The sequence below is a fragment of the Coloeus monedula genome (genome assembly GCF_965178545.1).
Source record: "Coloeus monedula genome assembly, chromosome: 1".
NCBI lineage: Eukaryota > Metazoa > Chordata > Aves > Passeriformes > Corvidae > Coloeus > Coloeus monedula.
The window spans coordinates 119,385,142-119,529,320 of record NC_138781.1 but is presented as its reverse complement, the minus strand read 5'-3'; the positions used below and the strand labels follow the sequence as shown (position 1 = coordinate 119,529,320).

The 144,179-nt window shown below is 40.1% G+C and overlaps 3 protein-coding genes across 8 annotated transcripts; 1 reads left to right on the top strand and 2 right to left on the bottom strand.

Moving 5' to 3' along the window:
• Positions 1 to 36,929: 36,929 nt before the first annotated feature.
• Positions 36,930 to 51,478, bottom strand: MRPL15 (mitochondrial ribosomal protein L15). 3 transcript variants are annotated; one of them, XR_014226578.1, is made up of 6 exons: positions 51,345 to 51,478; positions 50,285 to 50,442; positions 47,758 to 47,923; positions 47,165 to 47,288; positions 39,325 to 45,916; positions 36,930 to 38,619 (listed from the first exon to the last, which is right to left on the bottom strand). XR_014226578.1 is itself a non-coding variant. In XM_082285194.1 (5 exons), exons 1-5 carry the CDS (start codon positions 51,441 to 51,443, stop codon positions 45,579 to 45,581), a joined length of 885 nt encoding a protein of 294 aa, XP_082141320.1. In that variant the 5' UTR covers positions 51,444 to 51,478; the 3' UTR covers positions 36,930 to 45,578. The 3 variants fall into 3 exon arrangements, 1 of the variants encoding a protein (XP_082141320.1); XR_014226579.1 differs by having other exon boundaries at positions 36,930 to 37,692; XM_082285194.1 differs by having other exon boundaries at positions 36,930 to 45,916.
• A 2,821-nt stretch (positions 51,479 to 54,299) lies between these two features.
• On the top strand, positions 54,300 to 100,272 carry LOC309575883 (transcription elongation factor A protein 1). 3 transcript variants are annotated; one of them, XM_082286739.1, is made up of 17 exons: positions 54,300 to 54,430; positions 54,822 to 54,853; positions 57,894 to 57,959; positions 59,451 to 59,498; positions 60,330 to 60,400; positions 60,974 to 61,047; positions 61,772 to 61,873; positions 62,471 to 62,647; positions 78,697 to 78,759; positions 83,180 to 83,285; positions 91,119 to 91,206; positions 92,239 to 92,387; positions 94,224 to 94,280; positions 95,104 to 95,258; positions 96,501 to 96,647; positions 97,569 to 97,640; positions 98,701 to 100,259. In XM_082286739.1, exons 1-17 carry the CDS (start codon positions 54,362 to 54,364, stop codon positions 98,707 to 98,709), a joined length of 1,485 nt encoding a protein of 494 aa, XP_082142865.1. In that variant the 5' UTR covers positions 54,300 to 54,361; the 3' UTR covers positions 98,710 to 100,259. The 3 variants fall into 3 exon arrangements, with proteins under 3 accessions (XP_082142865.1, XP_082142864.1, XP_082142863.1); XM_082286737.1 differs by lacking the exons at positions 54,300 to 54,430; positions 54,822 to 54,853; positions 57,894 to 57,959; ... (3 more) ...; positions 61,772 to 61,873; positions 62,471 to 62,647 and adding an exon at positions 72,890 to 72,997 and having other exon boundaries at positions 98,701 to 100,272; XM_082286738.1 differs by lacking the exons at positions 78,697 to 78,759; positions 83,180 to 83,285; positions 91,119 to 91,206; ... (4 more) ...; positions 97,569 to 97,640; positions 98,701 to 100,259 and adding an exon at positions 64,086 to 64,478.
• Positions 100,273 to 105,394: 5,122 nt separating this feature from the next.
• Positions 105,395 to 139,146, bottom strand: RGS20 (regulator of G protein signaling 20; the record flags this gene model as incomplete). 2 transcript variants are annotated; one of them, XM_082278420.1, is made up of 5 exons in its annotated part: positions 105,395 to 105,583; positions 106,823 to 107,057; positions 107,909 to 107,995; positions 112,022 to 112,170; positions 139,024 to 139,146. In XM_082278420.1, 5 exons carry the CDS (start codon positions 139,144 to 139,146, stop codon positions 105,395 to 105,397), a joined length of 783 nt encoding a protein of 260 aa, XP_082134546.1. The 2 variants fall into 2 exon arrangements, with proteins under 2 accessions (XP_082134546.1, XP_082134547.1); XM_082278421.1 differs by lacking the exon at positions 139,024 to 139,146 and adding an exon at positions 120,742 to 120,840.
• Between the last annotated feature and the right edge of the window lie 5,033 nt (positions 139,147 to 144,179).

The following is a 144,179-nucleotide window of genomic DNA, read 5'->3' as shown; positions in this document are numbered from 1 at the left end:
ACTAACTGTAGTAAAGTTATTTTGGAAATACCTCACTGTAACTGAGGAAAAGTTTTGACTCTATTTCTTGATGACATAACACCAACAGAGAATGTCTTAGTGTGAGAATCTAAAAACCCCACAGTATTTCTGCTCAGGTATAGAAAATGTAAAGTATTTTTAGAAAGCAGTAAAGTCATTGAGAACTAAGGTGAAAGTCATGGGCTTTACTTCTCATTTAAGCAGGAGTAACAGAAATTAGAATCTGGTTTGTTGTGCTTATTATCAAGGGGAAAAGCAGAGGCACTCACTTCATTAACAACTGCAAATACAGCTTCTCCACATTGCATGGCCAAGTTCTGCAGATGAAAATAAGATCTGATGATAATTTTAGATGAAAAGTATGAACATTAAACAGTGATAATTATTTTTAATTTTTCACAAATTTCTATAACTAGACATAAGAAAGTTGTGTATATATTTTGAAAACACTCTGCTATGGCCAAATCCTGGAACTCGGGTAAGGTGTGGGCTAGTAGGATTTGTTTCACAAATTCATGCATTTAGGATTTGTAGCACAAAAGTCTTCCCAATGCTGTTTATTCTTTTAAAAACTCCTCAGCGTATCAACAGGAACGCAGAACATATCTTGGGTTGCATCACTAGCTTCAGTTTCAGGAATTACTAAAATCCCCTAAGCTACAATTTGTCATGATTCTCATTCTTGGGAAATCCTTTAAAGGAACTGTTAAAGTAATTAAGCTAGTGTCCTCGATTTAATCTTTAAGGCTGCTTAGCCAACATTGAGTCACCAAAGTCTTCTAGGTCAGACAGGAAAAGAATTGACGTCATTGCAAAACGCCACTGCGTAAGTGTCTCTGAAAAAATGGCAGCCAAGTGTACACAGTTGGATAATCAGACACTGTGAATAACAGGCAGCTCAACAGGTGAGCTTAGGGAATTTGGCACTTCAGAGCTGAACCAAGTGTGTCCTTATGCAGATGATAAAATATCTGCGATACACTTTCTCTGACATAACATATTTAGCAAACTTATCAAGATGTTTCCTCTGTCCAGAAAGTCAACCAGCCTATTAGGAGTGATAATTTGGCACAGAATATGCTCGAGGGACAAATACGATAAGGGATGTTTCATACAAAGGGGCTTCCACTACTAGCCACTTATGTCAATCTGCAGCTAAAAACAGAGTAGCATAAAAATAAACTTTAACTCTTCACCCTGAGCAATTAAGCTGTTTTCTAACAAAATAAGCACAGCTTAAACAGGCACCAGGAAAGACATAGACAGCTCTGCTGTAACGCTTACTCTTGAAAAGTCAAAACCAAGCATTTAAGCAGGGCACTGCATTCTAGATATTTTCCCATTCCGTATTTAACATTTCCCAATTCCAGATGAGCAGGAGCAGAACCACCTAGTTCAAAGAGAGACCCCAGTTTCCTCAGAACCTGAAGACCCTTCAGACCTGAACTGTTCCCGCTCAGACTCATTTTTAGAAAAGTCACAAACAGGAAGTGCATGTGCTGTTGTCCACAGGCAAATGGAGGGAGAATAAAGCTGTGTTTAGGCATACACTAACCTTGACCCTTATCCCAGTGACTTATACCTGCCCCAGCACTAATCAGAAGACTTTTCTCATGAATAGCAAAAGCCCACATCCTTGCTGTGATTTGAATGATTCAGAAATACATCTAGCTCTGGCTGTCCAAAATCCTTGCCTTAATCCCCAGTATAGCCTCCTTGCATCTCAGAAATCCTTCCTACAGCATAAATAAAAACAGTGCATATTTCTTCTTTAAATATGTTAATGGTTCTGGTCTTCAGTTTATCTCTAAGAGCTTTATCTATCTAACTAGAAAGCTACAACTGTTAGTTATCCTAAACCTAAGCCCAGACCCAACCCAAAGCCCATGTAACTTATGGCTGTCACAAAATTCTTCAATGTGTTGTCCACCCCAGTTCTTCCTACAAGAACAATGACACAGCACTCAGTAGCAATCTCAATTCTTCAGCCTTCTTTTACAGGCAATATGAAGTAACCATAGTTTAATGATGGCCCTACAGCATCTGTTTGCAACTAGAAAACTTCCTCTGTCAGTACCTAGAGGAGCTGTGACTCTAGCGAGACCTAGCACAAACACACATCTTACACGTCGTGAGAAACTTTACCAAGCCCTATCCTGAACCCAAGATTTTAAAATTTTATATTTTAAAACACGCCTTAAGTTATTCTCACTTGTCAGACTGAACTTTCATCCTAGCACTGCAGGGCTTGTGGGATCCAGCAGTCTTTACCTTTGTGACACAGGGTTAAGGCATAATCATAGTAGAATGCCTCTGTGTAGCTTGCAGCATAAACAATGATAAAAAATGCATACTTCAAAGCACATATCTCTGCTAACTCTGCTATCATCCTTATAAACATAATCGGGCTACAGTCACACCTTGAGGTTAGAGTTTGTGCCCAGGACAGAGCTGATTTAATTACCGGACATGCAGAGTTACAGTAGGATGAAGACTAAGCCAAAAGAGGTGAATGGGTGCTGAGTTCTGGTCTGGCAGAAACACAAGTTTGCTGTGCTGTACCTTACCCTCTGTGCTGAACATTACTGTTCAGTTAGAGCTGGACACAAGAGATGAAAAGATTTCTTTATCACTGAATTTTACAATACCTGGAGGTCTGTGATGAGGGCAGGCACCCAGAAAGATGCCTGAAATGGATAAGATGCAGACTGGTGTTGAAACAACCAGCACTGACAGGGTTAGGCTTAATGAGGTATAAAAGTGGGGCTAGAACTGGCTGAAGCAGAAGGTGGTGTGCAAAGCCCAGCAAAGGCTGAAAGCAGTAGGAAAAGACTTCAAATTTCTAATGTAGATGGTGTCAGTCATGTTACAGGCCAAAGTTAAGCATAACTTTGAAGAGGGGACTCTGAATTCAGGATAGTAGGAATTAAAAATCTAAAGAGGTTGCAGGATCCTACAGGGATAGGCTATGATCACCTTAGAGCAGTGACTACATGTAAAGATGGATCGAGTTTCTGGTCTATGATAAATTGATTATACACAAATATAAAACTACCCAGAGTATGTTTACTGTTAGGACTGAGACAGCAGATTTACCTATTGACCCATATACATTTCCACAAATTACTGTCTAAACTTGTAATTAGAAACCATGCAGCTTTTGCAGGATCCAGCAAAAAAAAACCAAAAACAAAACCAGAAGCAAACAATTAGTACAAGGCTTATTATCTTAGCCACAGTATCCTGGGCCCTACCCTTCACTCTAATACTTTAGTTTTAATTGTGCCATAGAGATTTCTGGCAGGCACAGAACAAGCTGTGGAGTAATTAGTGATGGTCTCTCTAATTCTTTTCCTAGCTCTGCATGTTTTGCAAGGTCCAGCAATAAAGCCAGCTCTTCTTTGCTTCTTCTTTCCCCAGACAAAATGCTGGCCTTGTCCATACAACAGTACTAACAAGAACCCAGTTGCCTCTGCCTGCCCTGGCCCTTATCCTCATGGTCCCAGTCTTGCTCTTCATTTTCCAGTGCAGAAATAGCTCTCAAATTGGGATAGTTTTTTATGAAGAGGACTGAATAAGACCATGGATTGCAACAGTGAAACATTCCCACCTTGATTTTGCCTCTCCCCTAATTTTCATTCTTAGTTTCCTGTTTCTCGTCCCCTTGCCTCTGGCCCACCAGTGCTCTCCTCTTCTCCAGCTCTGCAGCATTCTCATCACACAATCTTGACGCAGTGTGCATGGTGGAGTAGCCGGGTGAGTTAGACCACAGGATGCTTCCCCAGATGGGTTTGGCAGCAGCTGATTTGCTCCTCCCTTCACTTCTTTCTTCCCTTTCCCCACTTCTCCTTCCTAGGTGTTGGGAAATCATAAGGCAGCAGCTGCCTCAGCCCCATGGGACCAGCAATTTGCCCAGGGGATGATCACGCTGGTCAGGACAGTCAAAACATCAAAACACATCCTCAGAGTCACATTTCTGTGAGAATAATGACCCCTTGTAATATTTTTGGCATAAGCAAGAGGCTCAGTAACCAGGGGAGCTTGGAGCCAACCCTGGCAGCCCTGGTGCTGCAGTGACTGGGTGCTCTGAGCTGACCTGGTCCCCAGGAAAACACAGAACTGGTTATCGTAAGTCTGCATGTCCCCACCATGCTGCACTGTGGAGCTTTGGGAAGAGGGTGCAAAGTTGCTGAAGGCACAAGGATTTTTTTTTGGCAGTGGAAAGCAGTGCTGGGTACAAGAGACGCTGGACATGCAGGAGCAGGATTCATGAGCAGTCACACACACATATGCAGGGATGACAGCTGGATAAGGTGAGGGGATGTGTCAAACCACAGAACAGAAGTGAGGACTTAGTCTGGAAAGTTTGTATTTCCCTGTTCGGAAAACTTCTTGATTAGGGGGATAATCAAGAACATAAGTGACTGACTGTGGGGTTTCAGATCCAGACATCTTGTGTGACCATGGACAAGTTTCTCTATGCCACACAACAGCAACCTTAAGTGATAATGGAGAACCTTTATTTTCTAAAGAGTGGTGAGATGGTTAACAGAACACTGTGAGGTACCCAGACAGAATTGCAGGGCATGCTGTAGCCATGAATCAGCTGGTCCTATTCACCTCAGTGTATGAGAATAATATTTAACTATCCCTAAAAAATATTATACACCTGCATCAGATTTTCAACCAAAGAACTCCCCAAAGCTTTTGCAGTTTTGGTGAAGAAAAGATTTAAAATACTTAAGGTTTTGTTTCAAATATGACAGCTGAAAAACAATGAGTCATAAAGCACATGAAAGATGTGTCTCTAGTGATATTCCTCAGTACTGCCAAGTGATTCTTTTACAATACAAATATCTGATAAGTTGTTTATGTGGACCTGTGCCCTGATAATCCAAACAGACTTTTTCCAGTTGCCTTTAATATCCAGTGCAGGGTGAAAGCATTGTAAAATCCAGGCACAGTGAGTTCTGGCTCCCTTTTTTCCAGTTTGCACCAGGAAACTGGAAGGCAAAGATGGGTGAAGTGATAATAAAGGCATCCCTGTGAGTAGGTGCCACAGAGCTGGTAAAGCCCAGCACAGAGAGCGGCTGAGACTTAAGCTCAAAGCCTCAGTAACTCTCCTCCCTAACCTTTAGAAAACCAGGTCTGAAAACATTGTGTAAACAAAGCAAACAAAAGACAAATTCTAATGCAGCTAACTTAGTCTCTAAAAATAAATAGATGTTAGCACTTAGCCTCTTCCTTAATTAGATGAAATAGTATTTTTCCTACCAATAGGTAAGAATGACATTTAAGATACACGAGTATTTGGCAGAGGAGATGTTCTAATTTTCTTGAATAATCTCCTAGATTTGGACAAAGAGGTGGCCAGAGTCCAAAGAGAAGCAACCCCTTTTTAATGAAGCTCATCTTAAGTCTGGAGAAAATGTCCCGTGGGGAGAGCCTGAGGGAGCTGGGGTGGTTTAGCCTGGAGAAAAGGAGGCTGGGGAGGTATTAGGGGGGAACAGACCACAACCTCATTGCTGTCTACAACTACCTGAAAGGAGGTTGTAGAGAAGTGGGTCTAAGTTTTCCCAAGTAGCAAGAGACAGGAGAAGAGGAAATGGCCTCAGGCTGCATCAGGGGAGGTTTAGATTGGGTATTAGGAAACATTTCTTCACAGAAGGGGTTGTCAAACATTGGAACAGGCTGCCCAGGGAAGTGGTTAAGGCACCATCCCTAGAGGTACTTAAGAGATGAGTAAATGTGGCACTTAGGGACATGGTTTAGTGGTGGACTTGCCTATGAGGGTTTACAAGAGGACCTACACGATTCTATTATTCTATGATTCGTTGATTTTTGAGCTTTCCAAGCAAAGCTGACAAGCCAGGGTGTCTGACGCTGGCTCCCCCTTGGTGGCTGTGCATGTCAATCCACAGCCCCCTCGTCTGCCACCTCGCCAAGCACCTCATTTACATGCCAACGATCTTCACCCTCTTCAATCACAGATAATAAGACTGCCTGGTGACAGAAAGGGATGGCCATTTAAAAGGCGGGCCTATATTTTTCACTATCAAAACCATAAATATCTAGTGCCATTTTAAAGCACTGCATAAGGGGAGGGATAAGTGGGAGCTATGAAAGGACCAGCAATAGCTGTAAAACTTGGGCCAGCCTGTCTCTCTGCCACATCACCTAAATCAGCAGTGAATGTGAGCAATGAGTGCGCTGCCAAGCGCCACGAGTGAAATCTCTTCTCAAATTTTGAGCAAAGATTCTCATTTCTATATGTCTCAAAATTTTCTTCCAGGAGATTCCACAGCTTTTGCTTTTAATTTCTATCTATTTTATTAACTGTTAAACAAGGAACATAGGCAAATGCATTACTTCCTTCTCATCCTCGTATTTGATCAAAATCCCAATCACCCTGAAGAGCTTTTCAGATCATTCTGATGGTCACTTGGCCAATCACACCAGCAATTACTCTGCTGCATAAGTTCCCCTCCTTGAAAGGTTAGCCCAGCATTCCTGCTTCAACTAATATGCAAACTTCTCAGGGAAGCAAGAACAGGCTTGTCCAAAGGACAAGAATGGCCTGGCATGTTTAGCAGTCCTTCCTCTCCTCTCCTCCTTCTTTCCCCCATTAACACTGCACTTTACAGTGGCAGACAGAAATCTGAATCGTGAACTGCTTGGCTCCTGGGAAGAATTTGTATCAGATGAGCTAAGTAGTGCTTACCTTTAATTAAAACTTTAACTACTGCAAGGGACTCTCTGGCCACACTATAGATTTGCTCTTTGGAACTGCAAAATATCCGGAAAATATTTTTCCAGTTGAGAGTCTCCAGAAACTGCCGTAAATAGCTAAAATTTAAGCCCACATTTTATACAAATATCACCATTATTTAAAAATTTTTCTTTAGATCTTGGAAATAGTTAACAACTCTTCTAAAATCAGCTGAACAAATGCACAAACATATTTTTATGGGTTTTGAAACCCTGAAATCCTTTTTTCAATTCATGATCTTTTCAACGTTTACATATTTTCAAATGGTCACTTTTGTTCAGGTGTTTGTAGGAGCCACTGGCAAAATTTGAAAGAGCAGGCAAGCTTATAAAAGCAGGTTTGTTTACAAGTCAGTTCCTGGTTAAGAAACTAAAGCGGAACAGATCGTTTCTGGGGAAAACTTTGTCCTTTTTTTGTCCCTCTCATTTACTGTCATACTAGAGTAATGCCCCTCACTACGGAAAGCCTCTGCTTGGCTGGCAGAGTACATTATGTACAGTCAGGATACTGCATCCTGGATTGTCATACCTTTCCCAGACCTGCCGGCTTGGCTGTCAGCCTGAGGTAATAGGAGGTGCTCAACTGATTGTTAGCAACAAGCAGTACTTTTGGGAATTTACTGGCTGGTAGATGAAGTACAATATGTGCTGTAAATTACATTTCTTATTCAAAAGGAGAAACTGTCCAAACAGGGAATATAAGGTAAGCACAGAAGGCAATTAGGCAGAATCAAGTTTCACACACAGACCTCCAGGTTTCTAACTTTACCTCAATGTTATTTCAGTGCCACCTGAAGCATCTGACAATGACAATTTCAAAAGGTACTAATTAGCAATAACATTGATTCGGGAACCCATAAGGATCTCAGCTTTACAGCAGAGAGTAGGTAAGCCTGTCAAAGATCTAAATAAAGTAGATGAATGAATGCAACCGTCTGTCACATGTGCATTGTGTGTAACAAAGGTAAATTTAAGTTGAGCTAAGGATGTTTTAAGAGCAAGTGTGCAAAGCTGAGCTTCTGAATAGGTATTATGTCCTATCAAGGACTCATTGTTTAGCAGATCCTATATCTAACAATGCTCATTGTGAAGGCTCCAAAGATCAGTGCATTAAATACCAGTTTTTCAGACCCCTTCACATTTTCAGTGTCTTCCAGTGCTGCAAGCACTTGGATATTCCTGCTACACCCATAACGTGTATGTGGTCCATTGGCTGTGCTGTTCTGGGATTGGGAGAAATAGCTCAGATCCATGGGTTCAATTCTACAAGAATTTTATCCTTCCCCCTTCCAAAGAAATCTTCTTTTTGGAATACTGGAAAGCTACTGCACACATGAAAAACGAAATCTGGATTTCACGAATGGTTCCATCTGGATGGCTATTTCCAACAGAGACCAGGAGTAATAGCACTGTGTAAGGCCATGGGTTAGCATGCATTGACAAGTGTCGACTCTGTGTGTACAGCTGGAGGGAGGATATGGCCTTCTGTAGGAGGAGAAATTCCGGTTCATTATGCTGCGTGTAGGAAGTGGCTTTATGCAATGCTGTCACGAGCACAGGGAGACAAGAACTGCTTCCCCACTGACAGCCTAAGTATGTGAAAATGCTGTGATCTGATTGCCAAAAATGAGTGGAAAGCTGATGACAGAATCAACATCAGAGTGGCATCATGGTGCAGGAGTGCCAGCTGAGAGATCTCCAGACCCCTACTGCTGAGAAGGTGAGACCTAGCTCTGGATTTGTAAAACCAGTGTCATGAATTGCAGCCAACTTTTAACTGTCATTAATTCCAACAGGAGCTGTGTTCATGGGCCAGATCTCTGACACAAGTGGTGATGGTGGGGTATCAGTAGCTCTCCCAGCCATTAAGGGTGATTAAAATAAGGATCTGCATTTTCTTTCTGGCACGGCCTCCAGCAAGCAACCCACTGGGGGCAGCTTGGAGGAGGAGGAGAAAGGCAGAGTGAAGGGGGGGTACAGGGTGTGCATAAGGGGAGGAGATCTTTGAAACCACTGCTTAGAGGTGTCAGGGGGATGCCTTTGTGGCTCTGGCAGCTCTCTAGACCTCTGCCCAGGAACAGGGAATCTGATGGTTTTCAAAGAAAACTGAAACTACTTCTTCTTTTGCTGGCAAAGGTGAAAGATTACTTATAAATGTCCCTCACTTACCCTTGAAAAATAATAGCTAATAAATACCACACAGAAAGATTTCTCTGGACTTGTCTCCCAGACTAGCTATTTTCAGGTTTGAATCCCAGATTTTACAAATATGAATCTGTGCTTTGTGTCACATCATACTGCTGCAGGGCATGCAATTAGGCACCAGCACCACAGCGAGAGGAAACATTGCAATCCAGCTTTGTCACTGGACAGCAAACCAGCTCGCTGGCAGTTTGAGCCAACTCAGCTCAGCTGGGTTTCTGAGCAGCGCATGCTGCATTCAGTACATTGTTCATAAAAAAATTATCCCTTCAATCAAAACCTCTACATTTTACACATACCTGGCACTCCTCTACAGTAGCTGAAAAATATCACAAAATCTTGCATGGGCTAGACTTGCTGTTTTCAAGCATCTTTAGAGACTAAGGGCAGCCTTGTCTACACAAGGATAGGATGAAGTTCAAAAGGCACGTCTGTAAAGCACTCTTAAGTCAGTGCAGAATGTGGTCACATAGTTGTGAAATCAGCCATGTTAAAGCACAATTAAGGTTAAGGATGTTTTCTTCACCTTTGTGTTCTAGTGCTCTTGTCACTGTGTTTGGTTAATTAATTTACAAAGCTCCTCTATTTAGAAAAATTTCCCATTCCAGAAAATCAGTGTAGCAGAGTTACTGCTAATTCGCCCTATCCCCACTCGCAACAGCCTTACATTAATGTGAAGAGGGAAAAAAAGAAAAAAGTCTGAACCTATCTGTGTTCAAACATAGCAATTCCCAGCATTCAAATATTTCCAAACAGATTTTACTTCCCGATTATAACTGCTGAGAGATTTGACTCATATTGACCCCAGGGCAAAGTAACATTTAAGCTTGGCACCAGTTTTGAACCACAATTTAAAATGAAATGGCAGTCCTTCAGAGCTGCTCAGCTCTGCAAGTCAGCCATGGGTTTTCCAGCTTGGGCCAGCTTAGAACAGTTCTGACTGTGATTTAAATTTTGTCAACACAGAAATGCTCTCCACTATGTCTTCCTGCGGCATTTGGTGGCCCTGAATTTCTGGCACTCTCTTTCCCTCAAAGTTGTAGAGGTTTTATCTGATTAGCTCTAAGTGATCTTGATAACTACTCAGATCTAGTTATTTCTTGAATCCATTGCTTGAAGATCAAACATTACACCACAAGAACTCTATCCTATTCCAAATGAAGCCAAGGACAAAACTTCCACTGACTTCAGTGTGTTCAGGATAAGGCCATAAATCTTTGAAAAAATGAGTGTCCAATTTTCAAATTAAAACATAATGAACTTAATAGTCATGGATTTAAAGACTACTGCATTTTGCAACTTGCATGAGATTCTGTAGCTGGGTTACAAGCACTTGTAAAACTTTGATGCTCTGAGGGAGAGTAATTTTCTGGGAGCTCCCATCTTTATCTATCAGGCCAGTACACAAAATACACAATGGGAGTGATACTGCCCTGATGGCAAACAATGTCTTTGGAAAGCTTCAAACAATTTCTTTGTAAACAACTGATCAGGGTAATTACATTTTCTAATCTGAAACTGTGCTGTGACATTGTTTCAGGTAACACATGAATCATGCTAAAGGGTTTTCCTCTGCTAGCACTGGCTGCCTTATCTAAGCAAGCTCCAGTCTAAGGATGGAGACCTAAGCCTGATGAAGTATTGTACTGGCACTGCAGGTAGTGGCTCCACCACCTGCCCCCAAGACCCCTCCAATCCACTGCTACTGTTGGGCAGACAGCTCGACAGGTAATTAGAAAACCTGAGGAAGCAGCGGAGCTGCCTAATGCCTCATGATCCCAACTCATTTTCTTTAGAAGATGAGGTGTTAGATGGGACAACCTTGCTGCATATCTGAATGATGCTGAGTCCAGGTGAGAGAGCTGCAGCTCCACTTAGCAGAAGGCAAACATGGCTTTGATGACTTTGCACTTGCTAATGAGCACAAATGACCTAAAACACAATGAGCGTGTCTCCCACAACCTCTCAGCCAAGTTGCGATGTAATAATGTGGCTGTCAAACCCTCACAACTTCATGGGACTGTGTTAACAAGCTAGTCCAAGTATATTACACAAATCATGTGTAGTCTTGCAGAAGAAGCGACTTTCTGGCTTGTTTGGTTTTGTTTTCAACAGCAGTTTCAAAAGGAAAACTGCAGTATGGCCTTCCCCTGCAGTATTCTTTTATTCTTCAATCTCTTGTCATAGATGTGATCTGCACACTGCTTAATTTTTGTTATCATTTCCTTGGATATCTACCAGCTATGATCGTCATGATTAAATCAGTATTAACTTAATTACAAAGGGCTTTACTCAAGATAAACAGCAAAGAAGTGATCCAGAACAGTGAGAACTGCACTGCTGAGTGAGAGCGTCTGGCAAAGGCCTTTCAGACACTCCAAGCCATCTTTTTTTCCTCACATAAATTTTAGTTTTGTTTTGTTTTTTAAACCAGATGTGTCATTTTTGTCAAATCCCAGAAATTAGATCAGTCTGTCACCTCTGAGTCTGACCCCTGAGCCCTGTCAATACCTTTGGTCATCTTTGCTGCTGTCAGAAGCTACATTTTCAATTTCACTCCAAATTCAATGCCAAGGTTCCTCCTCAAAGTTCCATGAACAAAGGGCATCTGGATTTCGTGCCCTTCCCATGTTTATCTCCTGCTCCTGGAGGATGAACACATGGTCATTCAAATAATTATGATGGAGGGAACTATTGCATCTCTGCTCATATCTCTTATTTGACCATGCAAAAATTTAAATATAATTTAGACACCAAATCTGTCCCAGGTGAATTCTACAGCAGAGCTCTCACAGATTTTAATATGATTATCAGTCCTTTTTTAATTAGTGTAGTGATCATGTATTGCTGACACAAGAGATGGCAGTCTCGCTTTTTTAAAATTCTTCCAAAAATCTCAAGTATTTTTTGAGAATACCGCGTTAAAAATAAACAATCACATGTGAAGAGACAGCAAGGGGCCATTTTGGGATTTCAAGTGAGAAGCTAAGAGTTTTACACAAATTATACAAGATTTTCTTAAAAGTTTAGGACCTAAATTAAGTTTTAAGAGATTGTGAACTATATATTCAGCTGTTTGATACGCAGTCTGTGGCTAACCACTATCTACTTGCTAGGGACAAGCCTGGCAGAATTTCCATCAGGTGTGCAAATGTCCTGGTTTTCCTCAAAGTCCTGCCTTCTCAATAGACTCCTTTAGCAATCTCCTGAATACTATCACCAGAATAGGAGACATGGAATTTAGTATAAAATTCAGTCCTCTGAGGTGCTTTTGCTGTCACCTGTGATAAAAAGAACATACTCCCAGATAATTAGTGCTTCCTAATTACTTATGCACGTGTGTTCAGAAATTTCTCTTGTTTTCCAGTAGGAGAAAAAGCTGCTATTACACCCTTTCTCACTTTCAAGAGTTGAAATAGGGTCCTGTTTATGACACATTTCATAGCAACACAGAATCATAGAATGGTTTGGATTGAAAGGTACCTTCAATATATTCTAGTTCCAACTCCCCCTGTCATGGGCAGGGACACCTTCCACTAGGCAGGGACACCTTCCACTAGGCCAGGTTCCTCAAAGCCCCATCCATCTCGGCCTTGAACACTTCCAGGAATGGGGCATTGACATTTCCACAGAAGAAAGGTCAGAATGATTATTTATTATTTATTATTCAAATAAATAACTACCTTTATTTCCTTACTCCGGTCTACTCTCTGTTTTTAGGTGGTCTCTCAGGGCATCAAACTAACTGATACCTTCTGGTGGCAGAGTCTAACATGCTAATTTCTTGTATGACAATTTTTGTATGATATTCCTCAGGTTTTGGTTGTGTTTTTCTTTTTTTGTATTTATTTTTTAAATTTTCCCTAATTATTGAATATTTTCTCCAGAAGTTTGAAAATTGCTTAATTAGGTTTGTGTCCTTTCTGTTAGTTGTTTTTTTCTTCATTTTGGCCTGTGAGACAATCACTTGAAGTCCTCTCTGCTGCTTTTTGGCCTAACATAGGGTAGTGTCCTCATCTGGGGGAGTGGGACCTACCCTCATCTGTGAAGGATCTGATAAACACTATCTGAGACTACTCATAGGCAGTAAAAAGTGTTATAACACACTGAGATTCTGTGGTGAAGAGCCAAATTTAAGGCATGCAAGCTAGTTACTTGTCCATGGGCTTTTGACAAAAGTCAGAAAGTTAAAACTCAAAGACAGACATAGAAAGACCTTCTTGTGGAGGAAAGGATGATGGATTTGCTGATATACACCGAATATCCTTTCTGGCTGACAGCAACTTCATAAAGTTCAGGAGAACAGATGCAAGGTCCTTGGAACAGAAGAAGCCCCTGCAGCAATGCAAACTGAAGATTGCCTGGGAGGGCAAGCAGCTCTGCAGAGCAGGACCTGAGGTGTAGAACTTGCTGAAGATGAGTCAGCAGTGCGCCCTTGAGGCAATGAAAGCTAAAACATGCCAGGCTGCCTTAGCAGAGAGCAGCCAAGAGTTCCCTTCCAGTGAGGCCACTGGAGTTTGGAGTGCTCTGTCATGTCCACTTTTGGGCTTCCCAGTAAAAGGCATTAATGTCTTAGACCAAGTCCAGTGGAGGAGCACCGAGACTGTGGGGCATGACGTGCAAGGAGGGCTGAGGAAACCAAGGTTGCTGGTATGAAGAAGGAAAGGCTGGGGGTGCAGAGGAATATGACTGTGATATTCAGCTGCTGAAAGCACAAGAGGGAGTCAGACTTGTCTCAGAGGTGTGCAGCCAAAGGGCAATAGGCAATGCCCACAACCTGCATCCAGGGAAATTTTCAGCATGGATAAGAAGAAAAAAGTTTGGGTAAGAGTAGTTAAACCCAGCTAGAGAGGTGGAGTTATCTCCACCCTCAGATACTTTCAAAACCTGATGAGGCAAGGCCATGAATAACCTCATCTGGCTTTTAAATCAGCCTTGTCAGGAGCAAAGGGTGGGATTGGATGACCTTCAGGGGTCCTTTCCAATCTAAATTATTCTGAGGTTCTATAAATAAGGTAGAAGCTGCAAGAAAAAGGAGCTAAATCAGATTCAGGAGGGGCATGAGTCCTTCCTGTGTTGAGAGGAGAGAACAAGCCTGCAGGCTGTTGCTACTGCTGACCTCTTTAAGAGCTGGGTGATTGAAAATCACTCCTGGATGCAGCGGAGCGTGTGTTCCTGGCACAGGACTTGCATTGAGACATTCCCAAGTTTCTCTAAGCAGCGGTCTTATCTGGGTGGGGTGCTGTCAGTCAGGCATTTTTTCCTTCAATTTTGCCTCACCCCTTGCCATCACAGTGTGCTAAAAAGAGCCTGTTAAAAGAACTCACCAAACTTCCACACTCCAGGAACAGGAATGTGATTTTTGCAATAATTTTAATATTGTTTAATATCATTTCTTGGGAAATAATTTCTACCTTTGAGGACAGAAGTGTTTCTCTAGTAAAATGACCAATTACACACAAATCCCACTTCTAACCTCAATTAGAACACTGGTCAGCAAGATGAAACAAATGGACTTTCACTTAAAATATTTCCCTCTCTTTCTATTGGCTAAAAATTATTTTAATTATTCAGAGGACTTCAGAAAGGCAAAGGCTGTAGTAACAGCATTACAGTTGGGTAATTAAACTGGTGGAAGGTATGCTCAAATTTCTAATTAAAAAATGTTCTCACACGTGCCTTAGAAAAGCTTTACTCCTTCATCAGCCATTCACCCCACACATACAATCCCACTTACATCTATTGACTCAAAAAGTTTTACACTAATTAAAAAAATAATAATAATAATTTGAGTTTGATTTTCAGACTAGTCAGTTGGAGACAAAAATGGTTTTCATCTGACAATACCCACCCAAAAGACTAATCAAGCTGCCAAAGAAGTGTTGGAGTTTGGATTTTCTTGCCATAAGCAAGGACACGTAAACCAATGAGCGCCCTTGCACATGAAAGTAATTCTAATAATGTGATTTCTCTTGTGTTTAAGTTGTTCCCTGCTGATGTTTCATAGGTTTAGGGCCTATGAGAAGAGTTACAACACATGGTAACATGGTAAGTAATAAGAAAAAGTAATTATGAATAAATTCAATAAACTTTTTAGGATCTACACGTTTCATGAGCAGTGTGTCTGTCACTCCATTCTTCCAAGACCCCAAATTTTCACATTTTAAAGAACCTCCTAATTTTTGTCTCTCCATCATTTTGTGTTAGTGTCACATTTCCTTATACTCAGAATTTGACATTGACATGTTACAGTAAGTAATTTTCACTTCTAGGCAAAATGACAAAAGAAACATCTATGCTACAAAGCCTTCATCAGGCCTGAGAACAGGCTCACAGTGGGAAACTCCATTCTCCTGGTCCTCATTCAGAATTCCATCCCATTGCCTTTTTGCCCAGATGGAGCTCAAACTCCAAACTCCCACATTGTGCTGTGACAAGCCAGACTCAAGAAATCTCCCAGGGTCTATAATATCACACCTGATCTGTCCAGCCTGTGGGAAAGAAAGTTCAGATCCCATCACAGTGTAAGTGTGATCCACTTTTGCCTTAGCAGGCCACATCTGGAGCCAAGCCTAGTGTGACCATGGGTTTGTGTTGCACAGATGACTGGCAAGTTGAGTCTCAGTCAGGCTCATGGAAACAACCTGGCAGCGAAAGTAGCCTCAAGATGGTCCAAATCTCAAACACAATTGTGAGATGTGCCCTCTGTTTAGCAGATGACCATTTTACGAGCATCATTAAAATATTGTATACTCAATCAGTTTTGTTTTCAGCTTGGTTTTGGGTCAAATGTCTCACTAGTCCACCCATATATTGAAGTGCCAACTTTTTGAAATACATTAAGGTGAGCACTTTCAGACAGAAAATCGTCTTCATTTTCATAAGGACCCAACTTTTGGCATTTTCTTAGCCATTAAACCCGGGATCTCAGAAAGACATGCAAAAGTTACATGAGATAAGATGTTGATGCCTTGAGACGCCTCCCAGAAACAGAGACTAGACAGGAGTAAGGGAATAAAAGTAGGTATTTATTTGAAAGGCCTTCAAAGGTACATCCTGGGGACTCTGAAGCTATTCTTAAAATGGACCCCAAGATAGATGACAAGTCACAAGTTCTTCACTCTTTTATAGCTTTGGTTCAGTTGCATATCAGGGTTAATTCTCCAATTAAAGCTTCAGTTTTCCCCACAACTTGCCCCCCCTTAGTGGCTTTTTGGTTACTTTTGGCCTAGGACAGTCTGGTTGTGCTTGAAGAGCAGGCCTGGAGAGGCTGCTCACCTGTCTACATAGCACGAGAGAGCAGAAATCAACAGGCTACAAGAAACTTCAGAGTCACACACCAAGCAGTACAGAATTTGAAAAATATAAAGGCTCAAACCTAAGGCATCAATGTGGAAAGAAAAGACTGATGATGGTAGCTCACATGTGCCTAGCTCTTGTCCAAGTAGTCCAACAAATCACAAGGATTTTAGTACATGCTGCCACATCCCAGACCTTTTACAATGCATGGCAAAACTCCCAGTGATTTCAGTAGGAGTAGGTTTTAACGCAAAGTTGGCAAGCTTGGAAAAAATAAAGGAAAAGTATTTTTAAATCTTCATGTTAGAACAAAAAGCATCTTAGAGGGTCTATATCAAAAGTGAAAACTGAGGCTGGAACTTAACTCCAGCTTCATGAGTACTTCTAACCTTTATGCCAGTATACTGACCAGTTTCTTTAAATACAATAGAAACTCTGTCACTTTGAAGATAAGCCCTCACAGTTAGCTTAAAACAATAATTCTGTACTTTCTTTCCTGTTTCTAGATTTATTTTAAGTATTAGTATAAAATGTCAGAGTCTGATAGCAGCCAGATCAGTTTGTATAAAAATCGACTGCCTGTTTGTAGTATATTACAGGCTATATTTGACACAGGAAAGCACTTAATCATGAATGCTATCAGCACACCACACCCATCTTTGTAAGTGCCTTATAAGCTAGATTTATCACTGTGAACTCGGTCTGGATAGAGACAAGTAATAATGAATAATGCAACCCACTTCTGCAGAGGTAGGGTTAAAGGTGTAATACCCACAATATGACCATCAAACTACAGTTCGGAAGCTGTGCTAGTATCTATCAATGTCACAGAAGCATCAGGAGCAACTTTGGATTGATGTGCAGAGTATTATTTCCACTGGAGTTGATGCTCAGATAAGCAGATATAAGTGAGAAGAATCTGCCTCAAATACATGATCACACAGACTATGCCCATTTAAGTATTTTAAAGCTATCAGCTCATTGTATGTGCAGCAGAATTGACAATCCTTAAAAAAAAACTTGAATTAAAACCAGAAACACCTTTGCCATGTGTTAAATTTGATTTTATTTCACTTGCCTAATTTTTGTCTCTATTCTAGCTTTTGAGCTAGAATAGGCCACTTCTTGGATGTGTGGGCTTCAGAAACACACCGAAAAATGTGCATGGTATGGAGGAGACAGGACCTTTCTGCTTTTCTCTGTTGGCTCATGCAGAGAATATTGCTCCCTTCCACAGAGGCTGCCCCTGTAGCTGGGACCTCTGTGGCTCTGTGCCTACCACTGTGCCAAGATTTTTCCAAGCTCACATATGGAGTCACCAGTGCAGAGGGAGCTGGGCCAGGGAGGCCAAACAAGCTTCAGCCATTCTGCCAGTTCACTTCTGCCCTTCTTGTCCCCCCAGCTCCTAACAGCAGCACTTCCTGGAGAAAGGAAAGATCTGGGTTGCTGTAGGGACTGCCTCTCCTCTGGGCTGCCTGTGACCCCCTGCCTAGCTCTTCCCTGTAACCACTATGCCCTACATCAGCTAGCCCACAGGGAAAGGAAGACAGAGGGGTGCAGCAGGAGGCCTGTGGGGCTGCGGCAAGACCAGAAATGTCCTTCTCTCCCTGACAGAACATATCAAGAAAACAAAATGTTTGTTAGCAAAACAAGCAAAAAATGCTTCCCAAAACCCACAGCATTTGTAAAAGTTAAAAGGAAAGTAAGATGTGACAGTCACTGTGGGATATGCTGTGGCCATTCACATTTTTAGCACACACTCACTCCTGAATACAGCGAAAAAGAAGCCCCTTTGCCTATTAATGCCGTTTGTTCACAGCATCCCAGTTAGGAGTCACATTTTAAAATCTGAGTCCTTGGACATTGTCTTGATTAAACAAGAGGAATTCTGGCTGGAGTTTACTAGCATGTTAGTTAAACCTAGCTCAATGACTTTTTGTTATACAGGAAAAGAAAGCTTTTTGCCTTCTATATCCTCTCAATTTAAACAATACTTACTGGAATAGTGCTAAACCCATAAACGTGTTATAACTTAATACATGCACAGGACTGTTATTAATTTTAATCTCCTGAACACTGAAGGTACTGAAGTTACTGATGAGCATGCTGGTCTATGTTTCAGCAGTTCAAGAGAAATATTCATAGAAATATTCCTTAGGTAGAACACTGTCTGTGTAACAACCTGGAGAAAACACCCTGGAGAGTCCAAGGGTTGGTTTTATACCTCATCTGACAGATGCCACCTCCTTCAACAGACGGTGCCCAGGTGCAGTGGTGAGGGATTTTTTCCATGGACACTCAGAGGGCAGAATGCCAGCTGCTGCGCTGAATCACCAACACTTCCAAAGCGCCCACAAGATCCCAGGTGGCCCAGCCTTGCCAGCTTGGGATGAGGTAATATGGCTGCAAACTAAATAAAGACAGAAACCATCAAGTTGAATTTAAAGGGATATGGCAGAGTGATATATTTTGGTTTTCAATAGAAAAAGGTCATTCTCATTCAGTGACCATGCAGAACAGATACCCATCCATTGAATAACTTCTTTTGGATGTTGCTAATAAATATATTTTTATTAAATTAGTAGTCGCATAATATATTCAACTGCATAATGCTGTACCTGAAAGAAATAATTTGGTACACCTGTTGAAAACTTTAAGTACTGAAAAACAAGATGACACTAGGAAGTGTGTCCTTTGCTTCATCACTCTAGCCCTAGCTTTTGAGTTGAGTCTGTCAGCCAACACTCTGGACTTCCAATTTATTCATTACAGGTAGTGACCCACAGTTACCAGATCTAAGGTCAAAACAACAAATAAGAAATTTAAAAAAATCTACTCATGAGATACCACTGGTATTCAGAGCCTTACATTACATGAGACATTAAATTACCAAAGGAAAAATCAGGATGAGGAAGACATATAGAGCAATCAAGATCCCAAATCAGCTCATTCCAGGTAGGTGAAACTAGCAAGTTGATTCAGAAAGAGCTACTGAGTTTCTGCATTTTGAATTCTGAAAAGTATCATAGCTAAAACTGAAAACATCTCATAGAAAGCTCAAACAGAGGATAAATACAAGGATTTTGAAGTCACAGGACCACAGAATGGTTTGGGTTGGAAGGGACCCTAAAGATCACCTCCTTCCAACCCATCTGCCATGGACAGGGACTCCTTCCACTAGACCAGATTGGTCAGAGCTCTGTCCAGCCTGGCCTTGAACACTTCCAGGGACAGGGCACCCACAACTTCTCTGGGCAACCTGTTCCAATGCCTCACCACCTCCACAGTAAAGAATTTTTTTCCAATATATAATTTAAACCCACTCTCTCAGTTTGAAAACATTCCCCCTTGTCCTGTCACTACATGGTCTTGTAAAAAGCCTTTCTAGCTATATCTTTCTTGTAGGTTTCCTTTAAGTACTGGAAGTCTACAAGTTGGAGGATTCCATGATAGACCTCACCTTCCAGGTAATCTGTATGTTTCCTCAAAACGCTGTTTAAGAAAATAATTCAAATAGGATGCATTATACTTAAAAATACATAAAAACCATAGGCAAAAAAATAACAGAATATAAAGGCAGTACTTGGGCATGGAAAAGCTCAATTTTGCTACTAAACTAGTGGCAAATGAATGGACATCAAATTAAATGGCAAAGACTTATATGTTTCATACAGGCAGCATTAGAAAGAAGAAGTATTAATCAATCTTAGTTCATTAAATTGCTAAGCCAGCTTAGTCACTGTTCACCCATGGATTCCTAAGCCTGCCATCCTGCCTGTGAGCTGCTTTTCAGGATTCCCTGGCCAGATTTATCCTTAAGGGTACTGCTGCAACCTACAGTCAATGACGCAGCAACAGAAACAGAAAATAAATTATTATATCTAATAATCACTTCTAAGGGTAATAAATTTATTAACTCTCATGGGTTTTTTTCTTTTTTTTTTCTACTTAAAGTGAGCTTGTATCACCTTTTTGTCTATTCTTTCTTGGTGTGAAAAGTGGATCAAAAAGAAAAAATGCCTCTATTTTCATTATGTCTTCAAAGTTCCCCTGGAGAAACAGACTTCAGCTGGAAAGGAGTTTTACAACACAAATACCAGGGAGACCAGGGGCCTGAAACAAAGACCTAAGAAGTTCTGGATCTATGTTTGTATGTTGCTATTCTTATCTTCCATGTGCTTGCCGGGCAATACTGCAAAGACCTCTGCCCTGAGCACTAATATAATATAATATAATATAATATAATATAATATAATATATAATTTTAGGGGTGAAGTAATTGTGAAGGCCCTAAAGGAGGAGCAGAGAGGTGTCAGAAAACATCCCCATGGCACAGGCACTCAGCCTGGCTCCAAAACCCACATATGAGCCAAATCCATGTCCCTACCTCAACGCTGATGCTCCGTTGCCCTGCTTGGTGCTACAGACTCTGGTGCTTACCCCAGGCTGTAACACAGCAGTATCAGCTGCCTCAGGACCCACCCAAGGAACGTGCTCTTTGTGTGAAGGTGTCCAGCACCCACAACCAGACTGCTTGCTCCTGCTGCTCTGGCACACACATTTTGTCCAGCTAACATTTTAAAACTCTCCCAGCAGGAGCAATGCACTGACCTTCAGGAGAAGCCCATGACCACTCATCTGATGGCACTCAGCAGCCCACAGCTGCAAGAGGGAAAATGCCAGAAGAGTTTCCTCTCTGATGTCACCCATCTCGGCTTTCTTCACCCTGGAACCCTAGAGGTGGTGGCCACTGCTCATCAGATCACACATATCTTCCACATTTCCTTCTCATGGAAGCAGCCTGGGTTCCAGGGAACAGACATACCCGCCAGCACCTCCACAAAGAGGCAACAAGAAGAGCATGTGGCTGGATGCACACTGTACTCTGCAGCTGTGGCCCATCTGGGCTGGAGGGCAGCTGTTATGGGATATGAGTGCACAGCTCCTTTTGGCCTTTGTGCTGGGCCCATTCACACAGCTCTGTGCTCAGGACTGCATGTATTAGTGGGGGCACTACAGATGCCAACACTCCCAGCTTCTATTCCTTTAATGGGAACCTGTAGCTGGACATCATGCTTGGGACCATGCTTTGCCCAGAGCTGGATACATGCAGAGGAAATGGGAGATGGTGTCTAACCCCCACAAAACAGGGATGTGCCTCACAGAAGGTTCAAGCATTGTGGTGGCAGACTCCATGCTGAGTATAGTGATACACATATATATATATATATAGAATATATAGTGGCCTCTGTGGCTTCCTGAAATGTAATGCAGCACTTCTAGTGCAGGGCAAGCATCAGAGAGGGAAAAATCAAGTACACCTGACTATGAGAATTTTAAAGGTGGAAGTAGATCCTTATGAAGCTACACAAAGAGCTCATCTCTCTTGGGCGGCATCAGGATGCTTAAATAAGAGATGACTTTTAGATCCATCATAGGGTACCTAATGCTGTTAGTATTCAGAACGGGCCACCCCAGCACCCTACAGGCATATGGCCAAGAAATTTAGTGTTCCAATTGTCAGTGCAATGTTAGTGGAGGCAGAGGTGGCTGTGCCTTGTGAGGAATGTTGACGTTGCCCCAGTTGCAGAAATCGTACAATCACATTAACTTAGCACTACCACATCTACCACTAAATCCTTTCCACCTGATTTCTCAGCTTTCACTTCAGCATTATTATTAGTTCAGCTTAGTCACAGAGTCTTCCAGGGACAAACAAACCCAAATTCCTGATGTTAAAAAACAAACAAACTAAAGGAACACAAGCAGAGAGGGGAAAAAGATCAGGAGGAAAATGTGTCCTTTGTGCACTGCAGCACAGTCAAAGCAAAACACACCCATGCTACCTCCTACTTTGTTGTTCACTTTTCATTTGTGCAGTGTCCAACAACTGAAAGCTGTCTCACCGCTGGACTCGACACAGGGATGTGCCAGAGAATCCCTCTTGCTCCCATGGGTGGGATGTGAAGAATTCCTCTCTTCATAGCTGACATTCCTGCTGCACTGAGACAATAGCGTACAATTCTTGTCCAAACAATCCTAGATAGACACTGTGATTTTTCCTAATCATATAAATATGAGAATGTCCATTGGATATGAAGCTTCCTGGCCAAAACCTGTATTAAAAATGGAATATCCCATGCTTACCACCTGCAGTTGAGTGACATACTAAGAGTGTTCTTATCCTACCTTCCCAAGATTAATTATTCAAGACTGGGAAGGGAATTCAAATTCACACATAGCTATTCAAATAAATTGTACTTCTGGGAGAATCTGGAGTCAGTAATATGGTCAACTGCTCATTTCCCCTAATAGCAACTGGCACAAGTACTAAAGTCTGTGGTGGTGTGTATTGTACTTAAGCATAAGCCAGGTGCTTTACCATAAAGCCATAACATTTTACCAGCAGCTTTAGAATAGAGTGTCATTTTTTCTGACATGGTTGTGCTGCAGGGATGGGGTAGCAACAGAAAGCTCTGTGGTTGTTTGGGGTTTTTTTTAGGTTATTAGTTGGAAATACAAGCATGAGTCAAAACTGAATATGGGTCACAAACTGACAGGGTGCTGTTTCTGATCTGAAGACATTATTATAGATAGATGAAAGCAAATTTCACTGTTATCACTGTCATCATTCTTAGGTGAGATTCTGGTGGAACCCAGTGCAGAGAAGTAGAGGAAGGAGATGGCTCTGATCTTCAGTTCAGGTTCTGTGTGTTAACAACCCACAAAAATGGAGATGTTTATGTTTGTGGCTCCAGAGCAAACCAAAATGAAAGAGAAGTCTTAACTGCAAAATTAGGGTTTGGGGGTTGGACAAATTCCCAATGCCTTGCCAGGCTGAGGTTGTCCATATCAGTGATTAATGTCCATCTGGGTGGTGAGACAGTGTCTAATCAGGGACAGCATCAGAGCTCTGTGTGCACTGAAAAAACACTGGGGTATCAGACCTGTTTCATTGTGTGAAGTACTCACCCCTGATTAGGTTATGCTTTATTACACTCTTAAGATCTCAGCAATATTCTCCTTGTACCTTTGCTCACATGAAGCTTGCTCCTTTCTGTCCAGATTGCCCAAACAGAAAACCATTTCTTCTCTCAAGATTAATTAAAAGTCTCAGCTTTTCATTTTGTGGGGTTCATATATTTTATTCAGTTTTTTAAATCTTGTTCCTTTTTTTTTGCCCTGGAATCTGATGGAGGAAGTTTGGAATGACAGCATAGCAGATCCAATGTAGCTTGTACTCCGTGCAGAGCAAGGTTATCTTGCCGTTCAAAAGTAGACCTATGGAAAACAACAGGATTAATTGCTTTAAAAAGTAAATTTTCTTAAAGTAATTTAGTGATACTGTAGCCCATAAGTGAGAGGTTCTGGCTCCTCTACAGAGCTGCTCCTTTATGGAGCAGACAGAACTCTGTTGATCATGGCATACTCTTGAAACATTCCTTGAATTCGTGGGCTCATATCTCAGGTCTACTTACTGGTGATTCAGTCTTTCTGATTTTATATACACAAGATTCAGCAGCTTCAGTCCCTCCACGAGGTCTTAGTTTCAACTATGCAGAATAGGAATAATTTTAGACTGCAGAAAAGTTTAGTGGTAATCAGATATAATTTTCCGTTCAGTTTATCCAATTCCCATAGAAGAGACAAGACCCTCCAAATATTGGCTCTGCCTCTAACCACTTGTCCACAAAGGAATTTGGATTCTGGGTGACTGGAAATATGTCAACAGATGTTATGCACAGATAAGAGTTCTATCTTCTGCAGGGAACATAAGCAGAGTATCCATGGGATAAGCTGTGGGAGCTATTTTACCATAAAAAGATTTATCAGTGCCCACTTACAGACACTAGAACACATAAAAGGGTATTGATGAACAGTACAAGCTAATTTTCACAGAGCAGACATCATTTTTGTTCAGCATCTTTCTAGGCAAATCACTGGCTTTCAGCCAAGCAAATTTTTTTAAACACAAGAAAAATGAAATCACTTACTGGAACAAACCTACTGAATCATTTTTGGTCACTTTCACCACTCAGTCCAATGTCCAGGCAACAAATGACTCCTTTTCCTGAGCTGGTCAGGACTATGAGATGCCAGACAAAGCCAGGTACTGCAGAGCTATGTGAGAAGGGGAAGCCTTTAACATATAATCTGTAGTTGAGGAGCTCACTGGGAAGTGGGGCTGGACCCTACCGAAGGCGAGGCTCTTTATTTATCTAATCTCTCATCAAAATACAAAACTTTGGATACAATGCAGAAACACACACCAAAGATAAACTAATGTTTTAAGAAACATTTACTTACCTAGTATAAAAAAAATAATCATTGTTCGTTTTTTGCCTTTTTTTCTTTCTTTTTTTTAGGAAAACAAAATCAAAGGCTAGAGTGCAATGTAAGGAGTAGTGGTATGCAATACTATATGGTAAGCACATGTTCTTTACAGAAAACTTGGATGTGGCTTTAAAAAGCACGGCAGTTACAGCTTTACACCCCACAGAAGACACGGTTGCCACACCATGACTGTGGATGGGTCTGAGCCGTTTGGTTTTTCCAGTCATGATTTCAAGGGTCAATATATAAAATCTCTGCCTTGTCTCCCTGTGTAATGAAAAAAAGACTTCTCTGGTATTTTTGCTGTTCTTCCTCCTCCTTCCTAGTAAATTTACTAGTAATGTTACACCAAGCATGGATTTGGTGTGGTAACCAAACTTCTATTAAAGAAAAAATTTGTATTGCTCATTTTATTTGGACTCAGAATTAGGCAGTTAAGGTGTTGCAAACAATCCTATGTGGCCACTAAAATTATTATATTGATAGTATATCAATAAAATTATTATACTGATAGCAAATGCCCATCAACATGCAAATGTAAAAAAAATGTGCCAATTGCATTTTTTCTTAAATACAGAAGTAATGCATATTAAGTTACTCTAGTGACCACATGGGAGTAGGTGATTCATGTAGGGAGAAGTGATTCATGGCTACATAGCACTTAAACTTCTTGCAGTTTCTCCTTTCTGTCTCTGTATGTTCACATTTGATTTTAAGGCTCTATTTAACATTGTTTTGACTAAAAATCTAGCGTTTTCTATCTAGGTACAAACCCCTTTACATTAAAAAACGGTGCATTTAATAAAGAAAGAATGTAAGATCTTGTCTCTCACTTTTTATTTAAAGTGTTTTGCTTTTATTCCTCCTCAAAAACATAGAATACATTCTTGCTGCAAATATCTCTGGACTATATGGGTAGTTTTTTGTAGATTATAAAAATTTTTTTTGTAGATCATAGGTTTGCAGATTTTGTGAGCTCCTTCACCACTAACTTGTGCATGAGCCTGCAAGCAGGAGCAGGTCAGGCAAGGTTCCAGGTGCTTCATCCACAACACCGTCTTTCTAATGGAAATGTGGAGCAATGCATCATCAGGAGAGTTGAAAACTTAGATTTCTTTGTTCAGGCCCTGATGCACTCATTTAGTGTTGACAGTAGCTTTTAAGCTGGGTGTTTCTCCAAATACATTCCATCAGTTGACCAGAATAGTGGTTTTGGTCCTGTCCCAGGAATGGTCTCTCTTAAACAGATGGTGGTGGATCTGCAGGAGCAAGCAGCTCCTATACACACTTTCTCTCCAGTCAAAGGAAGGGGAAACAAGAACAGCCATGATATGTTTCCACCCACAGCACTTGCTGCTTGCTATCATTACCACCATTACATGACTCAGTGCTGGTTCCAGGTTGCTCTGTAGATGGTATCACAGAGGCATCAGTGGGTGTTTCACTGGGGAGGCACTGATTGCACTGTTGATAATGAAGATCTGACCACTGCTTTCAATGTCATAGGGAAAAACAGATGCTCTGAAACAGAAATCAAATTCTTGTGATCACCTGTACATTTCTTCAGCTTCCACCTTCTTCTTTCACATATCCCCTTTACATAAGCATTTTACAGACAGCTTTACCTGCATTTTGTTTTAGAACCATGTCATGCTTGCTGCTCCCCCTTTTCTGGTGCATGTGTGTGTGCTTTTGTTACTTGTATTGTATAAGGTGCCTTGGGATATTCGCATCCTGTGCATTGTGTGGCATTGTGTTGAATAGGAGGTACAGAAATTAAAAGCAGGTCTCCTCCTACCCACATATGCCTTTTCTTTGCAGGTTTTCCTGGAAGTTTTGTGCGGGGAGGGAAGGGAAGAGGTAAAATATGACTTGGCTGAGACTGCCGGATGCTGAATCAGCTGCGATTGCCTCACGTTTTCCTTTCTTTTAAAATAAGAGGTACAGTCTTCAAAAGTGCCCATCTGACTTCTCTACAGGCCTTACCCAGCCCATCACTTCTCAGTAAGTCACTTTTTGAAAATGGTGTATATGCCTCTAAATCACATGGGACTCTGGATAACATCTTTATAATGCCTTTCTCCTAGGTTAGAAATATGATGCTCTGGTATTACAAGGACCTGGTGCAGCTGTTGCAGGTTACCACAGTGCTCATGATCAGTCACACATAGTTTTCCCCTCCCAGAAATGTTCTTTGGAAAAACAGATGAGGCAGCCATCCTCATTAACTCAAAAAATGCACTACCTCCTAAACTCCAAACCACACAACATCTTAAAGCATAATTTTGTTCCGCTGCACTGCTTTGGTTAAAGGAGCTGATGCCTGAAGTGCTGGCTCCGTGCTGCTTGCACCTGCACACACTGGCACAGAGCACCTTCATGAGGCTGGTCAGCCACAGTGAGGTGATGCAAAAGTCAATGAATGGGGAAGCACTTCAGAAGAAGTAAACAAGGAGTGTGGCATCAAAATCCTAACAGCCCCAGAGATGGCCATTTTCAGGAGGCTTACCCATCCTGAGGTTGCAGACAGATGAAATTAGGCATTGGTTAGAGGTTAATAGCAGCTCTCTGGATGTGTGTCATCTGTTTTTAGCAGGGGTCACTATTTTACTTCCACAGCATCCTTATCTTTATAAACAAAGGAGGAGTTTGATGTCTTTTAGATAAAGGACAAACAAACCCATAGCATCCAGCCACATACATGGTGCTCATCTTTTCCAAGGCTGCTTCCCTGCTGTGCACTATCTCACACAGGTAAAGGTTCATCCAGTCTTGCCTGCTACTGTGACTGAATGCTTGAAACCCTGGCAAAAGAGCAGAGGAAAATGGAGCGTTAATAAGGGCTGTGCCTTCCAAGCTCTGCAAGAGAAAGGAACCTGACAAACAATGCCTTTGCATTCAAAGATGACAAAAGTAATTGTTAATTGCTTGTTTTTCTTTTTTTTCTCCTTTGTAGAAATGTGTATATATTCACCTATACATACAGCTAGCATTGAAGGTCTTGAGAGCTGGTTTTATACACTTTCCTAAAGGTTATTAATTCTTCCTACACTGTTCCCAGTTAGATGGGGTACCTTATAATATAACTTCCTCATTAACATCAAGAGCTGTGATTATACAGTTGTGTTACCAAGGGCTTCAAAGACATGAAGCCTAAATATAATCTTACAGTACCTTGTTACAATACAAAGCACATCCTCTAATACATTTTTTTTGTTTGCATAAAATGCAGCACAATAATGGTTCACTTGACCTTTGCCCCTCTGTATAGTTCATTTTAACATTGTTTGAGGAGCACAGAGTTTGCATTTTGCAGGGCACAGGTGCTCTGCCCCATGCTGGAGGCTGAGGCTCAGCCAGGCAGTGTGGTGCACCACTGCTCCCCGCCAGCAGCTGGACTCAGGGGATTGCTTTTGTGGTCCACCAGGAATTTCCTGTGATAGAATATCAGAAACCTACTGGTGACTAGTAGGAGGTGACTTCACAGGGCAAAAGTTCTCTCCCTACAATAAACATTCTCAGCACCGCTGTGGAGATTTCCTACGCAGACCTGACAGCCGCCAGCGCCTTGTCATCCCGACAGAGAATGGCTCAGGGAAGGCATCGTCCCTGTTTGCAAGCGCCTGCCACGGTAAAAGTGAAGCTGCACCCCCACTGCCATCTTATTAATGCCTCCTGAGAAAAGGGAGAAATCAAACTGCCCGTGCTATTTTTAAAAATGCCCAGAATATTGAATGAAAAGACTTTTACAAATATACAGATCCACAGTCAAAGACAGAATATACTGGTATCTATATAAACATACAGTCCATAGATACCATATGTCTTGGTGTCTATAGGTACCATGATACACTTATTGTCCATATGTACCATCTATCCTGGTACCTGTAGGTACCATGGCACACATGTGGTTGGAAAGCTAAAACAACAATTGGGAAAACACTGTACTCTCTCTGTATAGGGTTGCTTGGGGAAAAAAAATCACAGGGATATTCATCCACCCGATCTCTTGCAGGGCACTGTCATTTGGAGGATCCAAGTAGTAAATCTGAGCCTGACATATTTCCCTTGGCTAACACTACTAAAAGGACTGTCAGGGGCACTAGATTTGTTTGGCTGGCTGAAATATCGTGCAACTGGGCAGACTGCAGTGAAGTTTAGAGACTGAAATAGCTTTGGGGAAACAATACATTAATTTCCTGTGGAAAATACATCTATTAAAATGGAGACTAGCCTTGGTTGAGTCCAACATGGTAAAAAAGTGTGCTGTAAAGCCTAGAAGAAAATACAGCTCAGTGTTGGCTTGGAAATAGGAAAGTGCTGGAAAGTATTGTTATCCTCAGAATCAGGACTGTGCAAATGTCCACCTTGGTAGAGGAGTAAGATGGAGCAAAGATTTCCAGAAGATATCTTTAAGCTGTCCACCAACTTCTCTACATGCTCAAGCACTTAGGAGCAAATCCTGTGGCCATGGTCTTCACCATGCACTTTCTGAGGTTTCCAGTCCGCTGGACAAAATTTGACTCAAAGCAATGCTGATTCATTCTGCTTCTGAAATCTCATCATCATCTGGGGGCCATTTTCACAGGTGAGTCTTCATAAGGGCTGGATAGAACTCACCCATCTCACATCTCACTTGGCTCTGCAACTTTTGCATCAGGAAGAAGAAAAAAGGCAGCAAGAAATCTGTAGGAATGCTCAGCAACACTGGAGATGTTTGATGCTGCACTCCTTGTTTGCTGTTCCTGAAGTGCTTCTATACTCACTGGCATTTGCTCAGAAATCACTGCCCAGCCTGGTCAGAGCAGCCCATGCCTGTAGGCAGAGGTGTGAGGACTATGGGGTCAGCACTTCAGCTCCTCTAAGCATTGCAGTGGGGAGGGATGAAGCCCTGATTTTAAGACTTGTTTCTTCTATATGATCACATAAACTTTTCTTTTTCCCCAAGCCATGTACAAACTATAAACCAGTATGATTTCCATGAGAGCTCTGACCATTCCCTCTTGGAGGGACTAACTTGAAGAAATAACATCCACCTTACCCTGCAGTCTGTTAATGATGCACTGGGAGATGAGACCAGTGTACTCACCAAACTTTTAGTGGCAAATAGATGTTTGTGCTGAAGGAAGACTAAATCCATCTGTCAGGTGGGGGTTTTTTTTGTGTGTTCAAGGCTGATATTTTTAGTCTCAGTGATTGGATTTCCAGTCAGTCACTGTGTACTCAGGAGGATGAAACCAGTTTGGTTAGCTTTTTTTCTGTTTCGCAGCAAGTAGAACACTGTATTCCATTTCTGTGGACCGTGACATCCCATGGCACATTAAAAGCCTTATTCAAACCACAACACAGCCATATTTAACACTCAGCAGGAGACTCTAGGAAGAAGTATGAGGCCAGGGTTATTCTGACCCTGGGCAGCTTGTCAAACTGGGAATTAGGAAGAAAGTTGAGGACATTCTCTACCAGTTCATGTGATACTGAAATAAATAAGTGGAAGATTGCCTCAGTAGGGAATTTCTTTATGTTACAAGAGCCTCTGCATAGAGGAAGGTTTAAATTCAGAAGGAATTGAACCTGCCCTTGTGCTTTTGTTCTAAGTCTCCATCCATTGTGAAAGCATCACAAAACCTGTGGAAACATCAAGGGCAGTTCTGAAATAAGCAGGATTTTATTTTCCGGTCTACACCTGAACAGAGCAATTGAACAGTAAGATCTCAGCTGAGTTCATAAACCAGGTTCCCTGGTATCTGGGTACTTGTCTTCTAACCTGGGCCATATTTCATATGCTGATCCTTAGTTTTGCCTCAAAACATAATAAATTAATCAGATAGTTGGAGAGCTTGAGAAGTCCTTTATTAGTCTGCTCAGCATTTTATTCTGATTGATCTTTTCAAAGAAATGATGACAGAAATTTCTGCCTTCTGGAACAATAATCTGTATTTACTGAACTCTACAGCAAAAGTCTCAGGCATTGTTCATCACATAAATGCAGAGTACATCATATTTCCTATGTCTATCCAGTCTATCGGACTGGAGAGGCGTCTTATATATCACACTTATATCAGCAGCAGAAATACACTGCTCCCACTTTTTGTCATCCTCAAATTGGCCATTTTGTGCTTGGGTCCACAGAATAGCAAATTACTTGATTTTTGGGTGAAAAATATCCCTTTTCTGTAGGATATTTAGAGTATCATGTAATAAACAGGGACTGCACATCACAAAACTAGTTTTCCACAACACTTTGGTTATGGAAATGAACATGGAAATGCTGTGTATTTGTATTGCATCTGTTTTCCCAAGGACACTTGTTCCCATATTTGACTGCTTGGTGCTGTTTCCCCATACAGAAAATTAAGTCTCAGCATACCTTCAATTCTTCAGTTTGCAAGCAGAGCACAAGAGGAATAAATTTACTCCCACCAAAGAGTAACTTCACAAGCAGGTCAGTGAGGGTGTTCAGAGAGTGATGTAGCTTAATGTAATTCTAAGCCTCTTGAAATCTGGTCCAAACAAACACATCATGCTTAATGAATACTTTCCATCACCGTTTAAATCTATTAGAGAAAGAAAAGGTGCCTTTACAAGAGACCTTTGCTTTTTGTATTGCTAATACTTCTTTTCCTGGCAATCTTAAAGGGTTCACCACCACTTCATTATTTCAGTGTAATAATAGTATTCATCTTACTCTTGCTGACTTACAGATATCCTCAAGGATTGCAGCTTTTAACACCAGGAAATGTAAAGGTAATATAATGGCAGCTTTCCCATTTACTAACCACTATCTTTCAAAACTCTCCTTTCCTTCCCCCCTCCAAAAGCTGTTGCTTCATTAATCCCCACGCATGACTGAAAGCGTTAAAAGCTTTCACGAGCAATTCATTACCAAAAAAAGGCTTCTGGGGGACATTTCCCACCGTTTTAAAGAGCTCGCTCTGCTGTGGTGCAAAACACTTTCTGAAGTATTCGTGCTTCGGAGGCCCCCCGAGACGTCCCGCCCCAAATCAGAGGCTTTTAATGCCGGAGCCCGGGGTGCCCGGGGGAACATCTCCACCCAGCGGCCGCTGCGCCGCTCTCCTTCTGCCGAGGGTTTGGATGTTCGTTTAGGGGAGAAAAAAACCCCAAACAAACACGCTTCAGCCTTAATTATAATTTCTTAAAAGGCAGTGGAGGTGATGGGTGTACCTCTCACTGTATAACTCCGCGTGCGTCTCCCTAGCGATAGCGACAGATGCTGCTGTACTCGCAAAGCCCTGCAGATCACCACCGTGACTGGCAGAGCTGTTCTGAGTGAATTAAACTCAACTTCAGTCCCGTGAATTTAGTCTTTTCACGCTGCTTTGTATAAGTCTCCACTCTGCGCATTTTTTCACTTGCCATTTTCTACAGCAGATTTTGTTAATCAGTGTCAGAAAGAAACACACTTGACCACCTTATACACCAGTGGCAGAAACCCTACAGTGAAGCAAAACGTCTGCAAACTGGATACAGCTGCTGCTGCCTTATGTACTCCTGGCCCTTGCGGCTGTGGGAGACATCCAGCTCAGCCCCAGCCCTCACAGGGCAGCTGGCTGCTCCACTTCACTGGTGCTGGTGTTTGACCAACAAGCATATTTTGGTGGCTAGATCCCCTTGGGAGATGCCAGGAACTACCAGCCAGTCTCTCTTGAGCAGTGAAACCTGCTGACCCTGCTAGCCCCATGCACAGCTCAGTTAGTTCCCTTCTTGGTTCGCACCAAGTCACCCCGGCAGGGGCATTCTCCCAGTTCCAGAGCTGAAAAGAAGCTGGTTCCTCTCACAAAGAAGACTGTTAGCAATGAAAGAAAGATATTTTTTAGGCAATTTGAAATTAGTCTTCATTTGCAACATCAGTTTAAGCAAAACATTATTATTTATGGTTGTCTGAGTAATCAATAAAAGTAACCACCAAGTCTTGCATGGCATAAGTTAGGAAGAAGAATAAATGTGCCTTTCACAGAAATTTAGGAAATTATCCTGTTAAGGAGAATCTTCTAGGCTGATAGCAGCTACCAATTAGAACTTTTATTCTCTGTATTGATTTGTGCTTTATACCTATCTGACACCGACCAACAAAACATCTCCCTTGTTTAGAAGTGGCAAGTGGAAAAAAACCAACATAGCAGCAAAAGTGGAGGCAAAACTGGAACAAAGTAGCATGTAAAAAAATCAACTTACAGAGCTGAATTAGTGATAAATACACTTGTAAAATTTTTGAAAATTTTAGGCCTGTTGATATGAAAGCAGAAGGTTATAGCTCTAAATTTTCCAATCTTAAAGGGCTGTTAAGTTTGTATAAATCACAGCACAACTGAAAGTAGTTCTTACTACTGTTACAAGCAGTATTATGACTGCTGTGACTGTAAAAATACTTGGAGGAAAAATGTTTCTATTTTACTTTTGATGGGATATTTTGTGGATTTGAGTTCACCCTTTCCCTCTCCAGTCAGTACCTTTGTGTGTAGATCTTTCCAACAGCACCAAGGGCAGCAGATATGTGCTCTCAACCATGGCTTATGAGCAGCACCCCTACTAAAGCCTGGATTCTCCAGCTGAAGTCTGGGAGCCTGTGTTTGCTTTCTGGTGAGGTGGTGTCTCCTGAGAGGAAAAGAATTCACTTTTAAGCTCCAGTCTATGGGGGACATGTTAGCCTCCACTCCCAGCTTTCTGCTTGTCTTCATGAGGCTTGTGGGACCTTTCCCTAATGCTTGTCCTCCTCTATAAAGCAGAGCTGAAACGTTTCAAAAGCTTTCAAAAGAAATGTAGAGAGAGCCAAATGGATACACAGACAGGCAAGTGTATGCTGTTGCTCAACACATTTTTCCTTAGGAAATCAGACTAAAACAGAGAAAAAGTTGACTGTAGCATTCCCTGAACCCGATTAAGGGAATCAGCTTCTGACTGTGTGTGGATATCATAAGAAGCCATCATATTCTAGAAATGTCAGCTGACACTATTGTTAACTACCAAAGCATATTTCCCCTGCCTCCCAGGTGGGCCTGCAGCAGAGAGCTCTGCTATCTAGTGAAGAAGTGGCTATGCCAGCATGGCCAGCTCTTGCTCTATCTGTGCCTTCCAAACATTGTGAGCAATGGAATACTAGTTATCGACCTCCCAGAAATTCTATAGACTGACAGGCATCCAGGTCAAAGTTTTTACTTGAAAACTCTGTTAGATTATATCCAAGAATGATGTATTTTCAGCTACCAGGCTGAAGTTTGATGATATCAGTGGTTTATGTACACTGTGATTTCTACCAAAACAAAGAAGTAGCCAGAGAGTAACTTGCTGATTGGATTTTGATTATCAGTCAAGGGGCAACAAACTACAGTATTTTCATAGTAAATAAGGGACACATTTGTTTTCAGACTGGATGTGAAAAAATGCAAGATATGTAATCTAATCAAATGAGCAAATTGGTAATCAGAATAGAAACGTGCCATGAGTCAGGATGACCTGTGTCCTGTGGGATTCTCAGTCATTTCTCTCATTTTTCTCCATGTCGTAACAACTTTTTCTTTCATAACAGACCTTTGACCTACTTATTTTAGTGAGCATTTTATGTTCATGTTAATAATTTGAATAAATTGATCAGACATACAAAAAGAAATTCAGTCATTCTCCAATGACCACAAAAGTTCCATCATTATTTAACACTGTATAGTATACACTGTACAGTATAGCTTAATGCATGAACCTATACTTCACCATGATATCTTTATTTGGACTAGTTGATAAGATTTTATAGGAAAGTGGAACTAGGAATTTTCAAAAACTCCTGTTTCAAAAAGGAGTCAATAACACTATAGGCAGAAATTATCACAAACTGTTGACTTCTTCTGATAAAGAGTATTAGTGGACAGAGATACAAAACAGTTTTTCAGTGTAGAATTATGTATTTCCTGGTGGTTTTCTGAAAAAAAAAAAGAAAAAAAAAGCAACAAAAAACCCCTCAACAATAAACAATCTCAACACTGTAAATTCTTCTATCTAAGGTTTTATCAACTGGTATTCTTAGAACACAGCTGTGTAAAATACAAGGGAATGTGCAGTGGGGACACATCCTAAGTCACAAGAAGAAAAACTAAGATCAAATGGGTACATTGAGCTTTAACTTTCATTTAACTGTAACTTTGGCTGTAAATGAAATTAGGAAATGCCGTTGTACTTCATATTTGCAAGTGTATGATGAATTCAGTGAAATTATCAATAAAATACAGGCAAAATCCAAGTGAAGTGGTAGTCAAGCTTGTTATATAAAAGGGAAGTATTAGTAGCCTGACTCCTTGGATAGTCACAAGTATCACTAATGCTCTGGCAATTTTGAATACAATAAAATCAGAAGAGCCACAGAGTTACCTGCTTTACTTGTTGGCTCCTACATGACTGCAGGCAGAGTTCTGACGAAGGCCTGTGAGTCTGAAAGATCATTCTCTGCTTTAGTATGGTGGTCGTTGCTCTTATGAGCATGCAGAGCTAGGCCAGCGACTGTCCTGACAGGGTTTGATATTGCACAAAGAAAGGAAAGCCAATTTTTCTCCCCTTGCCATGTGGCAGCTGATAGTGGGGTGATAGCAGGAGAGTTCTGTCAGAGGAGAACTCTTCCAAAACCCTGTGTTAGGCCAGGAGGCAGGTCAACCCTTCAGTTCCCAATCCAGCCACAAAGCAGTTCAACTCAGAGATCCGGGGCAGGGGGACACAGGATACTCCCTATGCAGGTCACAGCACTGGAGAGAAGATGGGACCACCTGCCTGGGTCACAGTGCTGTCTGTGTCAACCATCTCCGGGCTGGTACACTGCTGGAGGAGTGTAGTCACCACATGGAACAGGTTTTGGGGGGAGTTTTGAGCACAGGGGATTGCTCTGAGTGGTTTTACTTGTGTCGTGGTTTAGCTCCAGCCAGCAGCCAAGCCCCACGCAGCCACTCTCTCACTGCCCCAACCAGTGGGACTGGGGAGAAAACTGGAAAGGTGGAAAAGGATGCATTAATAGGGAAAGTAAAGGCCATGCACACAGCAAAGCAAAACAAGGAATTAATTCACTGTTTCCCATGGGCAGGCAGGTGTTCAGCCATCTCCAGGACATCAGGGCCCCATCATTTGTAATGGTCACTTGGGAAGACAAACACCATCACCCAAAACATCTACCCTTCCTCCTTCTTCCCCCCACTTTACATACTGAACACCCCCAGCCTCCTCACCAGCGTGGCAGCACGAAAAGCAGAGAAGGCCTTGGTTCTGTGTAAGCCCTGCTCAGCAGCAACAAAAACATCTCTGTATTATCATCACTGTGTTCAGCACAAACCCAAAACACAGCCCCTCACCAGCCACTGGGAAGAAAATTAACTCTATCCCGACCAAAACCAGCACACCTTGGCTCTGCCTGCATGTGTTCCCACATCTGTGCTGCTGAAGCTGCACACCACGTGTTATTTTGGAGCAGGTATATGGACCTGGATCTACCCTTGGGCACCTGCTACTTGGGTATTCCTGCTACCAGTGCAAGAGCACAGGACTGACAAAGACTGAGGCTCTGGGTAGGTTTTCCAGAGGTCACATCTACCAGTACATAGAGATGGAACTCTAACAAATACCCTGCTTCTTTTGTGCTTACTTATTTGATACTAGAGAGCTTTATTTTTCCCCTTTGCTCTGAACAAAGGCAGGAATCCTACACTTGTGGTCTGAAATAATGAAAACAATTGGCTTAGCCTGACCAATTAACAAAACTTCCATTACATACAAAAAAAAAAAGAAAAAAAAAAAAGAAGGGTCATTATTGTATACAGAATTCCTTATAAACTCAAGGATCACCTTCAAGGTGTTCAGATCTTCAGAATCCCCAATATTTCTTTCAAAATGAATAATTTGAAGTCTATTACTTAGGCGTGGTCAAAGCCATGTTTACCTGTTCTAAGGCTCTTGTTCAGATTAATTAATTAATTAAAATTAAGTTTAAAAGTCAGCTTTTGTGGATTTAAAAAATAATTATTCAAAGTGATTATGCAAATGAGCTACCCTATCATCTTGTTTGCGAGAGACACCAAAAATGGCTGCAAGCACAAGTGAGAAAACACAACTTTTGCCTCGGGCAAACAGTACTGGGCGATGGTTTCGAGACATGGAATTGCAGCATCAGTTTTCAGAAAGGGAAAAAGAACTTCAGTGTATGTATGTGCTCGGGCAGTTTTGCTATTCTCACTCCTAGTATCACAGCACTTGGGAATATGCTATGCTTCTCTCCAGAGGCTCATCCTATCAACAATAGTTAGCAGATGAAAAATCAGTGGATTTTGGAACACAGACCTTTTATTTATTCATGAGCTAATTAGAAACATGCAACAGATACAGAATCAGAGCTATACATAAAGTTCTGAGTGAGATATAAAAGATTATTTGGAAGAAAAAAGCTTGCCTTTTCCGTTCAACAACACAGGGCTTGTGCAAGTTCCTAGTTATTTCATTCAGGAAGAATCAAAGTTTCCTTTCAGGCACAGAAAAACATTGAGCTCTGACTCTTTGTATAGTCAAACACAGTGCTAGTAGCAAACAGATATGTTGTATCAACTTTATTTCCAATACTTCATTTAGAAGACAAGAGACATTTCAAAAACAAAATATTCCTCCAATCCCAAGGACTGGTCCAGGGATGCTTTTTTAGGGCTTTGGTAGAGGGCTTTGTGTGAAACCCATTAGCATGGGGAACCACTGAGACCCTCTGCAGTCTATTTTTGGAGTCAACACAAGAGATTACTCCTTTGGTTCATGTTGGGGGGCTGTTTTCCTAAATTTACCTAGCTTTTGCTAAAGATCACAAGCAATTCTCATCAATATGTTATACCCTTGAAATGCTAATCTACATAACCAAAGAAAAGTCAGAAGCATTCTGGAAGACTCTTTTATCTAGGTTTTACTCTTCCTCTTTAATATGCAGTTTGCTAAGGCCCAGAACTCAGAACACTTCCAGCAGGATCTGCAATGATGATGGAACAGGTAGTGCTCTCCAGGTGGCAGCTTAATTGTAAGATGTCACCTCTGGTCAGCAGACATCTGTAGGAAGAATATTCTGCAACTCAGAGAATTTCCCACTACATTTGATTTTGGATTCTTCAATATAGAATAAACAAAAATGATACAAATACTGCAGTTGGCCATGATTTTATAAAGGAAAAGCCAAAAAGCATGATGTTCTGAACTTAGTGTTGATTGCAATCAGCCACCTCGGTCTGCTCAGCGCAGCTGGCATGAACAACTCCCAGGAGACTACACACAAAATCCTCTACAACATCAGCCGTGAACAAGCCTGCAAGGTAGCTGAACTCCATCTTCAGAAGAGAAAATAGAACTAGAAACAATGAAAACAAAGGCCAAAAACGATGATGAAATAAACTGACTATTCACTCTGAAGTTTAAACCTTCCAGACCTAGAAAAGAGTGAATCGTGACTGAACCAGAACACAGGGAATTCCCATAGGAATAAATGCGTCTGGTCACTAGGTGTCAGCCTTGCCTCTACCAGGAGGACACCGGACCTTCTCCCTGTCCCCACCAAGCAGATGCAACTCTCAGCTCTACAAACAGCCATAGCAGTCTCGTTAATTAGGGGAGAGGAGCAGATGGAGAAGGACGTTTGCGCGGGTTGCTTGTCTGCCTGGAAATATCATATTTGTTACCCTCAGGTTTGGGCGCTGGAAACAATGACAGATTTCTTTCATGCTGAGGAGATGTGACTGGATGTCAGCTGCAGAGACAGCCGAGAAATTATGCTCTCTAACAATGAAAATATCAGCAGGGTATAAGCAGTGAATGAGTAAGTGTTTTGCAAGCCTCACAGTATTTACTGTTTATCCTACAGCACCAGTTCTTGGAATAATGCCATCGTATGAAAATGCTGGCTCCCACTTCTTAAATTTGCTTCTAGTCTTGCTGGATACAGGAACAATGCTTGGAAACAAGATCCCTGCAGAGCTGAAAACTCTAAGGACAACAAGGAAAACCTAAAATGTATTCTTTAAATAATTTCTTGAATACTTACAGTTCATAACAGTATAGTCAGCAAAAACAAAAAGTAATTAAACATGCAGCAGAGTTTCAGTGGTGTTGAAGTATACACATATTGTTTCTGACTTTGGAATCTCTTCAGGCAGAGTTTCATACCTCGATTCTCATGTTCCCAAGTCTCCAAAATTATCTTTTCTTTTGCCCCAGCCAGCTATGGTACCACAGCTGTGTGTCAGTGCCCATGGTGGTCTGCTGCCATTGCAGTTTCCTAATATGCCGTACGCAAAGTCACTGAGCTCAGCCAAGAACAACCGGAATTGGGAAAACATGCAGTGGAATACATGCAGTTCTCAGAAGAGGCAGCAAAAATTACTTGAGAACTTTTTGCCTTCCATTCTCTTCTTAGGTTCTCTTAATGGACAGATAAGCTTTCCCACATCAAAGACAAAATCAGAGCACCCCAGTGCTTCAACCCCCTCAGAGACATACGAATGAATGCAGAAAACTGAGCCAGGTAGAATTTTACTACACAATCACATCCTCACTATGGTAATTCATTTCATGATCATCCCACAGCAAACACCAGTCTTTAACGATGAACTTGGAAGGGCTGGAGCCTTCCAAAAACAACAATAACAACAAAACCCAACAACAAAGTCACAATTAACCCAGACATTTTACCTAGAAGTCAGGATGGCAGCAGCGTCACATCAGCCAAGTCCAACATAAAAACAGTAGAATAATATTTTGTCTGGAACAATCTCAAGCCTCGTACATGGCCCATACTCAGACTGCCTGCTGTAATAAGTGCGATGGCCTTGCCAAGAAAAAAAAAAGAAGAAAAAATGAGAAAAGAAAAAGAGGGAATAAATGACTGTGCACAAAAGACAAACACATCAGCACCAAATCTGTGTTTTATGCAAACATCACAAGCTGTCAGAGTAGCTGTAGGGGTACCCTGTGAGACACACTGGATGCATCTTCTCAGACAGAAGTGAGACATCTGTGTTTAAGCATCTCAGTCACCTTCTCTAGCCATTACAAGCACCACTTGCTGAAGCAGACCCCTCAAGGGAGGCACCACCCTGCTCTCCATTTTTTATTTTGCAAATGGAGGCAAATTTAATTTCTGTGCTTTGCTTATAGAGTAAACATATACATTAGAACTAGCACAAACATCAGCACATATTACACAAGGGTCAAAGAAGGCAGGCCAGCAAATTTGAGTGGAAATATTAGTGCAGGGCTGGCAACTGGGAGTCATCCACCTCGAAAGTCAGAGGCTGCCAGGTGGGGATGTCACCAGTTTCTGTATCCTGGAGAAGCTGCTGTCTCCAATAGTTTTAAAATAACACTGATTACCAGCATCTCACCTCTTGTGGCACCAATATATCCTCTAGGTTGCTTTTTTCACTAAATGATTAAAAAAGAATGCTTATTTTCAAAGACAAATACAACCTAGTACATCAAGCCTCACAAGTTCCCAACGGTGAGCTTGTGATCCCGAGGAGAACTTCTGAAAACCGTCACTGAAAACAAAGAGTGGGATTCAGCTCCAGATGCTGAAGTTTTGGGTGCATACAAGAGTGCTGTGTTACAGCTCCTGTCAGTCAGTGGGGTCTGGAGTGTCACTGAATTGCTCAGATGTCTGCTCCAGGCTGAATGGCAATTCTCTAGGCTCTAGGTACTGACTCTATCGATCACATTACTACAAAGGCAGTGAAACTCCTATGAGAGGAGTTCAAAGTTTTGTCTACATGTGATCAGTAAAAATTTAGACTTGCATTAATTTTGAAATTAACACAATACCTCACTATATTAACTTTACAGGGAACTTGGATTCAATTTTTGAAGCACTGAACCACAGCTATATTCAAGTAAAAATGCATCTCTCTTGTCAGATACCAAGTGAATTTATTTTCTTAATTTAAGGTACTCCACACTGGGAGCAAACTACAACAGCATCACAAAAAACCCCTAGAGAACCAGTTTACTATAAATTTACACATCAGCTTACTTTTCATAGACTGCTCTATGTCCACAAACTTCTAGCTATCATTACCTACCCAAGGAATAATAAATGGCAGATTTTCAGGCTAAATATACATTAATCTATCATTACCTGCCCAAGGAATAATAAATGGCAGATTTTCTGGCTAAATAGGAATTCATCAGCCCGTATTTATAGACTAAAGCTCAGACAGGACAATCCTACCATGACACAGAATGAATCTTACAGAGGCTGGAGAAAAGTGCAAGGAGAGACAGATTTGGGCATTGGTGCATTGAATGTAAAATTTCCTATCCTTTCACATTGATATCTAGCATATGCAATTCTGATTTAAGTGCACAGGCACTCTTCTAGGAGTGTTCATTGACTGATAAACACCAAATCCAAGCCCATTGCTCAAAGGGCCCTCCAAGTTGCTTGGCATGTGGCTTGGAATCTACAAGGTTAACAAGTAAACAACATTGCTGTTGACATTTTTAACAACAAAAGCCAACACCAGTCCAGGAAACTCAAGCCAACCCCCCCCAACCCCCCCATATAAACAGATGCAGGAATGATCAACACTTTTCCTGCTCCAGAGGCACATAAAACAACCAGATTTTCAAACTCAGAGTGGGCCAGACAGGATGACACTGTGAGAATGATTGAGCCCTGTAGTTCCCACCACTACAACGGGAAAGGTGAGAAGAGACCTTGGGAAGATGCATGTGCATCAGAGGGGATATTAAGCACAGGAGAACAGAACAGAGCTGAGGGTGGTTTGCTTCCACTGAGAAACCATACTTCTTTAGACAATGCCATATATTTCAGCTACAAAAGACCAAGATGAGCCACCTGGGCAGGAGATAAAGGAGCTTAAAAAGTTCATAATTTTGCTCTAATGGGCAAGAATCCTGTCACACTTGGACCTCTCTTTTCATAGACTAAACCAGAACATTAATTGTGAGTTATATAAAACTATTCCTGTCTGATCACCTTTTCAGAAAATTTTAAAACACAAAGCCGCATATAGAATATTAAACTGGACATTTTGGATATACAGAATATCTTTCTTATTTTAGATATATGTAAATATAACACTTAAATATTTAAAATATGGGACTTGTGCAACAATTTCAAATTACTTACAGAACTTGGGAGTGTTAAACAGTGCAAATTTAGTTTTGCATTAGCATTTAAGGTTTTAATATAGAAAATAAAATAGAAATAATGGTAGAAAATAATAAAATAGCAATGGGAAGCTATCTTCGTAATTGATCACTTTTATATGACTTCCTGGAGGACTAACATCAATTATACTTCTATGTCAAAACAATGCTGGCACAGTGCCAGAGAAGATTCAGATTAGGGCCAGTGATTCATTAATTTATCCATTTTTGGAAATCAGTGGATTGTACAGTCAACTTTAGACTGTTAAACACAAATTCCATATGAACTATAATGAAGCCAGGTTATCACTGTCATACATATGAGCAAAAGGGAATTTTAATTCACTGCATTTTGAGTCTGCAGCCAGCTACCTGTAAGTATAGCATGGACTGGCTGCAGTCAGTAGAGTCTGTTCCTAAGAAATAGGTGATTTCTAATTATCACAGTATGAAACAACAAAGTATGTACTTGTTTACAGGCCTTTATATTGATTGCAGTCTCACATCTGTAATCAGTTTTATCAAGTAATCATTCAGAAGTATGATGTTGCTGATAAAAATGGACATGGCTTTCAGTATTTTGTGACACAAATGTAAGTTCCTTTTCCTCAGCTACCTGATAATGCTTTTCCAGCTACAGCAGATTGGGTGCTTCTTGCTGTGTCACACATTGTTGCACATGAAAAACCTGTATCAAAACAGGATATCCAAGGCAATCCTTTATCTTATGAACATGAAAACATCATCCATATACCTAAGAAAGGAGAATGGCCTTAGATGCCAGCACAGACTTAGTCTTGCACCAGGAAGTCTGACATATAAACAACAGTCCTTTGGGACATTGTTTATTATGGGTTTATTAGAAACCTTGTCAATAACTTACTGGTGCTTTTGATAATTCTGTATTTGGTTGCTAGGAGACTTGTGTTCCTGAGGAGATAAAGTGAACAGGAAATCCTCTATAGCCTTGTGACTTTTCGCACTAGTAAATAAAAATTCAAACAACTGATATAAAATACTGGCTACTGTTAACAGAAGTGAGAAAAAAAGACAAGCATTGCATATTTTAAATAAAGGAATGCATAGCCCTTTTTTGCCCTCTCCAATTATAAGATGATAAAAGATCACCTTTATAAAGTAGAATGACCGGATTTTGTGGAACGTGGCTGTTTTGGCTCCAAGGTATTTGTACCGTTGTAGTATCAGAGCCAGGATACAGCTGCCTTGTGACTAAGACATCGTTCACTGAATAAGTGCTATCCAATCCCTCGACGTCACCAGACATCTGTTTCCTGTTTTCATTCTTTCTTTCACTGTTATCATTTTATCCAAGTTACCCTTTCACCTGAAAACCATTTAGAAACCTACAGAAACCAGCGCGTGCACGCGTGTGTGTATCAAAGAAGTTGATTTAGAAAAAAAATTGCTGAGAGCAATTTGTTCATTTTAATACAAAGAGCAGAAATGGAAACAAACTTGCCTTCCCCCGTCTTCTCCTCCCCAAAATACACAATGATACATAAACACTTTTGTCTTCTGGTCTTCACTAATATGACTAACTTCCTTCTTCACTTCCAGTTAAGTAGCTTTCCTGTTGAGTACCACCACCTCCACAAAATACAATTGTGAATTGATTCATAAAAACAGAAACATTATGGCACAAATAAGGGAAGGCAATAAATACTCTTCCCCCTCTCCAACTCCTTCCCAAATGGAGGCAGTAGTAATATTGTTATTGTAAAGTCATTGTAATAACAAAAACTTGAAAAAAAAAGAAAAAGAAAAAAGTATTGCTTGTCATTTAAGGTTCCAAACCAACAATCATCAGGATGCAGAACAGGATACATCTAAAGTGAGAAAGTTATTTACTTCACATTCAAGTTAACACCAACTGTACTTTTTTTGGCACACAGCATTACTCTTAACGTGCCAAAAAAGTGTTGGGCACCTTATAAAATATGAATGTTAATGCCACTAAAACAAAATTCCTGCTATTCATAGTCCAATTTTATATTGCTGTTGTTTTGCTATATTTCACCTATACTTAAACCCCAAGCTGGGAGAATGACCATTACTGATAGCATTTAACACACATTAACAAGGAACAATAGAAGGTGAAGAGTAAATTGTCAAAATTTAATGACTTTCTATTCTTAATCTCTTGATTTCAGATTATTTAATCAGAGTGAGAAAACTTGTTTTATTTTTTTCTGTGATTACAGATGCTCATGTTAATTGATAAGGCAGGTTGTTGAGCAAAGGAAAAATCAGGGTTGGTTGACAAACATCAACGAAAATTCATCTGCTGCTTTTTATTATCTGAAAGAAAAGTAAGATTTTTCTTAAATCCTCCCCCATTGAGGTATACCAGCAAAATACAGATGTCATACGGGAGAAAGAGGAGTCCAGCACACAGAGGATGGTTTGGCAGCTACAGCAAACTCTAAGCAGCATTTCCAAAGGCACATGAAAATTGGAAAACAAGATGACTTCTCGTGTTCTGGTCACCTGGACTGCTTCCTGCATTCTTATAATCAAATTATGACTATTTTAAAACCAAATTCAGCTTCAATTAAACCATGAAATTATGAAGCAGCTCATTAACTTCTGAGCAGCCAGAGCACGTTCTGATACATTATCTTGGTCTCCCCCCTCATCCTTCTTTAGTGTCTGGTTCATTGTCCCAAATGTCCAATCCTAAGCTTCCACACAAAACCTAGAATACTCTTGAATACTAATAACGCAGCACTCTGGAGAGAGTGACAAAAGAAACCTTTGTTGGAAAATATTTTTCAAGACTTAATCAAGTTGGTGTGATTAAAATGCTGTTTCCTATAAACACAATTTGTTCATAACTTTTCACAACATTTAAATTCATTTGTCCACTGTCACACATGCAACCTCTGATCAAGCTGAAAACTGAATCTTAACTGTGTACTTCACCCATCACATCCCCATCCGTCATAATCTGTCCTTCATTGACTCTGGATCCTGCTATGCAATTTTATTAATGAGATTACATTTGTGTCAGGACAAGTTTTAAATTATGTTTGAATAATAGAAGTCATTGAATTAAGACAGCTATCTTCCCCCCCCCCTCCAAATTTACATAGAAAGTTATTTTAAACTGCACACCCTGTCTTTCTCAATTGCATATGAAGAAGTAAGATAAAAAATCAAGACCTCTCAGGCTCTGGTGCTATTAATGGCAATGGAAAAACCCAAGACATGGCTATGGAATTTGAGAAGTTAATGAAATCTTTTGTACTTTGTAATTTTTGGTTATTTTTATTTTTCCCCAACCAAAAATACCTCTTACAGCTATTCAATATACATTTGCTAGAACTTATAATTTTATGCAATATGACTCTAAAACTAATTTTAGTTTTGTACAGTCATGTTTCTGATTTTAAATTGGGGGGGGGGAATATAAACTAATTATTAGGTCAAATAACTCTTTGGAATTATCCTCTAAAAATAAATGCAACACCAAAACCTTTTGTCTGAAACAATAACTGGCAAACCATTGGAAGAGAAAGTGCCCAGACGCACACTTTATGTCAGACTCCACATAGTTTTCAAATGTTAAGACTTTTGATACACTCTATTATGACAATAAAAAAGTTGAGAGCTACACCAGAAGATTACATGAAGAAAAATTTATGTTTTGTCTAATATAATAGGAGTCTTTAAAACAAACAAACCCACACCACTTCTATCCATTATTTCATACCCAGGTGTTTCCTGTACACCTGCAGTTGTCTCCAGTCCTGAATTCATGAGCTATAGTATTTCAACAGACTCTCATCAGTTGGTTTTAGAATTTTCTTGTCTGCCAGGTTTACAATCCATCCTGGAGCAAGACCAAAAAATATCTGTCTGGGATCCTTGCGTGCACTCAACATCTTAAAGAGCTCATCTTTAGTTATGTCTGGTAAAACATAGCCATATTTCTTGGCAAGTTCCAGCCTGGCTTCTGCAACCTTAGAAGGATCTGCCAGGTACCCCCGATTCCTGGGATCTGTGTAGTACCGGACGAGGTCTTCAGGTGGGAGCATTCGCTTTGGGATAGGTTTGCCACGCAGGAAAAATACTACTGGCTTGCATAAAATTTCTGTGGGCAAACATGAGAGAAAATTAGTGACTGTACCTCATAATACAGATTTAAAAATATTAAATGACACCTTCTTATTTTCTACTAAATTAAGTACTACATTCATATCAAAAAGTACCAAGCAAAAAAATCAAATCTCAAGAATATCCTTGTTCAGAATGAGATAGTGGTTTGCAAGTTTCACTTAACCAAACAAACAACTCTGCTTTAACTGGTATTTACAGCATCAGTCTAGAGGAGTTGATACTTGTAATACATTTAGAACACCTGCTTGGTAAAGATAACCATAACTAAGCTAGATGCTGCCATTTATTTAAAGGTCTATTTCCAAGTTTGAAGCAAAGCACTTGCATGCCTATTTACACAGTGTACCAACAAATGCCAAATTTAGTGTTTCTATAAGTATTTTAAATGAAGTATCAATGGCATATGTACCTACTTAGTCCTTTGTGGGACTATCATCTCTTCCTCAAATTTTACTGATTTTGGCAAATTAAATTCCAGAATCTTTAAACTTTATTATTTTTATTATTTTCTGGAATGAAAAAAATCCCTTGTATCACTCCAGGGTAGCATATTTTGCACACTAAAAACATCTATTCCTCTTCTTCTCAGCCTCATTCACACATGAAAGCTGCATTATTGTCAATAAAAACTGCATGAATGAATGCTAGGCAGGATGCAGCCTCAAGCAAAGCAAAGCCTCATTCTTCAGTGAAAGTTCTGAAAACAATAGCCATTTTAACTGGAATGATTCTGAGCTTCTGTAACTTACTTCCTCACTTTAAGTGGAAAAGCATTTTAAATTAAAAATATAAACACCCACAGTATTTTTTAAATCTATTTTTTCCTGAGTTTTCTTAGTGCTATTAAACTTGGGAAACAGAAGACAAAAATTCAGCTAAACACTATTTTTAGGTCCTCTATTTACAAAGCTATTCAGATTTCCTTAACTGGTTGATTGGTATACAACTACTAATGCTGGAAGGACTAAACAGGTGAATGGTTGAAAAAAGCCAAAACTGAGGATGCATTATCATTCATCATTGGGGGCTGGAATAAGATGATCCTTAAGGTCCCTCCCAACCCAAAGTATACTATGATTCTGTAAATATACACGTAATTGGTTTTGAAGCTTTTATAAGTTGATGACTTTCTACAAAGAAATGTGTTTGAAACTTTGATTTGGATCATTTAATTTTGGCACGTTAAAAAAAAGAAAAGGCAGAAATCAAAAGAAGTTCTTACCCAAGCTCCTTGGGTCATAGAATGACGTTGTTACTACGCCTCCATTTTTTTCTATGGCTGCAATTGCTAATTCAGATGCCCTCTGCACTTCAATATTTACTTTTGCTGCAAAAATATCAGCACCCTGTAAATTTCAACACATATTACAATAACATTAAAGTGAGTTTTTTAAGATATACATTTATTCTTCTCTGAAAACTTGTAAGGAACATTAAATCTTGCAAAATAATATAAATTGTCTGTTCCCTGCACCAAGATAGGTAACCAAATTGCCTTCAGTCACTTGGGTTGAATTAAAAAAACCTTTCTATTTCCAAAATATTCATACATTTCTTTCACTACATTTTAGCTTTCTGTTGTAAAATACTTCTTCAGCCTTTTGTTATGTGCTCCTTAACTCTCATTTTTGCAGCCCCTCAGGTATGAAAACATCCTCCTGAGTTGTTTCTTTTTTTGCTGACACACAGTGCCCTCTAGTGGATTTATGATCCACAAAAATTCCACAGCAAACTGATCTGGAGAATCAAAGATGCTTCCAAACTGTGGGAATGACAATCTGAAAGCCTGAAGTACTAAGTGTGCTGTCTGCATACCTCCTCCACCAGCTGGACACCGTAATCCCTCTTGAGAGGCTGCACTGTCACACCTCTGGCGTTAATGAGCTGAGTTAAGTCAATCGGCTGTGTGGGGTCAACTCTGCCCAAATCAATCAGATACTGCAGCCTCTGAAGACTCAGAGGTTGGTACTGACGTCTGAAGCTGGGGAGAGAAAGACAAAAACCAAACAACTCAAACAAAACAATGAGAAATGTACAAAATCGAAGCTTCAATAGCAACTGGTCAACTGAGATATTCTGGTTTTTACCTACTCCTAAACTAAAAAAATACTAAGACACTACAGTGTCAGCATTTCTTGGCAAACCAACAAGATTGTAAATAACTACCACCTTCAAAGTGAAGCCAGCTTGGGGGCTTCACTGATAGACAGTCAAAAAACCAAACATCTCCTCCCATACAAACTTAGTCAAAGACTATCAGACAAACTCTGTACTTGCTCCTGCACAGCTTACATCCAACAACATTTTCTGATCCACTACCACTGTACCTGACCTCTCAGAAGTATTGAAAGGAATCTCCCTCAAAACACCATCAAGGAAGAGAAATATTGGGACAATATGCATTAACCCACATCCCCAAAGGGAGTTGAATCTCTTGTCAACAGCCATTGGCTTCAGCAGAACCTACTTTTGTGTTTCCTGAAGTTCTAACTTTACTGTACAAACCAATCCTTAGCACAGTTTTCTAATACCAGAGACTATTCCTGTCTATGCACACCATCAATGCTGATGCTCAAAACTTTCTCCTACAATCCATTTGATGGCTGCTATCAGAAGTCTCTGAGCAGCAACTGAAAAATTGGGAAGCAGCTGATCGCTGTTATTGGCAAGCCACTTACAGAATTTGTGCTGTCAGATAGTTCCCTACAGAGAAAAAGTTCAAGAAGTGGAGGCAGGAGGAGGAGTGAGGTGAAGGTAAACAGGCAGAGACATTGCTTGGTGTGCTCCCCCCTGCCCCAACAGCGTCACTCGAGGGCACTTACAGTGGTCACCACAGAAACATTTACAGTAGCCTGACACTTAAACTACACTGACATTGAAACTACAGAGCACTTTTTTTGTTTTCATATGCTGTCAGACGTTGTCAAAAACAGCAAGATCCTAATAATTTCTTGTCGCTGCAGGAGGCTGGATTTTTTTCTGTTGGATATTTATGAACTTGTGACCACTATTAACATAAGATGCTGAGTGTCTGCATTCTAGAGCATTTCCTTTGCAGGACTGTGGATCTACACTGCTTTCAGATATTGAAACTGCTTCTTGTTTACTCTTATAATAATTTAAGCAATCAAGAGGAAATAACAGTACCTGAAAATAGAATTTGAGTCACATTTCCAAACTATTAAGATTCAGAGAAAACTCTGTAACAACTGGGACAGGTCTGTAAGTCTACCACATGCATAAAGAATGGAAATATAAAAGTGCTCAGCTATTGAGGCAGTGGTATCAGGAAATGGAACATGAAATCAAGTCTAACAATTCACAAATACACATTAGTATTTTCATCCTTGAACTGTCTGCTCGGTGTACGTTTTTGTTACTACTGCCTGTAGCAGCATTGTATGGACACAGAAGCTTTCAAGACTACATCTAAAAGCAACAAAACGGTTACTGACCCACCTAACACAAATGCTATCTGATGAAACAAGCCCAGCTTTAAAAAAACCCCAAACAAATAAAAAAAATTTAATCCAAATTTTTAAATTATCAATATAAGTGAAGGAAATTTGGAAAATGCTGACATACATCTCTCCAGGTGAGAACAGTGACTGGAGAAAAGACATGTTAGAAGAATAACCTTAAACATTAGAAAGGTGGGATAAAGACATGGCACAAACCAGTGCAATGTGCAAAAAGGACAAAAGTATTAAACAAGGCAGAATGCCCAAGGAGAACAATGGTGAAAGATGACTAAATGATCATCCAGCAGATTTGGTACAAAAGAGCTTGTTAGGATCCTAGGTGGAACAGGTGGGGCACAGATAGACAAAGACCACAGTGTCAGAGTGCTGAAAAGGTACAACCATGAAGAGAAGCAGAATTGTTTGGATGGCATTAGATCAGAGCTTCTGGTGAATAAAGTGAGGAGAAACAACAAAGCAAGGCTTTGGATTACACCTCCATGCCTAACATCCTCACTCCTGTCACTGGGACTGTTCCCACTCAGTTCACTGGGTTATGAGGGAAAGAGAAAAACAAGCAGGAATGAAGGAATAGTTTCAGAGGAGAAATTCACTCAGCTGGAAGAGGAGGGTAGCCTGCTACACATGAAGGATTATGAAGAGAGTAAATAAGCAGATGTGCAAAACAGGAAATAATTAAAAGAATGATCTCACAAGAAATGGGAGATTCTTCTGGTAAAGTAGCTAACAACCTGAGAGAAATTTGGGACGCCAAACTTTTTTCAGTTAGGCCTATTGTGGCATATTAGATTCTTGCTTCAGGAGAAGGATCAAGAAAAGCAGACAATTATTAATTTCCAAGTAAACGTGAAGAAACTTACCTACGTCCCTCATTAAATCCGTATTTTGGTATGGCCAGGTAAAATGGAGTTTGACCACCCTCAAAGCCTAATCGGGGGCGATTCCCTCTTTGTCTTTCTCCTTTGTGACCTCGGCCACACTTCCTACCTCCGTATCTTCCACGGCCACGTCTTCTTTCCTTCAAAACAAGCAACGATACATTTAGGTGACTACTTCAGAGACAAGCATCTATAAAACATTAGATTTTTGAGATATAAGCAATTGAGTGAAATGCTGATTCTTGAGGAAAAAATTACGTTATAGATCTTTTCTAGGTGGAAAAACAGAAAAGCAGTTAATGGTTTTTGCAGAGCACAGCTTTAGGCTGGCACCACAAATAGTATGGGGACAAGTCAGCTTCCTTTGGTGGCAGGGACGGTCGTGCCTAACACAAAGCTGCACTTGAATTCTATACTATTTAGTAGCTCTAGGGAGTCTTGAGCACTTTTAGGAGAGTGCTGCTTGCTGTTCCCTTCTCTGTTCCTACGGTTTCAGCCTTTGAACCTCATCCCCCTGTTCAACATTCCCCACTAATCCCCCCAGGGTTTCTCCCGGGTTTCTTGTCTTAATTTCTCTACCACTTTATAAGGAGACAGGTAACAGTTTTGTTTCCAAGAGACAGTAAAAAGAATGCTAGCTGGCATCACATGCCTATTCTTTGTAAGCCTTCTGACCTTCCCTTTCCAAACATACTACTCCATCCCATTAACATGTGGAATGAAAAGCCTTTTACTGTTCCCCTCCAGCCCCACCAATGGCCCTGAGGTTCAGCCAGCACCACTCATCAGCCAGTTCTCTGTGGGGATGGCCACACACATCAGCAACAAAGCACGCAAAGGGCAAGCACGGGGCCAACACACACAGCAGTGCCATCCACTCCTTTGCCTTTCCACGCCTATTCTGGCCAGGTCGCTCTCCTGGTCCTGCCAGGGTGATGTCCTTCCGATAGCCCTGGGGGCGAACCACACCGGGACCGGGCTCGCCGGCTGCCTAGAGACAGTTCTGCCACCAGGGCCCCCCCGGCAGGCTGCAGGCACTCACCCGCTTTTTGGAGCCGGGGTTGGGCCTTAGGTTGGCCAGGCTGACCCTGGGCAGCGAGCGCAGCAGCTCCAGGGCCCGGTTCCCGCCGCTCCCGCTCATGGCCGCTCACGCTCAAGGGCGCCCGCGCCCGGCCACGGCGCTTTACGGCAGCACCGTAAACCGCACCTCCCGCGCCTTCCCAGCAGTGTCGCGCAGCCACCGGCGGGGCGGGCCCGATCTTTTAATGGTGCCGAAGCTCGGAATTCCAGTGGTTGAGCAAAGGGCGCTCGCTACGCTTCGTTTTCCAGCACCTGCTGTTTTATTACAGAGAACTCAGCCAAGTGTTTCAAAGCCGAGTCCTTAAAACCATCAGGCTGCATCTAAACCCGAGTGGCCGGTGCTGCAGCCCGTGCCGGTACTGGAAATACCCATTACGGTCGGAGGCTGTCGAGGCCTAACCCCAGACAGCAACCAAGCTTCACACAGGCTCGCTCCCCCACCAGTGGGACCGCGGAGAGAGCTGGAAGGATAAACAGCACAAAACTCGTGGCTTGAGATAAAGACAGATTAATAGGGAAAGCAAAAGCTGTGCATGCAAGCAAAGCAAAACAAGGAATTAATTCACTTCTTCCCATGGGCAGGCAGGTGTGCAGCCATCTCCAGTAGAGCAGGGCCTCATCATGTGTAATGGTTATTTGGGAAAACAAACGCCATCACTCCAAGTGTGCCTCCTTCCTCCTTCTTCTCCCCACTTTACATACTGAACATGATGCCATCTGGTCTGGAATATCCCTTTGGTCAGCTGGGGTCACCTGTCCTGGCTCTGTCTCCTCCCACCCTCCCATGCACCCCCAGCCTCCTCACCAGCGTGGCAGCACGAAAAGCAGAGAAGGCCTTGGCTGTGTGTGAGCCCTGCTCAGCAACAACGAAAACATCTCTGTATTATCATCACTGTGTTCAGCACAAACCCAAAACACAGCCCCTCACCAGCCACGGGGAAGAAAATCACCACAGCCAAGACCAAGACAGAGGCTTTCTTAGTACTGCTGCAGTACTTGATCACGTGTTATTTCAGTCTTTTAAATTTAAACGTGTACCTACTGGAAAACCATACAGCAGTTTCCATCAGTGTAGTGGTCTGGTGGGAAGGGTGTGCAGAGTGCAGACTTAAGTGCAGTGAAGAACTGAATTGTAGATGCTGCCATTGTGGAGTTACAGAGCAGAAAGGCCAGTTCCCATTGTGAAAGCTGATACTCCTTGGTGTAATACCCTGCTTTCCATCCAGAAACTTCTGTTTGACAGTACCTTCTTCCATGTTGAATGTCAGCTTCAGACTGGAGAAGAGATCAGGCAGCAACTCTGCCAGCCCTGAGAGTAAATGGGGGTAAAATGGAAATATGAAAATCATGCTGCAGAAATCTGTGCGTTCCAGTATGAAATCTCTATAGCTTCTTACTCTCTTAAAAAAAAAAATTAAGAAAAATTACACTGTAACAATACACAAGATGCTGGTATGGACAATCATCTTATTAAAGCCCATTTTAGCCTCTAGGGCAGGGGAAACAACATAATTTAAAGAATGCTTTGCCTTCTAAAACTCTCACTGCTTTAAACAGAAATTTCAAATCAGATAGAACAGTATCATACATATGACAGATATCTCACTCCAAAGAGACAGCCACTGTACCAGTTTTTGAAAGGTTCACAGCTCAGATGTTTTCAGCAATTCCTTCGGGATTCCTGAAGGTCAATTTCTTGAACACTTGCCTGTAACCAGCAGACTGCCCCATGCCCAATCCATGCAGAGCTCACATTGATCCAGTGCCCCCAGGGCCATGCTAGCAGCAACTGGGAATTCAAGTAAGATCATTCCATTTCTACTGACTAAAATATTAAAGTCTTGTTCTGTTTGTGAGCAGACTATTGACTTCTTAGGCTGGAGGTTCAGCAGCAGCTCACCTTAAGGAAGTGACATTTACGTGGTAAATAGCAGAGTAGAGAGGGAAAGCAAAATTTTATTCATGTCCCAAAAAGATGATCTAGAGCAGGAGTCAGGTTCAGCATACTTAATAAGCACCTGACATAATGTGAAGTTCCTAGTCTTTGAAGACTTTTTAATGCATAAACTTTTTTTTAAATGTATTTTCTTAATGGACTTGAATTGGGCACAGTACATGAGGCAGGAGCACATGCTAAATTAGAGACAAATCAAATCAAAAAGAGTTACCTGTGAAATGATCCAATTTTAGTAACAACAGGGGTGCTCTGGTATAAATACTATGTATCAAAACAATCATGGCAAAAGAGGATGTGTGTTCAATGCTACACAATTGGCATAAAGGCTTTTCCAATAAATTTTATGCAGCCAATGCTGGTGATGTTGATGAGCAGAAGCTTTGTGAAAAATCGTCCCTGTTTGATATGGAACACAGCAGTGGGAAGGATGTGAAAGAAGTATAGTGTGCACTCAGCTGCTGTTGGAGCTGCCAAACAAGCATCCATGCCAGCCAGTTACCACCCGGCAAATACAATGAACATATTGATTTTCTGGGAGTAAATATCTGACAAAGATGTACGGAATAGAAGACAAAGAACAAAGTATTTCGTTTTGATAGACATGTGTTTGCCATACATATTCAGAGTTGGTCTAAGTATTTGGAATGGACTGGAATGATCCAGTAACTTCAACCAGAGTGCCTGAAGAGCCTAACACATTTCAAGATGAGTAAGAATCAGTGACTTGTGAGCTGTAAGCCAGATTTAATTCGGTGGTGAAGGCATCTGATCCGATGAGGACAGATGAGCCCCGTCTAACCGTGCTGTTCGCTATATTTCTGCTGGTTTTCCTGCCTTCCCTTGACTTAGCCTTTTATATTTTACCTATTTAAGGACACCGTGATTTCCTTTCCCCCCCGGGCCTTATAGCACAGCACAAGGCGCCCGCCCGCCCGCGCCCCTCCCACCCGGCTCCCGCCGCCCTCCCGCGCCGCCTCCCCGCCGCTGGCCCGTGTCCCGCCGGCCGCCCCGCAGCCCGGTGTATGTGCGGCAACAACATGTCGGCTCCTCTCCCTGCCATCGTCCCGGCCGCCAGGAAGGCGACGGCCGCCGTGAGTGCGGGCGGGGGCGCGGGCAGGGAGCGCCGCCGCCCCGCTTTGTTGGCGCGGCGGGCGCGGGCGGGGGGCGAGGCGCGGGCGGGGAGCGCCGCCGGCTGAGGGGGATGGCGGGGGGCCCATCTCGCTCCTTCCCTGCCAGAGGCGGGCCGGGCTCGGCACCTGGAAGGTCAGCGGTGCCCGCGGGGAGCGGCCGCTGATGGCGGCGGGGCCGGGGAGGGGAAGTGAGCGAAGCGGAGTTTTCTTGGGAGAAAGTGGTGCCGTGCTCCGAACTGTGCCTGACCTTGGGTGGGCGCCTGGGGCCCGTGGGCGAGGTGCGTTGGTTTGTTTAGTGATCCTAAACCGCTACCTTTGTTGTCTTTTTTTGTTGTTGTTTTATTTCTCTCAGGTCATTTTTCTTCACGGATTAGGAGATACCGGGTGTGTATTCTGATCTGTTACATACTCAGTAGCTATTATACTTTAAAATATAATCTGCATATTTTAAACATGTCAGCTGTTAAAATTTACTTAAGTTTATTTTGCCCTTTACTGAATGCAGCGGCTAGCAACAGATAAAACTTCATGTGTCCTGCAATGATGGTGACAACTATTTACTTAAAATTTTCCAGCAAGTCCTCAAAAACTTTACTCATCTAATTTGGTCTGAATGTGATCTCTCTTTTGTTCTTGTGACAAACTTTGTAGAAAAAGAAGTCTGTGGTTTTCTGATCATTTGCTTTCCTGGGAGTGGGTTTCTGGTTATTCCTATGCTTGTTGAAATTTAGGGTTCTTTTTTATTCTAGACTTGTGGATTGTTGGTTTGCCAATAGGTGCAGTTAGTCCGTGGTTTCTTCATCAATATATGTTGTACTTACACTAAAATCCAGACCCCTATCATTTATCTAAGCAAACTCCAAAGTAGTCACCTAATGTCTACAGATTGCTGTCTGTGAAATAAGGTCTTCAGACTCCAAGAAAACCCACCCAAATCAAATGTGAAATGCCCTGTTGCCTTGTTCCTGTTATTTCCATGTTCGAGGAGAAATGAAAAGAGTAGTAGGGAATTTCTGGGAGGCATTCTAGCTCTGGTGTGATGTTTCTGTTTGAAGCTTGTGTGTGCTCAGAAATAAGCATGCATTCATTAAAGGCATTGAATTAACAAGAGAGTGTTAAAGCCTTTTTAGTGGAAGACTTTAAATGAATTGGCACTTAGATACTGAAAATAAGTAGCATGAATGCTTTGTCTATTGTGCTGCCTTGTGGGCAAAATTACATAATATTTTTTAAGAACTTTTGTTACCTGGAGCTTGAATGTTCCCTCTCAGTTGAAACTTGCTATGTTTAAGATGTAATTTTTTCCAAAGAACTGACAAAAGTTAGCTGTCAGAATTAAAACTTGCATAACCAGGGCATTTAGTAAGTTAAAAAAGAGTCAAGTCCATACACTTGGCAGTATTCTACAAGTGGAGATTTTTGCTCTGATTTGTTGTGCTGACATAACGCCTTGTTTGCATTATCCCTCTTCCTTTCTGCTGGTAGAACGCAGCTGAGGCAGCAGTACTGCCTGCATCTTGGCACCAAATGTTCAGCAAGTGATTGCAGAATCTTTTGAGCTTTTGGAATTTGAGTCCTTGCAAATCAGGTTGATGTTGGTTTTGGCAAGGGGTGAAAAAGAGAGACTTGCTCTTTACATAAGTTGTATTCCTTAGACAAGGTGGCATTTCCATTTCAGTGTCGGAGCTAATGCACAGCTTCAATCTTGCAAGTGCACTGAGCATACTGGAATGTCTGCATTTAACAAGACATGACACGTCTGTGGAAATACAGTGATATAGTTGTATTTCTTCTTCTAGTCTGCTGCAGATTAGATTAGATAGGCTGCCTTTGATGTACTGCTGTTTAGGTTTTTTTTAAATAAAACAGTAGTAGTGACCCAAAAAATTTTCTGAGGTGAATTTATTAACAATTTTATAACTTCCCTAGTTTAAACTGACCTGTTCCACTTCATATCAAGTTTTAAATTCATCACTTCAGTTTACCAAGTGTATTTCTCTTACTCTGGAATGTGTCTAACGGAAGTTATGTTCTTTTTCTCTCTTAGCTCCTATATAAATGGCACTTAAAGACTGGTACATACTTGTCAAAATCTGAACAAAAGGTGCAACATAGAGAATTGTTCTAAGGAGCCTGCATTTATGTGCACATAATGTTGCTTTCCAAATTTGTCAAATTAGTCTTTATAGTAGGCTAAAAAGTGTTCCCAAATTCTTATGTAACTATTTTTTCTCAGTCATATTTCTCCTTTAGATTCTTATTTGACCTCCTGTGATACTGCAAATATCGTGCAAGTCATATTACCTGCAATTTGTTAATAATATATATAAAAAAACTGGTAAGAAGTAGGCTGAGATACACAGCCAGTGTTTCAAATGTCTGTGATACCAGTGTATTGGAAATGCCTTTAACTTTAGGTAACATATATTAACTTTTCAGGATGATATTAAAACTAAACCAAACATGCTTTTATGGCTGGTCTGCTGTTGGTCTGATTAGTTCAGCTGTGTCACTGATGAATTTGTTAAAGACGTTTCCTGCTTAGAACCAAATTTCCAGTGTCTAATTCAGTGGGTGAGTTAGGAATCCTAAATGATGAGAAAAATCAGGAAATGCAGGTGCTATTGAGTGTTCTGGAAAGCCATGTGCAGGCACGTGCAGTGGTTCTGCATGGGTTCAGATTTGGGTCAAGGTCAGTTCCTATCTAGATGAGGCTTGGAGTGAGTCTTTACATTATGCTCTCCAGTGTTCTGGTTTGGAGGAAGCTCATTAACTCACCTGCTGTGCAGATCTTGTGTTGTTATGGACATTCATATACAGTATCTGCTTGAGATTAAAAAGCTGCTGCAATCTGGGGTGGTGTTCAGGACTGCCTGAATCCAAGAGCATTCAAGCTGAGCTGAAGTTAATAGGGCTGATTGATTAGGTTGGCTCCATGTGGAGTTAGCTTAGGTGTCAGTTTGCTACTGTCCCACGTAGCAAATGTGGTTCACAGAGTGGCAAGTTGATTGTCAAAGAAGCTGTCTTAACTCTGCAGGAGCAGCACAGCAGCCTCTGAGCTGCCTGGAAGCAGGATACCTGTGTGCATCTGTTGTGGCACACAAATTAATAAAGCCAGACAGATACAGAGCAGGCTTTGCCTGGAGCCAAAGTGGTATTTCTGTAGCTGTGCCACAACTATGGCAGTCAAATTAGATCAAGTCTCCCTGACTGTATATATGTCACAAGCATTCAAGGGCTGAACAAACCTTCTAAGTTTAGTACTACGTTCATAGCATACTGTGGTTGATGTAAACATTTTCTAGGCGTGTGTTTGTATTGATCTAATTCAGCATATTTCATGCTTGGTCTGTGCTGATACAGCAACACAGAAATAAGAGCTAAGCCACCACATAAATGCAATTGAATATATTTTTGTTAACAGGCATGGATGGTCAGAAGCACTTGCTGGTATCAAAAGCCCCCATGTGAAATACATTTGCCCACATGCGTAAGTTTGTAACTTTTCTTGTTTTACCTTTTACTGTAGAGTTGCATGTTAAGGCACTTGCAGCACTTGCAGAGATTATGAAGTCAAATGGTATTTGGCTATCTCTGCATTTCATTTTTTATATAAAAGCCCACTCTAAAATAACATTGATGCTATTAAATGTTTCTTGGTTTTAGGAACTGCTGTGTGATTTACTTTGGGGCAAAACTGCATTTTTATTTGTATTTTGGTTTTGTTACTAATTCAGACTGAAAACATATTTGGAAAGTTTTATGTGCAAAATGATAATATTTTGACTTTTTTTCACTGGGTTGTTTGTTCGTTGCCCCCCCCCCCCCAACCCCCTCAACAGTCTTTTGTTAAAAACAATTTTGTCAAAGAATATTGGTTTTGTGTTTTACTTACCATTACACATAATTTGTATTAGGTATATGTACTTAAACTTATGTGTGTCTGTATAGTAGATTGTAACTTGCTGTAGGTTACAAAAAAATTTAAAGATTGACAAGATACTGATATTTTCAGCAAATAAAGCAATTTGAGATGTCTTTGTGCAATTTGAGAAGCTAAAGACTTCTAGGCATGGTCAGGTATCAGTAAATAAGGCAGTAAGATCTATCTAGTATTTACTTGGCGGTAGAAAAACTAAGAACGTATAATCTTAATTTATTCAGATTGTTTTTTGCTCCAGCCGTCTTGGCAGAAGTGGAGCAGAGATGATAGGGAGAAAAGGAAGCAATGTTTTGGTGCATTACTGAGCTGTGATTTAGTCATTTGTTTTATCACATGGCCAAGCTTTGCTGAGCCATTCAAAAGGAGCTTAGCAATATCTGCTGTTTTCTTTGCTTGCCCTTTGTCTTCTTTCAGTCCTTCTCTGCAGAATTTATGCTGCTCAGTTCCTATAGATTAAAACTAAAGCCAGATTTGATCCATGGCATGATCCATTGAAGCTGCCTTAGTATGGCTGAAAAGATGCCACACAGCAGCAGAGGGGTGGGAAGGAGTCCAGCAGTGAAGGCAGGCACTGCCTAAGCAGATTCAGCTGTTGACAGAAGCATTTGTGGCCAGGCTCCACCACGTGCTGCATTTGGCTGCTTCCTGCTGATGCTGCTGTGTATAAGGTGCCATAATCCACTGAACATGTGTGTGGAACTGTGATAAGTAACTCCTACTGAGAAATAACTAAATTATATATGTATATTAAAAATACCTGTATGGGATTTATGCACTCACACACACACATTTAAGGCAGCCCATTAATGTTTTGGTTGCTCTCCATAGAGAGTGGTAATTCAACCCTGAATATTAAATGTGTTTGGGCTGGCAGGTTTCAACAGAGTTTCTTCAACAGATGCAGCAAAGCAGCTAATGTTAATTACTGCTTAAAAATAAGACACAGTTAGGGGATATGTAAATTCATGACATTACTGCATCTGCATTATTGGATTTCAGTATATATCTTATGTCAGGAGTGTTCATTCTCATTTCTAGGCCAGTTATGCCAGTTTCTTTGAACATGAACATGTCTATGCCATCATGGTAAGTATTTGTTCAAATGCAGATGGTTCTAATCAAATTATATCTGAGGGTATGAACTCATTGTTCTTAATTTAAAATCATGAACAACCTGAGTGTCTGGTTTTAATCACATGCAAGTGTAAAAACCCTTTTGCTTTAGTTCTGTTCTTATAAAAGTACTGTCATGAGTACACTGTAATTATTCTTTTGTACCTGTGGTAGTGGTTATTCCTCAGGACTACTCTGTGTATCTTAGAACAAAACCCCATTTTATTTTACAGGTATAGTCTGTAGTATGCATTGTGTCTGTATTCATAGTCAGTAGAAGCAGAGACTTGGAGTGGAAATATTATTGCTACTAGTGAGTAATATTTGGTGGGTCAGTAGGATATGTAGAAACTGTTCTTTAGAACATCCATTCTGAATAGAGAACAAGAAGAATATGGTAGATTTCAATGATCTTAAACCAGTCTTTGGTTTTGTTGGGTTTGGGGCTTTTTTTTCCCCCCTAAAGTAACTTGTGTTTGCTTTTCTTGTATTTCCTCAAACCATATTTTAATTTTTACACGCAGCAGAAATCCTGCTAATATTTTTGAAGCAAATATCACAACTGAGCTGCTTGATCTTCAGTAAGTTACAGAAGATGGCAAAACTCAGAAAAGCCTTGTTGGTTAGTCTTTTAAGCCACATTTGCAGATTGTCCCCTGTTTCTTGTAATCCATGGGTAGTTGGTACTAAACAATATGACAGCTAACATTTTTGTCTGGAAAACATCCAAATTTTACTATTTGTGTATTAAGGAAGTGGAATGGATGCTCTAATGAGTAATGCTCTTGTTGATGTTTTTGTAAGGTTTGATATCATTGGACTTTCTCCAGATTCACAGGAAGATGAAGCTGGGATCAAGCAGGCGGCAGAGAGTGGTATGCTTAGGAGTATTTTTTGTGTCTTAAAAGTACTTCTGGGTGTTCTTGAAAATGAGCTATCAATCTGAAACAGGTTTTCCAAAGACAATATTTTTGGGGAAAAGAATATGTGTATATGGTATTATCCCTGACCAAAGTTTAGCTAGATGAGTTGTTTCTTGTTTGTTTGTTTTTTAACTTTGTTAGTAAGTAGAGTAACTCACCAATATAAACAGTTCATGGTCTGAAATATGGGAACAAATGTAGGGTTTTTTTAAGAGCTTTTGGGTAGTGCAACAGGTTAGAGCTGTATTAGCATTCAGTTGTGTTGCTTTTACTTGGAAGAGGATACCATCTTCCCAGCACTGGGGCTTTTGTAAGCCTTATTTGCTTGTTTTTCTCTTTGGAAATGATACAGTGGCACTGAAATTTCTGACTATGCTCTAGATCTTTTGGTGCTTTTAATGTATAGCAGCCTAGATTTTGCTTTCACTAACTTTCTGTTCATGCTAGGAAGAAGGCATCTTTCCTCGTCTGGGCTTTCTAGAGAATGGAGGGGATTTTAACTACTGGCCTTTATTTATGTTGCAGTTAAAGCACTGATAGATCAAGAAGTAAGAAACGGAATTCCTTCCAATCGAATTATTCTGGGAGGCTTTTCTCAGGTAAGGTATGGTTGGAAAGAACCATTGTCTTTTTTCTAGCAAAGTAACCTAGCTTTATTAGCTTGGAAACCCAGACACTTAACTTGAGATCAGCTGATGTTAGATGCCTCTAAAATTTTAAGGTGTCAATTTTCCTTTGCTTTAACAAATGAAGTTTTTTTGTTTTATGCAAAGAATTACTGTTCACTGGAAAATGAATATACATGTGTAAAAAAGGTACTAAAACTAATAGTCTGTTTAAAATCTTTATGCACATAACCTACATAGTTTTGCTTGAAAGTCTTCGTAGTATTTTTAATTGAATTTGGTAGGTATTTGGTGGTCTGGATTTATTTGGGAAATCTTTTCCTTCATGCTTGTAAGGCATCTGTGGTAGGTAGGTTAGAGGATTAATTGGTTCATATATCAACTCCCCAGTCTGCATGTAAATAAATTAAATACTAAAGTAGTGATAATACTGTTGTGAGTAATAGTCTGTTTGGGGTTTTTTGGACAGCTGTTAGTTACAGTAAATTTGCTGGCTTACTTCTGAATTGACTACATGGACTTGGACGGGAGGAGAAAAAGCAAAACATATGTTGTAAATAAACACTGTTTTTAGTGTTGTCTCTAAAGAAGAATAGATTGGAATAGAAAAAGACTTTTAAAGGAGAAATCAGAGATCTTGAAACACATTAAAAAGAACTTTACTGTCATTATTCTAATACTTATATCTTTATTTTAGGGAGGTGCTTTATCATTGTATACAGCTCTTACAACACATCAAAAATTAGCAGGCGTCATAGCCCTCAGCTGCTGGCTTCCTCTACGGGCCTCTTTTCCTCAGGTATTTGTTTCTTTCCTAAGATAATTTGCACTGGGAGAAGGAGTATATCTGAAGATGGCATCTCGTGCAGGAATTAGTGGCCATTGTTATTACCTGATGTTGACAGTTCTTTGATAACTTGGAAGTTTTTAAAATAGGGCCCTGAAATTTTAGATTTTGTTCAGTAAGGAAAATGGAGAAACACTCAGTAGCAATTTCTGCTTAAAATGACACTACTAGAAAGTATAAAGAATATAACAAATTTTCCTTGAAGATTAATTTTCTGTCTGCCATTTGTTCCATCTGCAAGGCACTGTCTTAGAGACTGGATGTTTGAGCAAAGTTTCAGGTTTTTTACTTGGCTAGAAATCATGACTTTCTGTTATAAAACTTATTGCCAAATTTTATTTTCAGGTCTTTGAGCTTAATGTGTTGTCAGGTACAGAGTTTACTTCATAAGAAGCTTGCAGACTATACACTGTACTTTTTTCCCCTCACAATTCAACTTATTTTTCATGCCACAGGGTATAGTCCCATGGGATTATTTTATTTCAAAGGTGTTAGCCTTATCTCCACTTAGTGTTTCTTTCTTCTCCTGTCTAATTCCACACCTCCCAGGGCCCTATCAGTGGTGTCAACAAGGATATTGCTGTTCTTCAATGCCATGGGGACTGTGACCCCCTGGTTCCTTTAATGTTTGGTTCCCTCACTGTTGAGAAGCTTAAAAGTATGATAAATCCAGCCAACGTAACCTTCAAGACTTACTCTGGCCTGATGCATAGTTCGTCTCTTGAGGTAATTTTCTTAATACACTCTGTTTTAGCTGGGTATAGTTAATTCTTTTCCCTCAAAACATATTTATAGGCTTTGGGGAGGGGATTTAGTTTTTGTTAGTTTTGATCAGTTGGTTTTGGTTTTGTTTTGGGGGTTTTTTTTTCCAATAACAAGTCCTTCCTGCTACTTATTTTGGTGAGTAACTGAATTCTGGGCTAAAAAAGCATCCAGAGCAAAAGTTCATGTGACTAGTGAGAACTTCCTCATAAGATTGTACTTTGGGACTGGGCAACTTGGTCTATAAAAGGCTCTTTTCCCCCAAATTTTTATTATTTCCTTAGTAAAAAGAGAAAACAACTTAACCTGAGTTAAAAGACAGATTCTCATAGCATAAATCCAAGATGGTATTTTGGAGAGAAGAATCCTGGGAGCTCTGTGGGTGGAGACATTGAAGGAATATGTAAGGGGGGCTGACACTATGGAAGAGGCAGCCTCATAACTTGTATTTATGGTTGTGGCTCAGCACAGAGCTGAGCTGGTGTAATAACTTCCTGCTGCCAGAAAGGGGTGGACTCCCTCTGCTTGTGACCTTGTGGCCCTCACTTCCTCCTTGTATCGACTCTGGGGCAGATGAGAAACTTCCTTGAACCATTTCAACTTGCTAAAACAGCAAAAGCTGCTGGCTCCAGTGTTTGCAGCTGTAGGGAGCTGGAGCATCAAAACTCACCTAAAGTAAGTGATAGGAGCGAGAAATCAAAGAGGAGGCGAAGAACAGATTTGCCACTTGTTGGCAGCAGTTAATTTATTTTAATAAATATTTGTTAATTTGGATTATTGCGTCTTGTGGGAAATGTACCTTTGAACAACCTCTTTGCAACATTTACAGAGTTGTATTGCATTTAGGCTGTAATATTGCTGAGTTGTTACACAAATGTATTAGTAATGTGTTGTTTCTTACAACAGTGACTTTAAAAAAATGTTAACATGGGTTACTTTCTCAGTCTAGTTTGCTGCATTGCTTTTCCTTAAGGAAGGAAACATGGTGAAAATGAAGCAGAATGGTTAGGAGGAGGAGTCGCTGGCTTTTCATGCTGCTGCTAACTTGTAAAAGTTTAAAGTACACACCAAGCTATGGCCTTAGCTACACTGAAACCCTGTACATAGTCAGCCTGGTGCTGTCAAGGTCACTTGATGATTAATATGTATCTTGCCGGTTCAACTTCAGAGAGAAAGAAAAAGTAGCCTTTGCTTTTTTTCTTGTATTTTAGCCTCTTCTGCATGCATAGTGCCTTGAAGTTATCAGCCTTGACTTGTGTGCAGAGTGGTAATCAAGTAACTAATTGCTCAATATTTCTAGCCCAGCTGCTCATTATAACTGAAATGTTAAAGCATGATTTAGTGTAGCTGATTATGTAGTAGTAGAGAACTTCAACTAATGCATACTTTTATTTCTAAACAGGAAATGATGGATGTAAAACAGTTCATAGACAAACATCTACCTCCCGTAGACTGAACTGATCTGTGAGAAGCCTTCTACATAAATACACCAGCATCAACTGTGGTAGAGTGTTCAATCTTTTCATACGCCTGATAAGAAACATTATTTCTATACCTGCAGTGTTACTACTGTGTTGCAAATTTATACTTACAATGAAGATTAAATAATACACATGTACAAGAAATGATAATCTTTTTAGTATTCATCACCCAGTGGTGGGAAGGATACGAATGAGGGAACTAGGTAACAACGACAGAATGTGACTGTTTCAAGATGTCTGATTTTTTTTTTTTCTTGATTGCAGAATTTTAAACTATTTGTACAAATAATAAAAAACTAAATTTAAGTGAGCAACATAGATGTGACCACTTTAGTTTTACTTGAGACGTGATTTGTTCTTAATACTCATTGAAAACATATGAAAACATTTATTTTATGTAATGAATGCATAAAGAACACGACCTAAAACACAGTGGGCATAAAGTACAGAACATGTAATGTAGTGGGTATATAATGGTAGAATAAATGCTACCAAGGATAAAGCTTTAAGGATTATATGTTAATTGTTTAACAGATAAGGAGGGTTGTTCTATAATGACTAGAAGTCAGCAAAGGTATTTCTTACATTTAAACCACCTCAATTTTAAACTGTTTATATAGGTAAATACTGTGGAAATTCTAAAGGGACTCATTCCTTATTAGACTGTTGTTTGTCACTTATTGTCTTTTTTCTTTTAAACTCATTGCAAATGTTGACTTGGAACAGAATTCTGAAGAAGTGCATAGGATTGATTCGAGTTTCATTAAAAAATTCTTGTTTTCGTACTGTATATTCATCTTTTACTTTAGTTGTTGTAGTTTTCATTTGTTTGTGTTTCACATGAACTACAGGATATAGTTTTGATTTTTTTTCTGTCTGCTTTGGAGTAAATAACTGAAAATAGTGCAGCTGCATAGTTCTGTGTATTGTTGAACTCTCAAGTGTAAAACACACATCAGCTTATTTGAATTATTTTTTACTAGAAATATAAGTGCAATTGGGATATAACTTAGGTAGATTTTAAATTGATGCTTTTAGATGATACCAAATAATACTTTCTCTTATTACATGTTGAGACTTGATTTTTTTTTTTTTTTTCTGAATAGGAACAAAGCATTTTATTTTCAGATCTATCCTTCTGAATTTCCCTTGATCAGTATAGCCTAGGAATATGAAGACCTACCCTGGAAAAAAAATTAAATTTACAAGATACAGAATGTTTCTTCTTTCAGAAGCTTAAAATCATAGAATGCACTGATTTACAGGAGTTGATGCACACTCAATAGCTTTTTTCAGTTAAGAGCCATAATTTACTGCTGGAGACAGCTGTTCTGTAGCGTTCAGAGCCTGTCACCACACTAGGAGTGTTTAAAATAATGCACTACACTTTTTACTGCATAATATGCTGCATAACAATGTTTTATCCTATAATATGCTTTCAGTCAAAGAATATTTCTATTTTGGATGTATCTGTCATGTCAGCACTGTGCTTCACACCTGCATTTAAGGTATTTTTCCTCTCCCAGGGATCCTCTTATGGTGTATTTGGATTTACATCAGGCATCACCAGTACAAATACATACAGGAGGAATTGCACCTTTATATCTCTCCTTTAACATTGCTGCTGCCAGAGATCTGACCTGTTTACCTAGTCTGAGTTACCAGTTTTCAGTGCTTTTTTTTTTAATGTGTTGCACTTCATTTTTAGCAAGCTGCTTTTCTAATCCAGTTTCTCTGGGTTATTAAACATCTCTTAATATGTAAAATTGAAAAGGAGGTTTTTTCCTAAATGGTAATTAAACAGTTTTAGATATTCCATCTGTGTAGTTAAGAGGGCATTTTTATTAACTTTGAAGTTTAATTAGACATTTCTCTCAGTCACTCTCTTCTACAGATTGGCCAATTTGTCTTTCAGTTAATTTAGTTCACAGAAGAAACAATAATATTATTATTGTAGTTGTGCCAAAGTTCTCTTGAGAAAATATTATGTCCTATCTTGGATTCATTTCCAAATTGTATTAGCTGATTTTGCAATTCTGCTGAATTGCTGTCTTGGTGAGCAAACTATATGTTATTTCTCTTAGTCTTTAGATTTATCTTCATTCCCCTGTTGTCTAAACAATTCCCTGAGTATTGGTGTGTTTCCAAAGTTCTTGCACAAGCTTCTAATTTTTCCTTCATTATTTTCATGTTCTGTTTGTAGATTTGTCGATAACGCTGTTCATCTGTCTTAACTTCTAATTGACTGTGTGCTCATTTCACATATTTTTCCTTTGGCAGGAATTAGTTTAAAAAAGTATTTCTAAGGTGTTAAAATGAGATCTGCCCTAGCTTCATTCTGTGTTAGCCTCATAACACTTTCTTCAGTTTGGTGAACTGTGTTTACAGCTTGTGGTCACTTTCTAGTACTTAGACACTCTAATCCAAGTCAGCTTCAACTGTCACTGTCATGATGCTTTCAGATGTTTTTCTAGAAATGGTTTTTATGTGTTAACTTTGTTCAAATATTCAGCTATCATAACAAGATTCTTTTTCATATTGTTGTTTTGCTGCTTGCTTTATCTACAATGAGCTGTGTTACCAAAGTAAATATAAGTAAATGTTTTGACTTACTTGGAATTTCTGTATTCTAGGAAGAATTCTCCTCATTATTTTTTTCTTCAGGAGTGTATGTTTATATTGTAGCTGGGGGTTCTTAAAGAGCCCAGAAGCTAGAGGAAACTTCAAGTCTGTCTCCTCCCATATTACACTGTGTATGTTGAGCTCCTGTCTTTTGTAACTTCCCAGCTGGTTTAAAAGCTTTGTGTATGATCTTGAAGCTGAACTTCTTCACCACCTGAAGTGATTTGATGCTGGGATTGTTGTTATAATGTGTGTATTTGAGGCTGAATAATAGCTCAGTCTGATGGGGGAGTTTTCATAGTATTCTATTAAAATGGAGAAGTTGGACTGTCAGTGTTCTAAATAGGAATGTCCTGTCCTCAAAAACTAAAATTTGAAACTGTCCAATAATGTCTATTTTTTGTAATGTTAGACTTTCCACCAAAGGAGATGATGTCTATAAAACGTGTGAAAGCATTGATAAGAAAATACCTTGCTTGCAGATCAGTTTGTTTCAATGGGTATCTAACTCCTTAATGTATTCTTAATTTCAAAATGGTACTTAAATTTAACTGCAGTTTTGTACTGTCAGAAGTTGACTTCTTGTTAGACTATGTTGCCCACTTTTCAATAAACATGTGAATTACATATTATAAGCCAAATTTTCCAGCTGTTCTTGAGGTAAAACTGTACTGGGGTCCATACTGTGATGAGGGCTGTATGATTCATCCTATCTTGTATAATTACAACACAGTAGATTGATAAAAGTACTGTACACTGTAAAACTGGTATTAGAACTATTAATTAAAACATGTTCTCTCTAAAGGAGTATTATGCACTTCATTGAAATCATTGGATGCATCTTTTATGCTATTTGGATTGATGGATGTGACTGAGGGCAAACTGTAAGATGTTAACAAAGCCATGTGTACAAGGCCTGTGTCTCTTGAATTTTATAAACAAGTGCTGAATGCTTACTCCTTGTGTTAAGAAGTATAAGTCATTTATATTTAATATAAACAGCTAAGATGTAATTTATTTTACTGATTTTGTTTATGATAAGAAATCTTAACTTTGGAAATTATTTCTGTAGTAGGGAAATTGTAAAACCTTTCCATTTTTAATCATTGTGAAATAAATTTCGATCAGCATTTGGGCAAGTATTAAAGACTTTTTCAATGCTTACCTGAAGGAAGTTGAGCTTTTACATGCTGTGAAACAGGCACTCTGGAGGCTCCTTGCAAATATATTGCATGGTAATATATGCATACAGAAGAACAATGATTTGTAGTTACTGGAAAGAAATGAAAATCACTTACCAAGTTATGTTTTGCTACTTTGTTGAAAGAATCCTAAGTATGATTGGAAGGTGGTTTTCATATTCTGGGTTAATTTTATTTTAACTTGTTTTCTTGAAATTTGCAATAACTTTGAAAGATAGAAGAAATTAAGGTATTTTCCAGCACAGTTATTCTAGGGCGCTGAAGAGCCAAAGTCTTCTCTGTATTGCTACACCTTTCTCTGGGGGTTTTGTGTTGTTGGAAAGGCTTTGAAGTTGATTAAGGTTTGGCATACACACCATTTAACAGATTTGTTAAAGAAACAATTTTCAGGTCGGGGTTACATGTGCTATTTAATTTAATACTTGAGGGTGAACAGTGCTATACATAATGCAGGGCACTCTAGAGAAAATGTGGGATTATCTGGGAAGAGAGGGAGTGGGGTGTACATGTGGTAAGGGCAGACTTCCCCCCTCAAGCAGCTTAAAGCAACTAAAAGGCCGCTTGGCTCCACAGGCTGCAGTGTCTAAAGTCAGTGTGGAGTACAGCGAGGAATTCCATGAATGTGTGGGAATGCATGATAGATGAAGTGCTCTATGTTAAGATGTTGTGGCACATCAAGAGTCTAAGAATAGCTAGTAACAATAAAGATGCAATATTACACAGGGTAATCTGCCAGTTTATATTTAATGAAAAACATTTTGAGTGATGCTCAGTTTCTATTTACTTTCAGCCCTGGCATCCCTGATAAGGTAATTGTGAGGAGAAACGTTGCCTGAAACTAGCATAGTAAAAAACCCCCAAACAACACAATGTAATACTGTATTAAACTTTATCAGATATAATATGAGAACAGTGGTTTAAGTGAAGAACGTGACTCAAGAAGTTTTCAGAATGTCTGTTGGTTAAATTGCAAATGTGATTCTTTGAAGATTAATAGCTGTAGAACAGATTCCCCCTTCCTGCCCCCCACCTCCTTTTTCTTCCTTTTCATCGCTTGCCACTCTCATTTTACCACCATTTGCTTTTGGGATAACAGGTTTTATTAATTCTCTTTGAGTTGAATGAGTGCCTTTCATGTAGCTGATTGAAGTTGATTTAAACAAAGTACTTGTATAATTTAATGGACATCTGCAAAGTGAACCAGTAGATAATGTTTTTCTTTTAGGACCAATTGCTAGAAAAGAGCAACCCATTGCATCCTTTTTTATCTGCAAAACTTAAAAATTTCCAGCCAGTTTGCTGAAGTGTAGTGAACTTGCTTCAGGCATCTAAGTGGGAGGTTTAGCTTGTGTGGTGAAACTAGACTTCCCTTGTTTAGGGTTTGCTACTTCTACTTCTCTGTATTAGCAGATGGAGTCTGAATGTTCCTTGGTTGTGAATACAACCGAACTCTTAAAGTAGTTTGTGCTTGAAATAATTTGCGAGCTGTGTTGTAGTATTTGAAATTATCAGAGGGGATCTTTAAGAGGCTTAAATATTTTAAGTCTATATTGAAAAAATAAGTAAAAGTTGCCACAGAATAGAGAAGTCTAACAAACTTAAAAACTCTAAAAACTAAAAAAGTAGTAAAAACCCCAAAACATTAGCTTAATTTTTTTTTTTAATATTTAAATGCCTGCAGTTACTGCTTCTAAGTTGAAAAAAGTGAAGACATTTTGAAAAAGTAAATAAAACAAACCCAACCCATCCATTGTATAACTATAGAACAACTAATCAAGATGTATATTGCTATTTCAGAAATTTTGATGAAAATCTTCTTGTGAGGAATTGGAACTTCTGTTTGCCATAGCTCCCCTTACATGTCTGTGATTGGACTCATCTCCTCTTCCTCTGCAAAGGTTGGGGACCACTTGGCTGACTCAGCCCTTTTGAGATTCTGTTTTGGAAGATCTAAGATGTTGCACTCACGGCTCAAATAAAGAGTTAATAGCCATAACGTGACTCCATAAAACCTTTTGTAATGCTGTGAATGTTGTATTTTGCACAGTTGTGTTAATACCTGATTAGAGGAGCTTTTTCCATACAGAATATCATTCCTGAAAATGTGGGCTTTAAAGTGCCTTGATAGCAGTTCAGAGATCCTTTACTACAAATTATGTTGTAGTAAAACCTGCTACTGTTGCCCCTCATGGCCCAAATTTCTGAAGGTGCTGTCTCATGTCAAATGAGACTAGTCAGTAAAAATCATTATTTCATACATGCACCCTTTTAGGAGAGTCATCTGTACCTGCTAAGTCTTAGTATTGTAGAAGGTCCCATGGTCCGGCAAATGACAGGCTCTTGGGAGTTGGATACAGGCTTTCTGCATGAGCAGGTGTGCAATACCCTTTAGAAAATGTTGCAAAGGAATGGTGAGGATGTGCCATAACAGGTAAGTGCAGGGCAACAAACAGTGTGTTATTTCTTCTTTCGAATGGGTTAATTTAGAAGAAAGATGCTAAACAGAAAGGAAAAGGTCAGGTAGGTCACTTTTCCCTGTTCTACTCTTCCTTGGACTTGCAGTGACGTGTTCTAGAAGAGATTGGTGCTGTACAAAGCTGCTTGATTTAGAACCAGCTAAAAGAGAACAACCATGTGGAGTGCTGTGTGTTTCTTTTCAATAAAGACTTGCTGTCCCAAGGTTGATAGAGCAGCTGATGTAAAGAATCTGGTTTGCACTGGTTCAGTTAATTGATACCATTCTGGTATTGTAGCATACAATATCAATAATGTATTATGTTTTCTTTTAATGCATCTACTCACAAAAAAAAAAAAAAAAAAAGATTGTTCTTTGAATTCCCTACTGAAATATTTCTCTGATGCTACTTTTTTAAGATTATATGTTAAATAAGTGTAGTGTGCTTTGCCTTTTATAAGGGCTGTCATGGGATTTAATTTACAGTTGTCAGTTTCTCACCTGATACATTTTGGATGCTAATAGATTTCATCTGCATTTTGAACTCTTTCCATGCATTTCCAATGAAGTCGGTGTTGAATTGTATTTTTAAAAGAAATTCTAGAAAAGTCTGCGTGACTATTCCAGAGCTTAAATACCTTTAAACTAACCAAACTGACTGATTTGAGATTTCTAGTTTTGTGATTGTGTTGTCCCTGACCTAACTTGCACCTACTGTAGAACCTGTACAAGCTTGTTAATCCTGTAGTGTAGCAATAGCTCTGAGCTGCCACCACCCAGTGCATCGCTCTTATCATTGATGTGATTGTGGGCAAAAATGATGCTAAACTTCATTTGAGGTTAGCATCAGGTTAAATTCTGGTGTTTGATTATTACAGGTATTAGGTAACTAAATCTAGATAAAATGAAATTAAACCTGAACTGGCACGATCCCTTAAATATTGTGACAAGCAGCATTATTTTATTTTTGTCTCCCCAAAAATCTGCTCCTGAATGAAAAGGTATTATTTTCCTTAAAAAATAATTTCTTTGTTCTTGTGGGGTTTTTTTGCCCCCTGTTGGGCAGAATAAATAAAAAAGCTGCAGACAAGGTTTCTGTATGCTTGTCCAGTTCATAGCCCAGATCTAACCTGGGGGAAGATCCTGTGTAGGTCCCAAATAATTTTAATTGCTTCTAATATGTCTGTTTCTCTGCAGGCCTTAACAGCTGACAATTGTGTGCATTGAGCAGGGTGTAGCAGTGCCCAAAACCCACCTGTCTTTATTTGGCTTCAAAACACAGGACAGTCTTGCTGCCCAGTGCATTACAGACAAGTGTATTGACACTTCTTGCATGATGGCTTCCTTGAGTGTTGTTCAAGGAAAAGGCCTGCCTTGCCTATTCTCCAAAAGGTACATATTTTGCAGTCCTCAGTTCACAACTGGGGCATCCACAGCATTCGACTGCTTACTAATAATGGATTTATTAGTATAAGCACCCTCCTGGATCTCAGGAAGGAATAATGTTTCTGTAACCTTCAGATGTGCCTACTGTTTTTGTGAAATAGACACCTGTTTATGGCAAAAATGGTTTCATGATGCTGTTCTCGACTAAAACTCGCAGTAACATGGCATCTAGCTCAGTTGATGAACAGAATTCCATTAGTAATGATGTGTAAATGTCAATCTTTAGAAATGTGATATGTCCCATTGGAACACACAAGATTTAGACTAGATCTAAGAAGCACGGTAGCACCTCGCAGTGTGATGCTTGGCCAATGCCAAAGTTTGTCTCCTGCTCTGTCGTACTGACTCGGAACTTGTGTCTTCCAAACTGACTCTGAAGTTGCGATTTGAAACCTTCATTCCATTTAATATAAAAGTAACCCTTAGGCTTCTTAAAAAAAAACAAAAAACAAACCGAAACACCGAAACCTTTATATATATATAAACCTTTTCTGTTAGAGGGGAGAGAGGCTTTTCCCCATCCCTTTGACGCTAATAAAAATCAAGTGTCTGCTGTACTTCTGAGCCTCCTGCCAGCCGAAGAAAAGCTCGGTCGAAGGAAGGGGATTCCGGGCGACGTGGTTCGCGCTGTGTTAGCGCGGTACAAACAGGGGCAGCGTTAGCAGCACTGCTGAGAGAGGGAGAGGGTAAGAGGTTCACAGAATCGCAGAAGATCTGACTTGGAAGGGATCCACAAGGATCATGGAGTCCAACTCCTGGCCCCGCACAGAGCACCCCAAGAATCACACCATGGGACTGACGAGCGTTGTCCATACGCTTCTTGCACTCGCTCAGACTTGGTGCGGAGCCCAGCGAAGGTTGTCAGAAGTCATACACCTGACTGCACTTCTGCTGGGTTTGGGGCTTTTTCGGGGGGAGCGCGCTGCCAGAACGGCCGCAGCCCCGCCCCTGCTCTCGGCGTGCGGCAGCGCTGCCTGGCTCCCCTCCCGCGGCCGGCGCTCGACGCGCGCTGCCTGGCGCCGCCCGGGCCGCCGCCGCCATGGCCGCGGAGGACGAGATCATCCGCATCGCCAAGAAGATGGACAAGATGGTGCAGAAGAAGAACGCGGTGAGCGCCGGGACGGGACGGGGCGGGAGGCGGATCGGCGGCGGTGCCGCGGGCCCCGGCGTGGCCCCGGCCGGCCCTGCGCTCCCTCCTTCCAGCGGGCGCGGGGCCTGTCCCTTCCCGCCGCCGCGTTTCTCCGCTCTGCCCGGCGGCCTCGGCGCTTCCCTCGCCGCCCCGCGGGGCTGCGGCGCCTCCCCCCGCCCCGCCGCCAGAGCAGGGGGCCGGCAGCCGGGTCTGCTCCCCGGCGGAGCGGCCCCGCCGCCCTCGCTCTGGAGCATTCGGCCGAGAGGAGGTTCCCGCCCGGACACCGGCCCTGGCTGGGAGCGGCTGCGCGCTCCGCTTCCTGCTCGCTGGAACCGCGGCGTTGGCCTTGCTCGGGGCTGTGGGGGAAAGCCTGCCCTCGAGGAGAGTGCCTGCGGAGATGGGCCCCTGTGCATGGGGCGTTGTCGCTTCTAGGCCTGAAAGCTAGAGTTTTAGGTGGGATGTAAAAACTAAGATATGAGTGAAGAGCCCAAACCCAGCTGCGACAGGGCCAGAGTTGAGTGGGTGAACTTCACGAACAGATGGGGAATGTGAGCCTTTTTTCTTTCTTTCTTTTTTTTTTTTTTTCTTTACCTGCAACACTTTTAATTGTGTTTATTAATCTGGAGAATAAATTGTGCCTCAGTTAGGTAGGATTCAGTTAGCTTAGCTCAAGTGTTCTTGTCATGTATGCCCTTCATACAGAGCTCAGATAACATATGGTGTTTATACGATGCCTACAAACACATAAAAGTAAGTAAAATCAGAATGTAGAGCAACAGCCAGGTAACTGATCATGGTTATACATAAAACAGCATGCAAGTAAATTGTGAACTCTGTTTAGTACTTCTTTATCAGGTGGGCACATTGCTATTCTCTGGAAATTTGTGCTTGCATTTGTGATTGCTCTTCCTGCAAGGTACTATTATATACATAAAGTTAAGGGGTTTTTTCTATATGTTATGATGGTACATTAACAGTGATAGCTCAGAACTCAGCACTATGGAATTCCACTTTATAGATAAAGTATTTTTGTTATTGCTTATCACTGGGCAGTATAAAGAGCATTATTAATAATATTTACATATTTCTAGAAATACTGATTTTATTAAACCAATGAAATTTGTTTAGTTCAGAATACAAACAAATTCATTGCAAGTACACACAAGCCATGCTTCAGTTCTTGAGGTTTGAACTCTCGAATTGTGGCAGCAGGAACCTCTTCTGGAGGAAAGAGTTTTTTATGACCAGCATTCCTTAATTCCATATTTTTTGTCTTTGTTTTTATTTCTATTCTCCGTGCTTTTAAGCACAAAAGCATTTGGTGTCTAACTTTCTCTAAAACTGAAGTAGGCTCTTTCCTACAAGGTGTTGAAAGAGTGAAAACTTACTGATTGAAATGCTTAAATATTATGGTCATGAGAATGACAAAGGGCAGCCAGCTCAGTTTTATTTGTAAAACTTCTGACAACAGAAAAAAAATGACAGCTCTCAGATAATATGAGAAGGACTGTTGATCCTGGGGAGTAGCAATATCAGGGATGCTACAGGTGACCACAGGGTATTTCTCTGTGATCTGAGAGGCTTAGAAGTTTGGATAAAATTCCTAACAGCAGGTGGGAACATGTATTCACACTCTAGCATGTGTAACCTAATTAACTTTCAGAGCTCTGGAGAGCAGTGACTTCTTTGGGGTCAGCATAGGTCTGGTGGCTGAGCACAGCAGGCACAGCTGGGCCAGGCTGTGCCTGGCTGGAGCCAGTGCTGGACCTTCATTTTCACCTCCATCCGAGGAGTGAGAGCATGGGACCACCAGAGGCAGTTGGGCTTTTGCACTGTGTTGAAACAGAGCTCCTTCACTCCAGCTCCTTACTACACACAAGTGGCTCTGTTGTTGGTTTGATGTCTTCTCAATGAGCTGCCACTGTGGCCAAGAGTGGAAGTCTGACAGTTTGTCCAAGGCACATGTGTGTAGCATGATAAAAACCCTTACCTATATCAAAGGAGAGGAGGTACAATGGTATTTAAACCAGGAGATGCCTCTGTGTTTTTCTTAGTAGTCTTTGTTGTTTACAAGATATTTCTTTAATTGCACAAAGTGATTTCCTACTCAAGTCTGCTCTGCAGTTAAAATGCTAACTTTAGCAAAATTATTAAGGCAGTCTCTATGAAGAGGTACTTTATTGTCTCACAAAGATGAAGAAGAATTGAGAAATGCATTCTTACACAAGTACCCACTGAATAATGATGCTCTTGACAACCTCTTGTGTTCCTTTCTCCATTTTTACTCATCAAGAGCAGGTGCTTGGTCTGTGTCTTTGAATGAGAATGATTTAATGAAACGCATCAATAATAAAGGAAAAAAAACCTTTGAAACTTGCTCACTCTGAAGCTGTCAAGAGTCAAATGACAAGAAATGTTTCATCTCTCATACAAAAGGTGACTCTGGCTTGTGGCAAAGCACTCTGGTGTTTCTTTTGATGAGTTGAAAGGGCAGGCCATGCAGACACTCTTTCTGAGTCAGTCTCTTGGTGATTTGCTTTGTCTAAGGATTTAATTGTAGCTGTGCAAATTTCGTAACTATTTTAGTGAAATGATATATGCGGTTCTTCTGTTTTGAAGGAGGAAATAATATGATTTAGTATTTCATGCACGGTGCGATACATATTTCTGCTGTTGCTTCAAACTAAAATAGGTATTACTTCTCCTTCAGAACTGTGAGTGGATTAAAACCTGTAGTGCCTTCCTTTGAGCTTTTGTAGTATGTAAGCACACCTTACTTTCATTAAGCTGCTGTAATGAGTAGGTATGAAAACTAAGGCTGCACCCATGGATTAAAAAAATCAAGAATGCCTGAGTAAGTTTAGAGAAGAAAATAAAATTATCTGTGTTATTAAATCTATAGTCCTTTAAGTAGAACAGAATTATAGCTGGATAGCTCTGCTGTCTTCAAAAATGTACTCCATTTTCTACTGCCTGAAGCACAGCTTTAAAATATGACTGTAGAATACCATTCTGTGGTGTTGTGATCTGACCAACAGAAAGAAGCTGAGAGGAGTAATCTACTGAATCTGTATGAAGCTGACTTCTGCTAATTTAAGTGACAAGGTAAATTGGAAGCCAACCAGCCTAGGAGAATGGGGCATTGCCTTTCATTTTGTATAAAATTAGAGAAATGCCTTTAAAAGAAGATTTATAACAGTAGTCTTAATGGTTGGGGGGGGTTTTTGAACACAGAAGTCTTCCATTAAGAATAAAAGTAATTACAAGTTGTACTGTGCAACTTCCACACTGATTTTGAGATACAGAGAGCATTTGACTTTATGCTAAGAAAAGTGGTTATGAAAAACTGTTTAGTTGGTATGAGTTTAAAACCAATTTAAATTTAATTTTAAAGCATCTAATTCTAGGTACACACTATAATTGATTAGAGAAGTATGAAGGCTTAGAAAGGATTAGTGCATTATAAATTTTGGTAATTTGTACAGAAACCAGCACAAAATCTAGATAACATCTGTTAACCTGTTGTTTTTTGGTTAGGTTTGGTTTGGTTTTTTTGGTTTTGTTTGTTTCTTTGTTTTGTTTATTTTGGGTTTTGTTTTGTTTGTGTGGGGGGGATTTTGGTTGTTTTTTAAATTTTTTTTTCTTTCTGTTGTATTTTTTTTTTAATTGTTGCATGGTCCGTTAACCTATGTATCAAGTTACTAGTATTGGAAAACATTTACTCCTGGAATAATAAATTTGTTTTCACATGTACGGTTGAGAAGGGATATAACAGGCAAAGGAATTTTGACTAGACTGTATTTCTAAGATGAGATGAAGGGAGTGCTACTTTGCATTACAGTATTATTTTTGTGTTGAATTTGCAGACTACAGTAAGCTGTGTTTATTTTGAAATTACTTGCTATGTACAGTTTGCTAATAACTTAATTGGTGTGGAGGTAAGTCTTATCAGATTATATTTTTAAAAATGGCACATTGGCTTCTGTAATTAGTTTTGTTTTGGCTAAGAAAATTTTCTTGAATTTGATTTTGTTTTGTAGCAGTGAAGATAATTAACTTGCTTTATTTGGATCTGTGTTTGCACAGAAGAAACCACGTTTATGGCTGTTGAGAGAAAAATATGGTTTAGTATGCCAACTCAATTTAGCACCTGAAAACATCGTGACATTTCTCAGTCTTGCATCATTCCTGCTAAAATTGTGTGGTTAAGACTGGAGAAGTTTTATATATCATGAATAAAAGTTAAATGAGGCTTTTGCTATCGTGGCAAAATAGTAAAACTTTAGCTTTATATATTAATTGAATTTGTGTAAGGTGGGATTTGGTGAAATGTTTGGGTTTGGAGGCTTCTTTGAGTCAGAAGTGTTTGAAAAACAAAGGTTGTAGCAAACATTTGAAGGTGTCCAGAGCTGAGGGTTTTTGGATGTGACTCCAAAGTTCCACTTTCATCTTTCTCAACCTCCTGGTGGTTATTTTATCTTTAGTGGTTAAATTGTAAGACTGCAGATGTCTCAGAATATTTGAAGTTTCCTTGCAACAGGTGTCATATTAGAAGTTAATTAGGGAGAATTTGAAAAGCAAGCAAAATGCAAAATAAAATAGGATGAGTTGAGAGGTAAGGAAAGAAAAAGGAATCAAATTCCACAGATCTGCAAGATGGAAATTTTGTGGGATTTATTTCCAAACCTCATGAATTAAAAAAAAAAAAAAAAAAAAAAAAAAAAAAAGAAAAGAAAAAGGCGGGAAGGTAATGAACTGAGCCTGGATAGAATGGCCTCTTGGATGCATAGGCAGTTGTTGCCTCCCTTCTGTTCATAGCTTCCAGGTTCAGCACCATGTGCACTTGGATAACAGCCAGATCATCTCAGCCTTTTGGGGATTTGTGTAGTCTTACAGCCCACGTGCGCAGTCAGAAGTGGCTGGTGCAGAGCTTTGCTGAAGTAGAGTTGGTAAATCATCAAGGTTGGAGAGGTTAAAGAGAATTACACAGCTCACATGTATGAAAACTTTTAAGTAAGGCCTACATTGCTAAGGAATGAGTAGCTGGGTATAGACTTTGTTAATGCCTAATAGTACAGTCTCTGAACTTGACTCATCTGATATCTAGAAAGCTGCTAACACAGAATTAGTTAGTACCTTTCCTAACAGTCCTAGCAGGGGAAAAAGAAAAACCCATGATGTGTGGCTTTACCACATCACCACAAATACAGTTAAGAATGATGTCTATGTATGTTTTATATATATGTGTGCATCATTGATGCAATTACTCTGCAGAGCTTCTCAGCTCCAAGTTCTTGTCCTAAAACTGTTGTGGTTGTTCTGAACTGAAAATTGTTGCTGTTGTCTGGATCGTTTCTGATGCCGTGAAGTGAAATACCCTTGAAGATATGTGTTGGTTAAGTAGTATTTGACAGAACACTTTGACTGTCATTTGAGTTACATGGGGTAAAACTTCCCTAGTCTTTGAGTGAATACTTTGATTTCCAAGTTAAGGCCTGTAAATGCTTAGAGATTGTGAAGTGGAACATTCCTTGATCTAGTTCTGTGGGTAAATTGAGAACTGATGGTTTGAACCCAGTGTGTGACACTGAAGGCAGGTAAGATTATGTTGTTGATATTATATTTGAAATTCCTGATTGCTACTAAGTTGACTTTTTTATTTTCTTTCTTTCTTTTAGGCTGGAGCTCTTGATTTGTTGAAGGAGCTTAAGAATATTCCCATGACCCTAGAGTTGTTACAGGTATGATTTTCTTACTGTTGTTATGTTGCAAATGTTAGCTCCATAATGATGAAGGTGGAGCCAGCAGATGTGAAAGAAGGTTGCACTATTAAAGTAGATTTCTAGGTTGAAAGTCCTTGGAAGCATTGTTTTTGTTGTATGGCAGTCTAGTCTCACTTGAAGTGAGTGCCTGATTTAGGGCACTTAAGTATTTTCTTCCAGTTGCAAACTCTTAAAGCTTATCTTTCTGATTAAGTTGAGAGTAGTGAATTTTGTCATGAACAGAGGAGAAGAGCTGCTTACAAATTTACTGTACATAGAATCTTACATTTTTACTCTAACACAAATGTGTGTTTCCTTCCTCCTGAAGGAGAATGCACCTGACTACAGCTGATGCCATTTTTTAAATGAAGTTAGTTCTGGTTTTGCATTGTAAGTGAGGAGAAACATAGTTGATACCTTTTAGGCAAGTTGTATTTGATACACACTCTGCATGTCCTCTCCCCCCACACTGAGTAGGGTATTTCTTAAAATAAATTATACTCCTCTTTTACTCTCCTGGGCTGGAGTGATGGAGTGGTACAGTCTTTCCCAGTTGCATGGATACACTAATGTTGCTTAGATTTGCATCTCTAACAATATTTCCTATATTATTTGTAAATTCTTTCAAAAATTAAACTTGGTCAATTTTCCTTACATGTCAAGTTTCAGAGCTTGTCATGTAATTGATCAGTGAGCCACTCTTGTTCCAAAGTAGCCAGATATTCCCTATCCATGAAAATTTTCAAATGGCAGAGTTAAATCTGAGACCTGATTTGCTGTGGTAGCCACTTAAATTGGAGAAGACTGAAAAGTAACTTTTCTAAGGGGCATTAATGGTCACAGATAAAGAATTACCTATAAAGTTCAAATCTTAAAAGTGTCAGAAGCAATGACATTCTTGATTCATGCATCCTATATATTTGCAGAATGTACTTAATAAGTTATTACTAATCCTATTTCTGGCAGAAAATAGAAATTTTAAGGTGTCACTTTCATGCATGAATGCTGATACAACTCTGACTTTGTCCTCTATGTATGACCTTCTTCTTTTAAAAGAAAACAAACTCAAAACCCCACAGAAAAAATATCCCCCACAAAACAAGAACAAAACCCAGAAAACCCCTCCGTTAACCTGATTTTGTGGAGTTTCTTTGTGCAGGTCTTAATGCAAATTACATTTTGCACTAAGTGTAATAATGTTCTTTTACCTTTGGAATTAAGAATCTCTCTGCAAGTGCTCTGGAAATTCAAGTACTTTGGGATACTCTTTCATAGGGCATTGACTGTACCTTAATTAGGAAGTTTTTAATAAATATCCATTGCTGTATTCAAAACAGTTCCACTGCATAAGATTGCATTTAGCAACATACTTGGACTCAATTTTACTTTTTTTTTTTCTTGAAAGTTTGATAAATATATAAAGTCTGACATGAACTTTCTTTGTTGGCATCCCAAATTTGCTTAAGCAATGGAGGACTCTGAGCAAGTGTTGAAGTGTGAAGTAATCATACGCATTGGTCTGGCGGTGGATCATTAGTGTGCCAATGTCAAGAAGGGTAATGGTCATGAGGAAGTGGGAGCACTGTTGTCCTTTACCTACATCAAGAATTCTGACAAATGTGTTTGAATTGATGAAATGCAGGACACAAGTGAACAGCATACCATACCATTTTTTAAGAAGTTTTGAAAGCTTGCTACATTGAGAAAAGCTTTGCTAGCTCTCTTATTCCTGTGTAATAAGTGATGATTTTTCTTGTAACATCACTGCTACTTCAGCCTGAAATGACAAGGTCCTCTGACTAGTTTTACAGGTATGTGGAATAGGAAGGTGAATATCATAGTCTGGACTCGTGCTGGTGTCTTGTGCCTTTCTTGCCACATTTTTTTTCACAGAAAGCTGAAGTGGTTACAGGCAGTAATACCACTGTGTTAGATCTAATGAGTTTTATGTAAGTAAGTTGATTCGTGCTCAGCTAGGCAGGGAGCCAGTAGGCTTCCTCACACATGATTTTATCCCGTGGTCTGACTTGCAAATCTGTTTAGCAGCTTCACAGCATTAAAGGCATCGTGTCCCTCGTGCTAATTGTGGTTAGTGCACAGCCAAACAGTGAGTGAGTCAGGCTTTATTTTAACAAACAGGTTTTACAGGAAATTACACACACATGTGCAGAACTAGGCTGTGATGTGCAGCCCTTGTTAATGATTTCAGGGCAGTTCACTGGCAAGCTGTGGAGACCTGGGAACCCAGAGGTGGTTATTCTTCTGTGGTTCGTTTGGCTCTGCTTTGGTCTGAGTGTTCACCAGTTCTCTATCCTCACACACAGTTTAAAGTTGGTAGCACCTCTGCTTGCTTCAGTGGGTGCTCTTCCTCTCCAGCTATGTTCCTTACATTTTGCATTTGTTCTGGTTTAGAGAAGACTTGCTGCCACCATGTGCTCTGCTTTGTGGTCAGTCATAGGTTGCTTATGCTCGCTGCTGCTCACACCTACTGAGGGTTGCTGGCCAAAGCTTCAATGCTTCAGGGATGAAAACAGCTGTCTTACACTGTCTTTGACTGTCTTTACTCTGAAAGCAGGTGAAAAATGCTCTAGAATTTAACAAGGGGAAGAATGAAAGTACTGGAATTTTTCACTTAAAAATGGCAATCAGAAGAACAGCTCCCCAGGCAGGAAGACTGAGGAAATTTCAAATACTGCCAGCTGGTTTGTCATTAAAACTTAGTCATTTTGAGAATATAACACTGATCTTTTGTGATTATCTGTGTCAGTTAGCAGGCAGATAAATTAGTGGATCACTGCTTTCTCTCTTCAGGTAGACCTGATCCAGTGCTCTATAAAAACAAACAAATGAATTGTTTTTAGGTACTGCTTTAAGAAAGCTGGCAGTTCAGACAGTTCCCATAAACTGTCTTTCTTGTGTGATTAGAAAAATAAATTTTTCCAGCTAGTTTCGTGTTTTCCTTGAGTTTTTGGATTTTACTTAGCTAAATAAGTCTGTGAGTTTGTGTGTTTTCCCTTTGCTGATGAGCATAGGCTGTTGTTATGCCCAGGTATTAATGGAGGGTTCGGTTTTTTGGTAGATACATTTTTCTCATCCAGATGTGGTATTTTATGGATTTTCAAGGACATGTTATTCTTTATTGTCTGAACATAATTTTGAGATTTAAGTGTTCAAAATATCAGGAGAATTGGCCAGTACCATTAATCTGAGTGAACAGAGTCCATCTTGGAACACTTTAGTAACAGGTGAGTAACCATCTGTTTTCTTTAATCCAAAATATGTGTTTAGAGCTGATGCTCAGGCCTGAGGTTATTTGATGTGTTTCCTTGGCTAAAATAGCTACGGATTATTTCAGTATGTTTCCAGTATTTAACACATCCATGGTGCCTCAGAAAGTGTTGTTTGGGTTGTAAGAAGTAATTAACAGGAACAAATCATACCCATTTTTAGCAAGCCACAAAGATTTAAATTTTCCTTTAAAGAAGAAGGAAATTTTTGATGATCTGTAGCAAAAGTAAGTAGAATAGTTTATATTTAGTGAGTCCTGTAAATGGTAATGCAGCAAAACTAAGCATCCTAAGAACAAAGAAAATTCAGTTATCAGTCAAAATACAAAATGATAATAAAATCCTTATTTATATTGTTAAATGCTTTTCTCCTCTTGTGAAGCTAAAAGGGTGGAAGTATTCTCTTTGTTGCATGAACACATTAGCCATAAATCTTTGAAAATGTTACTGTTGAGCTAAATTTATATCCCCATCTTCTGAGTCTTGAAAGGTGTGGATTGTAACTTACTCCCATATTCACTCTGTAGGTGGCAGTAGGGGCAAAGGCTTAAAGCTTGTCACCACCTTGGCCTTTTCAGAGATAGGATAGCTCATTTTTTAAAATCTTAAACACAGAGAGTTCTGCTTCTATCTGAAGTCAGAACTCTCTGTGCTAAGGATTCTAAAGAATCTCAGTATCGCCAAAGTTTTTAGGTACCTAAAACGTGCCTGCTCCCAGCTGGTATTAAAGCTTTTTCCACAGCCACTAAATGGGAATTCTAAGAGTATGATGTCAGTGAAGAAGATAGTGAGCATCTTATAGTGCCGAAGTATAAATACAGTCTTTACCCCTTGTGCCCACCATCACTGCCCACCCATTCCCAAACCTTTGTGATGAAGACAAATGGTAATACTGTTGTATTTCTTTCTAAAATGTCCATGTTGTTAAAATAATTTTTATAAAGGCTTGCAGCATTTTGTTCTGATAATCTCAAGAGAAAAGAAAACAAACCCACCAGAAAAGAAAAAAAGATGCTGTAAAAACTTATGTCAAAGTACAAATTTATATGTGTTCATTTGTTAAATTCTCTTTGTGTCACTTGTGATAATGTATATTTCTATTTCTTTTGTAGTCTACCAGAATTGGAATGTCAGTGAATGCAATACGCAAGCAAAGCACAGATGAAGAGGTTACATCTTTAGCAAAATCTCTTATCAAGTCTTGGAAGAAGCTGTTAGGTATGGCAACAGAAACGTCCCTGCTCTTGCATGTTTTAATTCTGTGTAGCCTTGATGCACATCCTTGACATGCCTTGCTTTGGACATATTTGTGCTCTTGTGTGAATGTTGAAACTTTCTACACTGATGTAATTGGTTTTACTCTTTGGCTGCCACTTGGCCATTACTGTGAGAGTATTTTATTGGGGCTGGCAGGCAGTAGGAAATCAGCTGCTCTGATGTGATTCATTTCTGAAGTCTCACTGCATGCAGTTGAGCTGGAGTGACTGTACTGTAGCACCAAGCACTAACAAACCTCTTCTTGACTATTTTCTTTGTCAAATATAACAAGTACTCTGAAGAACTGCTGCAAAATCTCATGTGAGAGGGTGGAGGCTTTGAAGTTTGGTTATGAAGTGATTTGTGAAGAGAAAAAAACAACAAAAATTATGTTAAAATCTGTTAGCACCTACAGGTAGTGAGAAACAGAGCTGCACTTTCTAAAACCTTCATAATTTTAAACAGCTTACTAATTAGTGTCTTAATATTTTTTGTTTACTTTCCCTTAAAGCAATTAATACACTTAACAAAACCTTTCTGTTAGGGTTTTATTCAGGGGTATTTGGTAATACTTAATATATCTGAAAACGCTTACGTCTCAAACTGTGTCCAGATACATTTGTTCGTATACTGTGGTGCACTCTATTTTGTTTCTTTGTATGTAAGTTTAGGTAAACTAAGGTTCTGAAGCTTAAAATTTAAAATAGAAAACAGTTTACATTATGATTTAAATATTTACCATTCTGTCTGGAAAAATATGCTAAATACCAGGAGAGTGTTAGAGTCCCCTACCATTTAAATTCAGCCTCATTTTTATCAATTGTGAAGTATTTTATCAGATACTTTATTACTGTCTTGTAAATGATACAGAAAATACTCTGTAGAAATGGACAGTTTGTGCATTTTAAGAACTTTAAACTTTGATGTTCTAGTAAGAAGCAACAGCCCCTACAGCAAACTTTTTAAAGTTTCCTTAAAGACTTTTAGCCTACCTACTAGTAATACTCGTTTTAGTAAATTTATTAAGTTTAGCTAAAATTAGATAACGCTGAACATGCTGATAAAATACCTTTAAATTCATAATGACCTTTACAATAAAAGTAAATGCATATAAAGGATATTAATGTAGGATCTGATCAGAATTAAGTGGTAAATAGTAAAAATAATATACTTTTTATTTTTTAACTTAAATGCAGAAGTCCAACTTTATTATATCAGGACATAAATGTGGTAAGATATGTAAGTGGAGAAATTGACTTGCATATTAGCATCAGTTACTCTAAAGACTTCCAAAAGTAGCTGCTGGATTGAGTGATTTAGCTCTCAAGTTATTAGAAGTTATTAGTCTAAGTTCTAAAAACAAAACCCTCTCAATATTTGGTGAGAGTTAATTTTTTATTTCTTGGATGTTCAAATTTTTAATACTGCAACTTAGCTTAGACAACATAGTAGAGAAGATACTCTCATTTCCAACAGAATTCTCAGCGTTTGGGAGTGTGCTCAGATGCTGCTCTCTTTGGGGAGTGGGAGATCTGCCTGATTATTGCTGTGCTTTGACCAAAGGATTTGCCATTTGTTTGTGGAGATACTAAAAATAATTGCCTCATTTTTGTAGCACTTGAGTACCTTAAGTCAGTCAAAATTGTCTTAATATGTTGTTACTTAAAGCTTACTGGTGTTTAAGTGTTCCAGCATTGTAAAACATGGGGAGTGTCCCTCCTTCCTGGAGGGTTTTCATGCTGTAGAAGTCTGGGTAAGAATGTGGTTCCTGATGGGCATGGCAGGTCAATCTGGGTGTAGGCTGCTGCTGAAAGGAGCAGTCCTGACTTCTCTCCAGCCCTTTGCTCCCTCCTGTGTTACAACTAGTGCTGGAGTGGCTATCTAGAAGACCAAAGCTGGGAACTGGCCAGTTGGAAAGTAATTGTTTTGTTCATTTCTTCTGGCTTAAATTTCAACTATCATTTTTTGGTCCAGCCTGTTTGTGGTTACTGTTTCCTGCACAGGGATTGTAGCAGTAACAAACAGCTGGGGCAAGTGGACCTTCCCCTTTTGTAGTTTGCTGGTTTCAGATTGTTTTAACACAGCTGGGAGACTCTACCTAAGGTTTCTTGCATGAGGTAAAGTCAAACATGTGAGGAGCTGGAAAGCAAATAAGAAATATTTGGCATTTATCAGAACTGAATGCTTCTTGAGGCAGTGGGTATGTGACCTTCATTCATGTGCTAATTTTTGTTACAGGACAGATATTATTGTGTGTACATTATTGTGCCAGCTCTAGTATAGTTGTAGTAATGCACTTACTACATAAAATCAGATTATTCCTGAAAATACAGTACTGCTTACATTCAAAACTTAGGTAGTTACATTTTCATTGGTTGCAATGTAGATCTGATAATAAAGCATAGTAAGGCAAATGTTTTGCCTCTTTTATCACTGCTCAGAAATTCATTAGAATGTAAAGTGTCATAGCTGTGAAAGATAGGGTATAAGTATGGGTGGGAATCTTACAAAGTACTCTTATTCTGTTTTGTCATTAGTTTTGACTTTCTCGGAAGAATACGAAATACCGTATGTTGAGCTGCTTGAGAAATCAGTTTCGATTATGCTGTTTATAGTGCATGTAAAGTGGTATGGAGCAAAGATGGCAGCAGAAGCGGACAGCTGTTAATCGTACCAAGCATTGTACTCAGAGCTCTGAAGTCTTTGTGAGTTATTTTTATAAATGACATTTTGATTTAGGCAAGAATTGTTGACTGTTCAGGCTGCATGTAATGTTTCAGTTCAATGCTATCAGAGTTTAGTTTTTAGGAATGCATGGGAAACATGAGAACAAATCAAAGTGAGTTGTGAAGCACCAGATCTTTGTGGCTTGACTTGAGTCTTGCCAGGTTACCAATGTTTTTTTGGAGGGGTCGGAAGCTGTGCAGCAGAGGGGCTTGTGACCATCGTCTGAAGTGACTCACTGGGTGAGCCACAGTGCAAGGCCCCTTCAGATACTTTCTGAAAGTTAAAGCACACAGCACAGATGGTCACAATTTGCACAATGAGCTAAATTCAGCTCTCAGAGTAAAATGCTGTTCAGTTATAACATGGAATTTACAAATAATTGTTTTGCCAAGTAGCTGAATATACAGAGTATGCTGTTCAGATAATGAATCTATGCCTACTCATTTAGGTTGTCAGGAGTGTTTCTTATATTAGAAAAGTAACAAAAATTCCTTAAGGAATATAACCCTCTTAACAAACAATTACTTGCTGAACTGAAGAGTATACAGTGAAAAAGAATGTCCAGACCTCTAAGTAAACTTTCCTCGAGTAACTTTATATACTGAACTAAAAATGCAGAATCACAACACAATATTCGTAACATTAAGTGATAATCTGTTGCTAGTATTGAAAACTAAAAGTGAGGCCACAAACATTTTGAAATTCCTATTTCAAAGAAGGGCATGCCTGAGTAATTTTATTTTAAAAGAATGTTTAAGCGTTAATAACACCAGTCAGGCATCACAGAAGTATTTTACTCAGATTACTTTGCTCACAAAATCCTTCATTATTTTGAATCTGGGTTTTATTCTCCTGGAGCAAGCAGGTACAGTCTAGGACTATCTTACAGGTACGTTAATGCTGTCACAAGGTGAAGTTGTTCAAGGATATCTCAAAACCTACTGGCTTTGCTCAAAAAAAAAAGTGTTCCTGGCAAAACAAGTTCTTAAATTAGAGTCTAATAGCGTTCAAAAATATTATTTACTATTGATAAGAAAAGTACATGTCTTGATAAGACATCAAGCAGAATCAAGTGCAAAACCAATTTCAGTAGTTTCATTTTCATATCAAATATGAGCTGCTGAAATCACCTCCTGTCAAGTGTATATTTGGAACTGTTCATGTACTGTTAGTAGGTCTATAATTTGTTAAGCTAATCAGTGGCGAGATAACACATGATAAATTATACCATGTAAGAGAAAAACATACATAGTGAATAAGTCCTTGTGTCATGGTCTTTTGTCACTGATGATAAAAAAAATCTTTAAAAATAGTAAACAGTTCATAATTCTGTTGTTTATTTAGGGATTTTTAGATATTCCTCCTCCCAGTGCTGCTACTGGAAAGAAACTTTACTGATCTTACCTTCATGCCTTACTACATCTTGTAGAGGAATTGCTGACAAGTGTAGTTGCTTGTGCATCTCAAGATTATTTGGTCAAAGTCAGGAAAATGGAGCCTAAATAATTATTAAATATTAAGGTTGTTGTTAAATTAGTAACTATGTCATTTGATACCTGTTGTCTTATCTCTTTCTTTTAACATTTTTAAGCTGAATATTCAGAAAACTTTCCAGGTTCTGGTGGTGATTCATGAGTAGGTAACACATGATATCCTGCTAAATTAAATTTTCATATGATTCCAGGTAATAACTAGTCACCTTTCCTTACCGTTTCTGAAAAAAAATTTACTTTAAAATTTTCTTAATTTAAAATTAGATTTATAAATTAATAACATTGCATCTTTATATCTTCTCATTTTTTTCTTGTTACTAGCAAGTTGTTGCTACAAGCAATGTCTAGTGTTGTCTTGTAACCTAGTTAGAAAAATCTAGGAGAAAGCTGTTAATGGCTTCTAACATTCATAACATTAGTTACGTTATCTGGCTGTATACATTAAAATTTTTTATTAGATAACAAAGTTAGATACAGTTAGATACTGTTATATCATGTTTGACCCTGGAGAGTTTTCACTGGAGAAGCTTCAAGTATCTTTCAAATTAATTGCAAGTTCCAGGTAGAAACTGCAGTGCAGTTGTTAAACTTTGAATGTCTTACTCCAATGGCTAATAGTCTATTCTTGTTACCAGCATATTCTTTGTATTTTAAAGAAGAAGTATTAATATGAATTAGCTTCTCTTATTAAAAAACCAAAACTTTGAAATTGTATTTTATGGTCTCCTGAAGATGCAGTAGCTAAAACTGTGAAGTTACAGTTTTCAATCCTAAAACTGGTGACAATTTCCATTTGTTTCTGAAGAAAAAATAGGTAAGTTTGAATAGCTGTATGGAGTTGAAAAAGGAACTGCACAACTTGTAATTTATATTATATAAATATTTATAATGTTCTGTAGACTTCCTGAGGTGAATCACATTGGAATTTTTAAAGACATTTCACAGAAGGGCCATTTTTTTTCCACCTTATTTCGTTAGAATTTCTGTGGTCGTTCATAGTTCCCATTAGACGTCATTCTTCCTTTCTATTAGAGTCTGGCCATTGAATGTAAAATAAGGTAATTAGTAGGGACTTTTAATTTGTCAAGGATAATTTTTCTTTCCCCAGAGGATAGGTGAAATGCTGTCTAGCAGGCTGTTAATTGCACTCTGTTCTTTTGTCAATACCATATTTCAATATAACAAGTTATTAATGTTTGAGTCTAAAGATGGAAAGCACCTCTTCTAGTGCTTTCCAATTTATGATCCATAAAAGCAACTTAAACACTCAGGATACTATTAACTTTATTTTCAGCTTTCTGAAACTAGATTAAGCAAAAACATCTATAAACTCTTAAGTGATTAAAGAAACTATAGTTTTGAAGACATACTTGCTGAAGATGTCCAGTCTCAGCTGCTCAAGTCTGACCTTGGTTTGAGACATCCTTGCATGGACTGGTCTGCAGCTATAGGAGGAGCTGTGCTTTTACCTCTGTGCCTTGTGTATACCCTGTCCTCCATAAGGGAAAGAATCCACTGGGGTATTGGCGGGTGTTCTCAGGTGCCTGCCCTTGGAGAAATGGTGCTGGGCTAAATGGAAGTGTTTGATAAAAGAAAACTGGGTGCCAGCTATAACCACTGTGGTGTGTTTGGTGCAAAATAAGCAGGAGATACATAGGTCAGACCTGAATTTGAAAACATGTGTGCCAGAAAAATGTGTAGGTAAATGGGCTGAAGCAGAGCTCCTGCTTTGCAGGACTTGAGCTGTACCCCAAGATACCTGTTTGATCTACTGGTTTGTCTTAAAGCCTCTGACAAAAATGATCATGTACTTAAAACACTGGGAAGGTAAAAGAGATTGCATGCATATTTAGAACATCTTTAAAGATTATATCATGTAATCAGTTGTTGCCATAGAGAGAGTGAGTATGCATGTTAAAAATGGGAGTTGTTTTCTTTCTCTTAGTGCACTTCAGTTGTCATAGCAAAGAACTTGTGTGATCCATTCAGTTTATAGGCTTGTTTGCTTTCTTAGTGAAATTACTTTTTATAATCAAAAGTTGTTAAATTGCTATCTTTGTTAGGAATATTTTTGAACAACATCTTCAGCTTATTGAAGACAATCAGCCTAAATGCATCATCTGTGTTTAATTATCTTTTTTACCTTAAATGAAGAAATTTTTCAAGGATTTAATACAACATTGCAACAATGAGTGAGCCCTTGAAGGCTGGGGAAGTAATCTGGAGAATTATCTTTTTGTGCTTTTCTGGTTCCTATACTATTTTGTGTGCATCTCTTTATAGGTACAGCTGGAGACAGGATAGTAGATGGGTGCTTAGTCTGATCCAGTACTGGTGTCTCTGCTAAGATTTTTTTAATAAAGTGATATTTGATTGGATAAATTCCTTAACTCACAGGTTAAGGAAAGTATCAAAATCATGTTCAGTTTATTGTTCCTATAAAGAGAAAGCCAGTACAGTTATTTTCTACTCTATAAAAATAAAATTAAAAAGCTCAAGTTTGAAGAAACCCGAATTTGTCTGTTACATACCACCAAGTTTCTCTGAGAAGCACAGAGATGGGCTTCCTCCGGAATTAAGGATACTTTTAGATATTTCAACAGGGATTTACATGCTTAGTTCAGGACATCTTTGTTGGCAAGACTGAGCCTTAACGGATTTCCCTCCTTTTCTTGTTCTGTTTTTGATTAACTTCAAAGTTTGTAATATATGCTTATTCTGATAATACAGTGTCTACAAATTTAGAAGTTTAATAGCAGCTTTATAAGGGCTTGGAAATAGGAATTCACAAAATCTGTCAATCAGTGATGCCAGTCTCACAAGGCTTTCTCTGTAGGCAGTAGAAAGCCAGCCTTTCTAGAGAGCAAATCAAAGCAGGCACTCAATTTAGCCACTCTGAAATCCTCTTTACAATAGAAGGGTGTATCCATTCTTGCTATGCTAGAGTTAAATGTTGTGATTGCTCTTTTCCGTAAAGACTTTTGTCTTTATTCTTTATAAAATCATTGTGAAACATAACCTGTATGTTGAATGGCAGATTCAAATATATTTAGACACTGAGACAAATAATTTAAGAGCTATCACAGAAAATACTGTCTGTGTGTCTGGATAACTCCTTCAAAAATATGAAAATGACTTTCTATTTTGCCTACCATGGTATTTTCACAATATAATTAATAAGAATGGCATGTATGTAGTAGGAACTTACATATATAAAGCATGGAAGACAAACTCCAGAGACTTGATGCAATACCTAAGGAGTTACTGCCTACCTAATGCAGGAGTGTTCGAAAAAATAAATCGTAAAAGTCTGTGTTTCTGTCATGTCTTCACTGCCAGTTTAAGCAGATGCTGGACTTGACTTGAAGGATCTGAAATGCTGTCATGTTTTCCATTTCCTGTGTTGGGAGGGTGTTGGGAAGTGGAATGTTGTACTGCAAGAGAAGGTCAAAGCAGAGAGTGGGAGCTGATAGCATTTCCAACTGGTTCAGGAGAAATCATGGTATTTTACCACTGCTTTAAATCAGTTACTATTTCTGGGTAGAAGAGAGTTTCTCATGTTTTGTATTTCCAGATGGACCTTCAACTGATAAAGATTCTGAAGAAAAGAAAAAGGAGCCTGCATCTTCCTCACAAAACAGCCCTGAAGCCAGAGAAGAAAGGTGCTTAATTATTAATGGCTGTGCAAATAATCTCAGTCAGTATAAATTAACTTTAAACTATTTGGTCCAAATTTGTCACATTAGAGACAGCTTCCATGTTCTTTTCTGAAAGACAGAGTTGTACAAGAAAGAGTGTGTTATTAGGGAAGTAAACCATGCTATTGTTGACATAGAAAAAACAGAAAGACATAGGTCAAGATATGGCCAGACAAGTTTATTGTTTATTCCATCCGTTGGGTCTGTCAAATACTCTGTCCTCTCTCAGTACTAGCACCCAGCTTTGAGAACTGTAAAACAACTTTCAGTCTCTGCTTTGTGGTAATTGCATATGCTTCTTTAGTGTGTTAGCTTTTATGTTTAATAAACATTCTGCACTCTTTTTTGTAAACACAAAATATCTTACCAGAAAAAGAAGTCTACGTTAATGTCACTGCAGGAGCTGAAGAACATTTACAAAAGAGTATTTGCAAGCCCACTTCTTCTATACATTTCTGAGTTTAGGGATCTCTTTTCAGCAGCCATTTTAAAATTGAAATTTAACCTCTAACTATATGTCCTGATGGAAGCTGAAAACTTGGTTTACAGTTTGCAAAACTAGGTAAATTGTGGGGGGTTTTTTGTGCCCATGGCACCCCTTCAATACAGTAAGCAGATTGAATGCAAGGCATTTGCTGCAGAGTGAATGTTGGTGTGATGTATCGTCACTGTTTTTTAAAGTAAAGTTCCGTGGGAGGAAAAAAAAGATTTCATGTCAATGTAAAGAACTGAGAATTAAGGCTTATGTGCCACATAATGGAATGAAATACCTGCTGTGTCTCTATTGTGTGGAATACCCTGGTGAATAGTCTAAAGACACTTTAAAATTGTATTGACTCTAAAGCTATAAATAGCTTTAAAAAGGTGGCCTGTGTTCTTATTTTGGAATACCATCAAATGGATATAGCAAAAGACCTGTATTTTGCCCAGAAACAAAGTTCTTTGAAGAAGGGGGAAAAAAACATTAATATTGGTTTTCATTTTGCCTTTTTTTAGCAGTTCAAGTAGCAATTCCAGCAGCAGGAAGGAGGAGGGTAGTGCTCCTTCAAATTCTTTCATCCCTTCCTTTCCCCGGGCTCCAAGCACTTCAGACTCTGTACGAGTGAAATGTAGAGAAATGCTCTCTGCAGCTCTCAGAACAGGAGGTGAGCTTTGTAGACTATATTTTCAAGTTTAAATATTTCCTTCTTCTTTCTGTCTTTTCCACTCTTCATTTTCTCCTGCCCCATAGGGTAGAATAAACCCTGTTTGTGTCCATTTGCGTGTGTAGACCCATAAACCAGTTCACCCAAGGTGCCAGTAATGAGTAGCCTTGACAGCATGGGAATGTTTCAAAATGCATCTTCGTTGCTGATGATTCAGGACATTTTGTGGCTCAGTTCATCTGATACCTTGCCAACCGGGGATCTTCTTTTCAGGAAGGCTATTGCCTCTTTTAAAGCTTCATTTAAATATTTTTGTAGAAGCTGCTATTTTTTTTTTGTCTCAGTCTTTTTGACTGAGGGGGTGTGACTGTATGCAAGACTGCCTTTCTTACACCAGAGGTCCTGGAGACCTTCGGATTTTGAAGCTGCCTTACTGTTGTGATTTATTCTTGATGTTTCATCAAGATACTTGCAATAAGAGAGTCTTGCATTGCTCTTAACTTTGTGCCTTTTGGGTATCTGTAAATTCCTTGACTGTTGCGGGTTTTTTTTCTTTTTCTCTCTCATGCACACTTGGGTGTCTTTAAACTGACAAATTGAATGATATGCTAGATAAGGAGCAAACTGAAAGCTGCACTTTGCAGAATTGCCTGATTTTTTTCTGGTGTGTCCTTCTCTTCTATCAAAATTGTGATCCAGCTCCTGTTTCTCTGTTCTTAGCTTAGTGTAACTTGGCCCAGTGTCAGTAGACTTCGGAATCATCCATGTTTACTCCCTTCACTCTTTTATTCTTTCTTTTAATTCATATAAATTCAGGTATAGACAATAAGCAAAGCTGACTGAAGACCATGAATTTGTGATCATCTGGATATGTAGTTCACAGACTTCTTTTGGGACCAGTCACATACAGCATCTTAGTATTCATAATTCTATGTAGTCTTAATTTTAGCTAGTTTTCCAAGAACCTGTTTTGCTATGTTGCTTTCTACAGCACATGTAAACTGATGATCCGTGAGTTAAAAAAATAAGGTTATTTTCTTGTTTTATGGCCTTTGGTATGAGATTGAAGGAGGAATGATGTTTGGATTACTCACTGAAGTGCACCCATGTTGAAATGAGGAGGCAAGCGCTGTATGTAATTTGTTCTTAAGCTGTCTTGGAAAGGCAGATGTCTTTGTGAGGTGGCATTTTGGTCAGAAACAGTAAACAGTTATCTTGAGACATTTTAGTTCAAGTGTTGCATTGTCTTCAAGACTGCTGTGGTCTATTTCTTCTAATTTATGTGTTTTGTGACACATCTCTGTTTTGCATTTTAAAAAATCTAGTAAGACAGTTTGTTACTTAATTACTATGTTTCTAATTAAATCTTTCTTTTCCCTGCATGCAGAATATTTATTTGCTTATTCTTGTATTGTGTGGACTAAAACAATTGATTAAACACAATATAAAATGTTTCCTTTTCATAATAGTCTGTTCTATGCACAGGCTGTGGAAATGGGAGAGATGCCAAACCTATTGGAATATTCAAAGCTTTCTGTAGTAATGGTTTTTTATTTCTGCTTGTGTTTACAACTAGGTGTCAGAACTTCTTTGGTTTTTAAAGGTTTTTAACTCTTTTGAACTTCTGTTCTGCTTCCTTTCACTTATTTTTGTTCTTCCAAGTAATAAATTTTGAAAGGATAAGTATGCAGTAAATTAGAATTACCTATACAAAAAGAAAACTCACTGCAGGTGTTTTATAATTTTCTGAGTTTCAGAGTTCTGAAACTATAGGGATCTCAGGGATATAGAACACAGAGTGCCAGGTGCTAGTATTTTATTATTTGTTTTCATCAGATGATTACATTGCTATTGGTGCTGATGAAGAAGAGCTGGGTTCCCAGATTGAAGAAGATATCCTTTGTTGTATATCTGTGTGCTCTACCCAGGAGTGTTTTTAAAAAAAGCAGATAATTTTCAAATGAATTAAATATTGAGTGTTTTTATATTTCATGTAAAACAAAAATGGTAAACTGTGTTCAATACATCAGTATCAGTATAAATTTAGTGTTTTAAAAAACAGCCCAACCTAAATGATTTGCCTTAAAATATGTAGGAATGCGTGTAGGTGAGTGCGTGTGGGTTCTTTTCGGCTCAATATGTTTTCCTTGCAGCAGCAATATTATATCTTACTGAAGCATTCTTACATAAAATTCTGGGCTCTTCCATGCTATTTAAAAATCCTTTCTTGTTAACAGTTAACAGGCTTCTTAATCATTTTGTAATGTCTTTATTTAATTTTCTACAAGTTTATTTCTAAGTGAATTCACAGTTTTCAAAAGGGTAGTTCTGGTAGCAGTGTTTGAATGGTTCTGGAACAGAGGTTTGGGCTCTTTTTTTTAACAAAATATTGTGTTAGTGAGCTGCCATTGTTTGAATATTTGGTTCAGAAATGAATTAATTCTCAGAAATGAATTAATTTCAGTTGAGATCCTACTACCCAAAAATTCATATTTCACTGACCATGTACTAAGCTGTGATTAGGATTCAGAAGGTTGTGAATTCTGCTGTGTTGAAGAGGAGCTGTTGGTTGGGGTGGGGGGAGGACTTGATGGACAGTGAAGTACATTGGTTTAGAAGTTGCCCCCCAAAATGAATCTTTTCTAGTGCTCTGTTTTACTTGTTAATGTGTTACTCTATTTTACTTATCCATGTTTTGTTCCTTAATACAAAGCACCTATTTTTCAAGAATTAAAAAACACTGATATGAAATACAAAAATAGGGTACGAAGTAGGATAGCGAATCTCAAGGATGCAAAGAACCCTAACCTAAGGAAAAACGTATTATGTGGAAACATTCCTCCTGACAAGTTTGCCAAAATGACAGCAGAGGTAAGTAAAGCACAGGTCTTGAACTCTTTCCTTATTGGACTTACATCCTGGCCTGTATTTATTAGCTATAAAAGTAATTTATGCAAGCTGCCCATACTTCCAAAAGACTGTGCCTTTTTTATAAAGTCAAATGAAAAATTGGATTTTATGGGAGAGAAAAATTAAAGCGTAGTTAAACATCGTTTCAGTTTTGTAGTTCTGCTTCTGTGTGTTGGATTCTTTCCCCTCAGATGGGGTATTAAAGGAGTGTCTTGGAGACTGAAGGAAATTAAAGCTATGGTCAACTAATGAAAATCATGGCTAACTTTATTGCAAAAGAAAGCTGTGGTGGGTTTTTTTGGTAGGTTGTTTTTTTAAATAGAGGCTGGTGAAAGAATGTGTAAAAAAAAGTAAATTGTACCTTCAGTATGTATTTTGATTTTCTTTGTTCTACATATTTATATATATATGCACAAGCATATATTTTGTCCTGTCCAGTGCCCATTCTTTGTTTGATTAAAGTTTTGGATTAAAATGTTAATGACTAAAACCCCCTTAGTGTTAAGATTACTTCTGAAGTGAAACAGCATTGATACAAGATTGGCATTCCACATCTACATGGGGTGTCGAATAAAACTGTACTGAAAAAAATGTAACAAATTGGTTTTGCTGTGCACACTTGATTGCTAGACATTGTGGAGATCTTGTGCACTAAAACTATGTTAAATGAAAAAGAAAGTGGGTGATTCTGAACTCTTTATAGAAACTTAAGTGTGTATGATTTCTGGTTACACATGGTAAATTATTGCTGTACTGTATTTATTGGTACAAATATGGAAGTTGTCAAAATAATGCAAATCTTTTCCTATGATAAATCCTATGTGGGTCAATGAAACAATTATCCTAGGATCTAACCTAGGGAGAGGATCTTTTTGCCTCTCTGGAGGACTTTTAAGTTCTCTGCCTTGTCTCTCTTACATTTCTGAACTTCAGAAGTGCATTTGCATAGAAATGTTTCTAGATGTTTGACGTTGTAACTTGTTTTTCCTTGTGTTAAAAAAGAGAACATTTTAAACTTTTTGTAGCTTCTGTGCTGCGAAATAGCCCAGCTTAAGTCTTGTAAAATTAAAAATGTGTAGAATTACATTGCCCTTCAACAGAGTTGTTGTTCATGGATTCTAAATAAAAAATTGTATTGGCTCGCACAGTGTTAACTTGTTTTAAAGCTAAAACTCTCTAGTAAGCTCTCTCTGCTCTTTGTAGGAAATGGCAAGTGATGAGCTGAAAGAAATGCGCAAAAATCTGACCAAAGAAGCTATCAGAGAGCACCAGATGGCTAAAACAGGAGGTACCCAAACTGATCTGTTTACATGTGGCAAGTGCAAAAAGAAGAACTGTACATACACCCAGGTGCGTGGTTATTCAGACTCCTCATTTTCCTTTTCCGAAGCTTAAGTCCTATATAAAGCTTGTCAGAGAAAAAAATTGAAATTGCAAAATGAACTTTTAACAAAATGCTGACAAACTACAAAATGTGAAGATAGCTGGATCTACTTAGTTGTGCTTATGTAAAGCAAGTTTGTTGTATTTATTTGCCAAAAACTTTATGTAGATCCAAGCTGAGTATCAGTACAGACTGAAACTTCAGTTTCTTTGCAGTGCTGAATTTTTTCTAATTCTTCTTAATACATCTTATTCATAAAGGTTTTATGTGGAGGAGAGATAATGGTTTTAATGTGTGTAAACTTTGTTCTACAGAGGGACTAAATAGCAGAAAATAATATATATGTACATACACATGCACATTTTTAAATATATTGAATGTACCATTTGACTAACTCTAGACCCTGATCTATAGTCATTCCTACAACTGCAGAAAGGGGGCTTTAATTTGCTTAACAGTGCTTCAGGGAAGGTAATTTTCATCATAGGATCAGCTGCATTTATATTTTCTATTGTTTATCAGATGCTTTAAATAGCAAGCTGTTTTTCAGTCATGAGACTTTTAAGCCTTTGAATCAGTAAAGGTATGTGAAGCTGTACTGAACATTGTAGTTTTAGTGCAGAATCTGTTCCTAGGAATATGTGCACAGCTCCATGCAGAAATTGGTATTTTAGTGCTACTAAATCTCTGAAAACCTAAGTTTATAATGGCTTTATAGCAAGGCAAAAAGCCCAGTTTCAGTTGATACATAAAGTTAACTTGTAGTTTTATGCGAATTTGTTTCTTTAATGTTAAACTTTGGTTGAAACAGTTACATTGAACACACACTAACAAAAGTTGAAGATACTAATTTTCCTTTTCCACTCTGGCTCTTGCCTTTGCCAAAGGTTCAAACCCGCAGTGCTGATGAACCCATGACAACGTTTGTTGTCTGTAATGAATGTGGAAACAGATGGAAGGTAAGACTGTGTTAGACTGCTCCACACATTTGATAGCAGGCAGCCAGGCTCTGTGGTTAATTTTGGTTTGCAGTAAATGTGACAAATCACTTTCTGTTGACTTTTAGTTATTTCTTAACCCATTAATGGTATTACATGTTGAGATGGCAAAATTGCTTTAAATTATTGTGTATTTTTGACTGAAGGTGTGAGATCTCTCAAATAGGTTGGTTACAAAGGGGGAGAGAAGTAGGACTTAGTCCTTGCGACATTTAGTTACAATACTGCTTTGCCATATGAAGTGGTGACAAGCTAGTCACAGTGTTTTCTCTTTCTTCACGCAAAGTTCTTTTAACTGGTTTTAATCTCTTCTTTGGTGAGTGTAGCGGGCCTTTTTTAGCCCTTCTGTTACTGTTTTTTCTGGTTTTTGCTATTCTGAAAAGAAGCAATAAAAAAGAGAGATGACTGCTGCTGTATTCCAGTGCCAGGATAAGTGTAGGGCAGTGATAACTTGATTGAATCTTTTTTTTAAGTTCGGGAAATAGGAATGTATAAAGCTTCTGAGAAACACTGGTAGTTCAGTAAAACGGAGAAACACTGAAATGAAGGCTTGTAAAATTTACAGTTTAAGATGTGATTGCATGCAGCAGGAAGCATGATAACCTCATTCTATTATTTTTCTGTGTTAAGAATGCTGCAGCTCTGCAGGGCCATGCCACAGTATACAATAAGAGTGCCACATAAAAAAAATATTTTATGCATCTTGGTTTAGATAGCTTATTGCTGAATATTGTTCAAATATGTGCTCCGAGATATCTAGATAATGTATAAACCTTAGAAATTGTTTGATGGAATTGTTTGTAGTACCTGGAAAAGTCTGTTTGTCCTTAAAACTTTCTGTAAGGTGGCAGTTACAGAAGTGTCTATATACAGATGCCTGAAGGAATGGTTACAATATAAGCAAATGCTTTAACTAGTAATTTCCATATCCTAAGTGTGACGTTATATTTCTGTATCTTCTTGCAAAGATTTAGAACTAAGATGTATGAAGATCTCATAAAAAATTCTTTTCTTTTGACAGTTCTGTTAAAAGAAGAAATTGTCAAGACATCTGGACCAGTATGAAAGAGGATTTTGTAATTAGCTTTAAAAACTAGGCTAAGCATCTAGCTTCCTGCAAATGGGAGGGTTTTTTGGTTTTTCTTTTCTTTTTATTTCAAAGCAGCATACATGCCTCAAGTTAGCCTTTGTTTTGACACAACCATCATTTCCTTAAATGCCTTCCTATAGCTGGTAGTCAGTAGGGCCAGGTTGCTCAATTGTATGGTGAATTCTAAAATATTTTTTTCATTTTTATAAGTAAGTTGACATTAAACTTTTACCAGTTAAACATTTGGGTAATTGTCTTGGTTTTTTCTAACTATGTGAATAATGTACTGTGCTTTTTGTGGTCTGAAATATACACGCTCCTCCTGTGTGTATTTTGCCTCTCCACATTTGCTCGGATGTGAGAATGAAATTTGTTTCTCTCTGCTGTGCTCACTAGCTTTGCAAGCAAAAAAGGTATATAAGTTCCTCATAACATTACACTCAGTTGTTAACTAAAACACAATTTAGTTAACTCTCTAGTTTGTATGTGCTCTTCCTGGACTAGGGCTAAATTTGCACTCATGGGGTTTGAATATTTATTAGTGGATATGACGACCTCTTTTGCAAGGGTTGGTTAAGCTTGTTTATGTAACCAGCTTTGATCAATGCAATATATTTTATTGCCCAAAGCATGTATTTTACATTCTATCAGTAGGCATTATTTCTAAGAATGTCTTAAAATAGTTGGTTAAATCTGATTTGAGTGTTCTGTCTTGCTTAATGTGCTTGACAACCAGCTTGGGTTTAGACTTTGTAAAAAAGCAAAAGCATTGTGTTGTAGGCTATGCTAATAACACCAGCTAACCAATTCATTACATTAAACTGACTGGGGAGGTAATGCTATACTCCCTTCATTTAAATGGCATTGATTTTGTTCATTAAATGATTTGTGAGATGTAGGGTATCTGCTGTCAATCTTAGACCTGCAAGTGGGAATAAATTATTAAAGTTATGATCTTTTTCCTATGAGAAATGATATAAATGCTGCTTTTTTAGAGTTTGCTTTTTAACAGTGTATGTTCAGAAATACTTGCAAATGTGTTTTCAAGGAAAAAAATGTCAACATCTTTAGAACAGATTAAATTCTTTCATTATATCTAATTTTATATTACTTAATTTGTTGGAGTTTGGGGTTGAGGAGGTCTGTTCTGGCACTGTATAAATTATTCATGAGGGGATGGGAAGAATATGCACAGCTCTTGGAGAATAAATTCCTTGAACGTAAAGGAAAACGAAGTTTTTCTATGTTGAATATTTTTTGTGTGATGGTGGCAACCGTAACAAATGAGCTGGAAATAGTATGATGGCACTTGAACTTTGAGAGACAAGAACTGTTTAGTAAATAATTTATAGAGCAAGCTTTTTTAGTCAGCTTATGCATGGAAACGTGGCTTTTCTGCAAAAGGGAAAATATTATTAAAATAGAAGAAGTTTTGTTACAGACTGGTTTTTTTTAGGCAGAAAATTGCTTAGCATTTAAAGTTTCTTGCATAGCTTTTTATGTATAAACATTTCACTCAACTTATATTAATGCCCTTCAGAAAACATTCCTTTTTCCTACTAGCAGCATGGGTTAATTTTTAGCCTGTGAGTAAGTCCATTGGTAGGATTGCTTCCTAAGAGTTACTAAAAGATGTAAAATTAATTTTTTTTCAAGTCGTTGAGGACATCAAACAATTACAGATGTTTACTATCAATTAGAATGCTTTTTTTGGGAGACTTCCTAAAAGAACAAGTCCAAAACACTGTGTTAAAATTGATTACAAATTGGATGCCAAGTAGACCTAAATTTCTACAGCTGTTCACAAATATATACAGGGCAGGCACCGGTTGGTTTGCATAACCTTCCTCACTCTGTGTCCTTTAATCTTTGTGCCTAATTGTGACACTTAGGAGAAATATCTTTTGAGAAAATGTAGTAATTGTCTTTCTGTAGTCACCAGATTATATCTGGACTTTATTAATAAAGTACCAGAACTGTGGTAGCACTTTCTGTGATGCAGGTATATCCAAGAAAGAGTTGAAATAAAATGTGCTTTCGCTCACCTTATGGCTGAGTAGCAGCTTTCATCCTTCTCTGTTCTGCCCCCATGGTAAAAAGAATGGTTTCTTTTGCCCAGTGAAAGATGGAGCACAAGAACTAGATCCAAAAATGCATCTATTCTATTCTTTCTTTATGTTGGTTACCCAAATCCAAAAATAAAACTTTCCAGTGCTGTTCTTTGGATGCACCTCTGTTCAACAGTTGCTGTGGGTTTCACAGCTCTCTGAAATTGCTCTCCTCTGTCGGAGAGGATGCAAAGGTGGGGCTGGGACTGTCTCTTATTTCTCCAGCTGGCTGGTTTGTCTACTGGGCTGCAGTTGTGCTATGACTGACCTAGTACCTTGGGATGTTTTGTGTACTGAAACGTGTCAGCAGAACTGGTGATGAATCCCTCCCATTTAAGAATAGCAGGTTTGGTTATTACCTTTATGGACATTTGAATTCTCTCAGATGGAACAGCGTTGTTTTACAATTTAAGGTAGTTTGTACACTATTCTAATAGAGAGAAAGGGGAGGCCACATGCCTTTTAAAGTGTGTGTGTGTGTGTTTAGTTCTTTAAGGATCCAGTCTTCTCTAAGCAAAGCTAGAGGATTTTACTGCTCAGAAAACACAACTTCTGGATCCTTCATTAGAAGACGTTTTCTCATATATAATACATTTCCTCATATATTCTGTTATCTCGTTCAGGAGAAAGTATGAGTTTTAAAATACCTTGTACTGAATGGTTCTTTTTTACTGTCACTAAGCAGAAGGGAAATATCTGCCTACTGATCTTGGCTTTTGTGAATCCAAGGAAGTGCCTAGTTTTTATCCAGAGTTCAGGATTCTGCTTGTGATCACATACATGAATTTTAAATTGAAACTCACGACCCTTACCAGACCAGACAGAACTTAATTCGTCAACATGAAGTCTTCATTCTGTAAAATGTGGTTGTATTACCTTTCAAACACATGCCTCTGGAAATAGGTCTTGAAATAGTAGTCATTCATATAAACAAACCTGAGGAATTTCACTTCTTTTAAGCACAATTTTATACAACTGTATATTAGCTTCTGTTTCACTAGATCATCACTACTCTTGAATTGTTTTACCATTTCAAAGGGTTTGGGATTAATTGAGTTGCAATATTAGTATAGAAAATCTTTCATAATGTCATTGAAATGATACTCATACCTTTTATGGCAGAAGACATGTTCTTAAGTACTGCTTACAGCAAAGTTGTTTAAAAATTACTTAACATTGTGATATAATAGCCTTTCTCATCACTTTATCTTTTTTCTGATATCCTTTGTAATCAGAAACTGCCTAAGTACATGATGGTTGTGTGATGAATTTTAGTCTAACTTTATATGATACCACCCTTCAGAATATATATATATGATTTTTTTCTCCATTTGTACTGTGCTAATGACTTTGGAATTTAAAGGTCACTGTAAAGCACAATATGTTGGCTGAAGGAGCCCATGCAATTTTAATAGTGCTTAGCAGGCTGGTGAAAAGAGCAGTCTTTAACAGTATGCATGTTCTGTGGGAGTTACTGCTTTCTGATGTGCAGACATTGAAGGAAGAATGCCAGTGGACTGGAAAGTTGTTAGAGCTTAATGATATCCTGCAGTTCGATAAATGCCAAGGCAAACCAACCGTGCTCATTTGCAACCTAGGATAAATTGATTTTGTGATAATTTCTTACATGATTAAATAATATCTTATGTCAGTATGATTATTTTCTCCTGCTATTCGTGTAATAGCTTGTCTATGGAAACTTTTCCTTTTCAGTGCAATTTGCTTTTGCCCTGAAAAGTTTATGCACCATGAGCAAGTATACAGTAATGAAATGTAATTAAAAATTAGTCGTCTGTATAGGTGGGTTTTTGTTTTCTTCTTTCCACCATCCCTCCCCCCCATCTCCATGCCATCAATTAAATTCAGCATTAACCAGCCTCAAAATAGCAAGATACTTAGGGGAGTGGGTTGTTTGGGTTTTTAGGAGTTAACTCTCAGGATATCTAGGGATCAGCATTCTGCCATTGGTGGTGTGTATAAGCTTAGGTGTGAAGCATAGTATTAAGATTTGTTAAGATATTTCAGGAAAGAATGCACATTGCAAGTGTCAACATATTGTAATGCAGAAGTAAAATAAAAATTGCCTAGAGAATGCTAATTGCTTAGAAGTTGTGGCACATGGAAAATAAGCTTAGAAATTATTACTTTCTTCTTTTAGTAATGTTAACCATAAAACCGCCCAAACCAATATAATTTTCTCTCCCCTCTAACTTCATATTTTTTCTTTCTTTTTCTTGTAGAATAATAGAATATATTGTTTGATATAAACTATGAGTGTTTGGTCTGTCTTCCAGCTTTTAATGAAATATCTTTGCAGGGAAGAGAGATAAATTAAATCCTCCATTTTGTGAGATGACATGCTTCAAATTTTTTTTTTTTTGATGTGTGCATATGATCTTTCTGCAAGCTGAATTTGACCTAGTTAAACTTAATTTGTCAACTTAGAGGTTTAGGGCACTCTCACCCACCCCAGTTATAACAAGTACAGCATCGTGTGTTTGATTGCAAGCTCCCATGAGTGCTGCCTTTTGAAGATACCTGGTTTGTTTTGTTGAAATTACTACTTACCTTGTAATACTTCACGTAAACTGAAATTGTATTGGTAGTGCTTTGGGTGTGTTAAATAGAAATTCAGCTGAGGTAACCAGCATTGATAGGTTTAGCAGTGGCAAACACTATCTGAACTGTGCCTTTAGTGATGTATGGAAAGATTTGCTCTTAACTCAGTCATCCAGCACTGGGCTACAGGGGGCAAAAGCACTTGGATTTGTTCTCTCTAGTTTTTTTGGCTTACTTTTTTGTGCTGACATGCTGAATAGTGTTTTGTTGTTAGAAGGAGATGATGAAAACTGGTCATAGAATGATACGGGTTGGAAGGTACCTTAACCTAGTACCGACCCCACTAGCAGAGACACATGCCACTAGACCATCCAACCTGGCCTTGAAGCAGCCCATAGCATTGGTAACTTACCATGTACTGGATCTTCTCCTGTGGTGCTGTGTAATGAAAAAAATCTAATCATTATGTGCTTCAAAATGTGAATGCAGTAAGGGGACAACATGTCTCCTGCCAAGTGCATTGAGGAAACAATTACACTGATCCCTGAAATTCTGTGTTGTTACTCCCATTTCCTTTTTTTAGAGAAAGTCCCCATTTTGTACTTTTCATAGTGCTGTAATTAGGCAAAGAGTAGGTTTTGGAAAGGCTACAGTACACATCACTGAACTATGCCTGTCTGGTTCTCCCTTCTACGGGTATTTTTTTTGTCCTGTTTTTCTTTTTCCAAACTATACGTGTCATTTGGCTCATTTAAATAAATACACAGGAAAAAAGTACAGTTCAGTGGAAATCCACTATAAACTCCAGAGTTTAATATAGTGGAATTGTAGTGAATCTTGTAATTTAAAAGAAAGAAGACATTAGAGTAACAGATCTACAGATAGTTTATGTGGATTCAACTTACTTTCTTCCTAGTTTTTCCTGTGATTACTGATTTTGAGATATGACCAGGAATTAAGTGTAATAGTTTGGGTATACTGTAAATGAACATGGTTTATTACTGGATAGAGCTGGTGCTGTTGGACAGTCTGAAATAGTGCTGTACCAGAACACAAGTTTGATCTCCTGCTTTTATTAAGTAAATTGTGTGTGTATCTGTAATGGAAACCCTACAAGATCTGTCAGGGAATGGGAGAATTTAGTATTTACAAACCCAAGGCGGCTGAAACTGCTGTCCTCTTGGGAGCAAGCAGTGAAGGGTTTTACATACACCTACTGAGGGAAGAGAAGAATATATGAGAATTCTTGTGCTTTATTTTGGAATTTGAATGCCCAGACTTGTCTTCCTCTGAAGTAAATAATTTAATTTTATGAACATCAGTAAAGGGAACTTAATGCTTTCAGCAGATTCTAGTACTAAAATAACAATTCTTTACCAAAAGATCTTTTGCAGGCAGCATTATTTCAACCAGTAACTTTCATAAGATTGCCATCCTAATTTCCATTAGTGCACTATGTATGCAATAAATATACCAAAACAAGTGGAGTGTATCTATGCCAGGTATGATGGCACTGCCTAGAGTAACCCAGTATTGACAGTAAAATTTTTACTTTGGTCACAGTGTGGGTGGGGCAACTGGTTTGGTTTTCAAGAAAATTCTAACTCCACTTAAAAATCAATTTTAGTTTTCATGCTCAGTTGGTATTTGTACCTCAGACACAGGTTGTAATAGTTTTGTGTCTGAATTGTCTGCTGTGTTTGAAAAAAGACTGCATTTTTTGAACAACATTTCTTCTTCATTCTCTTAGTTTCCTTTTGCAAAATAACACTGAATTTGATCAGAAACTGTACTCAGCTGAATGTGTCAGAGCTTTGTGCGGATTTAAATTATTCAGTCTGTAGTAAAACTTGCCTGAGTTATTTTCAGGTAAATATCTGATTAATTCTAAATTCCCCGTGGATTTCTGTAGCCCAGAGTCCCGTCTGTTTTAAAATAAATACATTTAAGAAAAAATTCTATGCTTCAGTGGATTTTTCAGACAAGGACTGAAGCAAGTCCTTATAAATAGCAGAGTTCATAAACCGTGGGTAAGAGTCTCTGTGCATTAGGGTATAAATTTGAAGCTGTGCGTCATCAAAGGTGTGTTGTGAGGGTTCCAGCATATTTCGGTTTATAACTTCTCTTACTCTGGAGTCCAGACTGACCTGCGTATTAAAATAGAAAGTCATGTAAATAATAGTGGTGAATAGTACAGGTGGGAGTCTTAGTTTTGCTTTATTGGTTGAAAAAGCTGTCTTCTTAACCATTTCAGCTGGTGTCCTCCAGGACTGTAAAAATTGCTAAATATACTTAGGCAAAAAATGATTCTGTTAGAATTTGAATGGAGTAATGTCTTGAGTATGGGTAGAGAAATGTCCTCACTGAGGTACCTTATTTGAACAACACTGTCTGCAATCCCATTATTACTGAGGCCTGAGAGACCAATGGGTTATTTCCAGACCAACCTCCTGCTCTGTAGTAGAGAGCATTTATAATTTTTTGTGACAGTTCATTTCCTGGAGAGTTAGTGCTGTTGTAGAGACACTGAATTTGGAGTAAGAGTATGACGCAGGCCGAAAATGTAACCTGGGAAGCTGTTGCTTAATCAAATTTCTGTTAAAAAGCAGGGTGAATTGATGTGAGCCACAGGTAGGGCTATATAATGATTCCATACAACATACAGTAGCGTCTTTTTTTTTTTCCTGCAACTCTCTAGTGTCTGTAGAGAGATATTAGTATTGCAGGAACAGACTGGGTAGATTTAAACAGCATTTTTATAAGTACATAAGTATAGCTGGCACTACAAAAAATTAAATTGCAGTTTTGTAAGGGGGTTGGAAGGTTTAAAATTCCAGCCTGCTTGGCAGGATTACATTCAAACTGTACTGAGGTGTCTTTGAAACCTGACATATTTGCTAACAGCAAAGTGACAAGTAGTTTCAAAAATTTTGGGGAAGTCATTGTGTTTGTTCTATGCCGTATTTTGTCAGCTGCTCTTTGAGCAATTTGTGCTTTAAAAATAACACTTTATTTGTGGTTACTGTGCTTTTGGAGAGATGCATACACCCACGTCTGAGTGTAAGGAAAAAAGGAACTGATTTGTCCAACAAATAAAATTTGAGTTGAGCAAGGATAACGTGATCAGCCATGTATTTGTGCCTCAAACTAAAAATTCCACATCAGCATGCCAGGGTAGCATAGGAAGAGCTTCCTTACAACCAATGAAAGCAGTTTTGACCATCTCACCTCAATGATGAGTGCCTTCTTCCCCCAAATGTCTACTTCATAGCAGTGGAATGTGCGTGTGGGAGAAGTTCTCCCTGAGTATTGCTGTAGCTTTAAACACGTGCTAGAGCTAACTGTGCAAAGCAACATCCAAGAATGTACTAGGGAAAGCAACATACCTCTTTTGGAGAAAGGATAGAAATGTAATCTTCATAAATTAGTCTTGCTTTTTCTTCAATGACGCTTTTGTTGGATTCTTGTTTTAGTTCCTCACAGGCCATCCAGAAAAGCATGTTTTCCTCGCTGAATTCTGTTCGTAGAAATTCACGGAAAGCATTTCTGCCAGCTGGAGTAAGCATCAACTTGTCAAATGATTGAGCCCAGGCATTCACTTCCTCGAGAGTAGGAGCAGGGCTTAAAGGAGGAAGAAGAGCAAAAGAAGAGAGGAATGAATGATTGCTACTGAAGCTGTTTGCAGCTGGCAGGAGGCATCCGCCATCACAATGGTACAGAATTGTAAGGTTCATGGGGTTCTGATTCCTCACTGGAACTACGCAAGTGCAGACTCTTGTAAACACATTTATAAGATGTTTTTTGAAAGTGTGCTTATCAAAAGCTCTGATGCAGGTGATTGCCTCTGCTTTGATGCAGAAATTGCAGTTTACTGCTCAAAGTAATTGCAACAAAGAAGTACCTCTGCAAAAGCTAGTAATTTTTTCTATCCCTAATATTCCTTGTTAAATTATGGCTAAAAATTGAATGAAAATACATATAAAGAAGCAATGATTCAAACACTCTGAAAGGTACCCACCTGTATATTACCATTTTACAGGTGCTTTTACAGGTGCCTGTTTGAGCATTTCTGAAAAAACTGTTGCCTGACTCTTGGGAGGATCTAAGCTCCACTTTGTATTATTTTTGTAAGGCTGAGCACTGCCAGTTAGGCTCACTGCATACATGCTGGGTGGGAACAGGATGTATTTTCTAATTATTTCAGAAAAAAGGAAAACAGTTTACAATGCTGGTTTTAATTTGTCATGTTATGAGAGTCAGGATGTACTTACATGCTGCATATAAATAAAGTAAAATATTATAGATCATTTGGTTTATTAGAAGGTAAAAAACCAGATGATTTGCAAAGTGAACGTAAATGACAAATAGATGAAAGTTATTTTCATATTTCAGGTAATTCACTGCAATTACTTAGTACGGTTTGTTGGGTTTGTTTCATTTTAGCTTGACAGAACACTTAATAAAGACCATACCTTTCCTCACAGTTTGGAATACCCTCTGCTTGGAGTTCATGAGATGTTCTCCTTGCTCTCTCTTCTTCTTGATTTCTAACAGTAAGACTGCAAAGCAGCAAACAAAATTTTAGTCAACTTGATAGAGAAAAAGTCTGAACATGCACCAGATGCTTTTCCTTCAGTACTAAAAAAAAATAAAATTCTAAAAGGACTGAAGCTACTGATAGGCACATTACCCATTGTTACATTCTGACCTTAATGTTAAAATTGTATAAACCTGGCAAACTTGAGTGTAGCTGAATGCTGTTTAATATTCTGTAATACAGATTTTCTACAGAAGGATCACAGTTCCATAGAATATCTCAAGTTGAAGGGACCCATAAGGATCATCAGGTCCAATTATATATATATATATGTATATGGGATATAAATGTATACATGCATACCCTTTGTGACATACCAAATCTGTTCTCCATTGATGTTTGCACTGTTTATGCTCAGTGCAGTGTTTTAACTTAAGCTGGACCTGATGCACTGGTTTTATGTGAGTTAGATTTCAAGGTAGGTGGGTTTGGATTTGTTTGCATTTTTTTTCTCCTTGGCTATGATGAGGGCCAAGACTGTGGTTTGGAGCTGTGATGCCATGTTACAGGAAGGCTGGAGTTCAGAAGCAGGACACAAGATTAAAGTGAGCTAGAGACTTCTGTATGTGATGTTGGAAGGGTTAGCATCTTTCAGAGGTCAGATGTAGATACAGCTAGGTTGTGTGGTGATTGATTGTATCTTAGGAAATTGCTAATACATGCTTCAAAATGTGAGGTCTGGAGCACAAAGAGCAGATCTATCATTGCTGAGTATCATTTTGAGTATGTCTGGGTGGAAACACTTGTTTGTAGCATTACAAAAACAAAGTTTGCTGCAATCACTAGTGATTGCTGACAGCTTTTGATGTCCTGTGGAAGGGTAGCTGTTAACTCCTGCTTCTTTCATCAAATGTTAGTTAAGATCTCTCTAGTTTTTAAAAATTTCTTTTGTAGTTGTAGATGATTCATTTTCATTTGAAACTGGATTTGAAAATATAAATATTTCTTTTTAGGGAAAATGAACATTTGAGTTCATCCAGGCTATTGTAGCTTAGTGAGAAATGCATGTGTGTACATGCATGCATTCATATAATCTGTCAAGATACTTAAAATATGTCAGGAAGAAAAGGTCCCAGTGAATAACCTGTTATTTATATGAAATGGGCCCTCCAGCTGAAACAAAGCAATACAGTTGCTGCAACTTCTAGGGTAATACCAAACTTAATTTCTTCATTTCTATCTTACCTTTCTTTCATGCTAACGTTCTAAGCTTTGCTGCCTTAATCCCTAAGAATCTCATTTATCTCCAGGAAGGTTTTTTGTTAAACCAGTGGATTTTTCTGCCTGTTTTGCATTCTAAACTCTTGACCAAGTCTTATTTGCAGTCTTACTATTTACTGGGCATCTCCTTCTCCCTCTTTGTCTACTGTTAGTCCATAATCTGCAGGGACCTGCTTTTCTCTTTGCCATGGCAGTGCATGTGTTGAAGACAAAGGAAAGCTTTCGTATTGCTAAGATGGAGAGCAGACATTGCAAACACTTTTTTTCAGCAACATCTGAACCATATGTTCAAACCAATGAGCTATCTCAATTTACCTTTTCAGAAAAAAAGAAGAAAGTAACTAGTAATGTTAGTTCATTATTCTTTTGGGTTAAATAGGTCTCAAGCCTTTACTACCCTTTTTACCAGTGGTTCTGGCCTCTACTGAATATGTAAATGATATGTATTCCTCACAGACAGACAGGAAGTGTCTGAGCTATTTTTGGATTGAAGAGAACCAACAGATCCAATAGAAAGGAATACAGTCTTCATAGGATAATGCACAGAAAAGGAAAAAGACCAAAGAAATAAAAACTTCCCTAATAGAACATGCCATGCCTCAGAAAATTGTTTACAGGCAGGCTCTTTCCCTAGAAATGTACAAGTAAACAATAAAGAGACTAGTGCAATACTGTATCCTCTCAGGATCTGGAAGAGTAACAGGCTGGAGGCTTGGGTTTGACTGTAGGAATGAACACAGGCTCTGAGCATCCAGCTGAGAGACTCATTTCAGTTCATTCTAAATCTACTATTAAGAGTATGCTGAATATTGGATGTTCAGCAGCTCAGCTGCATGACTCACAGAGACTGTTATTTTTATTCCTATTCATAATTTTTCTGTTCCAAGTGCTTGGGCTATTTTGAGGAAATGGTCTATGAATGGGGAATATAAATAGCTTAATTATGGGTTTTTTTGCATTTCTTGCTACTAGAAAACAATTGTTAAAAAAAAAAAATCAGAAATTATTTTAAAGCTGAAACAAGCTGCTCTGTTTCTGAGCCTGTATTGGTTTCCCAGATGATTCTGAAATGCAAATAGGAATTTTAAGCATCGTGAAATTTGGGTAGTTTCACAAACCCTATTGGGTAAATTGGTTTTTTTGCATTGTTTGAATAGTGAGATGCACAGAAAACGAGCATCCTGGAAAATATCAGGTAAAATGGCAAAAAAAAAAAAAAAAGCACTTTATCAACAATTTAAAAGGTAAAATGCAAATTTTAAGTACCATGACTCAATAGATAAATGTGTCTTATTTTTTCCTTTTATGGAAAACCGTGTTTGTGTAATACAGCTCTGGACTGAGCCACTTGCAATTGCACTGGACAGCTGCTGAAATGGCTTTGGAATTTGTATGGGATGCTTTAGATGCAATAGGTGGCAAACTGATCCTGAACAGGCAGAGTATTAATGTCTCTCTAAAGTCTTCCTTAGTTTACCTCTAAGCACCTGCTGAAAAGCTTGGTAGGATCAGAGCCAGAGTTCTTGGCATCTCACAGAAAAACCCAAAGCTCCAAGCAACATTTTGTCCTTGCAAAATATTCACTATTTGCATTAGGGAGGGCAGAGTTTTGTGTGTCTTGGCTTCTGATGAACTGAGTACCAATAGCAAGGAATGATCAGTCTGCTCTTCCCTTGCCTTCTGATGGTGCTCTCCAAAGCATTTGCCGCAAGGTGCTGTTGGAAAACAGCATTGGTGGAATAGATTCCTAGCCCAGGCTGTAAGGCTACTAATGACTACTTCCTGTCACCTCAGTGGCAGGTTCACTTGCTCTGAAGTGTTAATGTGGTAGATAGTGAACTTCCAAGAAGCATTCCACTTGCTGTCAGTGTTTTGGCTGAACTCCTATGGCTGATTAAGACTTTTTGTTTATTTGAATGCAGATTCTACTCTCACCCATTAAGTAACACTTTGCCCCAAACAGGTACAGGGCTTTTGAGTATGGGAAGATTTACTTCAGTTTAGAATGAAATCATTTGGATCTGGAAGACCTGGTAAGAAAGTGAAGGCGAACACATCGTTAATTTAAGGAATCAAGTGATTCCTTCTCTTTTGCTTTGATTGATAAATTTTCTTCCCTAACAGGAATGGGACTTTTGTAATGGGAGTTCTTCCAAATTTTTTCTGCTTAGCTCCTCATCTTTGCAAATACCCGCAATGTTTAGAGTTTCTGGTCCCAATGATTATCTTCATACAAGTTGCAGGTGCCATGAGTTGGCAGTACTAATTAATGACAACAGATCCAGTTACCTTCAGGGGTAAAGAACAATGCTGTGCACCTGGTTATTCATTTTCTGACCTACAAATTCTTCCACCTTCTCCTAACTCCATTTAACACCTTCAGTCCTGCTTGTCAAGTCCCAAGTCTAAATCTAAAGCTGTGACATAGTCTGGTATTGATTTCAGGTTTTAGTGGGAGCCTTGGTGAAGCTCAGTGCTGAGGAAACCCTGTCCAGCACAAAACAGACTTTACACAGTATTGACAAAAAAAGTGCAATAGAGATACTGTACAGATATTTCTTTTTAAATCTGTTATTTCAATGGCAGGGGAAACAAAGAGTACACTGGAGTAGAGGGTTGTGTCTGGTAGTAGAGCATAGCTATCTATTTGTGTCCCAGATTCACAGAATTATACAAGTGTTTTCTTTGGCTTATGTTGTCCTGTACACGAGCTATATGTTTCTTCCTTGCTATTCTGTTCCCCAGAGGCTTGAATGAGAGGGGTTACCATGAGCAGCTGCAGCAACAGCACCAACAAAAGCAGCAGGCATTGGACCCTCGATTTCCTGTGCTGAGCTGAGCCTGTGCAGCACCTGGGGTCTCCGGGGTTGTAGCCATCTGCCGTTTGCGTATCTCCGTCCTCTCTGATCCCATGGGCTGCAAGCAACAAAGGAAGGGGGAAGTAAGAAACATCTCTCTCTTTTTTCCCTTTTGTTTGCTTTAAAAGTCTTACCCAGAAGTGCTGAAGGCCACAGCCTCAAAGGAACTGAAAAGCTAGATGCCTGATTTTCCCCCATGGAAGTTCTTAGGTGTTGAATCCTTTGGAAGATTCACTCATTTAAGTGCTGTGATGGAAGGCAAAGGGCTAATGAATTCCTCACATGGGTGGGAATACAATGAGAAGGGAATGGTGATGCAGAGAACAAAAGTGAGGGGTCTTGGAGAGCTAGAGCTCTTGGCACAGAGGTATATAAGCCTAGGAGTTGAAAAGGGTTTCCTGAGGTTTTGACTTCAAGGCCATTCCTAAAGAAAATTATACAGAATAGAAGTTGTTAGGGCCCCCTTTTTTTTCTTTTCTTTAACTTGATTAGCCAACGCACAGGCTTCATGATGCTTGAGTGAGACACCTGAGCTCTCCTGAAAATCTGGAGTATTGAGGATGTCTCAAACCTGCTGGTTCCCCTTGTAGCAAAAGGGGAAGGGCCAATGCTCATTTCTCCATTGAAGGTCTGACTGCCACAGTTTTTAAAAACATTTTTCTTTGTGGTTCTGTGTAGATGAGGAGGAAACACACTACTAGATGACAATAATTATGTGGTTTTCACTGAGTCTGGCAACTGAAGACAGCAGGGAACAATTTTTGGTGGCTTGTAAAAAAACTGGTTGGTATTTTTGTACAGCTGTAGGAAGCCTTTTTGGAGACGTCAATTCATCAACACCACTTATCTGCACAATCTGCAAAATGCAAAGTCCCCTTGAAGTCCCTGTTCCTTTCTGATCTGTGTCTGAGCTTCACATTTGCTCTACAGCACTTAATAATGCTCTCCCTCTTATGCTGAAAGTTGTGCCATATGTAAGTGACAGATGTCTTTTAGAGATGAAATGCTAGCTTGTACAAAGATGAGTATGTCTTTCTTCATTTTATTTGTATTTGATTTTTGGATACATAGCTAGTCATTCTGTGTCACGAGATCCCTTTGTGTGTGGGTTTGTTTCAGGTTCTTAAACCTTTTGAGAGGTTTACCATGACAATTGTAGGGGAATTAAAATTAGCTGCTACCAATTTTGAGTTCCTTTTTTTAAATCTATAATTTAATATCAGACTTAAACCTAATGAGATAAATACTTGGGGGGTTAAAAGTTGCTTTACTTTCTAAAATGTTCATCCAGGTTTAGGAAATGCTGTTGTTTTAACTTGAGGTGGAATGTACAGATGGCATCATGGACTCGACAGAAGTGTCAGGAGAAGAAAGAAGGTTATTTTAGCAGAGTGCAGCATTACATTTTGCTGCACTTTGGCTACTGTGGTTTTCTTAATGTTGAATTTCTTTCTGTCTTACAGAGCTTAATAGTTTTTGTTTTTGTGAGAACCACCCACTCTCCCAAGAGACAAATGTATGACATGGTAGCAGAAGATGCACCTGTGTAGCAGGAGGAATCAAATACAAGAACAACAATACAGATAAAAACTGTAACCCAATTTGAAACTCTGAAGACTCAATCTGACAAGCAATGCCTAAATGACAAGAAATGGAAAATCAGAAAAATAACTTAGTTTCCAACCCCCCCCCCCAACCTTTCTTGTTTCAAAATGTGGAAGGATAACTGAAATGTAGAATGCATTTGTAGATTCAGATTTATTTTTGTCACCTTCAGCTTCACATTAATGGAATGAATAAGTATTAATTTCGTTCCAGATACCTATACTTTCTTAAATGAAGCATTTTCACATTTCATATATCTAACAGTATTTCAGGCTGCTTTGGACAGTTAACAATTATTATAGATTAGAAAAATGTAACTTGGATTCAGACACATGCTGTTTATATATCATAATACAGCCACTCTTACTTCTGAGATATTTTATGTTCACATATTCATATCTCTAATTCATATTAATAATGAGTTAGCCTGGGCTGAATACAGTCCAGGGTCCATGTTATAGGATGGCAAGGTAGAGAGCTGAGCAGTGGTGCAGGTTATTCCAGAGCTGTAGGAACTCCTTTGGTGCACGAAGTATTAAGACCCGTAGGACAAAACTGTGTCAGGCTAGTCAGCTTCACAGAACAAGCAGTGAGTCAGTGATCTATCCTAGCACTGTTTATCTAACTTCAGAAGAGCCTTGTTTGATGTATGTTGGTATCTTTCTGCTACTTCTAGTAAATCCAGAACTTCACTGTCGGGCGTGGAAGTTTTCCATCACACTTTGTGGCCTCTTGCTGCAACCACCAGAGCTGTGTAATGAGCCTTGCCAGGCAGTTGCTGGTTTGAGTTGTGCTGTGTGCAGGAATGGGTAGTAGATTTATCAATTACTCCAGTGAATTTTATTTGTAGGAATTAACAAAATTCCTTGCTCAGTTATAGTACAGCCCACATTAGCAATTTAAGCAATGGCTTGATTGATGTGTGGATCTGTGGGAATTGAGGTGGTTATTTTTTTGCCTTCAGTAGACTTCAGGCTCCTTCAGGGCAAAAAGGAGAGGGTGTTTTTAGACCTTGTAGTAAAAAGGTCTTCTATTCATATAATTTTGCAGTTGTTAATTTGGAACATGAGATTTCCAGACCTCTCTGAAGGTGCTATGAGAATGAAAAAATTGCATGAGAACCCTCTGTACTGGATGTTCTCTGCACTTTGAGAACTGGGGTTTGCCTTCTTTGTCCCCACCATCTGGAGCAGTGATGTGCCTTGTTTGAAAATGGGTTAGAGAAGGAAACACAGAGGATTAGAAAACTGGAGATGGACTGCTATCTTTTACATATTTCCTGAGGAATCCAAAAGTACTTTTAGACTACTAATGGAATTATGTAAGATACCTTTAACCAAAGGACTTCAACCCCTACCATCTCATGCTCTGTTTAAATTCAGACTGGGTACAGTTTTAGCCAATTGCTGGGTATAACATGAATAGTCAATAGGGTCTAATGTTGCTAATACTGAGTCACTGTGAGGAATCAAATCCTTGAACAGGTCAGTCAGTCAATGTCTAGATGGCAAGAGGGGTTTCTGTTGCACAGGTCCTCGTAGTGGTGGTGTTGGCTGGACCACAGGAGGCTCTGGGTTGCACGTTACTGCTCAGATCCTACATGTAGCTCTCTCATGTGCCTTGGGACCGCTCCAACACATGCATGATCCATCCCTGGTGATTGTCTGGAGCTGCAAAACATCTTCTGCCTCCCTAAATTGTGTACATGAGTCTGCCCTGCATGATCATTTCTGCATCTGCAGGAAGTTTCTTCTGACTACAGACAAGTGGCTGGGCACTTACGAGTCTCCTCTGACTACCTGCAGTCTATGCAGAATTGGGTTGATTTTGTATCTTCGGACTCTCTGGATATTCTCCACCCTGGATGTTAATCAGCACATTGGAACATAAAGAAACTTGTGTAGGCACAGTGGGTCCTGCCTGGAGGAATGCACAGAACCATCCAAGTTCTGCATGGAGAGTGCCAATTAGTCAAATGCTTAAATGAGAAAGGGGAGTAGGAGTTGAGGTGATCAGCTTGTCTCCAGCTGGTTCACTGTTTCAAGTCAATCTAACGTAGCATCTCTGCAGATGCCTAGGTGCATAGTTTCTGGATCTCCCAAGGAAAAGAGATGTCCTTCTCTATGTAATGGTAACAAGAAATTTAGTCCATTATAAAATTGTCCTGAAATAGCAATGAAACAAAAACAGAGGAAAATTAATGGCACATGTTCTTGCTTCTTATTCCGCAAGATAGCATCTATGAATCATATAAAAAAGTATGCTAATAAGTAATTTAAAAAAAAGGTCCAAGGATTTAAGCAAGCATCTGAGATGCTAGTTTTGGCAATAGTGGCAAAACCACTGTGTGCCTTAAGAGTAATGTTGAGGTGGTGAAATAAGAATGTCTGCCATACCTTTTCCACTCCAAAGCATACCTATCTGACATTCAGATTATGAAGCATTTCTCTATGTAACCTTATAAACACAAAGGAGTGTAAAGGTCAGGAGTGAAAATTATTTCCCTAGTTAAAAACACTTCAGGTGATATTTGGCTTAGTTGTAACATTTATAGTATTTGCTAATTTCTCAGCAGAAAGGTGGGCTACCAAGAAAAAAGCATTCCCAAAGGAGGAATATTTAAAATCTAAGCCACAAATGTCAATTTAAAAAACAAAACAAAACCCCAACCAAATTTTAAAAAACCCCAAACCCAGGAATATGCAGAAGATTGTAGACAAAACTTTATACTTTTATCCCCACTTTATGCTAAAACACAGTGACATTTTCTCAGCTCAAAGTGCAAAGATTCTATTACTTAATTACTTAGACATAATGTTTCCTCCTTGTACACATTACAATCAGGCAGGTGTGCAAGCCTTCAGCTTCTCCTTGGGGCCGATTTGCATGGCCACAGCATGAAGCTTTCCCAGTAACCCCACAGCCTGAGAAACGTTGTGCTGTAACACTGGCTGACAGCCACTTGGACTGAGTGCACAGATGTGGATCATATAGTCCAGTTATTTTACAGTAAATACTTCAGGCCTGATCCAAACTCCACGAAAGCAATGAAAGCCACCCCTTGGTGTCAGCGAGCTTTAGGTGAGGTTATGTAACTCTCACAATTGCTGCTTTATCTTTGGATCCTCCCAGCAGTGATAACCAGTGAGTTCGAAGAGATTCTGTTCTTATCTACTAATGTCATAAGAGGCTTGAAACTGGGGTCAAATTCCAAATAAATCTCTCAATCTATATTTTAACAATTCAGATATATTTGAGGCTGCAACAAACTCCCACTGAAGCCTGTGGCAGTTCATTGACAACTGAAATATGAACAGGAAATTTGATGCTCGTGCTTCTTCCTTTTCATTGACAAATGTGACAAGCAGGCTTTCTGCATCAAGCAGTGTGCTATTTTAGACAGAGAAGAATTCTAATATATGTTAATGAACTCGCCCACACATATGCACATGCTTTAGGCATAGTTGTCAGATTGCCCACTTAGTAGGTCCTCGAAAGTTATTTTCTATTATTGGGAGATTTGGCATATTGTAGTAGGGTGGCTGAAATGGTTGAGAGTTCGTGACTGCAAGACAGAGGTTAGCAGAAAGGAAGCTGGCAGCACATGGAATAAGCCAGCTTTTTATGACACTGCTGTGCCCAAGTCTGTTAAAGGCTAAAGTGGATAAAGTTGCAAGTGAAAGTGTTATCATATAACTAAGAAATTTGGGACACTTATGTCAAGTGGCCAGAAACAGAGTGCCTTTGCCTGTTTTGCTTAATTTTTTTTTTTTCCAGAGGAGCAGCAGCTCAGAAGAGCCAAGTTCATCTATCCACCTTAAAGCATTGTTTTACATTTCAAAAGGAATGGCTGGAAGTGTATCACACCCACATAGTAACTGGTAATGGTGCCTTGATCGTGTCACCTGTAACAGGTATTTTTCTACCAATGCCTTCGATGTCTTCTGCTCCTTTTCCTTTGGTGTTCAGTTCTGCCCAGTTGGCCACTGCAAAAAACTTCCTGCACTAAAGTCCTTCTCTGAGAAAAATCTGACTTTCTTGTTAAAAACCTAGTTACTTGGGGCTTCAGCGGGATTTTTGTGGGGTTTTTTTTTGTTTGGTTGTTTTTTTTGTTTGTTTTTGTTTTGTTTTGTTTTGTTTTGTTTTTAGAGAGATGCCCTATATCCTCTGGAGAAAGAATTTTTTTAGTTTGGATTTTATCACAAGAGACTTCATTGAAAATGTTACTCTAATTTGTAATTAGCAGGGTCACTGTCATTATTTCTCCTGTAATAAGGGAAAGACATGAGAGAATTCTTTACCACTTTCATAGAAAAAGCAACCTGTTGTTTCCGTCCAGCTGATTATGTGGATGCTGTGACAGTGGAGCAGTATGAATATAAGTATGAATATAAGTATAGATATAACTTCATCCCATGCTGAGTCCTTCACAAACTAGGTCACTGCAAACTGCAATTAAGTTAAATCAGTGTCAAGATCTTGTCCTCTGCCCAGCACAAGCTGTCAGCATCCCTTGCCTTGTCTTCTGTGGCAGCTGGGGTTGGCCTAGGTGGAGGTATGTCAGTCACACTGACTGATCAGCTCTCTTGGAAGCAAAAAAACCCACAGACTTCTCCAACCTTGGGATTTTTACCACTGCTTCAACCCTGCTTTTGCTGGCTCTGATGTCAGAGGAAGTACCTGCTTCTAGTTATTTTTATGCAGCTTGTTTTGAGAAACAATAAAATTTTAAAAAACCATTCATCCTAATATTTTACAAACCTCTCTACTATGCAGTGAAACTGGTGCCTGTAGCAGTTTACTCTGCTCACTCCCATTATCTCCTCCTGAGCGCTTGGTTGCATTGTGCTTAATTATGAATGGCCTCCAAAAAGCCCATTTTACTGTACTATGAAGTGACTCATATCACACAGAAGCTCTGACAACTCGCACTGGGTACTGGAGGCACATGGCGCTGTATTAGTCAGTGACTCATTTCACATTGTACTCGGTGCTGAGATCTGACTCATATTGAACTGTGCGAGAAGCTGACTGACATTGCCCTGGTCTGAAAGCTGGTTTGAATCGGGATGACTCACCCTGGAGTGCGTTACGCGGTGATTCACACACTGTTTCCTATTGATTCCGATTGTCGCGCTTCACTTCGGATTGTACTACACTGGCATCTGGCTGCTCTGCAGGGCAGGCACTGTGGTAGCAACCCTCTGCCTGGGGAGCTCGGCTGTAGTGCCAACCGGCAGTGTCAGCCAGGAGGAGTAGTACCAAAGTGAATTTAAGGCTGAAGGAGGGTCAGAATTTGGCTCAGCACACATTCACGTTGGCCATGACACCTCCTGGGCTTCCTTGCTTCACCTGGCTCTGACAAGTTTTGAAAACAGCAAGTGAGGAGTAATGAACCTCTAGCTGAGAATCCTCTTCCTTCTGAATGCCAGATCTCCAGAGTATTTCCACGACTGTCTCCTTTGTCGCTTTTCTTAGTGACAAAAAGATGGGATGAATTTCTCTAAGTGACTGAGTACTGATAGTTGCTTCAATGCTTCGAATTCATCAACGTCTGACCTGAGCTCCAAGAGACACAGGCACCCTATAGTCTGAAAACTCCTCCCTGGTATTTCAAGCTCAGTCCTCAGACATCACTACTCACTCTGAAATATGCTCACTGTTCTAAGCAAGGGGTAGCAGGTGTGTAACAGCTGAGGTGACACTTCCATGATTAAGTATTTGGGACCCAGAGTAAAGATACCAAAGTAGGTATTGGTGTGAGGAGTAGATAAAAAATTGAAGGGGAAATAAAGTAACAGTTCTCTTACCTTTGAACATTTTATAAAACGTAGTGCTAGTTTTACATTCAGTTGGCTCTGAGTTTAGAGAGACACTCCTAATTTTAACACGACGTTCCTAATTTTAGGAACCACAACTAGGAATCTCCTAGCGGCTACTGATTCTGGTGTTCGGTAATACAGCAGTGGTAGTGTTTACTGCTTCTGGTCCTGTAATACAGCAGTGGTAGTAGCTACCTCCACAGACCATAGCTCTGCAGAGTGCTGGCCCGGGTGCTGACATTCTGTGTGTGCAACAGAGGTACAAGGAGACTCCTTGCCATTACGTCATAGTGACAAGTGCCCTAGGAAAAGTTGTCATTTTACATTTTTCAACAGCAAAAATGAAATAATCGAATGCTTGCATCAAGTAAATTACACCGGTATTAAATTACTGTAGGTTCTTACTGGAGTGTACAAGGATAATCTTATTTCACTTTCTGCATTTATGTCAAACTTTCGTTACCTGCTTTTTCTTACCCACTGACATTACCTAATGACAGAGTTCAGGAAGCCCAGGAAGCATCTCCTCTCAGGATGCCTGATGAGGCAGGCTGATACTGGAAGACTCTCTATGGAAGCGCTCGCCTGTTGCTGCTTATCTCCCTAACCTGGCAGGGAAGCCCCGGGCTCCGAGAACAGGCGCACCGCAGGATCCCCTTCACGGTGGGGCGGGGGCACGGATGCTGCCTTATCTTCGGTCGCACTCGTGAGACGAGGCAGAAGGGCCCCTGAGCGCATGGCGAGGTGTTACCTGCGCTGAGGCCGGGGAGGTGGCGCGGCCCGGGGTGCGATCCCGCCCCAGAGAGGGACCCTGACCCCGCTCGCGAAGCCGAGGTCAGCCGGGTGCTACCCGGGCTCTGCGCTGGGAGTCCCTGGGGAGGGACGTGGCGCTCCCGGCTTGCAGCTCCCGACCCTCCGGGAGACCGGGGAAGCGCCTTTTGCGCCCAGTCCCTCCCATTCCTCCTGGGGAGGGCGGCCACAGCCGCTGTCCCGCCCCGGCCGCGGGGGACACCGCCGGCAGCGCCGCCCGTCCCGTCCCGTCCCGTCCCGTCCCGTCCCGTCCCGTCCCGTCCCGTCCCGCTGCACCCGGGGCGGCTCCAGCTGCGGCACGAGGGTCGCGGTTGCCGGCGACGAGTCCGCGCCTGCCCGGAGCGCGGGCTGCGGTGCCCGGCTGCTGCCGAGCGGGACCGAGCGCTACTTACGGTGTCGGCGGCGGGGCCCCCCTGGGCGTCCTCGCACGCTTCCCCTCCGGTCCCGGCGGGCTGGGCGACCGGGAACGGTGGCTCGCCAGCCCCACGCATGCGCCCGACCCCCGCGGGCTCGTCTCACGGTGCGGCCGCGGGTGGGTTCGCTCGCCGTGGCCGGAGCCGGAGGGAGCGAGGCCGGCAGCCCGCGCTCCCCGCCCCCGCACGGCCCGACGGGGTGGGCTGGCGCCGGGCCGCCCCTGGCGAGGCGAACACCGGGGGCCGCTACGGCTCAGGGCCGGTTCGCAAAGGGATTAAACGCGGCAGCGCCCGCACCGCGGCGGCGGACCGGGGAAGGCGCGGGGGGAGCCATGGGACCGGCGCCGCAGGGAGAAATGCCGGAGAGACCGGCGTGAGAGCGTGTGAGTGGAGTGTGTGTGAGAAGTGCGTGCGTGTGTGTGTGTGTGCGCTGATGGGAGGGAGTGGGAAGGGCTTGGAGAGGCGGCGGTGCCGCCGCGGGGCTCGGTACTGGTGCTTCAGTGTTCACGGACGCCTTAGAGGAGAGCCGGGCTTGTCAACGCAGCTCTGGAACACGCTCGCATTTTTAGCAACTGCAGGGATACACGTCTTCCCTCCCCTAGCCGCCTCCTGCCTTCCAGCGGCGCAGGGCTCGCCGCCGCCCGGCTCTCTCGGGCTCGCTCTCCCGTTCAGCGGGGCAGGTGTGACACGGCTGCGGCAGCCGCGCAGCGCGGCTCCGGGCAAGGCGTGTGCCGGGGGCCGCCGGGCTGGGCGCTCACCCCGCTCCTCCGGGCTGACCCTCAGCAGCGGCGCCCTCAGAAACACCGCCACGTTTAGGGGATTCTCTCACCGATAATGATCTGCCGCCTCCACCCCCCGGCAGTCCCAGACGTCGTCTGCCGGGGCAAGGGTTAACGGGACAACTGCGGCTGGCTAGTGCCTCCGCCGTTCCCGAGCAAACCGACCCTGTCTTCCCGTGAAATCCAGACTGAACGGGTGCGTGAACGCTCTGGGCGTTCCCGGTTCCCGGTTCCCGGAGCTGGGCACGCGGTTGCCGTCGGGGCTGTTCCCTTCCCGCCCGCGCACCCGGTGCGGAGCAGGGCGGCTGCAGGAGCCGCCTTGCTGGAGCCAGCGGACCCGGGAGCGCTGGGGATGGCAGGTGGGGACGGGCGGGCTTCGCCCGTGGCGCCCGGGAGCGGGAGCTCGCCCTGCGCCCCCGAGATTCCCACGCCGGTGCCGGCTGAGGGCACGTGGGCGGACTTCTGTGCGGGGAGTAGGAGGAGGAGAAAGAGGGGGACGCGGCCCCACGAGCGGTACTCACGGTGCTGGGAGGCTCGGGGGCAGCGCGGGGCTGCGGCGGCGCGGCTCCGTGGCACGCCGGGCATCTCCGGCGCTCCGGGGGGAGGCGGCTGGGCGGCGGCGGGGCCGGGGCGGGGGCCGGAGGCGGCTCAGCCCAGCGGCCCCGCAGCAGGGCGGCGAGCGGGCAGCGGGCGGGCGCCCCGCTCCCGGCCAGCAATGCCGCCAAGCCCGCGGGACAGAAGCGGGGCTCCGGGGCGTCTCGACGGGGCGCCGAGACGAAGCGCGGGCAAGGCCGGCGGGCAGGGAGCTGCGGTCGCAGGAAGGGGCTGGAGAGCAGAGCTGACAGCGAGGCGAGGAGCCTGGCAGGCCTCGGAGTCTGCGGCGAGCGGGGGAGGTGTGGGAGCGGAGGGACGGGGCGGGAAGAGAGAAAGAGAGAGAGAGAAACACAAAGTGAGCATCACCGAGGGGGCAGGCGGGGACCCCGCACAGCCCAGCAGTGCTAAGATGAGGGTTGGAGTGGCGGCAGCCGTGAACCCATACCGGCTGCCCTCGCACCACCTCTTGCCCCCATGTACGCTCTGTCTTTAACTTTTCTGAGCCGGTCCTTTAGGTGAGGGCTGGAGGACGCCTCTCGTACCCCGCCAGTGCCCCTTGGGGTTCGGGGCTGGCCATAGTGACAGAGGAGCACGGGGACGAATTTAGCCACTTACAACCTACACCGAAGAGCACCCCCAGAAAATCCCCACCCGAAAAGCCAACCGCGGACGACGGACGGAGCTGCGGCGGCGGAGAGCAGAGCCACTGCCGCCCGGACCTGTCCAGGGTCCTGAACCTGGCCCGCCGCCTCCCGCCGTGGCCGGGAAGCTCGGCGGGCCGGCCGCGGTCTGCGGGCGTCAGGGAAGTGTGACATTGCCCTTCCTTGCTGAATGCCATTGTCGTGCAAAGAAGGAGCCACCTTGATGGAGCATGGACCCCGAGCAGGAGCGGAAAAAATCACCGCTCTGCTTCCCTTTTCTCTAGCAATGATTTCTACCTGTTTTTGTTTGGGGCTTCACTATTTCATCAAGGTTCAGCCCACCCCAAAACACTGTCCCTATTTCTGGCCTACAACCAGATATCAAAGAGACAGAGAGGAGCCTACACAGTGTGAAGAAAGCCCTTCCCACAGTGATGGCACTGCCCCTGAAGGCCAAAGGCACTGCTACAGCAATGGGAGAACACAGCTGTGGTACCATTGATGCCAGGGGAAGGTGCTCGTTAGAGCTGAAACCAGCGGGGAAAGCTGCCATTCCTACACAGAAGGAGAGCTTGCTGTTGCTTAGCAGCAGAGAGTTCCCCTAGGTCTGTTTGGAGAGGTGAACTACCGCAGAAACTGGACAATGTTCCCAGGAGAGCAGAAAAACCAGAAAGGTTGATTCTCACCCCACAACCCCACTCTGAGTATTGCTCCTGCCCAGTGGCAAGGAGCCTTCTGCAAATCTCTGCCCTTTTGGTTGTGGCAGAAAGCATAGAACTGATGCTGAACAGATTTTCATGCCAAACTACAATTGCCAAGGCCCAGACAGGACCTATGGTGTTACAGGTTTGACAAGTAGGATTAAATGACACTGCCTCACTCCCTGACAGAGAAAAGGGAACAAAGTCTCAGTAAGTGTACCGAGGTGGTTGTTTATGTGGCTTAAGACCTAGCCCAAAACACCTGTTAACACCACTGGCCTTTGAATTCAGCTCTTGGTCACTCTACCAGGAGAGGCAGTCACTTCTCAGACTGGTGAGTAAGTGTGACTCCCCTAAGACCTCTCTAGACTTCAGTTCCAAGTGGCTTTCTAAATCTTAGCAGGAATGCTTGATCAAGTTCAGGTTTAAAATGCTGGCAGAGTTTAACCCCTTTGGAAGGTATGTTCTTGCTCCATCATCCTTTCCATTTGTCTCAGGAGAGTCATGATCTGTTGTTCCTGCCCATGGCAGGGGGTTTGGAATGAGATGATCTTTAAGGTCCCTTCCAACGCAAACCATTCTATGGTTCTAACTAACACCTTATTAAAGAAGGCTATCTTTTTTTCAAAATCCATGATGCATAGTGATGGCGGGTAGTATTGTATAAAAATATGGTATTTATGCTCCCTAGCATAAATGCTGTTGGATAAACAAAGCCACCATAGCTAACTATCTTCCGGTGACTGATGTTGTAGGCAACTCTGTCTTGCTCTGCAGGCAGGTACCTCTGCATCACTGCATGTGTACACAACCACATCCTGAAACAGCTGAAAGGTGTGGAGGCAATAAAGTCCTCTCAAAACTGTTAACATAGTCATCTTCTCCTCCTTCCTCCCTGAATGATGGATGCAGGCTGATGTCCAGCTGCATAACACAGAACTGCATAAGCAAGGGCTTGGACTTTGACAAAATGGGGTTTAGGGTTGAGACAGCTGAGAGACACAGACTGAAACCCTTTCTGTCTCTAAAGGAATGTGAGCATGCAGTTCTCATGCATGAAAGAAATTCCCTCAATCATCAGAGCAGCTTGCTCTGCATGTGTGTCTGTGACCTTACTCTTGGTCCCCTCTACTGCTCTACTTTGTTCAGGTTAAGTCAACTTCACTGGGACAGAGAGAAAGCAAAATGTCAATCTAGCAAGGCATGGGAGTGTTTCATCTTGCTCTCGTTTCTCTTTCAAAAAATACATTATGGAAAATTGAGAGCTTACACATGAACTGTGTATTTAATATAATTATCCCATACAAGGTAAATAATAAATCAGGACCCGGTTTCCATGTTGATATTATCTACCAGTATATCAGGCATTAGAAAACCCACCTCCACCCTTTACTGGACTTTCCTGAAGATTTGTCATTAGACTACATAAGCTCTTGATAAACTTTTAGAAGGAAATTCTATCCAGCATGCAGTAGTTTTCTTTTATTCTAGATCAGAAAGGACGGCTTTATATGAGGGCTGCTACTTAATATTGGCCCTTTATATGTTTCTTAGATTCCACCCTCCTTTCTGCAAACTTGTCCAGTTAACATGTTTTCCTAATTTTGCCTTTGTGGAAATGAAGAAATCGGTTATTGTTTTTATTTATTTTAATTTTTAGTGAAAACTTGTATGGCACCTTTTTTTTTTCTTTTAAATTTGTTCTCACTGTTCAGAACAGGTGATAAGAAAGATAATACAGAACATGTATCTGCATTACAATAACATTGTATTCCATCATTCCTGCAGTCACATGTCAGTGGGTGACATAATGCACATTATCAGCTCTTTTGGGGCCTGTTTGGCTTTAAGGTGTGAAGGCTGAATGCTGGTCTCATACCTGAACTTCTGCTCCCTGCCCAAGGAGAGGTCATACACATTTGTATGGCAGCTTTTGTGTGCTAGTCTCTTTCAGTGTTTCCTGCTCCCTTAAATTGTTACAAAGAGAGTTTCTAGACCATTGAATGGAGCTGATTCATAGCAAATTAGGGAGCAATTCAAACAGAGAGCAAGAAGCCACTTTTTACCTTTTTCGTTGACATTAAAGTGCACTTGTTACAAATCATTTTGAAGACTGATAGACTTTTCTGGGAAAGGAGATATTTTCAGAAGGAGAATGAGTTTCCAGGGACTTCAGCTGAACTTCAATTTTCTTTATATATCAGTATTCTAGCAGCATTCTAGTATTTGCTTTCTTTTATCCCTTAATAAAAACTAAACATGTAAAAAGAAAAACAAAATAAAAAATGCATTTAAATACCCATATTCTGAAGCGAACATAATACCAGTGATATTATGGGAAAGAGCTTTGCTGAGCTTTTAAATATATTTGTATTTTCTCAACATCAATTCCTTACAGGCATAAGTCACTTTTCTTCATGGATCTATTAGTCGTTGGTTTCAAATAGGAAATATAGGTTCAGTGTTGATGGGAGGAAGAATAAAATGGAGTCATCATCAACACTGGTAGTGGTGTGTTAATTAACCAGTAGAAATTATTTTATGTAAGCCAAAGTGTGAAAGTCCCACTGTCATGTCATTCATGCAGTCACAGGGTGTCTCTCAGCTTTCTGCTGGAGGATTTGGTTTCCTCAGAATCTGATGCTAAAATCTGTGATTGCATTACATGAGGGCTTGAAACGTTATCAGAATGGTTAGACTTAGATGATTTAGATCTCAGTGAAGGCACAATTTTTTGCAGTTGGTGGCTCTGCATAGTGCTTTGATAATTATTTCACCACTGTAAGGTCATTTTCTAGGGTGATGTATTTTCTCAGGGTTGTCCAGTTCCATATGTATGTTTTGACAAAACCCTTAGCTTCAGTATTTATACAGTTAGTGTCTGCTCCAAAGCTGCAGGAAGCCTCTGCTGTCTCCACTCACAACTCTGTTTCTTTTCCACTCCTACATATCACATCTTTGTTACTTCTAAGGCAGAGGAAACTTGGGGAGGTAACATTTGAGATGGAATTCAATATTAGAAATAAAGATATGTTCTCCAGTAATAGCACTGAATGCTGGGTTTCAGAGCATCAGAGTCAGCTCAGTGATGGTTCTACTCCCCATTCTGGCCCAGTCCAGCTGATGGGTGCAGGCTCTGTGGGGTTTATGAGCCCTCAGACAGTGCTCTGTGGCCCAACTCATGTGCTTCAAATCCTTGATGATACAGAGTTTCTGGCAGATTGGCAGACTACCCAGGAAAGCTGGTGGCTTGTGCAGAGAAGGTCTGCAATGTGACACAGACAAAAAATGAAATCTTTGCTGAAGTGCAAATGCACTAAGAAACTCTGTCATTCATTTAATTTGTCATGTTTGGCATATTGAATCTTCACTATATTCTCTAACCCTCTCACCTGATGTATGACATTAAATAATTAAAAATATAATGCCAGCTACATTTTGTTTTAAACCATGAGGCTAGCATCCATCTCTAATTCTATCCCGTTTTTTTTTTTTTTTTCCCCCATAAACCTTTGAATTATTTGGAATCATTAAAAATCCTTACAGGTCAGGCTTGACTTAAAAAGAAAAATCTCTTCCATCACGACCATGTTCTGCTAGTGTATGTGCCAGCAACATGACAGACCCTATAGCAAATGTCTGGTCAAAAGGCTGACCAGAAAAAGATTCGCTTCTACATACAAAAATCGTGAGTTTCCCGACGATGGAGGAAGCAGCTCAGGAACGCTCATTACAAGCTTCCAGAAGGTGTCACTGTGCACCTACAATTTGAATTGCGAACCTCAACATCTAAAGGTAAGTGCCAAAGCACTACTCTTCCTGGCGCTATTAGGCCTCCCCTTCTCTGCCCATATGGAAATTAAATGATTGACTGGAGAAAAAGATTTATCTTTTTTCATGATAGGAAAAGTAAAAATATCTTCATAGTATCACTGTCACTCAAGAGGTACCTGTCCAACCATGCCCTGCAGAAGTATTCCTGATATTCTGGGTCATACATAACCTAATTATTACACAGGATCCTTACCACACGTGCTTGCTAGGTAATAAATATAGTTAAATTAAAGAAGAAATCAAAACTGCTGTGACTGCAATTTTTAGGTCTTATAGAGCAGTTTGTAGTTACATTCCAGAGCTGATTCAGACAGGAAAATTAACAGGGCAATTTGGAACCAATGTTCCTGAGCAGATTGAGCTTTCAGAGCAGTTGAGTAGTTCAAAGTGAGTCTGAAAGCCTGGTTGCACAACGTGGCTGCACAGTAACATTCCAGCTTGACAAGACTCCTGAGGAAGACACTGTGATTTCTGCCATTAATTTTCATCAGGTTTTGGACCTTATAAATTATGGATCAATTGGAAAATTATGCAGCCATGTTAAAAGCCTGATGGGAGACAATACAACTCATTTATAGGATGTGGTGGAGAACATGAAAGGAGAAATGCATTATAATTCCTTTGAAAAAGAAGAACAAAAGAATAAAGAGCAGGCAATGAGAGACTGCTGAAGAGTATGAGGTTAAAGGGCAGTATCAATGAGAATGTTGCAGGCTGGTGCTGCCATGAAGAGAAAACTCTGTATTTGTCCCATTGCAAACTAGACTGCGCTGGTGACCAGGAATATTTATCCAGCACCCTTAAAAAGACATATGAATGATGATGAGAGGAAAAGGAGCTGATTTGATAAGAATGACAGTGAGGAGAAGGTGTGAACATACTTTGCAAAAGGGAAAGCTTCAGGTGTTATATCTCTCAATGTACTGATTTATCAGTGGTACCAAACAAATACTCTTTTAAAGAGGTCAGGTTATCTCTGTTATGTAGAAGTGAGTACCCCTGTGGAAGTGAGTAGAAAGGCCTGGAGTCTCCTTGAAGAATCTGTTACAAACTTTTATTTCAGAGGTGCCTTATGTGATTTTGCCCCTGTAGAAGTATCTGCCTAGATTAGAAACACTAATTACAAACAGCCCAAGTCACTGGCTGAATGTCCTGCTTGCTTTAGGCTTAGAAGCAAGCATTACAAATGGTATCAGTTCCCAGGTCTCCCTTGACACCACAGATACCAAGTTACAAGTTAAAGACAGAGGATCTGAAGTAGACAAAGAAATAAAGAAACAAACAAAAAACCCCCAAACAAACAACAACCAAACAAACAAGTCAATAAAAACAACAACAAAAAAAACCCAACAAAAAACCAACTCAGAGTTACTGAGCTTCTGTGGGAGGAACTTGATATGTTCCCGTGAAACCACGTTTCTCCTGTTTGATGTACAGACAGACTGACACTCCATTCTGCAGGCTGGGCTTTTCCTCTGGCCACTCCAGGGCTGTCTATCATGTTTCCACTGCACTTCACTGTGGATCCTAGAATTGTCCTGAGAGAGGGAGAACAGCACTCCAGATGCAAAGAATTTTGGACATACCTATTTTCGTATTCCATCATTGTTCAAATCAACTCACTGACAAGGCCATACTTGAGGCTTGTTTCCCTCTGTTACACTACTGCTTGAAAGACCATGTTCTCCCCCTAGGCACAAAAAAATGTCCCTTCCAACCTCCTTTCTGCAGTTCATTTCAAACATATCTCCTGACTAAATACAGAAAAGACAAAGTGGGATGGAAATGGTTCTGTGCCTAACCTCTTCCGTTGATCTGTAACACTTCTAACTTACTACTCCTGATAATTTGGAAAGACTGGTAAGAACCTGTTTAAAGTGTGCCTCCTTAGAACCCAGTGGGATAAAAGAGAGCATAGCTTTTTTATCAGTCTGAAACAATATTATAACCAGAGCATGCTACTGTTTTCCAGGAAAATCATTCAAGAAGATGCCATTCTTGTACTGAAATGAAGCACATGCATTTATCTGCACAGAGTCTGTATGAACAGAATAAATGCAGTGAAGTGAGAAAGACTAGTCTGTCGTCAAAATAGCTACCACCTTTCAGAATCAAACATTTCAGTGAACACTAGGTTATGCTAGTTGGAAGAAACGTCCTTGGCTTTTAAGGGCTGTGACTCACTTTGTCATTCTTATGACTGGAAAACTATTCCGTGACAAACCATCCAGAAGATCTGGATGTAAACTGAGAAACAGCCTTTAACCCTCTTATTTAGAGCCCATATTCAATATAAATGTTATAGATCACCCACGTATTACTATGCAGAATTCTGGGTAATGTAAATCAGCAAACGGAGCAAGAATTTGCAAATGAAAAAACAGCACAAAAGGTCAGAGAGGAGTAACTGAGCAGCTTCTCCAGCACAGTCTGAGCAGCTCTGCAAATCTGAGCACAAGTTCCAGGTACCAAAAGGCACAAAGGGTGTGAGTGCCAAAGCTTACCTGGGATATTAAACTATAGGATTAGCAAGGAATCCCTAAAAGGAGATTTTCTTCCCCAAAGACATCTCTCTCTTAAGAATCCTTGTGTTTGAACAAATTAATTTGGTAATAAAAAGAGCATGGATTTTACGAAATGAAGCACTGCAATGCAAGAAAATTAATACTTTAAAATATTATAATCTGCCTGTCTCTAATAATAAATTGTTACAAAATTCAAGAACAAATAATTCATCCTATTTCGGTTTAAGCCTGACCCACTGTTTTTGCTCTTAACTTGATTACTCTCAAAGGAATCAGTGAAGTCAATAGAACAGTAAGAACTGTTTTCTTCTTTATTTAGTCCTAAAGTAAATTGCACAAAATGTCACAGCTACTTCCTGAAATTAAGCTGTGTTCACAACTGGAACCAAATGCATAAGAAAACAAAGTGGAGCCTTTCCCCTTTTTTTGTATGAGTTCCTCAGCATAGACCTGACATCTCTAGGCTCCTGAAAATAATTTCTTCCTTCTTGTGAGAGTAATTAAGGGCTTGCTACAGTGATCCAGAAAAAATGATGTGACATTTTGTGAAACAATCAGCTGCTGCTCAGCAGGTATCCTGATTTATTGTAGCCTGTTCTTACCTTTAACTGTTGATATGGTTTTTTAGATCAGTTTTATTTTGAGAATGACACTAAAAGTATAATATTGAAGGCAATAAGACTCCTGAGCTGTTTCTAACCATGTAAGGTGGTAGAATAAATATCTGTTAGGTTAAAGATCTCAACATCTAATTTCCAGAAAGTTTTGGAATCAGCATTAGGACAGGGAGGGGCTTTGGGAAAGGCCAAGCCTTCTGAGACATCCAGAACTGCCAGTAAGCAGGCATAGACCTGCTGCAGCCAGGCTTCACCAGTTCACCTGCTCACAGATCCTTGCCATTTCCCAAGTGTTACCCCTCAGCCCATGTTTTGGATGAGTCTGATAGAAAAATAATGTTCTGCCTGTCTCAGTTTTAAATTTTAATGCTTGTGAAGAAACATACAATTACTTATATTGTACATAAACAAGGTGTTTTCATCCCCCATGTGGTCTCTGGGAGAAGAGTGATGGTCTCTCCCTTGCATTTCCTGGCTTGCAAGGGCTTTGGCTTTGATCTCCTCTCAGAAGGATGCACCTAGCTGTCAGCTAGCAACATGGAGCTGGGCTTTGAATTAAGATATTTGTGATAGGATTCTGATCTCTTTTTGCAACTCTGTCTTGACTGGTTGAAGCTGCTTTATGAAAATAAGCAAATAGATGGGAGTAGAAAACTGTCCTGTTATTGCACAGAAGGGGCCAGCAAATGTAGGACTGAGTAAGTATTAAAAGGCTTGAAATAAACATTTATTTTCCTGTAGAGTCTTAGTAATTTTTGTGGAAAGAAATTCCCATGGAAAAGCATGTGTGGAAATCATGAGTTTTGTGTCTTTGCACCACTCATGGGAAATGCATCTTGGGTAGGATGCACTGCATACAAACGGGCAAGGAGAAGGAGTAAATTACTCTTCATGCTCACAGTACATACAGCAAGGAGTAATGAACTTAAAGAGCAGGCAGGGATATTTAGGCTGATCCTTGCAGCAGATGTCAGATGACACTTTCAAAATCCCACCCAGAACCACCTTTGATAATCTTAGATCATAGAATGATTTGGGTTGGAAGAGGCCTTAAAAATCATCTATTTCCAACCCCCCACACCCTATGAACAGGGACACCTGCCACTAGACCAAGTTTCTTAGAGCTCCATCCAGCCTGGCCTTGAACGCTTCCAGGGATGGGGCATCCACAGCCTCTCCAGGCAACCTGTTCCAGTGCTTCACCACCCTCACAGTAAAGAATTTCTTCTTTGTATCTGGTCTAAACCCTACTGTCTTTCAGTTTCAGGCCATTTCCCCTTGTCCTGTCACTCCATGCCCTTGTAAAAAGTCCCTCTCCAGATTTTTTGTGGGCCCCTTTTAGGTACTGGAAGTCAGCACTAAGATCTCCCTGGAACCTTTTTTTCTCCAGGCAGAACAACCCCAAATCTCTTAGCCTGTCTTTATAGGAGAGCTATTCCAGCCCTCTGATTACCATGATACTGCACCCCAAATCATTCTCCTGGTCACTGGAAGGATTTGCTAATCTGGTACTTCAGGAATCCTCTAGCTCTCAGAAATCCCTGAGAAATACGAGCTGAAAAAACCCCATACACCAATTCCTCTTTAAATTAGACATGAGGTGTATTGGAAATAAATCAGAGTACTATGGGAATGCTGTGCTCGGGTGATCTCTAACACACCATGGCACCTAGGCTGAACTGTAAGGCAGAGCAACACCAATTGCATTATGCTGGGCTGGTGATGCAGAAAGGTATGTGAGTTTTATTTTGTATTTTACTGGAGGTAATTTACTTTCATCAGTTTAGGTGTGAGAGTTATATCATGGAGTGAGAGATATATCATGGAGTTATGGTAAATTCCTTCTGACTCCCAGACACCCAAACTAGATGCTCTTTTAAAAAGGTCTTTCAGAGAAATGTTGCTTTTCCCAATGTCCTTTATCCAAATTGTTAATTCTTACTGGTGAAAGGATATAGTAAATTAATTTATTTGTAAATCTGCAGTTACCCATATCTTAAATGAGTTGATTTAGATTTAGGCTGAGTAGGTTATTTATCAATCAGCATGACATTTTGTTCCACTTAAAGAAGGTCATTGTATATTAATAAAAACAATCCCTGTAATTCAGGTCAGTTCTAGGATTGTTTTGCCAAAAAATTTCCAGAACTAGTGTAAAAGCACTTTGCCTTTTGGTTTTCATATTCATGAAATTCTTTCTGACAGTAATATATCTTAATCAGCCCAGGAATCTGCATTTTTCCCGTTTCAAAGGTGCACAGGTGAAAAGAAAGCTTTAGGACTATTTCGATAGTAAAACACGTAAATCACTAAATTAGAAAAACATTATTGCAAATTAGTAAAAATTATCTATGAGGACTAGAAAATTTGCACACCATTAATATGCAAGTAGTGCACCCATTAATGTGTAGTACATTATTATTTTCACCACTTTTACAAAAGAATGCCCTCTGATTGCTGTCTATGCAGCTATTATTGGCTCATAGACAATGCTGAGCAATACAGCCAGCTATTCTTTGAAAAGTGTTTCTGGATGCAAAAAAAAAAAAGAATTTATGAATTGAAAATATTATTATGCCATATAAGTACACAACAGTTTAAAAAGAAAGACTCTTTGAAGAGCTCTTTGTTTCAAAGAAGAGTTGAGATTGGAAGGGGTCCTCTGCATATTATCTAGTTCTGCCTCCTGCTCCTCAGGCTTCCTAGATCTGTGCTGAGCAGGATTTGGATTCCTCTGAGGATGGAGACTTCAAAATCTCTCTAGGCAACCTGTCCCACCACCCCCACAGTAAAAACTCACAACTTTTTCTGTCTGATAGAATAGTTCTTGCTTAAGCCACATTCATCTGTTCTTACTTTCATGCATAATACTAAGGATTAAAAGATAATGTTTTAAAAGGAGTTATATTTAATGGTTTGAGCTGCTCGGAGCAGAATAGTTTACTATGGACATCTGGAGGAAATATGGGAAGAAAACCCCAAACCCAACATGAAAGATCTCTGCAAGGCTGCCCAGGCGTAGCCAGCAAGTGGTGAAAATGAGTCCCATCCACTGACAAAAGCCAAGCCAGTGGCTCACTGCATGTCTTTCAAGGCTAGGTCTGCTGAAGGGTGCCCCATCACAGCACACTGTGCTCCTCCACTGCTCCCAGCAGGACCCACAGAGCTGAATCGGCCTCTCCTGGCCACCTGTTCCCAGTTTATATACTGGGCATGACACCCTATGGTATGGAATGTCCCTTTGGCCAGTTTGGGTCAGTTCTCCTGGCCCTGCTCCCTCCCAGCTTTTTGTGCACCTGCTCACAGACAGAACATGGCAAATGGAAAAGTCCTTGACTTAGGGCAAACAGTGCTTAGAAACATCTAAAACTTCAGTTTGTTAATAATGTTAGTCTCGTATTGAATCCAAAACACAGCTCTGTACCAGCTACTAGGAAGAAAATTAAGTTTATTACAGCCAGAACCAAGACAACAGTGCAGGTCTCATAAGGACTGATACAGTCTGTAAAAATGTGCAGGAGTAGCCCTTTCTTAACTAGTGAAAGCACTTCAGGGACAGGATATACTACTGTTATAAAGGATGCGTGTCCAGAAAACAAAATTAACCACGAGAGAACATCACAGAGAGATAACGTTCTCCACCTTGTCCTAGAAATAATTTTCCTTATGTTTAAAACTAAGTGCATATGATTTTACCTATTATCTTAATCTATAACTATTTGGCAAAAAACCCACTCTTTTCCCTATCAAACAGTATACTGTATCATCAAAGTGTTGTCACTATGACTAGTTGCTCATAATTCAGTGGTCCTATATGCCCCATAACACTCCTGTATCTCTCCCAGAATTCTGTCTCCCTTTGAAACATTGCTCCTGAATAAAACAGAGCATGAAACATGTCTCAAATTTTACATCTGTCATGTAAGAATAACTATTTTGGCATAGACAAAGAATGCTGGCTCCATCTGAAAGTGGTTCAACCCACAGCCATACAGTTTGCATCCTCTGCCCATCTCAAACCTAAGAGTTAGATAAAATGTGACTGTAAAATTATGTTTCAGCCTGTTTAACTACGCACAACACCTGTTCAGAAGAACAGAAGGAGTGTGCTCTTGGTATAAGCTACTGCTTGGTTTGTTCTCAACACCCTCTGACAGTCACAAGCTTTCAGACATACAAATGCTACCATGACTAAGTATGAAAAACATACTGCACCGAATAAACACTCTTGACGTGAAAATGTGCTTGGTAGGGATTATATCGACTGAAAAGAGTGAGTATGTTTACTAATATCAGGACTTTTCCTACTCTTATAAAAGATGAAGACAACATCTGACTTCAGAGGGACTGTTAAGAGTAATAGCAATTAATGACTGACAGCACTCATCAGCTGAAGACACTGGAGCACTTGGATAAAAGCAGTGCAATTATTCAACTGGCATGTCTTTGCAAATCACAACTTTTATGATTTTTGACCTTTCTGGAGTTGTTTGTGAATGGATTCCTGTTTTATCAAAGAAATTATGATTCAAAGCAGTTGCCAAATAATTTAGGTGAGCTATGCATGGTCATGAGTGACTTTCACATTACAAGCAGTTCACAGAACAATGTTGGACATCTCCAGGCAGAGCTGAGATCAGCTAGATGAAGGATAAAGGATGCCACACTTCCCTGGGGCTGCTCCTTCAGACAGTATGCTTGAGGCCATTTCCATTTCTGCCTGGTCCCCTACAGAGAATTCAAATGGATAGGACTTGGCAAGCAGAAAATCCATGCTGGTATAACCAGGGTATCACAGTGCCTCAGCCTACAGGTTATTGTTTAAGGAGTATTAATACTTGCTCTCTGCCTCTCCTTGGCACATACCTTCTCATTTAACACTATGCTTTTCTTTGCCTCTCTGCTCCATGCCCTGTGGTAGAAAGAAAGCCCTTACAGGTGAGGCAAAGGTCAGCAGAAGCTGTAAAGGATTCTGCTTGAATCCTAGGAACAACAGGGATTCAACAACCTTCTGCTCCCTCAGAGAAGGTGAGCTGGAAGCAAAGGGATCTCCCATCCCACCCCCACTACTTGAGCAAGGCAAGCTGAACATAGAGACAAATTCAAGAAAGATCCAGATCATAAAACAGAATCACAGCAAGGTGGAGGTCAGCTCCTCAGATCAGATTTAAGATCAGCTCCCACAACCACCCTGCAAGCCCACACTGACAGGGAACAGCCAAGGTCAAGCCAGGAAGTCAGCCCAGGGTGGGAGGCTCCACCACATGTCTGTCACTTGACTGGAGACCATCACTCCTTCAGGCTCAGGTCAAGAGAGCAGGCCCTTGGGGATAAACTTAAATAGGGCTGCTGGGTCCATGGGTGAGGGTGGAGGCCCCAGCTGAGGCTGGTTAGGGCCACCAAGACTTATTAGTGCCCTCAGAGCCCTGACACTGCTCTCCTATCTGCACTTCCCCAGTCACTGTCTGTAGGTGTATTATTCATGTAACCCCAAATCTGGGAACTATATGCTTAGGAATCATAATTATGTTATAGAAGTGAAACAGGTTCTATCCAGGTGTAATCTGGACATGAATTAAATATGGCAGCTCTGCAGAGAACATTCTCACCCTCTTCTGAGGAAGGGATAGCAATGAACTCTGTGGAACAGGACTTTTGGCTAAATTTTGTCCATAGGAAAAAAACTGTGATATATTTGAAACCTTGCACTATCTCCCTATGTAGTGTAATGTTTCTGGGGTATTTTATTTTGTTTACTTGCAAAAAGCTCCTTGGAAGCACATGAGTGTGTCTGTGCTAGCTCTGGGTTAAGAAAGTCCTTGTATCTTTGTGTTGATACTGGTAAAAAGCAGTTTATTCACTTTTGCTTTTTAACACTTTTATAAATCAAGATGCATATATGCCAGAGGGAAAGGCTTTTTAAGCAATGTAAATGGATATTGGAAACAAACAACTTGTTGAGTTAATTTAAATGTCATGAAGAGAATTTAAGAGGCCTTTAGCTCTGCCTACCACTTTTCAAAAACATTTCTCCTGTAATTCGGTTTCTCTTTGAAAGAACATTCAAGAAAAAATAAGCCTAAATATTCATTTGTTAAAATATTTAGGTGTTTTGTTTTGTTGGTTTTTTTTTGTTGTTGTTTGTTTTGGTTTTGTTTTTTGGTTTTGGTTGGTTGGGTTTTTTTATTGAAAAGTTTATTTGATATTTTGGCTTTTTTACTCTTTGGCATGTTGAATTAGATGTCAACTTGCTCTCAGAAGCAGCCACTGATCACATTGTGAAATATCAAATTCAAAATCTCATCTAAAGTGGAAGGGAACATGGGAATTAATGAGAACTGCAGAATCAGTCTGATCAAGGACCCTGTCAGTCACACAAATTACAGGTCTAAGAACATAATCTCCCTATAGCAACCAGTGCCACATATAGAAATGTTTTACCAAAAGAACATGAACTTTCTGTACACTTCAGTGCCACCAGGAATTATTAAAAAAAAAAAAAAAAAGTTTTAATGTGATCTCCTCCATTCTGGACATGTAAGTGATAACCTGGTCTTGAACCTTATGAACTCCAAGTTATTTTCCTAAATACTACTAGGAAATCATGTAAACCCTCTGTGCCATGGTTCCCTATCAATAAAAGGGAAAGGCATTTCCCTCCCATGTAAAGTAAAGGCTGCAATTTATTTTGGTTCCCCAGCCTTAGGGCTGTAGACACTTCTAGGTGGGTAAGTTTTCTAACTTTCTATCACTAACACAATCCTTGTAGACTCATTAACTACAGTAACATTGCTTACATTACATATGTGAAAGGATCATTTGCTGATACGGTTTAAGAAGTTTTGGAGACATGTTCCGCCAGGGAATGCAGCCTCATACCTGAGCTTCCATATCACAGCAATTTCAACTCAGCTGAGCTCAGGAAGTGGCTACAGAGCATCTCCTGGGCAGTCCCTGCAGGCTGTCTCTGGTACCAGAGATGAGAGCCACACCAGCAGAGCTGCAGCATTTAGAAATAAAAGCACTAAACAAAGTACATGGGACAGATAGCAAGCAGGAGAAGGGAAGTTGCTGTTAAAGGAACTGTGGCAGTAGCTGGCTCTGAACCTTCCAGTAGCATTTATGTCCCTCTGTAGATAAAACCTTTGCAGTATAGAGAGATAATAAGTTGTCCTCTGTGAGGTTGCTGACTCAGTCCTGTGCACCATGTTCTCAGAGACTCAGCAACAAACTACAAATTCAGGTGATGTCTGCAAGAGCAATAAGCAAGCTGAAGGGAACAATTCACCTGGAGTGAATTAAAGGATGGCTAAATGAGAAATAACTGGGGACATGAGTTATGAAGAATTCAGTATCTGGGTTACAGAAACTATGACTGTCAATGGTTAACTTCAGGAGCCACTGGGCCTGTGAAAAAAACCCTTTTGCCTTCAAGAGGGTCAGAAAGTCCCCAGGCTCATGTGCCATAACAAGCTAGATAACAAGACAGAACGACATGAAATTCTGAATAGAGTGTACTTTGTTCATTATCAGAAACAGTTTTCTGTTAGTATCAAAGCAGGCTGAGCATTTCCACTCAGCAAAACCAATGAAAGTAATTTAGGATTTCTGATGAGTGTACTCCTATAATTCAGATGAAATGCCCTCTTGGAAATGGATATGCTTTGGCTAAGGAAATGGAGAGGTCAATTCTAGCTTTAACTTGAATCTTTGTAAGGCAGATGTGGAATTGGGAATGGCTTCTTCCCCTGTCTTGGCTTTCCCCAACCCTGCCAATGAACTCAACTGCATGCCTGCAGCCCCTCTCTACACTGGTTCTAAGTTGAAAAAAGACAACTTTTGTGGTTCCAAGAGTGCAGGACTTTGCTATGACATTGTTTTCCCTATCATGCACCAGGGTGCACCACTTTTGCCCCAAAGCTTTAAATAAGATACAGTTTCTTGCATTTGTCTCTCTTGCTGTGCTGCATAGGAGTGTGCTTCTCCCCATAAATAATATCAGTTCACCGCTTTTGAAAAAATCTACAAGATGCAAGGCGGTTGTTTTTAATTGAGGAATACTCTACAGGTTCACTAAAGGAGATTTACTGTAACTCCCTAATGAACTTCAGTATTATGCTGTGTTTGATTTCTTTGGCATATCTTCTTTTGTCAACTATCAATAAAAACCATCTGACATAGTATCAGTAAAAACTGCAGACTTCTTCAGTGTCTAAACACCATGAAGCAACATATTTTCCCTCACCCTTTTAGTAATGGATTAGCTTCACAAAATATGAATAATTTTTGTGAGTTAGATGGATGTGTTTAATATGTTCTTTGAAAGCAAAAGACAGTGGGAAGGCGGATCACCACCTCCTTTGTCACTGTGGTTGCAGCACACTGAGGAACAGAGGGCAGGGGATGAGGCTCAGAAATAAATGAAAACTAAGTGAATAGTGATATCTTGGTGATAAACTTATGGATATTATTCATGACATTAATGCTTTGTTTCTCCTCCTTTCCATATACACCCTTTCACCCCCTCCTACAGGACATTTGAATAACCAATCCTGCATTTTTTTTCTTACCTTGAAAATCCACTGTGCAGCTTTAATATCTGCTTCATCTTCATTTTGGAGGTTCTCCTTTGCTTGACAGTTGTCTGCATGGTAGCTGTGAGTCCTGAAGTAGAGCACAACTTGCCTCCACATTGAGAAATAAAAAGGCTGTTCCTGAATCAAATTTTACGATGAACTTTCTTGGAAAAGCACCACTTATACTTAATGATGAAACTAAACCAAATCCCAGACATTGGGCTGAATGATAACAACATAAAGATTGCTTGTCCTTACACCAATGGACAAATGTCCGGGCCTCTTGCAGCTTGCCAGTTCTTCCTGTAGCCTCCACAGTTCTGGAGACAAACAGGATTATCTGCCCTCAGATAACTGCAGTGTCTCATCCCCTCAGCATGTGCCAGCTTAGAGATTAGATTTACAACTTTGTAGGTTTTAGTAAATTGCAAGGGAGAAAGACAAGCACATAGTGGTTGAACATGTCAGAGAAACAAGTTGTAGCAACCATGAGATACTTGTTATCATCTCAGAGTGAATGTATTTCATTTACAACTTGAAAGAAGAAGGAACTCAGCACCCAGTTATACTCTGCAGGCAGCAGCAAATGGAGATGTCTGTCTTAGGTCAGTGGTACTTGTCAATCACATGCTTTTCCTCACTGGCTGAACAGATGGCCTGCTGGTAATCCTTGCAGTGCCAGTGAAAACAGCAGACAAGCTGCAGCCATGCCTCAGGATAGAGACACATGAATTATAAAGACTAAGACTCCAGGTAGATTATTAATAGATTATTTCTCCTAGCTATATAGAGGGCTGCCAGGTTTTTGCCAACATTCACTTGCTAATGTTTACATCTTTTTTCAAGTTGAAAAATACATCTAACCCAACAATTTTTTTCTACCAAGAGTCCAAAGTTTTGACAACTCAGCATTGTAGATACAAGGTAGATCTAACACATCTGCCCACACAGTACCTCTTGTGAGAAGAGCTGTCTTGGTCACATTTCTGTCCTTTTTTCAGAGAAATCCAGTAAATGCTGAGGAGAAAAACTATGAACAATGAGGCTTGATGAGGTAGATTGCACTAGAAGTCATTGTACAGTAAGCTCTGGCACAGAAAGCTGTAGCATAAGCTCCAGCAATAAATTGACTTTGTCAGAGTTGCTTACCATTAGCAGCACTGGGCAGCACAGCATTTCCTTTTTTTTTTTTTTTTTTTTTTAACATTTTTTATTTTAACCCAGAGATGAGCTTTTCTTCACCTGGTACTGTAGTGATTTCTGAGAGAAGAACACTCCTTCTACATTTCCTTCTGCACGTGGACTCCCTTGTACAGATAAAAGCTGTTGGCACAAAGCAAAAGAGACTGATGGTGAGAGAAGGAGATGCTGTAGGCTCAAAGAGTGGCTGGAGACTCTGAGACTCTTCAGCTTTCAATACAGAAGTGCATGTTCATGAGACACTTGTCCCTCCTCCCTAAAGTAATACACTCTACTATTTTAACCCCAGATGCATTATTTCTCAAGGCTACAAACAGTATTGCACTGGCCTTTCTGTTCCTCTTTTTGCTCAGTCCTTGACTTCCAATTTTCTGGCATTACAGCATTTTTCTATTATACTAGGGGAAAAAATAGAATATGTATTTATTACAATAAAATGTTAGTTTATTTTTCTTTCAAAAAGACCACTCCTATTGCGGATAACTTATGTGTTGTTCCTTCCCTGAGCATGTAAAACTTAATTTCAAAGAGGTGGTGGAGCAATCAGAAGGTTGCCTGTTATAACATATGCACAACTGTGGCATATTAGCTTTGCCAGATCCTTTGGGCCAGAATATGATTAATTTAAAAGAAAAAATGATCCAAGTTCAATGACCTAGAAGTCACGTAAGTCCATACTGGCTGCAGGAAGCAGGAGTTACTTGTTAAAAAAGATACTCACAAAATAATGTTCTCCCATCATGACACACACAATAAAACAAAGATAAAATAGGAGGAGAAAACAAAGACAGATGAAGCAGTAAAAATCCAGTTCACAATGGGCCAATCTTGCTATAATTACTCAGGAAAAACATCTAGTGAAGTACTCCACATCTCCTCATATTGCAAAATCACTTCTGTTGCCATGCAAGAAGTCATCTTCCATAACCCTCCACAATTAAACAGGAGAGAAAAAAAATTTACTCTTTAACATTTTTTGAATTAGAGAAGTGTGTTCATTTTCCTAACCTTCTAAGCATGTTTTGCTTGGATAAACTTTCAAAGCATTTTCTTCTACACATGTTAAATACTTGTGCAGACAGGCAGGAGCTAGGTGATATACAGAATGCTGAAAGGTTAAATAGCAGGTGTGCAAAACACTTCTGTAATTTGGAGAATATGTGATAGACAATGATACATTGTTCTTATTACAAAAAAGAAAGGAGAACAGAAAAACACTCTCACGATCCAGCTGTCTGTAGTTTTAGTGTGAGGATGACTCATCTGCATTAATTTTCTAGTATTAAACTATTGAGCATTCTTATTCTTTGTGATCCAGGAAACTGATGACTTTTATTCCTGCATGCTGATGTGCTTTTCACTTTTCACTCTGTTTCACACATCAATAAAGTCATCTAAACATAGCAACTTCAAGTGAAGTTGCGTTGCCAGAAGTTAATGGACAAGCACTGATGCGCATGGATGACCAAAAATAGCTAAATAAGAATAGCTTAGCACACCTGACTCCTAAAGGATAGATGCTTTCCAAAAAATAGGCACACAGCACTTTTACAGTCATTACCTTTAGCTAGATCCAGAGAATCAACCAGCATGAATAAGGCACCACGGGATGCTCCAAACTGATGACACAGGATGGGTTTGTACTTAGTTTGTAATTAGTTGCTGAGAATTGCCTCTTGCTGTTGTAGTGGCACACGAGACAGGCTCCTGTAATGACTATACAATGTTTTCCTTTCTCAAAGCTTTCCCTTGCAGTGCAATGAAGTTCCTTCACACAGAGAGTGCCTCATGGCACTCGCACTGGTGCAAATTTTCAGCTGTGCCCAAGTGTTTGAAGATGGGGGACAAGAGCACATGTGAATCTTGGTAGCTTACCCACCATCCTCTGGCAAGGTGGTTCACAATTCCACTGTGCACTTGTCAAAGGAGTAACACTGTCACCAGTAAAGTTTTCACGACACCATTTACCTCCTTTCTCAAACATTTCTGAGTGTGCTGAACAGAACAGACTCCAATCTCTATTGAAGACCCTCCTGTACTTTGAAAGCTGCTAATTTCTTTCTACCCTCTGCTGTATGTATCTCATTCATGAGCTGTGAATCAGTGCACAGGTCTCCCTTTTAAAGCCCAGGAAAGTTGTTCACCACACCTTACACACCTTGTGTATACACATGAAGAACCCTGCAGAGGTGAGACATGACTGTCCCCTACTGAGCTATAGGGACTCTCTGTTAATGTTTTGCATTTATTCCATTTCATGGCATAGAAGAGTATGCAAATAAAATAGATCTTTATATAGGTATATTCAGGAACAATGTCTTATTTGCAATCTTTAACATGGTACATTGGGTTCACTGATTTGATTCCTCTGCTAGAGATTCTATTACCTTGCCTGGCACAGATGTTGTGCTTTCATAGTTCCTCAAATACCCCCTGGAATTCATGTTAAAAAAAACCCCCAAAAGTAATTCCTATTACAATTATTTCTCCCCTCTTTGCCTTTCTGCTAATTCAGTAGTTGCATACTTTCAATGATTGTGCCTCACTCCAAGGTTACATAAAGTTATAGGGAAATATTTTTTACTGTAGCCTGGGAAATGAATAGTAAAGTCAGAGTCTGCAATTTATGATGAACTCAACATGCCAAACCATACCTTTCAAAATTTCTTTTCTATAGACAAATGACTATGCCGCTGTAGTATCAAAATTTTGACTGCAAATAGCAATCCATCTTCTTTTAGCCAAACTCCAGGCTGAATGGATGGTGCTAGACTCTTGCAGGTAGTGGAATTAGGCAAAAAAAGTCTGCTATAAAAAAAAAAGACCACTGATGACCTAATGCATATTCCAAACAAGAGATCACATTGGGCACCAAATTGAAACCATGAACTTATTATTCCCTGTTTACAGCAAAGCACTGAAATAATATTGGAAGCAGGAGCTACAAGTGAGAGAACCACAGTCCTGTGCATACCTGTGCTCAGGTTCAGACAGAGTACTGTGGTACTCTTCAGTTAAGCCAGAAGTGTGCTAAAGGGCTGGGAGAAATATGCTGGGCAAAGTAGACTACAGCTTTTTGGATGATTTCCATGAAACAGGTGTTTCGTGGCAGAAGAAATGGCTTTGCATGCCTAAGAAAGAATTCAGGACATTACCCTGCTAGACATAGGAGCACATGGTAGGGAGCAACTCTGTTTGTGTCTTAAAACTGGCAGCTGGAAATGCACATTAAGAGGTGCTGATCCAGTTTCCAAGGGTTTACTTAAACTATTGAACTGAGCTTGGAAGGGTGAAGATGGAAGAATACCATACCTGGCCTAGGTAAGAGAACACACGAAGTCATAAGTGTTTTCAGTGCTGGGACAGTTTGAGGTTGGAGCAGAAGTACCACTGGGGACAACTGAGGAAGTTTCATGGAAGCAAAGCCTGATGTGCCTCTAGCTAGACGAGGGCTGAATGGTAGCTTGTAGGACCACTGTACAGGCCTTTGAAGCCTTCTTGTGATTTAACCCCAGCCAGCAACTAAGCACCAAGCTGCTGCTTGCTCACTTCCCCCCATGGAATGGACAGAAATGGAAGAGTAAAAGTGAGAAAACTCATGGTTTGAGATAAATACAGTTTCAAAGGGAAAGCAAAAGCTGCTCATGCAAGCAAAGCAAAACAAGGAATTAAGTCACCACTTCCCTTTGGCATGAAGGTGTTCAGCCATCCCCAGGAAAGTCGGGCTCCATCATGCACAACAGGTACTTGGGAAAACAAACAATATCACTCCAAGTATCTCCCTTTCTTTCTTCTTCCCCCAGCTCTATATGCTGAGCATGATGCCATATGGTGTGGGATATCCCCTTGGTCAGTTGGGGTCAGCTGTCCTGGCTGTGTCTTGCCCAAACTCCTTGTGCACCCTCAGCCTGCTCACTGGTGGAGTGGAGTGAGAAGCAGAAGAGGCCTTG

Excerpts from the sequence above, each read along its gene's own strand:
- LOC309575883 (XM_082286739.1), top strand. The coding sequence starts at position 54,362 with ATGTGCGGCAACAACATGTCGGCTCCTCTCCCTGCCATCGTCCCGGCC. Across the intron at positions 61,048-61,771 it reads TTCTGGGAGGCTTTTCTCAG|GGAGGTGCTTTATCATTGTA; the intron begins GTAAGGTATGGT and ends TCTTTATTTTAG. Across the intron at positions 61,874-62,470 it reads TACGGGCCTCTTTTCCTCAG|GGCCCTATCAGTGGTGTCAA; the intron begins GTATTTGTTTCT and ends CACACCTCCCAG.
- MRPL15 (XM_082285194.1), bottom strand. The coding sequence starts at position 51,443 with ATGAGCGGGAGCGGCGGGAACCGGGCCCTGGAGCTGCTGCGCTCGCTG. Across the intron at positions 47,924-50,284 it reads GGATTTAATGAGGGACGTAG|CTTCAGACGTCAGTACCAAC; the intron begins GTAAGTTTCTTC and ends TTCTCTCCCCAG. Across the intron at positions 47,289-47,757 it reads GTGTCCAGCTGGTGGAGGAG|GGTGCTGATATTTTTGCAGC; the intron begins GTATGCAGACAG and ends TGAAATTTACAG.